Genomic DNA, 144,179 nt, shown 5'->3' with positions numbered 1-144,179 from the left:
ATTAATAACCTGAACCAGATTACAGACACTAGTTACAGTGAGAAGCTTCCTCGTGAGCAGACATCTTGATGAAAACCAGTCAATATTCAGGTCTCCAAGAATGTAGACCTCTCTGTTTACATCATATACACTATCAAGCATTTCGCATACATTATTTAGATACTGACTGTTAGCACTTGATGGCCTATAGCAACACCCCTAAAGAAAAGGCTTACGATGTGCCAAGTGAACCTGCAACCAGAACACTTCAATAACACTTGACATTTTCAGCCCTTTCCTGGATAGCTTATCAGAGATATACAGTTGAAGTCGGAAGTTTACATACACTTAGGTTGGAGTCAATAAACTTGTCTTTCAACCACTCCATACATTTCTTGTTAACAAACTATAGTTTTAGCAAGTCGTTAACGACATCTACATGACACAAGTCATTTTTTCAAACAATTGTTTACAGACAGATTATTTCACTTATAATTCAATGTATCAATATTCCAGTGGGTCAGAAGTTTACATACACTAAGTTGACTGTGCCTTTAAACAGCTTGGAAAATTCCAGAAAATTATATCATGGTTTTAGAATTGGAAATCCAGAAAAGGATGTCATGGCTTTAGAAGCTTCTGATACGCTAATTGACATAATTTGAGTCAATTGGAGGTGTACCTGTGGATATATTTCAAGGCCTAACTTTAAACGCAGTGCCTCTTGTCTTGACATCATAGGAAAATCAAAATAAATCAGCCAAGAATAATTTTAGATCTCCACAAGTCTGGTTCATCCTTGGGAGCAATTTCTAAATGCCTTGTTGGTATCACATTCATATGTTCAAACAATAGTAAGCAAGTATAAACACCATGGGACCACGCAGCCATCATACTGCTCAGGAAGGAGACGTGTTCTGTCTCCTACAGATGAACGTACTTTGGTGCGAAAAGTGCAAATCAATCCCAGAACAACAGCAAAGGACCTTGTGATGCTGGAGGAAACAGGTACAAAAGTGTCTATATCCACAGTAAAACTAGTCCTATATTGACATAACCTGAAAGGCCGCTCAGCAATGAAGAAGCCACTGCTCCAAACCGCCATTAAAAAAAGCCAGATTACTGTTTGCAACTGCACATGGGGACAAAGATCGTAGTTTTTGGAGAAATGTCCTCTGGTCTGATGACACAAAAAAGGGGAATGCTTGCAAGCCGAAGAACACCATCCCAACCGTGAAGCACGGGGGTGGCAGCATCATGTTGTGGGGGTACTTTGGTGCAGGAGGGACTGGTGCACTTCACATGAGGTAGGAAATGTATGTGGATATATTGAAGCAACATCTCAAGACATCAGTCAGGAAGTTAAAGCTTGGTCGCAAATGGGTCTTCCAAATGGACAATGACCCCAAGCATACTTCCAAAGTGGTGTCAAAATGGCGTTTAGGACAACAAAGTCAAGGTATTGGAGTGGCCATCACAAAGCCCTGACCTCAATCCCATAGAAAATTTGTGGACAGAACTGAAAAAGTGGGTGCGATCAAGGAGGTCTTCAAAACTCAGTTACACCAGTCAGGTGGAATGGGCCAAAATTCACCCAACTTATTGTGGGAAGCTTGTGGAAGGCTACCAATTTTTTTTGGACCCAGGTTAAATAATTTAAAGGCAATGCTACCAAATACTAATTGAGTGTATGTAAACATCTGACCCACTGGGAATGTGATGAAATAAATCAAAGCTGAAATGAACCATTCTCTCTACTTTTATTCTGACACTTCACATTCTTAAAATAAAGTGGTGATCCTAACTGACCTAAAACAGGGAATCTTTACTATGATTAAATGTCAGGAATTGTGAAAAACAGAGTTTAAATGTATTTGGCTAAGGTGTTTGTAAACTTCCGACTTCAACTGAGAGAAAAATATACTTTTTACATCTAGTAATCCGTTGGTGTGTGTGTGCTGCGGTGTTGAAGCTACGAACCCATAGTCTTGGCTCTCTCATCTCTTCCAGGCTTTTGGGAGGGAGCAGGGACAATGAGCTTGTCATAGCAGATGTAAGCAAAGTCCCCACGTGCTCCGGCAGCTTTCATAGCTGCGATGAGTTCTTTCCTCTTCTGGTGCACAGCTTCAGGGTAGTCCTCATTGAGGAAGATATACGTTCCTCTCAAGTTCTTGGCTTTTTCCTTCCAGAACAGCTACCTTGTCAGGTCGTCCATTCTTTTTTAGTTGACTCCACCAGTATTTTGATAAAACACTTTAAGCTATTTTCTTGTTGTAACAATTGCTTGTAGAACTATTTTTGTTTGTTTAAAAGATCCCTCACCTGTGATAGACACCACTGTCCTTAACGGTACTCCCGCCGGATTTGGTCTTTGTCATTGTAGCAACGTAGCAACACTGTTACTCCTCATAGTTCCAGACAGTTCAGGTCGCAGGGAAGATTGAAAACAACAACAACAAACTGCAGGGATCTATACAGCCACAGGGACAATCCACTGTCCCAGCCACAATGACTAACTGCAGGGATCTATACAGCCACAGGGACAATCCACTGTCCCAGCCACAATGACTAACTGCAGGGATCTATACAGCCACAGGGAAAATCCACTGTCCCAGCCACAATGACTAACTGCAGGGATCTATACAGCCACAGCGACAATCCACTGTCCCAGCCACAATGACTAACTGCAGGGATCTATACAGCCACAGGGACAATCCACTGTCCCAGCCACAATGACTAACTGCAGGGATCTATACAGCCACAGGGACAATCCACTGTCCCAGCCACAATGACTAACTGCAGGGATCTATACAGCCACAGGGACAATCCACTGTCCCAGCCACAATGACTAACTGCAGGGATCTATACAGCCACAGGGACAATCCACTGTCCCAGCCACAATGACTAACTGCAGGGATCTATACAGCCACAGGCCTGGGACAATCCACTGTCCCAGCCACAATGACTAACTGTGTCTCGGGCTGCGTTCCTCAAGAAAACCCTGCTAGGCTAGCTGCTACTCCAAACGGTTCCTCAGACCCTGCCATGGTAGGCAGGATCACTGGATAGATGGTAGAGGTCCCAGCAACTGATGCCAACCGCATCGCGGGATCCAAACTCAAGAGGTAGCTAGCTAGTAACCAATCTTTCTCAATAGACTTTAAAAACTATCCAGAACAACAAACCAAGCTCTCCCTTGTTCGGTGTGTGGTGGAAATTCTACACCAGGGAAACCTGAAGTCAATATTAAACAAATCACTCTCTATTATCAGTTAACTGGAGAGGTTAGAACAAACTCTGCACATTCAGTACAGGTCAGAAGTTCCTCCAGGGCGGTCCCTTAAGTTATCTTGTATTCTGTTTACACAGACAAGCTATATTTGCTTGATTTACATTATTCATTATTCATCATTAACATTGGTTCCTGCATGACCAATACCTCACAAGGCTTCTTCTCTCCAAGCTGAGACCTTGAAACTGAGATACCCCTTTTGGTTCCCAGACCAATGTTCTTGGCGTACTGCCAAATTGCCTATACAGTGATTGTGAGGATTCCTCCCATGAGCACTCAATCAGTCACTTGCATGAACCCAGCCAAATTGGTTGTTAGAAAAGCAGCATTTATGCTAAACAGATGATCTGTGTACAATCTGATACACACAGACATTTTCCCTCACACACTTTCAACAGGAAGTGAACAGCGATGACAGAAAAGGGGAGGCTTTCGCAGGAGAAGGGAAACATACTTTTGGTCATTTAGTTTAGGTAGCTAGCTTTCAATAATGTATGAAAATGACCCGCCTAGCTAAAATACCTGCGAGCTAATGTTAGCTCGCTAGCATTTGAGGGCTGATAACCAAACAACATGACTGACTCTGTTCTCATGAAAGTTTGTGTAGTGCAAAAATAAATGACGAATCCAGCTATGGTGTCATACATGGCTACTGCAGTGCTGCTTGTCCATGTGCTAGCTAACCTCAACAAACTCAGGCAAGCTAACAGGAACAAACCCAGACGTGTTCGCATTCAGCAGTGATCAGCTGGTGGTTGCATACAGTATTAACAGTGTCACCAGCCCAAATCTAATCAGGACCCAGTTGTGAAACTTGTCTGCGCTGGCCCGGGTTTCCTCCGACCCAGCTGGAATTTGACCCTGACTTAAAGTGCCAATGGAAACGGTGTGTGTGTGTGTTCCCAGGTGTCTCTGGGTCTGGCTGCGTCTCCTCTGACCAACCTGGAGGCTGTCCGGCTGTTCTGTCGCTGCGCTGCATTGGGCGTAACCGTTGGTTACCTTTACACCTTGTCCTTCTACGCCACCTGTCTGGTTGCCACAGGTTACCTGGAGACAGGGTACAGACACGGGTGTTTCTGTCGCCGCGTCCCCAAGAAGGGAGCGCTGGACACCAAGCCACGCTGGTACCGCTGTCTCATGTACACACGCTACCAGGACGAGACACACTCACAAACTCACTCGCACACACCCAACTCTACACACACACACACACCTAATGCTGCGCACACCTACACACATACAGCGAATCCTGCACACTCACACACTCACACACACACTCCCAACACCACACACACACATGACCATACACCTAACACTACACACGCTCACACACACACTCCCAACACTACACACATACATGCTCACACACACATTCCAAATACACACACCCCAACCACCATCTCTGAACTGCGACCCCAGGACTCACACTTGTTGCTAGGCTGCGTGCAGCGTTGCTATGGAGACTGGATCACCAACACCTATGTGAAGCCCTTCATGGTTCTGCTCTACCTCGTATACATCTCCTTTGGCCTGATGGGCTTCCTACAGGTAACACACACACACACACACACACACATACTACTGACTCTACTAACTACTAACTATGCTGACTACTATCTCTACTGACTCTACTAACTACTAACTATGCTGACTACTATCTCTACTGACTCTACTAACTACTAACTATGCTGACTGCTACCTCTACTGACTGCTACCTCTACTGACTACTAACTCCACTACCTCTACTGACTGCTACCTCTACTGACTGCTAACTCTACTGACTGCTACCTCTACTGACTACTAACTCCACTACCTCTACTGACTGCTACCTCTACTGACTGCTAACTCTACTGACTGCTACCTCTACTGACTACTACCTCTACTGACTGCTACCTCTACTGACTGCTACCTCTACTGACTACTAACTCCACTACCTCTACTGACTGCTACCTCTACTGACTGCTGACTCTACTGACTGCTACCTCTACTGACTGCTACATCTACTGACTACTACCTCTACTGACTGCTAACTCTACTGACTGCTAACTCTACTGACTGCTACCTCTACTGACTGCTAACTATACTAACTCTACTGACTACTAACTCTACTAACTACTAACTCTACTAATTCTACTGACTACTAACTCCACTGACTACTAACTCTACAACTCTACTGACTACTAACTCTACTAACTACTAACTCTACTGACTGCTAATTCTACTGACTGCTACCTCTACTGACTGCTAATTCTACTGACTGCTGCCTCTACTGACTGCTAATTCTACTGACTACTAACTCTACTAACTACTACCTCTACTGACTGCTACCTCTACTGACTGCTACCTCTACTGACTGCTACCTCTACTGACTACTAACTCTACTGACTGCTAACTCTACTGACTACTAACTCTACTGACTGCTAATTCTACTGACTGCTACCTCTACTGACTACTACCTCTACTGACTGCTAATTCTACTGACTGCTACCTCTACTGACTGCTAATTCTACTGACTACTAACTCTACTAACTACTACCTCTACTGACTGCTACCTCTACTGACTGCTACCTCTACTGACTGCTACCTCTACTGACTACTAACCCTACTGACTGCTAACTCTACTGACTGCTACCTCTACTGACTGCTACCTCTACTGACTGCTAACTCTACTGACTGCTACCTCTACTGACTACTACCTCTACTGACTACTAACTCTACTGACTGCTACCTCTACTGACTGCTACCTCTACTGACTGCTACCTCTACTGACTACTAATTCTACTGACTGCTACCTCTACTGACTACTAACTCTACTGACTACTAACTCTACTGACTGCTACCTCTACTGACTACTAACTCTACTGACTGCTACCTCTACTGACTACTAACTCTACTGACTGCTACCTCTACTGACTACTAACTCTACTGACTGCTACCTCTACTGACTACTAACTCTACTGACTGCTACCTCTACTGACTACTAACTCTACTTACTGCTACCTCTACTGACTACTAACTCTACTGACTGCTACCTCTACTGACTACTAATTCTACTGACTGCTACCTCTACTGACTACTAATTCTACTGACTGCTACCTCTACTGACTACTAACTCTACTGACTGCTACCTCTACTGACTACTAACTCTACTGACTGCTATCTCTACTGACTACTAATTCTACTGACTGCTACCTCTACTGACTACTAATTCTACTGACTGCTACCTCTACTGACTACTAACTCTACTGACTGCTACCTCTGCTGACTACTAACTCTACTGACTACTAACTCTACTAACTACTAACTCTACTAATTCTACTGACTACTAACTCTACTAACTACTAACTCTACTAACTCCACTGACTACTAACTCTACTAACTACTAACTCTACTAACTCCACTGACTACTAACTCTACAACTCTACTGACTACTAACTCCACTGACTACTAACTATACTACCTCTACTGACTGCTAATTCTACTGACTACTAACTCTACTAACTACTAACTCTACTAACTCTACTAACTATACTGACTGCTAACTCTACTGACTACTAACTCTACTAACTCTATCGACTCCTAACTCTACTGTATACTAATTCTACTAACTCTAATGAATATTAATTCTACTGACTCTACTGACTACTAACTATACTAACTACTAACTCTACTGACTACTAACCCTACTGACTACTAACTACTAACTACTAACTCTACTGACTACTAACCCTACTGACTTCTAACTCTACTAACTATACTGACTACTAACTGCTGACTACTAACTCTACTGACTACTAACTCCACTGACTACTAATTCTACTAACTCTAATGCCTACTAATTTACTAACTCTACTGACTACCAACTCTACTAACTTTACTGACTACTAACATTAATAATTCTACTGACTCTACTGACTACTAACTCTACTAACGTTAATAATTCCACTAACTCTACTAACTCCACTGACTACTAACATTAATAATCTACTAACTCTACTGACTACTAACTAATAATTCTACTAACTCTACTAATGTTAATAATTCTACTAACTCTAGTAACTTTACTGACTACTAACATGAATAATTCTACTAACTCCACTGACTACTAACATTAATATTCTACTAACTCTACTGACTACTAACGTTAATAATTCTACTAACTCTACTAACTCTACTGACTACTAACGTTAATAATCTACTAACTCCACTGACTACTAACATTAATAATCTACTAACTCTACTGACTACTAACTAATAATTCTACTAACTCTACTAATGTTAATAATTCTACTAACTCTACTAACTTTACTGACTACTAACATGAATAATTCTACTAACTCCACTGACTACTAACATTAATAGTCTACTAACTCTACTGACTACTAACGTTAATAATTCTACTAACTCTACTAACTCTACTAACGTTAATAATCTACTAACTCCACTGACTACTAACATTAATAATCTACTAACTCTACTGACTACTAACTAATAATTCTACTAACTCTACTAATGTTAATAATTCTACTAACTCTACTAACTCCACTGACTACTAACATTAATAATCTACTAACTCTACTGACTACTAACGTTAATAATCTACTAACTCTACTGACTACTAACGTTAATAATTCTACTAACTCTACTAACTACTAACATTAATAACTCTACTGACTACTAACATTAATAATCTACTGACTCTACTGACTACTAACGTTAATAATCTACTAACTCTACTGACTACTAACATTAATAACTCTACTGACTACTAACATTAATAATCTACTAACTCTACTGACTACTAACATTAATAATCTACTAACTCTACTGACTACTAACATTAATAACTCTACTGACTACTAACATTAATAATCTACTGACTCTACTGACTACTAACATTAATAATCTACTAACTCTACTGACTACTAACGTTAATAATCTACTAACTCTACTAACATTAATAATCTACTAACTGCACTAACCCTACTGAATACTAACATTAATAATTCTACTAACTGTACTAACTCTATTGAATACTAACGTTAATTATCTACTAACTGTACTAACGTTAATAATCTACTAACTACTGAATACTAACTTTAATAACTCTATTAACTCTACTGAATACTAACGTTAATAATTCTATTAACTATACTAACTCTACTGACTACTAACTAATAACTCTACTAACTCTACTAACTCTACTAACTCTACTAACTTTAATAACTCTATTAACTCTACTGAATACTAACGTTAATAATTCTATTAACTCTACTAACTCTACTGACTACTAACTAATAACTCTACTAACTCTACTAACTCTACTAACTCTACTAACGTTAATAATTCTACTAACTCTACTAACTCTACTAACGTTAATAACTCTACTAACTCTACTAACTCTACTAACTCTACTAACGTTAATAACTCTACTAACTCTACTAACTCTACTAACTCTACTAACGTTAATAATTCTACTAACTCTACTGAATACTAATGTTAATAACTCTACTAACTCTACTAAATACTAACATAAAAAATTCTACCAACTCTACTAACGTTAATAACTCTACTAACTCTACTGAATACAAATGTTAATAATTCTACTAACTCTACTGAATACTAACGTTAATAATTATACTAACTCTACTATCATTAGTAACTCTACTAACTCTACTGAATACTAACGTTAATAATTATACTAACTCTACTATCATTAATAACTCTACTAACTCTACTGAATACTAACGTTAATAATTCTACTAACTCTACTGAATACTAACGTTAATAACTCGACTAACTCTACTAACGTTAATAATTCTACTAACTCCAGTAACGTTAATAACTCTACTAACTCTACTAACTTTAATAATTCTACTAACTCTACTAACATTAATAATTCTACTAACTCTACTGAATACTAACGTTAATAATTATACTAACTCTACTATCATTAATAACTCTACTAACTCTACTGAATACTAACGTTAATAATTCTACTAACTCTACTAACGTTAATAATTCTAACTCTGCTAACATTAATAATTATACTAACTCTACTGAATACTAATGTTAATAATTCTACTAACTCTACTGACTACTAACGTTAATATTTCTACTAACTCTACTAACTCTACTTTCTACTAACTCTACTAACTCTACTGACTACTAACTCTATGTCGTGACGTTGTATTAGTTAATGTGACGACTGTTGTTCATCGAATGATTAAAGTTTCTAATTGCGTGATTAACTGAATCAAGCCGTCATTAACTCATTAACCTGGGGTACCATAGGTTTTTATTGAGTTTCTATTTCCCAAATTAACTCAAAGAATATCAGAATATCGATTTTACAACAGCCGCTAATTAACCAGTTGCCTCTACCAATCTCGTTCTGAATGACGTATAGCCCGTGAATCTGCACGGACCTGGGTCTCACCAAGGAATTCGTACCACACCAATCTTAGTTGAATATTTATTTACTAAAAAGCTAAAATGATGATAAAAGATACACATAGACAAAACACATTATAGGCTATTGATTAGAACTTAGTATAACGGGCCAACAGACTATGGCGCGTGTTACCCACAATGAGGATTTCAAAAGAGAGAGAAAAAGAGACAAGTACACGAGAGAAATATACATTTGGGTGAATTTGTCATCTATGCTATTCTAACCCTAGCCTTGCCCCAAACTGCCGCTCTTATGGGTCAGAATATAATGATGTAATTACGTGGGGATGATCTCAGAGGATTCTCTGCGTAGGCCTTCAGCTGTTCGATGACACACTACTCCGGCGCACCTCCCTGATCGTCCTCCCGCTGTCAGTGTCCTTTTGGCTTAGGAGTCTGTTCTCTCACCCTTTGCTCTGGAAGGGGTCTTCTTCTCAGAGATCACAGCGTAGGAATGAAACCCTTTAGATACCACGATTCGATGGGAGATGGAGGCTAGGTGGTTCGACTTGAATTCACCCGCATAGACACAGCTACTCCTCCGTAGCTTGGGTAGAAAAAGATTTCTTTGTCCTCAAACTTGCGTTGCGTTCTGGGTTTGTTGACTTTTTAGACCTTGCTGGGGCCACGTAGTCCTGTCTGTAAATTCTATACTCACAGGTTTTATACCCTTGGGTCAGAAGTGGGCGTAACCGCCTTTAGGGCAATTCTCTGGGCATACCAAGTTAATGAGGCAAGGTCTAGATTTGATTCAAATCCAATTTTAGACAACTAACTTCACATTTCATCTTTACCAATACATTCTCTTTGATTTGGATATTTTCCATACAACGTACAATGTATAAACATCAAACATCTACTAGGAAAACTCTTCACGTTACACTGTTTTCGTAATAACATCATCTATTAACCTTTAATAACAAAACAAAAATGACCTACATTTTCATATTCCATCTATCGTCATGACCACCATTGTGGCTGACGGAAACCATTGTTCCAAAGTCCCTTTATTTCATGTTTAATGTTCTGAGGCTGGTTCTCCATAGTAACAGGACAAAGGAATTTGTCTGTGGCCTGAGATTTACCAGGGGCGTGAGGGGTCATAAAACCCCCACATCTTCATACCTGTAGATCTCTCCTCCTCTGTTGGGGTTGAGAGATAATCTGTAGGGTTGTGGTCTCCTGTAACCTGACCTGATCAGGACAGTCATTACATCTACTAACTCTACTGACTACTAATGTTAATAATTCTACTAACTCTACTAACTTTACTGACTACTAACTCCACTGACTTCTAACTCTAATGACTACTAATTCTACTAACTCTACGGACTACTAACTCTACTAACTCTACTAACTTTACTGACTACTAACATGAATAATTCTACTAACTCTACTAACTCTACTGACTACTAACGTTAATAATCTACTAACTCTACTAACTCTACTGACTACTAACATTAATAATTCTACTAACTCTACTGACTACTAACATTAATAATTCTACTAACTCTACTGACTACTAACGTTAATAATCTACTAACTCTACTAACTCTACTGACTACTAACATTAATAATTCTACTAACTCTACTGACTACTAACATTAATAATTATACTAACTCTACTGACTACTAACATTAATAACTCTACTGACTCTACTGACTACTAACGTTAATAATTCTACTAACACTACTAACTCTACTGACTACTAACTGCACTGACTACTAATTCTACTAACTCTACTGACTAATAATTCTACTAACTCTACTGACTACTAATTCTACTAACTCACTGACTACTAATTATACTAATTCCACTGACTACTAACGTTAATATTTCTAACTCTAAGCCCTAACCGTTATTAAGAATATATCTAATATATAATAACATGTGTGTTGCAGGTGAGCCAGGGCTCGGAGCCCAGTTCTCTGGTTGCTATGGATACAGGGACGTTGTTGTATGCTCGCGCCCAGCAGCGCTACTTCTCCTCCTACTCTCCTGTGATTGGCTTCTATGTCTATGAGAGCGCCCCCTACTGGAACACCTCGGTACAGCGAGACCTGCTGGAGTACGCTAAAGGTACTGACCTCTGACCTCCAACCATAACTCTAACCCTGCCAGGGTAGCTAAAGGCACTGACCTCTGACCTTTAACCCTAACCCAGGGTTTTCAAAACATGGTCCTGGGGACCCCAAGGGGTGCATGTTTTTTTTTTTTGCCCTAGCACTACACATCTGATTCAAATGATCAACTCATCATCTAGCTTTCATTATTTGAATCAGTAGCGCTAGAGCAAAAAAACAAAACCTGTATCCAGGGGGGCCCCAGGACCGAGTTTGCAAAACACTCCCCTAACCCTAACCCTGCTTGAGTACGCGAAAGGTGTACTGACCTCTGACCCCTAACCCTGATGGAGAACCTTAAAAGTACTAACCCTAAAGGCCATGATCCACTGGCAATTTGTCGAGGCAATGTTGCTGGCAGCGAGATGGGGTATGAGACAGGGGAGCAATGATGGGCAACAAGTAACATGGACATGAAGAATAGATTTCATATAAAGCATAGCATATATTAATGTACGCCTTCAGGAAGTATTCACACCCCTGGACTTATTACACATTGTGTTACAGCCTCGATTCAAAGTGGATTTAACATTTTTTTTAATGTCACCCATCTAAACAAAATACCCCATAATAAAAAAGTTAAACATTTTTTTTGTCAATTTAGCAAATGTATTGAAAATGAAATACAGAAATATCAAATGTACATATGTATTCAGACCCTTTTGCTGTGCAACTCAGGGGTATCCAATTTCCTTTGACCATCCATGAGATGTCACTACAACTTGATTGGAGCCCACCTGTGGCCAATTCAACTATTTGGACATGATTTAGAAAGAAACACATCTGTCTGTATAAGGTCCCGATTCCCTGATCCACCTCTACGCACACGACACCATTCTGTGTACTTCTGGCCCTTCCTTGGACACTGTGCTAACTAACCTCCAAACGAGCTTCAATGCCATACCACACTCCTTCCGTGGCCTCTAACTGCTCTTAAACGCTAGTAAAACCAAATGCATGCTTTTCAACCGTTCGCTGCCTGCATCCGCCCGCCCGACTAGCATCACCACCCTGGACGGTTCCGACCTAGAATATGTGGACAACTATAAATACCTAGGTGTCTGGCTAAACTCTTCTTCCAGACTCATATTATACATCTCCAATCCAAAATTAAATCTAAAATCGGCTTTCTATTTCGCAAAACAAAGCCTCCTTCACTCACGCCGCCAAACTTACCCTAGTAAAACTGACTATCCTACCGATCCTCGACTTCAGCGATGTCATCTACAAAATAGCTTCCAACACTCTACTCAGCAAACTGGAGTCAGTCTATCACAGTGCCATCCGTTTTGTTACCAAATCATCTTATACCACCCACCACTGCGACCTGTATGCTCTAGTCGGCTGGCACTCGCTACAAATTTGTCGCCAGACCCACTGGCTCCAGGTCATCTATAAGTCTATGCTAGGTAAAGCTTCTCCTTATCTCAGTTCACTCAGTTCACTGGTCACGATAACAACACCCACCCTTAGCACACGTTCGAGCAGGAATATCTCACTGATCATCCCCAAAGCCAACACCTCATTTGGCTGCCTTCCAGTTCTCTGCTGCCAGTGATTGGAACGAATTGCAAAAATCGCTGAAGTTGGAGACTTTTATTTCCCTCACAAACTTTAAACATCAACTATCTGAGCAGCCAACCAATCACTGCAGCTGTACATAGTCCATCTGTAAATAGCCCACCCAATCTACCTACCTCATCCCCATACTGTTTATATTTTATTTACTTTTCTGCTCTTTTGCACACCAGTATCTCTACTTGCACATCATCATCTGCTCATTTATCACTCCAGTGTTAATCTGATAAATTGTAATCATTCGCTCCTATGGCCTATTTATTGCTTACCTCCTCATGCCTTTTGCACACAATGTATATAGACTTTCTTTTTTCTACAGTGTCATTGACTTGTTTATTGTTTACTCCATGTGTAACTCTGTGTTGTTGTCTGTTCACACTGCTATGCTTTATCTTGGCCAGGTCGCAGTTGCAAATGAGAACTTGTTCTCAACTAGTCTACCTGGTTAAATAAAGGTGAAATAAAACATTTAAAAATGTTAAAAATCAAATTTTTGCTAAATATGTTAACTTGAACCTTTTTGCAGTCCACATTGTTCTAATGGCTTCATTGTTGAAATATATATTGTCAATAAACAAGATTAAATTCACAACAAAGAGAGTGAAAAATTCTCATCAAAAGCCTAAACAACATGAATCAACATCTTGTTTTAGACATGCTGTCTAATCACAGTGTATAATATTAAAACATTACAGTCTATGAAGGGTTTTACACAAATTCAAACGTTTCACAGTAGCTGGACAAAGATCCAATATAAAGAGAGAGCGAGAATGTCCACTAAGTGTTTTATTACTCCCTATTAGGCCTGTTTTATAAACCTAATCAGAACCATCTATCAGATCAGATTCACACATCTCCATACGTTGCATTGTGTGTTTTATTACTCCCTATTAGGCCTGTATTATAAACCTAATCAGAACCATCTATCAGATCAGATTCTCCATACGTTGCATTGCAAGCCCTCCACGGACGTTGTCACCGTAAAACCAGGAAGGTGAATCATTCTAATAAGTTTGGTTGTAATAAAATGTAACAAAAAGCAAGTAATCCGTTTTGATTAACCAGCAGCGATATACCCAAGACGACTCAGAGCTGATACAGACATACCCAAGACGACTCAGAGCTGATACAGACATACCCAAGACGACTCAGAGCTGATACAGACATACCCAAGACGACTCAGAGCTGATACAGGCATACCCAAGACGACTCAGAGCTGATACAGACATACCCAAGACGACTCAGAGCTGATACAGACATACCCAAGACGACTCAGCGCTTATACAGACATACCCAAGACGACTCAGAGCCGATACAGACATACCCAAGACGACTCAGCGCTTATACAGACATACCCAAGACGACTCAGCGCTGATACAGACATACCCCAGACGACTCAGAGCTGTAATCACCACCAAAGGTGCTTATCGAAAGTATTGTATCAGGGGTGTGAATAAATTCGATTTCTGTATTTAATCTATTTTGTATTTAGCCTTTTTCGCACATCATGTCAAAATCATCCAATAGTATCTACAATGGACTGTGAAGCTCAACAAAGTCACTTATAGATGTTTTGTACATGGTATGGGGGAAATGCTGATATCGGTCCCATGACTTGAATGGGAGTTGTGCCACAAAATGCTAAAATGTTAGCATGTGGAAACAGTGCCAGGGAAACTAAAGCAAAGCATGGATTGCTGTCATACCGTCCATAGACTGCTTACAGGGTAAGTAAATCAGTATGGCATTTTGTAATTTGGGTGAAATATCCATTTAATATGGGCTGATCGATTAGCATGGGCACTACAGTGTATGTTTCTGGCAGTTAAATATGACAAACTGAACACAAAAAATGGCCACCATGTTTTCCTAAATATTTTAAAACGGCAGACTGATCACAGGACCGAGATCTAAAATCTGATTGGAGGAACATAAAAAATTACCAATCAAAACTCCCCAGATTATTATTTTAAATGTTTGTCTTCCAAAATTGCCAATGTATCACCATGGCATTAACCCGATTCCCTCAAAGATAATGGTCTTCTTTAAATCTCTTTTAAACCCTATTCCCTCTTTTAAACACATTTTCAGGAACTTGCTTTCGATTGATTGTTTTGATTGATTGTCAAGTGATTTAAAGTAATCAAATAAATCAACAATCAAATCAAATACCTTTTTTATTTGTCACTTGCCGAATGCAACAGTAGACCTTACCGTGAAATGTTACTTACGATCCCTTAACCAACAATGCAGAGTTTAAAAAAAATAAGCTTAAGGGTAAATAGTAACCCAATAAAATAACGATAACACGGCTATATACAGGGGGTACCGGTACCGAGTCAATGTGGAGGCTATATACAGGGGGTACCGGTACCGAGTCAATGTGGAGGCTATATACAGGGGGTACCGGTACAGAGTCAATGTGGAGGCTATATACAGGGGGTACCGGTACAGAGTCAATGTGGAGGCTATATACAGGGTATTACGGTACAGAGTCAATGTGGAGGCTATATACAGGGTATTACGGTACAGAGTCAATGTGGAGGCTATATACAGGGGGTACCGGTACAGAGTCAATGTGGAGGCTATATACAGGGGGTACCGGTACAGAGTCAATGTGGAGGCTATATACAGGGGGTACCGGTACCGAGTCAATGTGGAGGCTATATACAGGGTATTACGGTACAGAGTCAATGTGGAGGCTATATACAGGGTATTACGGTACAGAGTCAATGTGGAGGCTATATACAGGGGGTACCAGTACAGAGTCAATGTGGAGGCTATATACAGGGTATTACGGTACAGAGTCAATGTGGAGGCTATATACAGGGTATTACGGTACAGAGTCAATGTGGAGGCTATATACAGGGTATTACGGTACAGAGTCAATGTGGAGGCTATATACAGGGTATTACGGTACAGAGTCAATGTGGAGGCTATATACAGGGGGTACCAGTACAGAGTCAATGTGGAGGCTATATACAGGGTATTACGGTACAGAGTCAATGTGGAGGCTATATACAGGGTATTACGGTACAGAGTCAATGTGGAGGCTATATACAGGGTATTACAGTACAGAGTCAATGTGGAGGCTATATACAGGGTGTTACGGTACAGAGTCAATGTGGAGGCTATATACAGGGTATTACAGTACAGAGTCAATGTGGAGGCTATATACAGGGTGTTACGGTACAGAGTCAATGTGGAGGCTATATACAGGGTATTACGGTACAGAGTCAATGTGGAGGCTATATACAGGGTATTACGGTACAGAGTCAATGTGGAGGCTATATACAGGGTATTATGGTACAGAGTCAATGTGGAGACTATATACAGGGTATTACGGTACAGAGTCAATGTGGAGGCTATATACAGGGTGTTACGGTACCGAGTCAAAGTGGAGGCTATATACAGGGTATTACGGTACAGAGTCAATGTGGAGGCTATATACAGGGTATTACGGTACAGAGTCAATGTGGAGGCTATATACAGGGTATTACGGTACAGAGTCAATGTGGAGGCTATATACAGGGGGTACCAGTACAGAGTCAATGTGGAGGCTATATACAGGGTATTACGGTACAGAGTCAATGTGGAGGCTATATACAGGGTATTACGGTACAGAGTCAATGTGGAGGCTATATACAGGGTATTACGGTACAGAGTCAATGTGGAGGCTATATACAGGGTATTACGGTACAGAGTCAATGTGGAGGCTATATACAGGGTATTACGGTACAGAGTCAATGTGGAGGCTATATACAGGGGGTACCGGTACCGAGTCAATGTGGAGGCTATATACAGGGTATTACGGTACAGAGTCAATGTGGAGGCTATATACAGGGTATTACGGTACAGAGTCAATGTGGAGGCTATATACAGGGTATTACAGTACAGAGTCAATGTGGAGGCTATATACAGGGTGTTACGGTACAGAGTCAATGTGGAGGCTATATACAGGGGGTACCGGTACCGAGTCAATGTGGAGGCTATATACAGGGTATTATGGTACAGAGTCAATGTGGAGACTATATACAGGGTATTACGGTACAGAGTCAATATGGAGGCTATATACAGGGTATTACGGTACAGAGTCAATGTGGAGGCTATATACAGGGTATTACGGTACAGAGTCAATGTGGAGGCTATATACAGGGTATTATGGTACAGAGTCAATGTGGAGACTATATACAGGGTATTACGGTACAGAGTCAATGTGGAGACTATATACAGGGTATTACGGTACAGAGTCAATGTGGAGGCTATATACAGGGTATTATGGTACAGAGTCAATGTGGAGACTATATACAGGGTATTACGGTACAGAGTCAATGTGGAGGCTATATACAGGGTGTTACGGTACAGAGTCAATGTGGAGGCTATATACAGGGTATTACGGTACAGAGTCAATGTGGAGGCTATATACAGGGTATTACGGTACAGAGTCAATGTGGAGGCTATATACAGGGTATTACGGTACAGAGTCAATGTGGAGGCTATATACAGGGTATTACGGTACAGAGTCAATGTGGAGGCTATATACAGGGTATTACGGTACAGAGTCAATGTGGAGACTATATACAGGGTATTACGGTACAGAGTCAATATGGAGGCTATATACAGGGTATTACGGTACAGAGTCATTGTGGAGGCTATATACAGGGTATTATGGTACAGAGTCAATGTGGAGGCTATATACAGGGTATTATGGTACAGAGTCAATGTGGAGACTATATACAGGGTATTACGGTACAGAGTCAATGTGGAGGCTATATACAGGGTGTTACGGTACAGAGTCAATGTGGAGGCTATATACAGGGTGTTACGGTACAGAGTCAATGTGGAGGCTATATACAGGGGGTACGGGTACAGAGTCAATGTGGAGGCTATATACAGGGTATTATGGTACATTTACATTTACATTTAAGTCATTTAGCAGACGCTCTTATCCAGAGCGACTTACAAATTGGTGCTTTCACCTTATGACATCCAGTGGAACAGCCACTTTACAATAGTGCATCTAGGTCTTTTAAGGGGGGAGGGGAGAAGGATTACTTTATCCTATCCTAGGTATTCCTTAAAGAGGTGGGGTTTCAGGTGTCTCCGGAAGGTGGTGATTGACTCCGCTGTCCTGGCGTCGTGAGGGAGTTTGTTCCACCATTGGGGGGCCAGAGCAGCGAACAGTTTTGACTGGGCTGAGCGGGAACTGTACTTCCTCAGTGGTAGGGAGGCGAGCAGGCCAGAGGTGGATGAACGCAGTGCCCTTGTTTGGGTGTAGGGCCTGATCAGAGCCTGGAGGTAGTGAGGTGCCGTTCCCTCACAGCTCCGTAGGCAAGCACCATGGTCTTGTAGCGGATGCGAGCTTCAACTGGAAGCCAGTGGAGAGAGCGGAGGAGCGGGGTGACGTGAGAGAACTTGGGAAGGTTGAACACCAGACGGGCTGCGGCGTTCTGGATGAGTTGTAGGGGTTTAATGGCACAGGCAGGGAGCCCAGCCAACAGCGAGTTGCAGTAATCCAGACGGGAGATGACAAGTGCCTGGATTAGGACCTGCGCCGCTTCCTGTGTGAGGCAGGGTCGTACTCTGCGGATGTTGTAGAGCATGAACCTACAGGAACGGGCCACCGCCTTGATGTTATTTGAGAACGACAGGGTGTTGTCCAGGATCACGCCAAGGTTCTTAGCGCTCTGGGACGAGGACACAATGGAGTTGTCAACCGTGATGGCGAGATCATGGAACGGGCAGTCCTTCCCCGGGAGGAAGAGCAGCTCCGTCTTGCCGAGGTTCAGCTTGAGGTGATGATCCGTCATCCACACTGATATGTCTGCCAGACATGCAGAGATGCGATTCGCCACCTGGTCGTCAGAAGGGGAAAGAGAAGATTAATTGTGTGTCGTCTGCATAGCAATGATAGGAGAGACCATGTGAGGTTATGACAGAGCCAAGTGACTTGGTGTATAGCGAGAATAGGAGAGGGCCTAGAACAGAGCCCTGGGGGACACCAGTGGTGAGAGCACGTGGTGAGGAGACGGATTCTCGCCACGCCACCTGGTAGGAGCGACCTGTCAGGTAGGACGCAATCCAAGCGTGGGCCGCGCCGGAGATGCCCAACTCGGAGAGGGTGGAGAGGAGGATCTGATGGTTCACAGTATCGAAGGCAGCCGATAGGTCTAGAAGGATGAGAGCAGAGGAGAGAGAGTTAGCTTTAGCAGTGCGGAGCGCCTCCGTGATACAGAGAAGAGCAGTCTCAGTTGAATGACTAGTCTTGAAACCTGACTGATTTGGATCAAGAAGGTCATTCTGAGAGAGATAGCGGGAGAGCTGGCCAAGGACGGCACGTTCAAGAGTTTTGGAGAGAAAAGAAAGAAGGGATACTGGTCTGTAGTTGTTGACATCGGAGGGATCGAGTGTAGGTTTTTTCAGAAGGGTGCAACTCTCGCTCTCTTGAAGACGGGAGGGACGTAGCCAGCGGTCAGGGATGAGTTGATGAGCGAGGTGAGGTAAGGGAGAAGGTCACCGGAGATGGTCTGGAGAAGAGAGGAGGGGATAGGGTCAAGCGGGCAGGTTGTTGGGCGGCCGGCCGTCACAAGACGCGAGATGTCATCTGGAGAGAGAGGGGAGAAAGAGGTCAGAGCACAGGGTAGGGCAGTGTGAGCAGAACCAGCGGTGTCGTTTGACTTAGCAAACGAGGATCGGATGTCGTCGACCTTCTTTTCAAAATGGTTGACGAAGTCATCTGCAGAGAGGAGGAGGGGGAGGGGAGGAGGATTCAAGAGGGAGGAGAAGGTGGCAAAGAGCTTCCTAGGGTTAGAGGCAGATGCTTGGAATTTAGAGTGGTAGAAAGTGGCTTTAGCAGCAGAGACAGAGGAGGAAAATGTAGAGAGGAGGGAGTGAAAGGATGCCAGGTCCGCAGGGAGGCGAGTTTTCCTCCATTTCCACTCGGCTGCCCGGAGCCCTGTTCTGTGAGCTCGCAATGAGTCGTCGAGCCACGGAGCGGGAGGGAGGACCGAGCCGGCCTGGAGGATAGGGGACATAGAGAGTCAAAGGATGCAGAAAGGGAGGAGAGGAGGGTTGAGGAGGCAGAATCAGGAGATAGGTTGGAGAAGGTTTGAGCAGAGGGAAGAGATGATAGGATGGAAGAGGAGAGAGTAGCGGGGAGAGAGAGCGAAGGTTGGGACGGCGCGATACCATCCGAGTAGGGGCAGTGTGGGAAGTGTTGGATGAGAGCGAGAGGGAAAAGGATACAAGGTAGTGGTCGGAGACTTGGAGGGGAGTTGCAATGAGCTAAGTGGAGGAACAGCATCTAGTAAAGATGAGGTTGAGCGTATTGCCTGCCTTGTGAGTAGGGGGGGAAGGTGAGAGGGTGAGGTCAAAAGAGGAGAGGAGTGGAAAGAAGGAGGCAGAGAGGAATGAGTCAAAGGTAGACGTGGGGAGGTTAAAGTCGCCCAGAACTGTGAGAGGTGAGCCGTCCTCAGGAAAGGAGCTTATCAAGGCATCAAGCTCATTGATGAACTCTCCGAGGGAACCTGGAGGGCGATAAATGATAAGGATGTTAAGCTTGAAAGGGCTGGTAACTGTGACAGCATGGAATTCAAAGGAGGCGATAGACAGATGGGTAAGGGGAGAAAGAGAGAATGACCACTTGGGAGAGATGAGGATCCCGGTGCCACCACCCCGCTGACCAGAAGCTCTCGGGGTGTGCGAGAGCACGTGGGCGGACGAAGAGAGAGCAGTAGGAGTAGCGGTGTTGTCTGTGGTGATCCATGTTTCCGTCAGAGCCAAGAAGTCGAGGGACTGGAGGGAGGCATAGGCTGAGATGGTACAGAGTCAATGTGGAGGCTATATACAGGGTATTACGGTACAGAGTCAATATGGAGGCTATATACAGGGTATTACGGTACAGAGTCAATGTGGAGGCTATATACAAGGGGGTACCGGTACCGAGTCAATGTGGAGGCTATATACAAGGGGGTACCGGTACCGAGTCAATGTGGAGGCTATATACAAGGGGGTACCGGTACCGAGTCAATGTGGAGGCTATATACAGGGGGTACCAGTACAGAGTCAATGTGGATGCTATATACAGGGGCTACCGGTACAGAGTCAATGTGGAGGCTATATACAAGGGTACCGGTACCGAGTCAATGTGGAGGCTATATACAGGGTATTACGGTACAGAGTCAATATGGAGGCTATATACAGGGGGTACCAGTACTGAGTCAATGTGGAGGCTATATACAGGGTATTACGGTACAGAGTCAATATGGAGGCTATATACAGGGGTACCGGTACAGAGTCAATATGGAGACTATATACAGGGGTACCGGTACAGAGTCAATGTGGAGGCTATATACAGGGGTAGGGGTCAATGTGGAGGCTATATACAGGGGTACCAGTACAGAGTCAATGTGGAGGCTATATACAGGGGTACCGGTACAGAGTCAATGTGGAGGCTATATACAGGGGGTACCGGTACCGAGTCATTGTGCAGGGGTACGAGGTAATTGAGGTAATGTAGGTCGGGATAAAGTGACTATGCATAGATAATAAACAGAAAGTAGCAGCAGTGTGTGTGAAGAAATGTGAAGAAATCCTCTGACACCACCTGGTATAGAGGTCCTGGATGGTAGGAAGCTTGGTCCCAGTGAATTACTGGGCTGTACACACCACCACCTGGTATAGAGGTCCTGGATGGCAGGGAGTTTGTCCCAGTGATGTACTGGGCTGTACACACTACCTTCTGTAGTGCCTTACGGTTAGATGCCGAGCAGTTGCCATACCAGGCAGTGATGCAACCAGTCAGGATGCTCTCGATGGTGCAGCTGTAGAACTAGTATTATATTGTATGAAAAGTGCTGTATAAATATTACTAGTGGTACATGAATATAACTGTTATTATTGTTGAAGGGTTCCAGCGAATCAGCTGGCTGGAAAGCTACCTGGATTACCTGACAGAACGGAACCTCTCCACTACCAGCCAATCACGTGAAAGCTTTACGCGGATGCTCCGCCTCTCCTTCCTTCGCCAGCCGCAATTCGCTCATTTTGCCGATGACATCATCTTCGCTGAGCGCGATGAAGGGGAGGAGCCAGAGATGGCAGCGTCACGTGTCTTCCTGGTTGCCAAGACAACAGAGAACAAGAGGGAGGAGATGTCCGTCCTATTGGACACACTGAGACGTCTGTCTCTGACATCACGCGTCCGCTTTCTCATCTTCAACCCCTCCTTCGTCTACCTGGACAGGTGGGACGGGAGTGTGTGTGTGTGTGTGTGTGTGTGTGTGTGTGTGTGTGTGTGTGTGTGTGTGTGTGTGTGTGTGTGTGTGTGTGTGTGTGTGTGTGTGTGTGTGTGTGTGTGTGTGTGTGTGTGTGTGTGTGTGTGTGTGTGTGTGTGTGTGTGTGTGTGTGTGTGTGTGTGTGTGTGTGTGTGTGTGTGTGTGTGTGTGTGTGAGAAGAGAGGAGAGTCTCAACTGATCTTTCTATCTCCTCTTTCCCTCCCCCTCTGTACCTGTCTTTCTCTCTCGCCTCCTCTCTCCCTCCCCTACCTGTCTCTCTATCTCTCTCTCTCCTCCTCTTTCACTCCCCCTCTACCTGTCTTTTTGTCTCTCTCCTTCTCTTTCCTTTCTGCCCCTCTCTTCCTCTCTCTCCTCTCCTTTCCCTCTCCCCCTCTACCTCTCTCTTCTTTCCCCCTCTACCTCTCTCTTCTTTCCCCCTCTACCTCTCTCTTCTTTCCCTCTCCCCCTCTACCTCTCTCTTCTTTCCCTCTCCCCCTCTACCTCTCTCTTCTTTCCCTCTCCCCCTCTACCTCTCTCTTCTTTCCCTCTCCCCCTCTCTCTTCTTTCCCTCTCCCCCTCTACCTCTCTCTTCTTTCCCTCTCCCCCTCTACCTCTCTCTTCTTTCCCTCTCCCCCTCTACCTCTCTCTTCTTTCCCTCTCCCCCTCTACCTCTCTCTTCTTTCCCTCTCCCCCTCTCTACCTGTCTTTCTGTCTCTCCTCCTCTTTCCCTCTCCCTCTCTCTCTTCTTTCCCTCTCCCCTCTACCTCTCTCTCCACCTCTTTCCCTCTCACCCCCTCTCTCTCCTTTGTATCTTCCTCTCTCCATCTCTCTCTGTTTCTCTCTTTCTCTCCCCCTCTCTCTAGGTATGCTACAGCGGTGAGCTCTCCTCTGCGCCACTCCCTGATGGCGGTGTTGTTCCTGCTGGGTCTGTCGTCTCTAGCTGTGGTGGAGCCCCTAGTGGCAGTGTGGCTCAGTCTAACCCTCCTCTCTGTCCAGTTTGGTGTTCTGGGCTTCATGACTCTGTGGGGCGTGGAGCTCGACTGCGTGTCTGTGTTATGTCTGATTTCAGCACTGGGTCACTCTGCAGACTGCTGTGGTCCTCTACTGGCCACCTTCTCCTCTGGCCGGGGGGACAGCCGGACCGTGTGGGTCAGACTGGCGCTGGAGAGACATGGCGTCCCCTCTCTGCAGACGTTGATCTGCTACACTGCAGCGCTGCTCCCTCTGGCCGCCGTCCGCTCCAACCTTACACGCTCGCTGTTCCGTTGCCTAGTGCTGACGGCATTCTGTTCAGCGCTCCATGCCTTGGCCTTCCTGCCCACGCTGCTCACCTTCCTGCCACCCGCCAAGAAGACAGGAAGTAGACAGGGAGACAGAGGGGAAGGGGAGGGGCTTAGAGAGGAAGTGGAGTGTGTGGAGATGGTTGACAGTACCAGGGTGGTCGACCAGATCACCACCGTCTGACCAACAGGATGTGATGTTACAGGTTTTGATGGGGTCGCTGAGGATATGTTACCATGGCTACTAGCCTCTGTTGGCTGAAGCCTCACGGGGTGTGGCCAATCAGAGCAAGGAATCAACATGTTGCGTTTTCACATAGAGAGAGAGTGGAAGAAACTGAGTGAGAGAGAGTGAAAGAGAGGGTGAGAAAGTCAGATGAGAGAGATGGGGAGAGAGAAAGAAAGTGAGAGGTAGAGAGGAAGAGCGAGAGAAGGTGAGAAAGTCAGATGAGAAATAGATAGGGAGAGAGAAAGAAAGTGAGAGGGAGAAAAAGTCAAAGGGAGAGGTAGAGAGAAAGAGAGTGAGAGACAGAGTGAAACAGAGAGGGTGGTGTAAGATAGAAAAAAAATGGAGAGGTGCTTTGTTTCCATGGTTACTCTCTCCTTGCAGTTATCAGGACATGCCCCCATTTTTTGCAGTCTGTATCTACTGCAGACTGGATCTACTGCAGTCTGTATCTACTGCAGACTGGATCTACTGCAGTCTGTATCTACTGCAGACTGGATCTACTGCAGTCTGTATCTACTGCAGACTGGATCTACTGCAGTCTGTATCTACTGCAGACTGGATCTACTGCAGTCTGGATCTACTGCAGTCTGGATCTACTGCAGTCTGGATCTACTGAACACTGGATCTACTGCACACTGGATCTACTGCACACTGGATCTACTACAGTCTGGATCTACTGCACACTGGATCTACTGCAGCCTGGATCTGCTGCAGTCTGTAGCTACTGCAGACTGGATCTACTGCAGTCTGTATCTACTGCAGTCTGTATCTACTGCAGACTGGATCTACTGCAGTCTGTATCTACTGCAGACTGGATCTACTGCAGTCTGTATCTACTGCAGTCTGTATCTACTGCAGTCTGTATCTACTGCAGACTGGATCTACTGCAGACTGGATCTACTGCAGTCTGTATCTACTGCAGTCTGTATCTACTGCAGTCTGTATCTACTGCAGACTGGATCTACTGCAGACTGGATCTACTGCAGACTGGATCTACTGCAGTCTGGATCTACTGCAGACTGGATCTACTGCAGTCTGGATCTACTGAACACTGGATCTACTACAGTCTGGATCTACTGCAGTCTGGATCTACTGAACACTGGATCTACTGAACACTGGATCTACTGCACACTGGATCTATTTCAGACTGGATCTACTGCAGACTGTATCTACTGAACACTGGATCTACTGCACACTGGATCTATTTCAGACTGGATCTACTGAACACTGGATCTACTGCACACTGGATCTACTACAGTCTGGATCTACTGAACACTGGATCTACTGCACACTGGATCTACTACAGTCTGGATCTACTGCACACTGGATCTACTACAGTCTGGATCTACTGAACACTGGATCTACTACAGTCTGGATCTACTGAACACTGGATCTACTGCAGACTGGGTCTACTACAGTCTGGATCTACTGAACACTGGATCTACTGAACACTGGATCTACTGCAGACTGGATCTACTGAACACTGGGTCTACTGCAGACTGGATCTACTGCAGACTGGGTCTACTGAACACTGGATCTGCTGCAGACTGGATCTACTGCAGACTGGATCTACTGCAGACTGGATCTGCTGCAGACTGGATCTACTGCAGATTGGATCTACTGCAGACTGGATCTACTGAACACTGGGTCTACTGCAGACTGGATCTACTGCAGACTGGATCTACTGAACACTGGGTCTACTGCAGACTGGACCTACTGCAGACTGGATCTACTGCAGATCGGATCTACTGCAGACTGGATCTACTGCAGACCGGATCTACTGCAGACTGGATCTGCTGCAGACTGGATCTACTGCAGACTGGATCTACTCAGACTGGATCTACTGCAGACTGGATCTACTATGGTCTCACAGAGACTTTGACATCAGTAAGAGTTTCCTGTATCAATGGAGGAAAGGTTTTAGTGATGTCAGAAACCCTTCATGAACTATTGTCCAATCAGAGACTTCTAACCCTGTATGAGAGGGATGTCAGTCAGTTGTCATAGTAACTAATGACCTGTGGAACACTGTGTATGCTACATTCACCTGTGAATCATCTGTTTATCCCAAACTCCAAAAAATACCGTATCACAGGTAATAGAGGAGCAGTGATACCATATAGAGCTCCAGAGTGGAGGTGTCATAATACACATATAACCTGGTGGTCCAACAGGGAAATGGTTCAAATAGTTTTTCCACTATTCATTTTTCTCATATGGGGTTTAGAAACACTTATAATGAGGGCTATGTTTCGTGTAGGCTTTGCCTTGGCATGCCGTTCTGATAACCATGTAAAGACTAGGTGACTTTACAATATATCTCTATTTACTCTCAGATTCTAATCAAATGCTAATTAGCATCAAAGATGCACGTCATCTCTAGCTGACACATTTGCTAACGGGTATTGTGTCAATTTAAAACTTATACAAGACAGTTAACAGAATTGTCCATTTCAAGAAATGTTGCCTATGTATTCATTACTAAACATTAGATAGATAAATCCAGAGATTCTGACCTTTGCCTCAATTCGGCAGTCTCATCCAGGTCATCATGGCATTTGTAGTTCTTTATGATAGCCACATTAGCGGCATTACATTTTTTTTTGGGGGGGGGGGGGTAAATATATTGATAAGTCACCTTGTCCTAGAGAGATCGGTTATCAAAAGGGTACACCAGGGTAGGCCTATACGAAACACAGCCCTTACTTTAGGTGTTTCTAAAATCCCCTATGGGGAATATGATTGGTGGAAAAACAATTAGAACCATTTCTCTGTTTGACTTCTAGGTTTTATTGGAGTTATGACTTATACTGTGGTACTCTATAATTAAGCAGTAAGTCATGAGAGGATGTGGTATATGGCCAATATACCACGGCTAAGGGCTGTTCTTATGCACGACGCATTGCAGAGGCATAGACACAGCCCTTAGCCGTGGTATATTTTCCATATACCATAAACCCCGAGCTGCCTTATTGCTATTATAAACTGGCTACCAACATAATTAGAGCAGTAAAAATAAATGTTTTGTCATACCTGTGGTATACGGTCTGATATACCACGGCTGTCAGCCAATCAGCATTCAGGGCTCGAACCACCCAGTTTATAACAGGTAATGGAATACCAGTGATACCATATTACAGGTAATAGAGGACCAGTGATACCATATTACAGGTAATAGAGGACCAGTGATACCGTATTACAGGTAATAGAGGAGCAGTGATACCGTATTACAGGTAATAGAGGAGCAGTGATACCATATTACAGGTAATAGAGGAGCAGTGATAGTATTACAGGTAATAGAGGAGCAGTGATAGTATTACAGGTAATAGAGGAGCAGTGATAGTATTACAGGTAATAGAGGAGCAGTGATACCATATTACAGGTAATAGAGGAGCAGTGATACCATATTACAGGTAATAGAGGAGCAGTGATACAATATTACAGGTAATAGAGGAGCAGTGATACCAGTATTACAGGTAATAGAGGAGCAGTGATACCGTATTACAGGTAATAGAGGAGCAGTGATACCATATTACAGGTAATAGAGGACCAGTGATACCGTATTACAGGTAATAGAGGACCAGTGATACCGTATTACAGGTAATAGAGGAGCAGTGATACCATATTACAGGTAATAGAGGAGCAGTGATACCATATTACAGGTAATAGAGGAGCAGTGATACAATATTACAGGTAATAGAGGAGCAGTGATGTACGGCATGTAATAGAGGAGCAGTGATACAGTATTACAGGTAATAGAGGACCAGTGATACAGTATTACAGGTAATAGAGGACCAGTGATACAGTATTACAGGTAATAGAGGACCAGTGATACCGTATTACAGGTAATAGAGGAGCAGTGATACCATATTACAGGTAATAGAGGAGCAGTGATACCGTATTACAGGTAATAGAGGAGCAGTGATACAGTATTACAGGTAATAGAGGAGCAGTGATACCGTATTACAGGTAATAGAGGACCAGTGATACCGTATTACAGGTAATAGAGGAGCAGTGCTACCATATTACAGGTAATAGAGGACCAGTGATACCGTATTACAGGTAATAGAGGAGCAGTGATACAGTATTACAGGTAATAGAGGACCAGTGATACCATATTACAGGTAATAGAGGAGCAGTGATACAGTATTACAGGTAATAGAGGAGCAGTGATACCGTATTACAGGTAATAGAGGAGCAGTGATAGTATTACAGGTAATAGAAGAGCAGTGCTACCATATTACAGGTAATAGAGGAGCAGTGATACCATATTACAGGTAATAGAGGAGCAGTGATGTACGGCATGTAATAGAGGAGCAGTGATGTACGGCATGTATTACAGGTAATAGAGGAGCAGTGATACCATATTACAGGTAATAGAGGAGCAGTGATACCATATTACAGGTAATAGAGGAGCAGTGATGTACGGCATGTAATAGAGGAGCAGTGATACAGTATTACAGGTAATAGAGGAGCAGTGATACCATATTACAGGTAATAGAAGAGCAGTGATACAGTATTACAGGTAATAGAGGAGCAGTGATGTACGGCATGTATTAAAGGTAATAGAGGAGCAGTGATAGGATTACAGGTAATAGAAGAGCAGTGATACCGTATTACAGGTAATAGAGGACCAGTGATACCGTATTACAGGTAATAGAGGACCAGTGATACCGTATTACAGGTAATAGAGGAGCAGTGATACCGTATTACAGGTAATAGCAGTGACCATATTACAGGTAATAGAGGAGCAGTGATACCGTATTACAGGTAATAGAGGACCAGTGATACAGTATTACAGGTAATAGAGGAGCAGTGATACCGTATTACAGGTAATAGAGGAGCAGTGCTACCATATTACAGGTAATAGAGGAGCAGTGATACCGTATTACAGGTAATAGAGGACCAGTGATACAGTATTACAGGTAATAGAGGAGCAGTGATACCGTATTACAGGTAATAGAGGAGCAGTGCTACCATATTACCGGTAATAGAGGAGCTGCTGCTGCAGAGTTAATAATTATGATTATGGAGTCAAAAATATTCGAAATAATTTACAGACTTTAGAAATACAGCAACAACAGGAACATCTGCAGTCAGAAATCAGACTAATGAATAAAATGAAATGTTTTTGAATCCTAAATCGACCCTTAGCCCCTGTTGCATAGGCCTATGCACTCCAGTATTCCAGTGCAGTACTGTATATCACTCTATTCTTTACATAGTGCACTACCTTTGGCCTGAACTCTGGATTAGGGACTTCTACAGGGATGTCTTGTGTTCTGTTGATGTTTCTGTTGGCTAGAAGAATAAAGACACACATGTTTCTGGGTCTCTGTGTCTTTTAGTGTGTGACGGACACTCACACACACACACACCCTAGTGTAGACTAGAAGATGTGATGGCCTCCGGTACCTTGTGTTGTTTGTATTCAGTTGTGATGTCACATTCATACTGCAGCCTGCTGGGAAAAGAGAAATTAGCATCTACCGGTTGGATCACTTCTATCTAACATATTAATGCACCTCACTTTGTCCGTACATTAAATCTTCTTCTCTCTCTTTTTTGTCTACCTCTCTCTCTCTCGTTCTCTAGCTGTCTCTCTCTCTTTGTCTACCTCTCTCTCTTTGTCTACCTCTCTCTCGTTCTCTAGCTGTCTCTCTCTCTTTGTCTACCTCTCTCTCTCTCGTTCTCTACCTGTCTCTCTCTCTTTGTCTACCTTTCTCTCGTTCTCTAGCTGTCTCTCTCTCTCCATCTCTCTCTCTCTGTCTACCTCTCTCTCGTTCTCTAGCTGTCTCTCTCTCTTTGTCTACCTCTCTCTCTCCTTTCTCTAGCTGTCTCTCTCTCTTTGTCTACCTCTCTCTCGTTCTCTAGCTGTCTCTCTCTCTCTTTGTCTACCTCTCTCGTTCTCTAGCTGTCTCTCTCTTTGTCTACCTCTCTCTCTCGTTCTCTAACTGTCTCTCTCTCTCTTTGTCTACCCCTCTCTCTCGTTCTCTAGCTGTCTCTCTCTCTTTGTCTACCTCTCTCTCTCCTTTCTCTAGCTGTCTCTCTCTCTCTTTGTCTACCTCTCTCGTTCTCTAGCTGTCTCTCTCTCTTTGTCTACCTCTCTCGTTCTGTAGCTGTCTCTCTCTTTGTCTACCTCTCTCTCTCCTTTCTATAGCCGTCTCTCTCTCTTTGTCTACCTCTCTCTCGTTCTCTAGCTGTCTCTCACTCTTTGTCTACCTCTCTCTCTCGTTCTATAGCTGTCTCTCTCTCTTTGTCTACCTCTCTCTCGTTCTCTAGCTGTCTCTCTCTCTTTGTCTACCTCTCTCTCGTTCTCTAGCTGTCTCTCTCTCTTTGTCTACCTCTCTCGTTCTCTAGCTGTCTCTCTCTCTCTTTGTCTACCTCTCTCTCTCGTTCTCTACCTGTCTCTCTCGCTTTGTCTACCTCTCTCTCTCGTTCTCTAGCTGTCTCTCTCTCTCTCTGTCTTACCTCCCTCTCGTTCTCTAGCTGTCTCTCTCTCTGTCTACCTCTCGCTCGTTCTCTAGCTGTCTCTCTCTCTGTCTACCTCTCTCTCTCGTTCTCTAGCTGTCTCTCTCTCTCTTTGTCTACCTTTCTCTCATTCTCTAGCTGTCTCTCTTTGTCTACCTCTCGCTCGTTCTCTAGCTGTCTCTCTCTCTCTGTCTACCTCTCTCTCTCGTTCTCTAGCTGTCTCTCGCTTTGTCTACCTTTCTCTCGTTCTCTAGCTGTCTCTCTCTCTCTTTGTCTACCTTTCTCTCATTCTCTAGCTGTCTCTCTCTTTGTCTACCTCTCTCTCTCGTTCTCTCGCTGTCTCTCTCTCTCTTTGTCTACCTTTCTCTCGTTCTCTAGCTGTCTCTCTCTCTCTTTGTCTACCTTTCTCTCATTCTCTAGCTGTCTCTCTCTGTCTACCTCTCTCTCGTTCTCTAGCTGTCTCTCTCTCTGTCTACCTCTCTCTCTCATTCTCTAGCTGTCTCTCTCTCTCTTTGTCTACCTCTCATTCTCTGTCTTACCTCTCTCTCATTCTCTAGCTGTCTCTCTCTCTCTTTGTCTACCTCTCTCTCTCGTTCTCTAGCTGTCTCTTTGTCTACCTCTCTCTCTCGTTCTCTAGCTGTCTCTCTCTTTGTCTACCTCTCTCATTCTCTGTCTTACCTCTCTCTCGTTCTCTAGCTGTCTCTCTCTCTGTCTACCTCTCGCTCGTTCTCTAGCTGTCTCTCTCTCTCCATCTCTCTCTCTCTGTCTACCTCTCTCTCGTTCTCTAGCTGTCTATCTCTCTGTCTACTTCTCTCGTTCTCTAGCTGTCTCTCTCTGTCTACCGCTTGTTCTCTGGCTGTCTCTCTCTCCTTCTCTAGCTGTCTCTCTATCTCAAATCAAATTGTGTTTGTCACACACGGGTGTAGCGAAATATTTGTGTTTCTAGCTCCAACAGTGCGGTAATCTCGTATAATTCACAACAATACACAAATAATAAAGTAAATGAATGGAATTAAGAATATATATATATTTTACAAGCAATGTCAGAGCGGTAGAGACTAAGATACAGTAGAATAGGATAGAAATCAGTTGCAGTCGGAAGTTTACATACACTTTTAAGTTGGAGTCATTAAAACTTGTTTTTCAACCACTCCACATATTTCTTGTTAACAAACTATCGTTTGGCAAGTCAGTTAGGACATCTACTTTGTGCATGACACAAGTCATTTTTCCAACAATTGTTTACAGACAGATTATTTGACTTATAATTCACTGTATCACAATTCCAGTGGGTCAGAAGTTTACATACACTAAATTGACTGTGCCTTTAAACAGCTTGGAAAATTCCAGAAAATTATGTCATGGCTATAGAAGCTTCTGATAGGCTAATTGACATCATTTGAGTCAATTGGAGGTGTACCTGTAGATGTATTTTAAAGCCAACCTTCAAACTCAGTGCCTCTTGTCTTGACATCATGGGAAAATCAAAAGAACTCAGCCAAGACCTCTGAAAAAAAATTGTAGACCTCCACAAGTCTGGGTCATCCTTAGAAGCAATTTCCAAACGCCCGAAGGTACCACATTCATCTGTACAAACAATAGTACGCAAGCATAAGCATCATGGGTGTCACATTGGATGACGCTGGAGAGACGAAGCAGGTAAGCGGAGTCACACATTTAATAAGGAACAGACATGGAACGAGACAGGAACAGTGTCAGCGTGATGCAGGGCAGTGTCGGGGGGACGTGACAAATGTCAGGAATCGTGGAAACTGAGTTGAAATATATAGTTGGCTAAGGTGTATGTAAACTTCCGACTTCAACTGTACTTATGAGATGAATAATGCAAAATATATAAATATTATCATCTGACTCTCAAGTCAATTTCAATTTTTGGGGCATGTTTACATTTCCAAAGTAAATAGATCATAAACAAAAGTGAAATAAACAATACACATTTTTACAGTAAACATTGCACTCACAAAAGTTCCAAAATAATAAAGACAATTCAAATTTCATATTATGTGCAAATAGTTAAAGTACAAAAGGGAAAATAAACATAAATATGGGTTGTATTTACAATGGTGTTTGTTTCTATCTGTATTTATTATGGATCCCCATTAGTTCCTGCCAAGACAGCAGCTACTCTTCCTGGGGTTTATTATGGATCCCCATTAGTTCCTGTCAAGGCAGCAGCTACTCTTCCTGGGGTTTATTATGGATCCCCATTAGTTCCTGTCAAGGCAGCAGCTACTCTTCCTGGGGTTTATTATGGATCCCCATTAGTTCCTGCCAAGGCAGCAGCTACTCTTCCTGGGGTTTATTATGGATCCCCATTAGTTCCTGTCAAGGCAGCAGCTACTCTTCCTGGGGTTTATTATGGATCCCCATTAGTTCCTGCCAAGGCAGCAGCTACTCTTCCTGGGGTTTATTATGGATCCCCATTAGTTCCTGTCAAGGCAGCAGCTACTCTTCCTGGGGTTTATTATGGATCCCCATTAGTTCCTGCCAAGGCAGCAGCTACTCTTCCTGGGGTTTATTATGGATCCCCATTAGTTCCTGCCAAGGCAGCAGCTACTCTTCCTGGGGTTTATTATGGATCCCCATTAGTTCCTGTCAAGGCAGCAGCTACTCTTCCTGGGGTTTATTATGGATCCCCATTAGTTCCTGCCAAGGCAGCAGCTACTCTTCCTGGGGTTTATTATGGATCCCCATTAGTTCCTGCCAAGGCAGCAGCTACTCTTCCTGGGGTCCAGCGAAATTAAGGCAGTTATACAACTTTAAAACATTACAATACATTCATTACAGAGTTCACAACACACTAAGCGTGTGCCCTCAGGCCTATACTACACTACCACATAGCTACAATGCAAAATCCATGTGTACGTGTGTGTATTGTGCATATGTTATCATGTGTGTGTGTGCATGTATCTGTGCCTGTGTGTGTCTCTTCACAGTCCCCGCTGTTCCATAAGGTGTATTTTTACCTTTTAAAAATCTGATTCTACTGCTGTATCAGTTACCTGATGTGGAATAGAGTTTCATGTAGTCATGGCTCTATGTAGTACTGTGGAATAGAGTTCCATGTAGTCATGGCTCTATGTAGTACTGTGGAATAGAGTTCCATGTAGTCATGGCTCTATGTAGTACTGTGGAATAGAGTTCCATGTAGTCATGGCTCTATGTAGTACTGTGGAATAGAGTTCCATGTAGTCATGGCTCTACGTAGTACTGTGGAATAGAGTTCCATGTAGTCATGGCTCTATGTAGTACTGTGGAATAGAGTTCCATGTAGTCATGGCTCTATGTAGTACTGTGGAATAGAGTTCCATGTAGTCATGGCTCTATGTAGTACTGTGGAATAGAGTTCCATGTAGTCATGGCTCTATGTAGTACTGTGGAATAGAGTTCCGTGTAGTCATGTCTCTATGTAGTACTGTGGAATAGAGTTCCATGTAGTCATGGCTCTATGTAGTACTGTGGAATAGAGTTCCATGTAGTCATGTCTCTATGTAGTACTGTGTGCCTCCCATAGTCAGTTCTGGACTTGGGGACTGTGAAGAGACGCTTTGTGGCATGTATTGTGGGGTATGCATGGGTGTCTGAGCTGTGTGCTAGTTGTTTAAACAGACAGCTCGGTGCTTTCAACATGTCAATACCTCTCACATAATACCAGTAGTGATGAAGTCAATCACTCCTCTACTTTGAGCCAGGAGAGATTGACATGCATATTATTAATATTAGCTCTCTGTGTACATCCAAGGACCACCCGTGCTGCCTTGTTCTGAGCCAATTGCAATTTTTCTAAGTCTCTCTATGTGGCACCTGACCACACGACTGAACAGTAGTTCAGGTGCTACAAAACTAGAGCATATTATTGTTGTCTTACTAAGATTTACTGTCTGGTCCCAGGTTTGACAGAATATGCATCCCTGTCTTAGCCCACGGCCCTGTGGAAAGAAATGTGTTTTTTTTTTGCCAATTTGTGTACATGGATTTTATAATGTTGTATGTTTTTCCACGAACACAACTTTCCATCAATTTGTATAGCAGACCCTCGTGCGAAATTGAGTCAAAAGCTTTTTTGAAATCAACAAAGCATGAGAAGACTTTGCATTTGTTTTACATTTACATTTTACATTTAAGTCATTTAGCAGACGCTCTTATCCAGAGCGACTTTGTTTGTCAATTAGGGTGTGCACGGTGAATACATGGTCTGCCATACGGTCATTTAGTAAAAAGACAATTTGACATTTGCTCAGTACATTGTTTTCACTGGGAAAATGTAAGAGTTTGCTGTTAATCATAATGCAGAGAATTTCCCCATGGTTGCTGTTGAAGCATATCCCACAGTAATTATTGGGGTCAAATTTGTCTCCACTTTTGTGGACTGGGGTGATCACTACTTGATTCCAAATATTGGGGAAGATGCCAGAGCTAAGGATGATGTTAAAGAGTTTTAGTATAGCCAATTGGAATGGTCTGTATATTTTATAATTTCATGTAGGATACCATCAACACCACAGGCGATTTGGGGTTGAAGGGTTTTTATTTTGTCCTGTAGTTCATTCAGTGTATTTGGAGAATCCAGTGGGTTCTGGAATCCAGTGGGTTCTGGAATCTAGTGGGTTCTGGAATCCAGTGGGTTCTGGTAGTCTTTTAATAATTGACTCTAAGATTTGTATTTGATCATGTGTTTGTTTTTGCTGTTCGTTCTTTGTTATAGAGCCAAAAAGATTGTAGAAGTGGTTTATCCATACATCTGTTTTGGATAGAAAACTCTGTATGTTGTTGTTTGTGTAAAGTGTTCCAATTTTTCCAGAAGTGGTTAGATTCTTCAATTACATTGAGCTGATTTTCTGATGTGCTGTTCCTTCTTTTTCCATAGTGTATTTCTGAATTGTCTTCGTGATTCACCATAGTGAAGGTGTAGGCTCTGGTTTTCTGGGTCTCTATGTTTTTGGTTGGATAGGTTTCTCAATTTCTTTGTTAGGTTTTCACATTCTTCATCAAACCATTTGTCATTCTTGTTCATTTGCTCTGGTTTGAATTTCTTTAGATTTTCTTTTGCAAAGTTTACACCTTCACTATAATTTTGTCCAAGAAGTTGCCTAAAAGGGATTGAATTTGTTGTTGCCCAATTGTTTTTTGGTTGGTTTCCATCTATAGCATTTCTTAATATTATTCAGTTCCTTTGGCATTGATGCCTCATGACTGAGTATTACTCTTTTCAGGTAGACTGATTTTACTGTGATCCCCAATAGTTCCTGCCAAGGCAGCAGCTACTCTTCCTGGGGTTTATTATGGATCCCCATTAGTTCCTGCCAAGGCAGCAGCTACTCTTCCTGGGGTTTATTATGGATCCCCATTAGTTCCTGCCAAGGCAGCAGCTACTCTTCCTGGGGTTTATTATGGATCCCCATTAGTTCCTGCCAAGGCAGCAGCTACTCTTCCTGGGGTTTATTATGGATCCCCATTAGTTCCTGTCAAGGCAGCAGCTACTCTTCCTGGGGTTTATTATGGATCCCCATTAGTTCCTGCCAAGGCAGCAGCTACTCTTCCTGGGGTTTATTATGGATCCCCATTAGTTCCTGTCAAGGCAGCAGCTACTCTTCCTGGGGTTTATTATGGATCCCCATTAGTTCCTGTCAAGGCAGCAGCTACTCTTTCTGGGGTCTGGCAAAATTAAGGCAGTTATACAATTTGAAAAACGTTACAATACATTCATTACAGAGTTCACAACACACTAAGTGTGAGCCCTCGGGCCCATACTCCACTACCACATATCTACAATGTAAAATCCATGTGTACATGTGTGTATGTTATCATGTGTGTGCGTATGCATGTGTCTGTCTCTTCACAGTCCCTGCTGTTCTATATTTATTATCTGTTGTTTAACATCTGGTTCGACTGCTGCATCAGTTACCTGATGTGGAATAGTGCCCCAATAGGTCCACTGATGATGCAAACGCCACTGCCCTAACCCATCTGGACAAGAGGAATACCTCTGTAAGAATGCTGTTCATCGACTACAGCTCAGCATTTAACACCACAGTGCCCTCAACTCGTTATTAAGCTCGAGACCCCGCCCTGTGCAACTGGGTCCTGGACTTTCTGACGGGCCGCCCCCAGGTGGTGAAGGTAGGAAACCACATCTCCACCCCACTGATCCTCAACACTGGGGCCCCACAAAAAAAACTATAAGGTTGTAATGTAACAAAATGTGGAAAAAGTCAAAGGGTCTGAATACTTTCCGAATGCGCTGTGTAATATATATATATATATATATATATATATATATAAATATATATCTCAGACAAATGAAACCATGGTTGTGACGTAGGTAACAGATCACAATTCAGGGAATCCCCATTCCCCATTGAGCTCATTTTTGGAAATGGCAAGTTCAGCAGGATGGAGGCCTTTTCATTAGGAGGGACGTCCAACTAACCATTTTAAATATTAGGCCTACGGGGACACCTATACATTTGGCAGCCAGCACACGTGATCATTGTAGCCTTCTATCGTATAGATGTTGAAATATGTCTAGAATAAAAACCTCCATAATTACAGGGGGCAGTTTATAAAAACTAATCCAGTGTGAATCTGCTGGAGTAATAATGACATATCCAGTAATACTACAGCTGTCTCTCTCTATCCCTTTCAAACTCCCCTTCATTTATTTTAGCATTAGTATATGCTATAAAGGAGCCTGGACCTACTTTCTAATGGACTACAGCTAATTATTAGAATCAGGTGTGCTTGATTAAGGTTGTAGTGAAAACCCACAGGACGGTAGCTCTCCAGGAACAGGGTTGTAAGAGCCCTGTGTTAGTGTGTGCGTGTGTGCGTGCGTGCAAGTTTTCTAATTCTCTATGTCCATTTAAAAACTTTTCTAAAGTAGTCTGGACTCTTAATAAGAGAACTGAAATGAGCATATATTTGTATGCAAATTATCAACATCTTTGTGAGGATTGGTGACACGTGACAGTTCTGCGTTTCCTTCCTGTCAATAATGGGATGCAACTGAAGCAAATGTAGTTTGCTAGAATTTGCTCATATTTTCCGTATGGAGTCCTCTCTAGCCACTTTGAACAACATTATCTTGCATTGATACTGCCTTCTCACAAGAGAATGACTCAGTAATTGTAATGGTATTGTTTCTTCTTAATATGATAATTCTATATTGCGACAGATTAGTGCACACCCCATGTTTCCATAATGTTGTCATGGAAAACATGATTGTTTACTTCCAGTCAGCAACTGCGCTGTAAATGGGCGTGGAATGTTAGCTGAAGACAGGCTAGTGTTTTATTATGAATGGCTTGTTCTGGCAGCATTGTGTTCACTGACAGGTTGTTCTGGCAGCATTGTGTTCACTGACAGATATGCGACCCTCGCCGCCAACCTTGGCCTAGTAACCCTAACCAAGGGCCCCACTGGACCGAGGGGTAGCTCGGGACTGAGGGGTAGCTCGGGACTGAGGGGAAGCTCGGGACTGAGGGGAAGCTCGGGACTGAGAGGAAGCTCAGGCAGGTTGATGGCTCTGGCAGATCCTGGCTGGCTGGTGGTTTTGGCAGATCCTGGCTGACTGGCGGTTCCGGCAGATCCTGGCTGACTGGCGGATCCGGCAGATCCTGGCTGACTGGCGGATCCTGGCTGAATGGCGGATCCTGGCTGACTGGAGGATCTGGAAGATCCTGGCTGACTGGCGGATCCTGGCGGCTCTGGCTGCTCCATGCTGACTGGCGGCTCTGGCTGCTCCATGCAGACTGGCGGCTCTGGCTGCTCCATGCAGACTGGCGGCTCTGGCTGCTCCATGCAGACTGGCGGCTCTGGCGGCTCCTTGCAGACTGGCGGCTCTGGCGGCTCCTTGCAGACTGGCGGCTCCTTGCAGACTGGCGGCTCTGGCGGCTCCTTGCAGACTGGCGGCTCTGGCGGCTCCTTGCAGACTGGCGGCTCCTTGCAGACTGACGGCTCCTTGCAGACTGGCGGCTCCTTGCAGACTGGCGGCTCCTTGCAGACTGGCACCTCTGGCGGCTCCTTGCAGACAGGCGGGAGACTCCAGCAGCGCTGGACAGGCGGGAGACTCCGGCAGCGCTGGACAGGCGGGAGACTCCGGCAGCGCTGGGCAGGCGGGAGACTCCGGCAGCGCTGGGCATGCGGGAGACTCCGGCAGCGCTGGACAGGCGAGGCGCACTGTAGGCCTGATGCGTGGTGCTGTTCGCCCTGCCAGTGCGGTGAGGTGGAATAGCCCGCACTGGGCAATGCAGGCGAACCGGGGACACCGTGCGCAAGGCTGGTGCCATGTAAGCCAGCCCAAGGAGACGCACTGGAGACACCGTGCGCTCCACAGCATAACACGGTGCCTGCCCGGTCTCTCTAGCCCCCCGGTAAGCACAGGAAGTTGGCGCAGGTCTCCTACCTGGCTTCGCCATACTCCCTGTGTGCCACCCCCCAAGACATTTTTGGGGCTGACTCTCGGGCTTCCTTGCCAACCGTGTTCCCTCGTATCACCGGCCCCTCTCTCCGGCTGCCTCTGCTCTCCTAAGTGCCTCCACCTGTTCCCATGGGAGGCGATCTCTTCCAGCCAGGATCTCCTCCCAAGTGTAACAACCCTTGCCGTCCAAAACGTCTTCCCATGTCCATTCCTCTTTTCGCTGCTCCTGCTGCCGCTGCCTGTCACCACGCCGCTTAGGAGGCACCTTTTCCTCTGGTCTAAATATCCCAATGCCCTAAGGGCAGTGATTGGGAAGACATTGCCCTGTGTAGGGTGCTGTCTTTCGGATGGCAGGTTAAACGGGTGTCCTGACTCTCCGTGGTCACTGAAGATCCCATGGCACTTATCGTAACTTATCGAGTAGGGGTGTTAACCCTGGTGTCCTGGCTAAATCCCAATCTAGCCCTCATACCATCATGGCCATCTAATCCCCAGGTTGTTGCTGCAAATGAGAATGTTTTCAGTCAACCTAACTGGTAAAATAAATAAATACATATTTACAAATATCTTCACATTGTGATAATTATATTAATTATTAGTATGCATGAAACCATTCATGAAGACGATGCACGTAGGCCACTACATGCTGAGTATAAAGAAAGATGCCACAAAATACAATAGATGACATGGGCCTGTCATTCACACTGATGAAAATCCCATCAAGTATAGGACATCGAGAGGTCACCTTCATCCGCAGTCACTAGCTATTAGAAATGTATATTCCCTTGATGTTGGGTGAGTCCCGTTATCTATGCAAAAAAAAACACAACTAGAGATTTAATGCACTAGCATGCAATGCAATGAGATATATTTGACGCAGGTATTTACTTTGCAACATGTATTGTCATTGACTAGAACAAAATAATTCTATGAGTTATGCATCTGTGTACCGGCATATTTGTACCCCTTTACTAGCTAGCTATTACTAAACAAATAAACAGAGGAGATCACTATAAATACATTTTTATCTGAAGAAACATAAAATAACATTAAAGTATAGAAAATAAAGGAAATAAGAACTAAAAATCAGAAAACACTTTAATTGCCAGTGACACCAGTTTCAAAAGTTATTAATAAAGAACCTCAAATAGAATAAGGTCAGGGGTTACGGTTGTATAAACATATTATAGAATAAGGTCAGAGGTTACGGTTGTATAAACCTATTATAGAATAAGGTCAGAGGTTACGGTTGTATAAACCTATTATAGAATAAGGTCAGAGGTTACGGTTGTATAAACCTATTATAGAATAAGGTCAGAGGTTACGGTTGTATAAACCTATTATAGAATAAGGACGTATTTGTTTTGTTATTCACTAATTGTAGAGATGTTATTAAATATTTGATTTCAAGTAAAAAATATATTGCACCTGGGAACAGATCTCAAATATTTTTGTGTATGAACAATTTACCAGGGAAAGTGAAGAAATTAACTACTAATTCAGTAGCTTTGTTTTTATTTGAATAATAACATATTACATCTTTCATTGTAAATATATGGGTCTTGTTAATGAAATAAAACATGTAATTACTTAGTTTGCTCCAAAATAACTTGATTATAATAGTTTCCCCTTCTGTATCACAGAAAAGGTGCATGTCCTCCAAGTCCCTGAATGTTGATACATTACAAGGGTATATTTTATGTAAGATGTTTTTGTTCGATAAATATAGTTTACAACCCATACAGTAGGTGGCGGCCTGCATCTTTAATAATTGTTTGCGGACGTCAATAATACCATAGAAGAAGCAGAAGACGGATGGGTGATATCAGAGATATTAGAAAAGGAAGAGAAAAGAATAACAGCAAGCTTTAATAGATTAGCAAAAATGTTAAACTAAAAGTCAGGGTATGAGTCAAAATATCCCTGACTATTTTCCTCGAAAGTACATGTCACGAATTCAAAGCTATACGATATTACAGAAAACACGTTCATTATCTCACAACTTGGGAAATATTTGTAACGTTGTACTTCTTGATGACGTAATTCATGTTTTTTTTTTTTTGCTGACACCCATTCGCTCATTGAAGGAGTATTCGCCCTGTCCCGGAATGCACCGCGTATCTTGACGCATGGGCAAGTGGGTAATGTGTTTTAGTAGAATGTAATGCAGTTTCCGGGACTACAGAGGCAGTGTTTGAAGTTAACGCGGGCAATTCTTTTTTTTGTGTCAACAACGTCTTCGGCCTTGTAAACATCGATATATATTTTTCACGAAATAAGGATACGTGTATATGTTAACTTGATGGCAAATAAAACACTCCTTTTTCACTAACTGTGAGAAATGGCGGTCGGGCTGTACTATGCTAGCTAGACCGATTTCTTATCACGCTAACGGGCTAAATACATTTTGTCTACACGGACAGAAATGGACTCCAAATACCCAAATCTGGTAGATATTTATTTTCGCTAAGTAATGACAAGCTACGTTTGGCTAGCAAACTAACATTATAGAAAAAATTGCCATATGCACTGAAAAACTAGCAAACTTAAATGACTTTAGTTAGCTAACTTGCTAACAACTTTAACTATCCCAGCTGATAATCATGACTACAAAATGTCAATCTCTTCACAGACGAGACCTCAGAAGCGCCGGTACTTCTCCATTAAAACGAGGTAAGAAACTATTCTAGGTAACTCGGTATAGAGATGGTAATGGCGTATTTTTGTAGGTATTAACTCTGCCTTGGTTCGTTCGTTGGACAAAGCCTATGAGGAAAATAAATGTGTTTTTGGAAAAACGCCTAAAATAAGGTCTGTCAAGTTGTTATACGTTTGGTTGTATGAGAATCTTAAATCAGCTAACGTAACGGAGTTTATAATTTATGTAATAATTTAAAAAAATCAAAGGCTTCGTAATCCAAAGGTAATGTTAACTGTGCGATCATAGCAGTCAGAATAACACGTGTAAAATGTCCTAAATTTGTTCATTGGGAGGCGAAAAAAACACACCTGTTTAGGGGAGGTGATGGCTAGCGGAGTAGACTACTTGAAAAAGGAGAACTGCACACTAGTAGCTCAGATGCAATAATTGAATAACCTAATATCCAACAAGTTTTTATAGTGTCAAAACACACACACACGTGTCTAATCATGGTGGGATGTGGCCTGATATCATTGGTTAATTCTCAGATATAAGAAGAACATACAAACACATGAATGGATAGCATATGATAATAGATACAATTTGGATACATAGGTCTGCAAAATTACAATAATCACAAGAATGGCTTCAGGTCAAAGTCTACATTGAGACCGACGGGAGCAAGGTTCTTTAAATTAAAGATCCAGGCAGCCTCTTGTTTTAACAATATATTGTCGAGGTCACCCCCCTCTCCTAGGGAGGGTGACATGTTCGATACTGATATAACGTAGGGACGAAATCGAGAGGTTCGCTTCCAAAAAGTGGGCCGCAACTAAATCGTGTTTTTGCACCTAATGGTGCATCCCTTGATGTTATGCAAAGAGGCACTGAGTTTGAAGGTAGGCCTTGAAATACATTCACAGGAACACCTCCAGTTGACTCAAATAATGTCAATTAGCCTATCAGACGCTTCTAAAGCCATGACATCATTTTCTGGAGTTTTCCAATGTGTTTAAAGGCACAGTCAACTGTATGTTAACTTCTGACCCACTGGAATTGTGATACTGTGAAATAATCTGTCTGTAAACAATTGTTGGAAAAATTACTTGTGTCGTGTACAAAGTAGATGTCCTAACCGACATTCCAAAACTATAGTTTGTTATTAACAAGACATTTGTGGAGTGGTTGAACAATGAGTTTTAATGACTCCAACCTAAGTGTATGTAAACTAGTTTTAATGACTCCAACCTAAGTGGATGTAAACTAGTTTTAATGACTCCAACCTAAGTGTATGTAAACTAGTTTTAATGACTCCTACCTAAGTGGATGTAAACTAGTTTTAATGACTCCTACCTAAGTGGATGTAAACTAGTTTTAATGACTCCAACCTAAGTGTATGTAAACTAGTTTTAATGACTCCAACCTAAGTGGATGTAAACTAGTGTTAATGACTCCAGCCTAAGTGTATGTAAACTAGTTTTAATGACTCCAGCCTAAGTGTATGTAAACTAGTTTTAATGACTCCAACCTAAGTGTATGTAAACTAGTTTTAATGACTCCAACCTAAGTGGATGTAAACTAGTTTTAATGACTCCAACCTAAGTGGATGTAAACTAGTTTTAATGACTCCAACCTAAGTGTATGTAAACTAGTTTTAATGACTCCAACCTAAGTGTATGTAAACTAGTTTTAATGACTCCAACCTAAGTGGATGTAAACTAGTTTTAATGACTCCTACCTAAGTGGATGTAAACTAGTTTTAATGACTCCAACCTAAGTGGATGTAAACTAGTTTTAATGACTCCAACCTAAGTGTATGTAAACTAGTTTTAATGACTCCAACCTAAGTCTATGTAAACTAGTTTTAATGACTCCAACCTAAGTGTATGTAAACTAGTTTTAATGACTCCAACCTAAGTGGATGTAAACTAGTTTTAATGACTCCAACCTAAGTGTTGGTAAACTAGTTTTAATGACTCCAACCTAAGTGTATGTAAACTAGTTTTAATGACTCCAACCTAAGTGTATGTAAACTAGTTTTAATGACTCCAACCTAAGTGTATGTAAACTAGTTTTAATGACTCCTACCTAAGTGGATGTAAACTAGTTTTAATGACTCCTACCTAAGTGGATGTAAACTTCCGTCTTCAACTGTACATCCACAGAGCGATTAACACATTGTTTGTCAAATTAACTAGTTGTCTTGAAGTTATATAACAACGTTCCTTCTTTGTTTTGTATTATTTAGTCCAAATGTGGCATGATTCCATTATTTGTATCACTTTCATAGGGATTTTAAACTTTGAAGGTGAACTGCAAATTCCACTATTTTGGCTCATCCTTATTTTGGCTAGCTTCACATAAGCCTAGCTAGTCTCTTTTAGAATCTAAGCGTGAAATACTTACTCTCGTCTCTAACAGCTCAGCAGTCCAGAACAGTCCTATTACAAGTCAGTGTTGAACAAAAATAATGTATTTATTTACTTTACTATGTACACAGAGTACCAGTACAGAGTCAATGTTACAGGGGTATGTGTTATTTGAGGTAGATACAATACCAATTAAAAGTTTGGACACACCTACTCATTCAAGGGATTTTCTTTCTTTTTACTATTTTCTACATTGTAGAATAATAGTGAAGACATCAATACTATCAGATTACACATATGGAATCATGTAGTAACCAAAAAAAGTGTTAAACAAATCAAAATATAGCAAAATTAGCCACCCGTTGCCTTGACAGCTTTGCACATGCTTGGCATTCTCTCAACCAGCTTCACCTGTAATGCTTTTCCAACAGTCTTGAAGGAGTTCCCACATATGCTGAGCACTTGTTGGCTGCTTTTCCTTCACTTTGTGGTCCAACTCATCCCAAACCATCTCGTTTGGGTTGAGGTCAGGTTATTGTGGAGGCCAGGTCATCTGATGCAGCACTCCATCACTCTCCTTCTTGGTCAAGTAGCCCTTACACAGCCTGGAGGTGTGTTGGGTCACTGTCCTGTTGAAAAAACAAATGATACTCCCACTAAGTGTGAACCAGATGTGATGGTGTATTGTTGCAGAATGCTGTGGTAGCCATGCTGGTTAAGTGCCTTGAATTCTAAATAAATCACTGACAGTGTCACCAGCAAAGCACCATCACACCTCCTCCATGTGTCATGGTAGGAACTACGTGCGGAGATCATCCGTTCACCTACCTACATTATTTCTCACAAAGACATGGCGGTTGGAACCAAAAATCTCAAATTTAGACTCCTCCGGTCTAAATGTCCAATGCTTGTGTTTCTTGGACCAAGTCTCTTCTTCTTATTGATGTCCTTTAGTAGTGGTTTGCAGCAATTCGACCATGAAGGCCGGATTCTCTTCTGAACAGTTGATGTTGAGATGCCTGTTACTTGAACTCTGAAGCATTTTATTTGGGCTGCAATTTCTGAGGCTGGTATCTCTACTGAACTCTGCAGTAGAGTTAATTCTGGGTCTTCCTTTTCTATGGCGGTCCTATTGCGAGCCAGTTTATTCATCAGCGCTTGATGTTGATTTGTGACTGCACTTGAAGCCATTTTTTGGATTGACTGACCTTCATGTTTTAGTAATGATAGACTGTCTTTTCTCTTTGCTTATTTTAGCTGTTCTTGCCATTTAATATGGACTTGTCTGTTACCAAATAGCGCTATCTTCTGTTTACCACCCCTACCTTGTCACCCCACAAATGTTTGGCTCAAAAGTATTAAGAAGGAAAGAAATTCCACAAATGAACTTTTAACACGGCACTCCTTTTGGTTGAAATGCATTCCCGGTGACAACCTCATGAAGTTGGTTGAGAGAATGCCAAGTGTGCAAAGCTGTCATCAAGGCAAAAGGTGGCGACTTGAAGAATCTCAAATATAAAATATATATTTTTTTTGTTTAACACGTTTTTGATTGCTACATGATTCCATATGTGTTACTTCATAGTTTTGATGTCTTCACTATTATTCTACAACGTGAAAAATCGTACAAATAAAGAAAAACCCTTGAATGTGTAGGTGTCAACTTTTAACTGGTACTGTGTGTACATATAACTAGGAATGTGTAAAATGTAGCTACGGTTTGTTACACAACTTGACAACACTGCCAGGTCACTGATGACCTCCCAATAGTCTTGTCACTTTGTCGTCTGTGATAAAGATAACTGTCGTGTCGTCAGCAACCTTAATGATGATATTGTAGTTGTGCCCGGCCATGCAGTCGTGGGAGAACAGGGAGTACAAGAGGGGACTACATTTATTGAGTAAATGGGAGGAGGTAAGGGAAGGGATTAATTTTATTTCTGACTTGTGTAACTCTTCTACTTGGCTGGTTACTGTTTGTAATTATTTGTCTGCTGGGCTATGTTCTCAAATAATCGTAAGGTTATTTTCTGGGCTAGGTATGTTCTGGGCTAGGTATGTTCTGGGCTAGGTATGCTATCGCCGTAAAGCATTTATTAAATCTGACACCGTGGTTGGATTCACAAGAAGTTCATCTTTAAACCTATGTAAAATGTTTTGTTTTCTGAATTTTTGTAAGGAGTATTTCTGTATTTGAATTTGGCGCTCTGCAATCTCACTGGATGTTGGCCAGATGGGACGCTAGTGTCCCACATAGCCTAGAGAGGTTAAGACACTTGCCAGCTAGTCAACGCATGCTCTGAATACGTGTCCTGGTAATCGGTCTGAACGATAACATGTTTAAAGGTCAAACAGCAGCCCGGAACAGCTGGTGCTGTCATGCATGGTTTAGTGTTGCTTGCCTCGATGCAAGCATAGTAGTCATTTATTTAATCTGGTTGACCTGCGTCACTGGACAGCTCGTGGCTGGGTTTCCCTTTGTAATCCATGATAGTTTGCAAGCCCTGTCACAAGAGGTTGTAGCGGGACTTCTTGTAAGTGTCCGGATTAGTGTCCCGCTCCTTGAAAGCGGCAGCTCTTGCCTTTAGCTCAGTGAGGATGTTGCCTGTAATCCATGGCTTCTGGTTAGGATATGTACGTAAGGTCACTGTGGGGGACCACGTCGTCGATGCACTTATTAATGAAGCCGTTGACTGGTGTCGTAAACTCCTCAATGTTATCGGATGAATCGCTGAACATATTCCAGTCTGTACTAGCAAAACAGTCCTGTATCTTAGCATCCGCTTCATTGGACCACTTCCTTATTGAGCGGGTCACTTGCACTTCCTGTTTGAGTTTTTGCTTGTAAACACGGAATCGGGAGGATAGTTATTGTCCGATTTGCCAAAGGGAGGGCGAGGGAGAGTCTTGTATGCGTTTCTGTGTGTGGAGTAAAGGGGATTGAGTTTTGTTGCCTCTAGTTTCACAGGCGACATCCTGGTAATTATGAGTTAAAACAGATTTGTTTCCCTGCAGTAAAATCACAGGTCACCGTCTCAGGATTTGCATGTTGTTTGGTTCTGGCCTTGTACAGCTCATTGAGTGCGGTCTGGTGGTAAATACAGCTATGTATGTTCTGCAGCTTGTCATGAGGTATTCTTACTCTGGTGAGGAAAAACTTGAGACTTTCTAAACATTAGAGCTCATACTCCAGCTGCTATTAAAGGAACATTCCCCCCATAAATTATCTTTTGGAATTAGTTTCATTAGGCAATTGTTGACATAGTCCCAAAATGTTTTGCTTGAAAGTAATCAGGTTTTCAAGATATTTAACTTTCAAAATACAGATATCATCACCGTATGATGTATTTTGCATTCTATGATTCAAAATGCATCATATGATTGTGCATCAAAAGACACACCCCTCCTCCCTTAGTCTTACCAGAGTCTGGTCGAGACGATGCGTGTAAAAACTAGAAAGATGTATATTATCCATGTCCTTGTTCAGCCACGACTCGGAGAATAGTCTCGAGCTCGTCCAGTTTCTCTGGTGATTGTTCGTTTGCCAATCGAAAGAAGGATAGAGGCAATTTATTTGCTCACCAACGTAGTCTCGCCGGGATCCTTGCTCTTTTGCCTCTTGTGCCATCGCTTCCTCGTTCGAGTCCCGGGGATTAGGGTCTGGTCCAGAGTAAGCAGAGTCCCGGGGATTAGGGTCTGGTCCAGAGTAAGCAGAGTCCCGGGGATTAGGGTCTGGTCCAGAGTAAGCAGAGTCCCGGGGATTAGGGTCTGGTCCAGAGTAAGCAGAGTCCCGGGGATTAGGGTCTGGTCCAGAGTAAGCAGAGTCCCGGGGATTAGGGTCTGGTCCAGAGTAAGCAGAGTCCCGGGGATTAGGGTCTGGTCCAGAGTAAGCAGAGTCCCGGGGATTAGGGTCTGGTCCAGAGTAAGCAGAGTCCCGGGGATTAGGGTCTGGTCCAGAGTAAGCAGAGTCCCGGGGATTAGGGTCTGGTCCAGAGTAAGCAGAGTCCCGGGGATTAGGGTCTGGTCCAGAGTAAGCAGAGTCCCGGGGATTAGGGTCTGGTCCAGAGTAAGCAGAGTCCCGGGGATTAGGGTCTGGTCCAGAGTAAGCAGAACGCCCAGAGCTGACGACTCTTTGAAGTAGAAATTGTCATCGAAATTGAGGTTTGTGATTGCAGTGCTGATGTCCAAAAGCTGTTTTCGGTCAAATATATTTAAATGTTTTGTTTTATGAGACCAACACTTGCAGAATATGGAGGTTAATCAAACCACAGAATGAACATTGTTTCACGCAAGCAGCTGTCAAATTTCACAAGTTCTTTCAGCTGATAATAAGGAACATTTGGGTCGACTACGTTCGGTTACGTTCTACTATTGTTTACAAGTGACACTTTATCGGCGCTGGAAAAAGTTGGGTTAGCAACATTTCCCTGTGGATACCCGATCTCAACCTCCTACCGTCAAAAGGACCAATAGCTCAGACAACCGGTAAAGGAAGTGTAAATATTATTATTTTCAACATTCTGGCTTGCAGAGATATTGCATATTTTTTTGCCAGACTTCTGGCTGAATTTGCATGGGGGAACCAGTCATCGGGTTGTTATACATTGATTATACTAATGTTAACCATCGTCATAAATACTAGTAAATAAAAACTGCTTTCTATGTTGATGTTCTTCTGTTCTGTCAGTGCATCAACCATGAAGGGAAATGCCGAACTGGACATTGATGACTCCAATACTTGGTTCAAAAACTTGGGTAAGAAATATACTCACTTTAATATTCATCCTCTAACATGTTGTCAATGGAAACGAAGATTCCTGACCAAAGTCACGTATAAAGGAGGTGGAGATGGGGGCTCCCGAATGGCACAGCGGTCTAAGGCACTGCATGTCCCATAGTCACGTATAAAGGAGGTGGAGATGGGGGCTCCCGAATGGCACAGCGGACTAAGGTACTGCATGTCCCATAGTCACATATAAAGGAGGTGGAGATGGGGGCTCCCGAATGGCACAGCGGTCTAAGGCACTGCATGTCCCATAGTCACATATAAAGGAGGTGGAGATGGGGGCTCCCAGCGGTCTAAGGCACTGCATGTCCCATAGTCACATATAAAGGAGGTGGAGATGGGGGCTCCCGAATGGCACAGCGGTCTAAGGCACTGCATGTCCCATAGTCACGTATAAAGGAGGTGGAGATGGGGGCTCCCGAATGGCACAGCGGTCTAAGGTACTGCATGTCGTGCTAGAGGTGTCACTACAGACCCTGGATCGAGATTGGGCTGTATCACAACTGACCATGATCGGGAGTCCCATAGGGTGGCGCACAATTGACTCCGCGTTGTCCGGGTTAGGGGAGGGTTTGGCCGAGGTAGGCCATCATTTTAAATAAGAATTTGTTCTTAATAACTGACTTGCCTAGTTAAATAAAAAAATGAATATACAGTTGAAGTCGGAAGTTTACATACACCTCAGCCAAATACATTTGAACTCAGTTTTTCACAATTCCTGACATTTCATCTTAAAAATTCCCTTTCTTTGGTCAGTTAGGATCACCACTTTATTTTCAGAATGTGAAATGTCAGAATAATAGTAGAGAGAAGCTTTTATTTCTTTCATCACATTCCCAGTGGGTCAGAAGTTTAGAAGTTTACATACACTCAAAGGTAGGCCTTGAAATACATCCACAGATACACCTCCAATTGGCTTCTAAAGCCATGACATCATTTTCTGGAATTTTCCAATCTGTTTAAAGACTCAGTCAACTTAGTACATGTACATTTCTGACCCACTGGAATTGTGATACTGTGAATTATAAGTGAAATAATCTGTCTGTAAACAATTGTTGGAAAAATTACTTGTCATGCACAAAGTAGATGTCTTAACCGACTTGCCAAAACTAAATGTGTGGAGTGGTTGAACAACAAGTTTTAATGTCTCCAACCTAAGTGTATTTAAACTTCTGACTTCAACTGTATGTATTATGTTGGTAGGCATTACCCAGTGTTCGACTTGCTCTTTGGAACCCAAGGGGCATGCAGCACATATGTGAAGCTAGCCACAATAATGATTAGCCACATTAGTGGAATTTGTGTTTCGCCTTCAAAATTAAAGTCCCTTATTTAAAGAAATGCAAATGGTTACAAATAGTCATGATCGGTTATGAAAAGCCAACTGACATTTACTCCTGAGGTGCTGACTTGTTGCACCCTCGACAACTACTGTAATTATTATTATTTGACCATGCTGGTCATTTATGAACATTTGAACATCTTGACCATGTTCTGTTATAATCTCCACCCGGCACAGCCAGTAGAGGACTGGCCACCCCACATAGCCTGGTTCCTCTCTAGGTTTCTTCCTAGGTTTTGGCCTTTCTAGGGAGTTTTTCCTAGCCACCGTGCTTCTACACCTGCATTGCTTGCTGTTTGGGATTTTAGGCCGAGTTTCTGTACAGCACTTTTAGATATCAGCTGATGTAAGAAGGGCTTTATAAATCAATTTGATTTGATATTTCGGTTGCAATGACGGACTACGTCATTGATTTCTAACAGGTGCAATAGGATGCGCAAGTACGACATGGTTCTCCTGGATGCAGTGTTAGCTTTCAAGTTGCTGTCTGTCTAGAAACAGTTGGCTTTGACTGCTTGTACTGTGATGACTTTTGCATCAATGAAGTCGGCACTAAAAAATAATTTTGGTTGAAAAGACGTCTGTCGCGCCAATAACAGATGGAATGCAAGTGAGTGACGCAGCATATCACACTGAGCAGCAGAAAGAAAAAGCACCAACGAGTCACGTTCTCAAGACAACCAGAAGAGGGCGCCATTTCCCAGCACAAATCCACTGGACAAATATGGAAGGAGATCAAAAATGTGCTATTTGTCAAAGCACTTACCATTGTTAAAGAATGTCCTCGTAAAAATGAACACGTTAAACTAACAGGAAGAGCCGTGTAACATTACACTGTTTTTCAAAAGAATCTGCTTCTGATACTGAAATCTTTTATAGTTGAATCCTTAGGATCTGCTGTGATTGATACTGCATGTACACGGACAGTGTGTGGTGCAAAATGGCTTGATAACTATGTCAGTGAACTAAATATGAAAGAAGTACAAAATATGATTGGCACACCAAGCAACAGAGCTTTCAAATTTGGAGATGGGAGAATCGTCCATTATACCAATAGAGTTAAGATGGTCTGACCAATTTTTCCAGGTAAGTGTCACATTGAAACAGAGGTGGTCCCTACAGATATCCCCTTACTGTTAAGCAAAGCTTCCCTCAAGAAGGCAGGGGCTGTTCTACACATAGAAAAATACAAGGCTGATGTTCAACAACCAGTGACTCTTGAACCAGGCCACTATTGTGTAAACATTTTTGACAAAGACGTCACACAAGTGGCAGCTTGAGTAATACAAATACAAACTGTCACACAACTCATTTGTAATGGGGAACTTGAATAATACTTGGGCATTTAATTATGTTGTTGATGTTTTATTTGTCTTTAAAGAAAAGGGGGAGATTGTTAAGTTCATGTTTTAAGTATCCCTATATTTCTGTTATTACGGGGCTATCACTCAGTCAAGAGTGCGCCTGCACGGGAAGTCTTGCTGTTGATGGACCTAGCCTGATGTGCGTTGGCTACCTTGTAGTGTGTTCATACGGTTCAGTAAACTTTGTTAAACTGGAACATTGTCGTTGTATCATTTTGAGTTAACTTGTTATGGCTGCAATCCCAATAACGGGATCGATATGACAACTACCAGTGAAAATAGAGGTCGCCAAATTCAAACCACAGAAATCTCATAATTACAATTCCTAAAACATACATGTGTCTTATATCATTTTAAAGCTTTTCTCGTTGTTAATCCCACCAAAGTGTCCGATTTCAAATAGGCTTTTCAGCGAAAGCACTACAAACGATTATGTTAGGTCTCCACCAAACCACAATAAGCACAGCCATTTTCCAGCTAAATATAGCATTCACAAAAAGCAGAAATAAAGATAATTCAAGGTTAGTGATTAATTTTATCTTCATCAGATGACACTCATAGGACTTCATGTTACACAATACATGCATGTTTTGTTTGATAAAGTTCATATTTATATAAAATCTGAGTTTACATTGGCTATGTAGATTCACTAGTTCCAAAAACATCAAGTGATTTTGCATAGCCACATCGTTTCAACAGAAATACTCATCATAAATGTAGATGATAATACAAGTTATACACATGGAATTATAGATATACCTCTACTTAATGCAACCGCTGTGTCAGATTTAAAAAAAACTTTACGGAAAAAGCAACACATGCAATAATCTGAGACGGCGCTCAGAAATATAATACAATTAGCCGCCATGTTGGAGTCAACAGAAACCAGAAAATACATGATAAATGTTTCCTTACCTTTGATGAACATCATCAGAATGCAGTCCTAGGAATCCCAGGTCCACAATAAATGCTTGATTTGTTCTAAAATGTCCGTTATTTATGTTCAGTTAGCTACTTTGGTTAGCGCGTTTGGTAAACAATTCCAAAGTCACAAAGCGCGTCCCCTATAACATGACGAAATGTCCAAAAGTTCCGTAACAGTCAGTAGAAACATGTCAAACAATGTACTGAATCAATCTTTAGAATGTTGTTTACATATATCTTGAATAACGTTCCAACCGGAGAATTAGAATGACTTCAGATGAGCGATGGAACGCAGGTGCTTCCCCTGTGAACGCGCATAGTGAATGCATGGTCAACTCGTGGCAGTGGTGACTATTTCCGGTCTCATTCGACCCCCCTTCACATTAGTCAGACAAAGTTCTATTGACTGTTGACATCTAGTGGAAGGCGTAGGAAGTGAAAACTCATCCATATCTCGCTGTAATTTCAATGAGAGCTTGGTTGAAGATCTGCCACCCCCAGAAAAAACAACAACAGGAAGTGGAATTTCTCTCTATATGAGTTCTGTTATACTCACAGACATAATTCAAACAGTTTTAGAAACTTCAGAGTGTTTTCTATCCAATACTAATAATAATATGCATATATTAGCAATTGAAAGTGAGGAGCAGGCCGTTTTACTCTGGGCACCTTATTCATCCAAGCTACTCAATACTGCCCCTGCAGCCATAAAAAGTTAACAGTGAAGATATCAAACTGAAATAACACATGGAATCATGTAGTAAGCAAGAAAGTGTTAAACAAATCAAAAGCACCCCCCACACCAAAACACTTCCTCCTCCTCCTCCATGCTTTATGGTGGGAAATACACATGGGGAGATCATCCGTTCTCAAAAAAACATGGCATTAGGAGCCAAAAATCGCCAATTTGGACTCCAGACCAAAGGACTGATTTCCACCGGTCTACGTCCATTGATCGTGTTTCTTGGCCCAAGCAAGTCTCTTCTTCTTATTGGTGTCCTTTAGTAGTGGTTTTTGTTGTTGCAGCAATTCAACCATGAACGCCTGATTCACAGTCGCCTCTGAACAGTTGCTGTTGAGATGTTTGTTACTTGAACTCTAAAGAATTTATTTGGGCTGCAATTTCTGTGGCTGGTAACTCCTAAATGAACTTATCCTCTGCAGCAGAGGTAACTCTGGGTTTTCCTTTCCTGTGGCGGTCCTCATGAGAGCCAGTTTCATCATAGCGATTTATGGTTCAAGAAACTTTCAATGTTCTTGACATTTTCCGTATTGACTGACCTTCATGTCTTAAAGTAATGATGGACTGTCCTTTCTCTTTGCTTATATGAGCTGATCTTGTTCATAATATGGACTTGGTCTTTTACCAAATCGGCCTATCTTCTGTATACCCCCTTTCCTTGTCACTGATTGGCTCAAACACACAAGGGTTTGAACCTTTTTTCAATTTTCTCCTAAAATGACATACCAAAATCTATATGCGTATTCTTGCTACCATTTGAAAATAAACATTTTGATGTTTGTGGAAATGTGAAATTAATGTAGGAGAATATAACACATTAGATCTGGTGAAAGATAATAGAATGGAAAACAACATGTTTTAAAAATGTTTTTTTGTTTCATCTTTGAAATGGAAGAGAAAGGCCGTAATTTATTATTCCAGGTTAGGTGCAATTACGATTTTTGTGTATGTGCAAAGTTTTTTAGACTGATACAGTGAACATAACCATTGCATTTCTGTTCAAAATGTTGTATCACGTCTGCCCAAATCTGCCTAATTGGTTTGCACAGTGATACATGTCCATTGATTCATAAATCTCCTCAAACAATAGCATTTCACTGTAATAGCTACTGTAAACTGGACAGTGCAGGGAGATTAACACGAATGTAAGCTTTCTGCCCATATCAGATATGTCTCTGTTTTTGGAAAGTTTCTTGTTTCTTACAACCTCAGGCTAATCACATTAGCCTATGTTAGCTCACCCATAACGCGGGGGGGAACACAGAGGTTTTTAAGAAGGAAAGAAAAATTCCACCAACGAACCATTAACAAGGCACACCTGTTTATTTAAATGCATTCCAGGTGACTACCTCATAAAGCTGGTTGAGAGCGCCAAGATTGTGCAAAGCTGTCGTCAAGGCAAAGTGTGGCTATTTGAAGAATCTGAAATATAAAATAGATTTTTATTTGTTTAACACTTTTGGTTACTACATGAGTTATTTTGTAGTTCACCATTATTTCACTACTTCACTATTATTCTCGAATGTAGAAAATAGCTAAAATAAAGAACACCTCCTCATTCAAGGGCTTTTCCAAAACTTTTGACCGATAGTGTAAAATTCTTATTTAGTGTTTTTTATTTATTATCTTACACTACATGACCAAAAGTATGTGGATACCTGCTCGTCAAACATCTTATGCCAAAATCATGGGCAATGATATGGATAAACCATTTCTGTGCTTTCCAACTTTGTGCCAACAGTTTGGGGAAGACCCTTTCCTGTTTTACCATTACTATGCCCCTGTGCACAAAGCAAGATCCATACAGAAATGGTTTGTTGAGATCGGTGTGGAAGAACTTGCCTGGCCTGCACAGAGCCTTGACCGCAACCCCACCGAACACCTTCGTGATGAGTTTGTGAAGTCGACTGCAAACCAGGTCTAATCGCCCAGCATCCGAGCCCGACCTCACTAATGCTCATGTGGCTGAATGGAAACAAGTCCCCGTTCCAACATCTAGTATAAAGCCTTCCCAGAAGAGTGGAGGCTGTTATAGCAGCAGAGGGACCAACTCTATATTAATGCCCATGATTTTGGAATGAGATGTTTGACAAGCAGGTGTCCACATACTTTTGGACATGTAGTGTATGTTTAATCCTTTATCGTGGTTGATGTCTTGATGGGTTTGTCTAAAATCGGGTGATGTAAAACAACTTTTCGGTCCTTGCATTTATGGCAGTGTAGGTTGTTGTTATATCCAGGAATTGTGTACAGATCCATGCGACATGGGGCTGTGCATTATCATGCTGAAACATGAGGTGATGGTGGATGAATGGCACCACAAGGGGCCTCAGAATCTCATCATGCTGAAACATGAGGTGATGGTGGATGAATGGCACCACAAGGGGCCTCAGAATCTCATCATGCTGAAACATGAGGTGATGGTGGATGAATGGCACCACAAGGGGCCTCAGAATCTCATCATGCTGAAACATGAGGTGATGGATGAATGGCACCACAAGGGGCCTCAGAATCTCATCATGCTGAAACATGAGGTGATGGTGGATGAATGGCACCACAAGGGGCCTCAGAATCTCATCATTCTGAAACATGAGGTGATGGATGAACGGCACCACAATGGGCCTCAGGATCTCATCATGCTGAAACATGAGGTGATGGATGAACGGCACCACAAGGGGCCTCAGGATCTCATCATGGTTTTTCTGTTCATTCAAATAGCTATTGATAAAATGTTATTTGTGTTCATTGTCTGTAGCGTATTTATATTCCCATAACTCCACCACCACCATGGGGCACTATGGTCACAACATTGACATCAGCAAACCGCTAGCCCACACAATGCCATACATGCTATGCTGTCTAGTGATGCAACCTCTCTTACCACTCAGTGCCTGGGCCTACCTCCACTGTACCCGCACCCCACCATACCCCTGTCTGCACATTACGGCCTGAATCTATTCTACCCAGAAATCTGCTCCTTTGATTCTTTGTGCCCAACGCTCTCGACGACCAGTTTTGATAGCCTTTAGCTGTACCCTCATCCTACTCCTCCTCTGTTCCTCGAGTGATGTGGAGGTTAACCCAGGCCCTGCGTGTCCCCAGGCACTCTCATTTGTTGACTTCTGTGATCGAAAAAGCCATGGTTTCATGCATGTTAACATCAGAAGCCTCCTCCCTAAGTTTGTTTTACTCACTGCTTTAGCACAATCCGCCAACCCTGATGTCCTTGCCGTGTCTGAATCCTGGCTTAGGAAGGCCACCAACAATTCTGAGATTTCCATACCCAACTATAACATCTTCCGTCAAGATAGAACTGCCAAAGGGGGAGGAGTTCCAATCTACTGCAGAGAGAGCCTGCAAAGTTCTGTCATACTTTCCAGGTCTATACCTAAACAGCTCGAAATTCTAATTTGAAAAATGAATTTCTCCAGAAATAAGTCTCTCACTGTTGACGCCTACTATCGACCCTCCTCAACTCCCAGCTGTGCCCTGGACACCATTTGTGAATTGATCTTCCCCCATCTAGCTTCAGAGTTTGTTCTGTTAGGTGACCTAAACTGGGATATGCTAAACACCCCGGCAGTCCTACAATCTAAGCTAGATGCCCTCAATCTCACACATATCACCAAGGAACCCACCAGTACAACCCTAAATCCGTAAACATGGGCACCCTCATAGACATTATCCTGACCAACTTGCCCTCCAAATACACCTCTGCTGTTTTCAATCAGGATCTCAGCGATCACTGCCTCATTGCCTGTATCCGCTATTGGTCCTCGGTCAAACGACCACCCTTCATCACTGTCAAACGCTCCCTAAAACACTTCTGCAAGCAGGCCTTTCTAATCGACCTGCCCCGGGTATCCTGGAAGGATATTGACCTCATCCCGTCAGTCGAGGATGCCTGGTCGTTCTTTAAAAGTAATTTCCTCACCATCTTAGATAAGCATGCCCCCTTCAAAAAATGCAGAACTAAGAACAGATATAGCCTTGGTTCACTCAAGACCTGACTGCCCTTGACCAGCACAAAAACATTTGTGGCGGACTGCAATAGCATCGAATAGTCCCCGCGATATGCAACTGTTCAGGGATGTCAAGAACCAATAGACGCAGTCAGTCAGGAAAGCAAAGGCTAGCTTTTTCAAGCAGAAATTTGCATCCTGTAGCTCTAACTCCAAAAAGTTTTGGGACACTTTAAAGTCCATAGAGGACAAGAGCACCTCCTCCCAACTGCCCACTGCACTGAGGCTAGGTAACACGGTCACCACCGATAAATCCATGATAATCGAAAATGTCAATAAGCCTAATTTCTCTACGGCTGGCCATGCCTTCCTCCTGGCTACTCCAACCCTGGCCAACAGCTCCGCTTCCCCCCCGCAGCTACTCACCTGAGCCTCCCTAGCTTCTCCTTCACCCAAATCCAGATAGCAGATGTTCTGAAAGAGCTGCAAAACCTGGACCCGTACAAATCAGCTGGGCTAGACAATCTGGGCCCTCTCTTTCTAAAACTATCCGCCGCCATTGTTGCAACCCCTATTACCAGCCTTTTCAACCTCTTTCGTATAGTCCAAGATCCCTAAAAATTGGAAAGCTGCCGCGGTCACCTTCCCCCCCCCCCCCCCCCCCCCCCTCTTCAAAGGGGGTGACACTCTATACCCAAACTGCTATAGACCTATATCTATCCTGCCCTGCCTCTCTAAAGTCTTCGAAAGTCCAGTTAATAAACAGATCACTGACCATTTCGAATCCCACCGTACCGGTTCACCTAAGCCACGCTCAATGTACTAAACAATATCAGAACCGCCATCAATAAACGAAAGTACTGTGCAGCCGTCTTCATAGACCTGTCAAAGGCTTTTGACTGTCAATCACCGTATTCTTATCGGCAGACTCCATAGCCTTGGTTTCTCTAACGACTGTCTCGCCTGGTTCACCAACTACTTTGCAGACAGAGTTCAATGCGTCAAATCGGAGGGCCTGTTAAATTCTCGGGCCGACTCTTTTCTCTGTATATATCAACAATGTCGCTCTTGCTGCGGGTGATTCCCTGATCCACCTCTATGCAGCCGACACCATTCTGTATACATCTGGCCCTTCTTTGGACACTGTGTTAACTACCCTCCAAACGAGCTTCAATGCCTAACAACATTCCTTCCGTGGCCTCTAACTTCTCTTAAACGCTAGCAAAACCAAATGCATGCTTTTCAACTGTTCGCTGCCCGCACGCCTGACTAGCATCACTACTCTGGACGGCTCTGACTTAGAATACGTGGACAACTACAAATACCTAGGTGTCTGGCTAGACTGTAAACTCTCCTTCCAGACTCATATTAAACATCTCCAATCCAAAATCAAATCTAGATTCAACTTTCTATTCCGCAACAAAGCCTCCTTCACTCACACCGCCAAGCTTACCCTAGTAAAAATGACTATCCTATCAATCCTCGACTTCGGCGATGTCATCTACAAAATAGCTTCCAATACTCTTCTCAGCAAATTGTATGTAGTCTATCACAGTGCCATCCGTTTTGTTACCGAAGCGCCTTACACCACCCACCACTGCGACCTGTATGCGCTAGTCGGCTGGCCCTTGCTACATATTCATCGCCAGACCCACTGGCTCCAGGTCATCTATAAATCTATGCTAGGTAAAGCTCCGCCTTATCTCAGCTCACTGGTCACGATAACAACACCCACCCGTAGCACGCGCTCCAGCAGGTATATCTCACTGGCTATTCCCAAAGCCAGCACCTCTTTGGCCGCCTTTCCTGCCAGTGACTGGAACGAATTGCAAAAATCGCTGAAGTTGGAGACTTATATTTCCCTCACTAACTTTAAACATCAGCTAACCGATCGCTGCAGCTGTACATCTGTAAATAGCCCACCCAATCTACCTACCTTATCCCCATACTGTTTTTTATTTACTTTGCTGCTCTTTTGCACACCAGTATCACTACTTCAAATCAAATGTATTTATATATCAAAGTGCTGTACAGAATACCAGCCTAAATACCCAAACAGCAAGCAATGCAGGTGTAGAAGCACGGTGGCTAGGAAAAACTCCCTAGAAAGGGCAAATCCTAGGAAGAAACCTAGAGAGGAACCACGCTATGAGAGGTGGCCAGTCCTCTTCTGGCTGTGCCGGGTGGAGATTATAACAGAACATGGCCAAGATGTTCAAATGTTCATAAATGACTAGCATGGTCAAATAATAGTAATCACAGTAAACAGGTCAGGGTTCCATAACCGCAGGCAGAACAGTTGAAACTGGAGCAGCAGCACGGCCAGGTGGACTGGGGACAGCAAGGAGTCAAATCAGTTTTCTTGATCTTCTGATCTTGTGTGAAGATAATGTTCTATACACTGATCTTTACAGGAAGTCCACTGATCGTAACAGTTTGTTGAGGGCTGATAGTTGTCACCCACTTCCCTTGAAAAATAGTTTGCCCTACAGCCAATTCTGTCGAATCAAAAAAATTATCAGATTTCGATAGAAATATGGCTGAGACGCAAAGAAAGTTCAAGGAGAGGGATTACAAAAATGATCAGATTAACATTGAGAAAATTCCAAACTAAACATGACCCTTTTCAAGGTCAGTCTCGCAAAAAGACGCATTCTTGTGTTCTAACTATTCAAAGGGTTTTGAACAAATTAAGGGAATTGTTCACAAACATTGGCACATTCTAAAATCCGATTATAGTCTCGGTAAGCTTGGCTGTTCTTAATTAAAAAATAAAGTTTTCTACTCCGCTAGCCAGCACCTCGCCTAAATAGGTGTGCGTTTCTTTTTCTTCCAGACAACAAGGAGTCATCATGCCAGGTAGTCCTGAGGCATGATCCTAGGCTTCAAGTCCCCCGAGAAAGAGAAAGAAAGAGAGAATTAGAGAGAGCATACTTAAATTCACACAGGACACCAGATAAGACAGGAGAAACACTCCAGATATAACAGACTGACCCTAGCCCCCCGACACATAAACTACTTACAAACCATCATCTGCTCATCTATCACTCCAGTGATGTAATTAATTACTTTGCTACTATGTCCTATTTATTGCCTTACCACCTCACGCCATTTGCACACACTGTATAGACTTTATTTTTTCCCCTATTGTGTTATTGACTGTACGCTTGTTTATTCCATGTGTAACTCTGTGTTGTTGTATGTGTCGCACTGCTTTGCTTTATCTTGGCCAGGTCACAGTTGTAAATGAGAACTTGTTCTCAACTTGCCTACCTGGTTAAATAAAGGTGAAATAAAAAAAATATTTCAAACCAAATATTGTATTATGTTACTGGGTGACTTGAGTCATTTTCTATTAAGGTATCTTTACTTTTACTCAAGTATGACAATTGAGTACATGTTCCGTTTATATTTTCTTCCATAATGTCACCTCACCTTGATACCTAAAATTGATAATGTCATTAGTGTGGTTCTTCAATAATTATGCATAATACTTATTGGATACGTGTTTGGTGATTTATTTTTCCACATCTGATCCAGGAAGGAATTTTGAACGACAGTCAAGTGATGAACAGCTGTGGTGATCAGCACATGGAATAGCCAACGTGCTGGAAAAGAGTTGTTGGCGAGGAATGTCCAGAATATAATATTTTGGTGTCTCATTCGTTATGCCGGTGAAGACCATTGTGCCTGGACCCATGTTGGATCTAATATCCCTAGCAAGTTGACCATATGTCGTCAGCTTGATTTACAGTAGAGTCTCATTAGATTTAACAGAGAAAGCATCAAGGTAATGAGTTCTTGTTTTTGTGCCTCGGACACAGAGTCTTCTGTGTGTAGGATAGACTGTGTAGGATAGACTGTGTAGGATAGACTGTGTAGGATAGACTGTGTAGGATGGACTGTGTAGGATGGACTGTGTAGGATAGACTGTGTAGGATAGACTGTGTAGGATAGACTGTGTAGGATAGACTGTGTAGGATAGACTGTGTAGGATAGACTGTGTAGGATAGACTGTGTAGGATGGACTGTGTAGGATGGACTGTGTAGGATAGACTGTGTAGGATAGACTGTGTAGGATAGACTGTGTAGGATAGACTGTGTAGGATAGACTGTGTAGGATGGACTGTGTAGGATGGACTGTGTAGGATGGACTGTGTAGGATAGACTGTGTAGGATAGACTGTGTAGGATAGACTGTGTAGGATAGAGGATGTGTAGGATAGACTGTGTAGGATAGACTGTGTAGGATAGACTGTGTAGAGGATAGACTGTGTAGGATAGATGGTGTGTAGGATAGACTGTGTAGGATAGACTAGGATAGACTGTGTAGGATAGACTGTGTAGGATAGACTGTGTAGGATAGACTGTGTAGGATAGAGTGTGTAGGATAGACTGTGTAGGATAGACTGTGTAGGATAGAGTGTGTAGGATAGACTGTGTAGGATAGACTGTGTAGGATAGACTGTGTAGGATAGAGTGTGTAGGATGGACTGTGTAGGATGGACTGTGTAGGATGGACTGTGTAGGATGGACTGTGTAGGATGGACTGTGTAGGATGGACTGTGTAGGATGGAGTGTAGGATAGGACTGTGAGGTGTGTAGGATGGACTGTGTAGGATAGAGGATGTGTAGGATAGACTGTGTAGGATGGACTGTGTAGGATAGACTGTGTAGGATAGACTGTGTAGAGGATAGACTGTGTGGAGGATAGGAGTGTGTAGGATAGAGTGTGTAGGATAGAGTGTGTAGGATGGACTGTGTAGGAGGATAGGATGTGTAGGATAGACTGTGTAGGATAGAGTGTGTAGGATAGACTGTGTAGGATGGACTGTGTAGGATAGAGAGGATAGACTGTGTGATACTGTGTAGGATAGACTGTGTAGGATGGAGAGACTGTGTAGGATAGACTGTGTAGGATAGACTGTGAGGATGTGTAGGATAGACTGTGTAGGATAGACTGTGTAGGATAGACTGTGTAGGATAGACTGTGTAGGATAGACTGTGTAGGATAGACTGTGTAGGATAGACTGTGTAGGATAGAGTGTGTAGGATAGACTGTGTAGGATAGACTGTGTAGGATAGACTGTGTAGGATAGACTGTGTAGGATAGAGTGTGTAGGATAGAGTGTGTAGGATAGACTGTGTAGGATAGACTGTGTAGGATAGACTGTGTAGGATAGACTGTGTAGGATAGAGTGTGTAGGATAGAGTAATGGTTACCCGGACTATTTGCATTGTTTTACACTGCTGCTACTCGCTGTTTTTATTTTCTATTATCTATAGTCACTTTATCCTACATGTACATATTACCTCAACTAACATGTACCCCCTCACATTGACTCAGTGTAGGTACCCCCTGTATATAGCCTCCACATTGACTCTGTACCGTAACACCCTGTATATAGCCTCCACATTGACTCTGTACTGGTACCCCCTGTATATAGCCTCCACATTGACTCAGTACCGGTACCCCCTGTATATAGCCTCCATATTGACTCTGTACCGTAATACCCTGTATATAGCCTCCACATTGACTCAGTACCGGTACCCCCTGTATATAGCCTCATTACTAACATGTACCCCCTCACATTGACTCAGTACCGGTACCCCCTGTATATAACCTCATTACTAACATGTACCCCCTCACATTGACTCAGTACCGGTACCCCCTGTATATAGCCTCATTACTAACCTGTACCCTGCACATTGACTCAGTACCGGTACCCCCTGTATATAGCCTCATTACTAACCTGTACCCTGCACATTGACTCAGTACCGGTACCCCCTGTATATAACCTCATTACTAACCTGTACCCCCTCACATTGACTCAGTACCGGTACCCCCTGTATATAGCCTCATTACTAACCTGTACCCTGCACATTGACTCAGTACCGGTACCCCCTGTATATAACCTCATTACTAACATGTACCTCCTCACATTGACTCAGTACCGGTACCCCCTGTATATAGCCTCATTGCTAACCTGTACCCCCTCACATTGACTCAGTACCGGTACCCCCTGTATATAACCTCATTACTAACATGTACCCCCTCACATTGACTCAGTACCGGTACCCCCTGTATATAGCCTCATTACTAACCTGTACCCTGCACATTGACTCAGTACCGGTACCCCCTGTATATAACCTCATTACTAACATGTACCCCCTCACATTGACTCAGTACCGGTACCCCCTGTATATAGCCTCATTACTAACCTGTACCCTGCACATTGACTCAGTACCGGTACCCCTGTATATAACCTCATTACTAACATGTACCCCCTCACATTGACTCAGTACCGGTACCCCCTGTATATAACCTCATTACTAACATGTACCCCCTCACATTGACTCAGTACCGGTACCCCCTGTATATAGCCTCATTACTAACATGTACCCCCTCACATTGACTCAGTACCGGTACCCCCTGTATATAACCTCATTACTAACATGTACCCCCTCACATTGACTCAGTACCGGTACCCCCTGTATATAACCTCATTACTAACATGTACCCCCTCACATTGACTCAGTACCGGTACCCCCTGTATATAGCCTCATTACTAACATGTACCCCCTCACATTGACTCAGTACCGGTACCCCCTGTATATAACCCTGTTATTGTTATTTTATTGTTGCTCTTTTTCATTTACTTTACTAAGCAAACTAAATATTTTCTTAACTCTCTTTGTCTTAACTGCATTGTTGGTTAAGGGCTTGTCAGTCAGCATTTCACTGTACGGTCTACACTTGTATTCAGCGTTTCACTGTACGGTCTACACTTGTTGTATTCAGCACATTTGGATTTTCTTTCAAACCATGTAGTAATGTTTATCCCAATATCACACATTGGCCCCATTTTATTTCTAGAAAGACAAAATTGGGATCATTAACATTGCATGGGTGTCCATAATAAAGCATTACTCTGCCTTTTTAACAGCACTATCAACAAGGCAGGTCCTACAGGCCCTAGTTTCTACCTTCTTAACAACACTATCAACAAGGCAGGTCCTACAGGCCCTAGTTTCTACCTTCTTAACAACACTATCAACAAGGCAGGTCCTACAGGTCCTAGTTTCTACCTTCTTAACAACACTATCAACAAGGCAGGTCCTACAGGCCCTAGTTTCTACCTTCTTAACAACACTATCAACAAGGCAGGTCCTACAGGCCCTAGTTTCTACCTTCTTAACAACACTATCAACAAGACAGGTCCTACAGGCCCTAGTTTCTACCTTAACAACACTATCAACAAGACAGGTCCTACAGGCCCTAGTTTCTACCTTCTTAACAGCACTATCAACAAGGCAGGCCCTAGTTTCTACCTTCTTAACAACACTATCAACAAGGCAGGTCCTACAGGCCCTAGTTTCTACCTTCTTAACAACACTATCAACAAGACAGGTCCTACAGGCCCTAGTTTTGTCGCACCTGGACTACTGTTCAGTCGTGTGGTCAGGCAACACAAAAAAGGACTTAAGAAAATTGGTTCAGAACAGGGCAGCACGGCTGGCCCTTGGATGTACACAGAGAGCTAATAATAATATGCATGTCAATCTCTCCTGGCTGATAGTGGAGGAGAGATTGACTTCATCACTACTTTTATTTATGAGGGGTATTAACATGTTGAATGCACCGAGCTGTCTGTTTTGAATTACTGGCGCACAGCTTGGACACCCATGCATACCCCACAATACATGCCACAAAGGGTCTCTTCAAAGTCCAGAACTGACTATGGGAGGCGCACAGTACTACATAGAGCCATGACTACATGGAACTCTATTCCACAGTACTACATAGAGCCATGACTACATGGAACTCTATTCCACAGTACTACATAGAGCCATGACTACATGGAACTCTATTCCACAGTACTACATAGAGCCATGACTACATGGAACTCTATTCCACAGTACTACATAGAGCCATGACTACATGGAACTCTATTCCACAGTACTACATAGAGCCATGACTACATGGAACTCTATTCCACAGTACTACATAGAGCCATGACCACATGGAACTCTATTCCACAGTACTACATAGAGCCATGACTACATGGAACTCTATTCCACAGTACTACATAGAGCCATGACTACATGGAACTCTATTCCACAGTACTACATAGAGCCATGACTACATGGAACTCTATTCCACAGTACTACTTAGAGCCATGACTACATGGAACTCTATTCCACAGTACTACATAGAGCCATGACTACATGGAACTCTATTCCACAGTACTACATAGAGCCATGACTACATGGAACTCTATTCCACAGTACTACATAGAGCCCTGACTACATGGAACTCTATTCCACAGTACTACATAGAGCCATGACTACATGGAACTCTATTCCACAGTACAACATAGAGCCATGACTACATGGAACTCTATTCCACAGTACTACATAGAGCCATGACTACATGGAACTCTATTCCACAGTACTACATAGAGCCATAACTACATGGAACTCTATTCCACAGTACTACATAGAGCCATGACTACATGGAACTCTATTCCACAGTACTACATAGAGCCATAACTACATGGAACTCTATTCCACAGTACTACATAGAGCCATGACTACATGGAACTCTATTCCACAGTACTACATAGAGCCATGACTACATGGAACTCTATTCCACAGTACTACATAGAGCCATGACTACATGGAACTCTATTCCACAGTACTACATAGAGCCATGACTACATGGAACTCTATTCCACAGTACTACATAGAGCCATGACTACATGGAACTCTATTCCACAGTACAACATAGAGCCATGACTACATGGAACTCTATTCCACAGTACAACATAGAGCCATGACTACATGGAACTCTATTCCACAGTACTACATAGAGCCATGACTACATGGAACTCTATTCCACAGTACTACATAGAGCCATGACTACATGGAACTCTATTCCACAGTACTACATAGAGCCATGACTACATGGAACTCTATTCCACAGTACTACATAGAGCCATGACTACATGTATCTCTATTCCACATCAGGTAACTGATACAGCAGTAGAATCAGATTTTAAAAAGCAGATAAAAATACACCTTATGGAACAGCGGGGACTGTGAAGCAACAGACACATAGACACATGCACACACACACATGATAACGTGCACTATACACACACACACATGATAACGTGCACTATACACACATACACATGATAACGTGCACTATACACACATACACATGGATTTTGTTTTGTAGTGGTGGGGTTGGGGCCTGAGGGCACACAGTGTGTTGTGAAATCAGAAAATCTACTTGAATGTTTTTAAAATTGTATGAACTGCCTTAATTTGGCTGGACCCCAGGAAGAGTAGCTGCTGCCTAGGCACCAGCTAATGGAGATCCATAATAAATACAAATGAAGTGGGATGAAGTTCCATGTACTTACCACTGAGAACATGGAGGAGAGGCACACAGTAGAGAACCTAAAAGTGGCATTAACTATTGCTGAGTGGGTGGGGAACAGGGTCATGTCTAGATGGGATGCAGCTTTTATCAAATTGACATGGAAAATGTAATGTTTTGTCTAACCGTTTTTCTAACCTGACCCTAATTCTCCTAACCTGCTGCGTTAATTCTCCTAACCTGCTGTGTTAATTCTCCTAACCTGCTGCGTTAATTCTCCTAACCTGCTGCCTTAATTCTCCTAACCTGCTGCCTTAATTCTCCTAACCTGCTGCTTTAATTCTCCTAACCTGCTGCGTTAATTCTCCTAACCTGCTGCCTTAATTCTCCTAACCTGCTGCCTTAATTCTCCTAACCTGCTGCCTTAATTCTCCTAACCTGCTGCCTTAATTCTCCTAACCTGCTGCCTTAATTCTCCTAACCTGCTGCCTTAATTCTCCTAACCTGCTGCCTTAATTCTCCTAACCTGCTGCGTTAATTCTCCTAACCTGCTGCCTTAATTCTCCTAACCTGCTGCGTTAATTCTCCTAACCTGCTGCCTTAATTCTCCTAACCTGCTGCGTTAATTCTCCTAACCTGCTGCCTTAATTCTCCTAACCTGCTGCAGACGTTTTCCTAAACCTTCTAGGAAAAGTCCATTTTGACTTGACAAAACCCAGAGGACTGTAGTAAGAGTCATTGTCCAACACAGAGAACTTAATTGCCCCGTAGCAGTCATACTCAATGGGGGCTGAAAACCGACAAAAAAGGGATGTTTAAGTAAATGTTTTCCATTTGTCACATCCTTACTTCTATAATGGCGAATGTCAGACTTCTCTTTCACTGTGGTTGTTAGAATAGGCTGATTTAACACCCTGAAAACAACACTGTTTGCTGTCGTGGCGTTTTGCGTCATTCTGGTTGGTCAGAGTAGAGCAATGTTTTATTTTAAAATGCCCATCCCTATGACCCATCATCTGTCCGGTATGTTACCTTGTCTCTGGACCCCCAATAACTAATGTGACTTAATATGTCCTGCAGATTCTCCCTCTGATTTTGGGGAAGAGCTTCCCCCTCTGCCTCCCTCTCCGACCTTCACCCCTGTAGAGAAGGAGGAGAAGACTGGTAACCCTGTAGAGAAGGAGGAGAAGACTGGTAACCCTGTAGAGAAGGAGAGGAGAGAACCATCATCAGTTCCAGAGACTGGTGAAGTGGTAAAACACCTCATACTATTCTGCAATGGAATGAAATGAAATGTCAGAATGCACACTTATGAACTGTTGACACCAGGTGCCCCAAGGAGAAGAGATGCACAAGGAGGGGAGAGCAGAGAGCACTTTTCTGGATACTGGTAGGTGATGACTGTTGATAACTGATAGCTAGTGACTGAAATGGCTTGTTACTGGGGCAGTATCTCTGGGCATATGTTAATGTTTCACCAGCCCACCTCTGTAGAAATCATCAACCCTGTTCTGTGTTTTCCTTGACTGAGGTAGAGAGCCCGTTTAAAAAGCACGCTCCCATCAAGACCTCCAGCCCCATGAAGCGGCAGGAGGGGGATGAGGACAAGGACAGAACAGCCTCTCCATTGCTGTTGACCTGTGATGATGATGATGATGATGATGAAGATGACCACGGCCCTGTAAAGCAGCCTATCACTGCCCTGACACCACAGTGCAACAGACAAGCAGCAGACGGGTAAGATGCATCCCAACTCCATAATGATATGGAACGCTTGACAATGAGTTTGTTGTTTTTAGTCTTGTTGTAGATGTGTTATATTGATTCAAATAGGGGGAAAATGTGTTTCCTCTACACTTCTCTGATGTTCCCCTCTCTTTTATACCCCCCTGGTTTCCCCCCTCCTTCTATAACCCCCTGGTGTTCCCCCTCCTTCTATACCCCCTGGTTTCCCCCTCCTTCTATACCCCCTGGTGTTCCCCCTCCTTCTATAACCCCTGGTGTTCCCCCTCCTTCTATAACCCCTGGTGTTCCCCGTTCTATAACCCCCTGGTTTCCCCGTTCTTTTATACCCCCTTGTGTTCCCCCTCCTTTTATACCCCCTGGTGTTCCCCCTTCTTCTATAACCCCCTCTTCTATAACCCCTGGTGGTCCTCCTCTTCTATAACCCCCTGGTGGTCCCCTCCTTTATACCTCTCTGGTGTTTCCTCTTCTATACCCCCTGGTGTCCCCCTCCTTTTATACCTCCCTGGTGTTCCCCCTCCTTTTATATCTCCCTGGTGTTCCCCTCCTTTTATACCCCCTGGTGTCCCCCTTCTTCTATACCCCCTGGTGTTCCCCTTCTTTATACCCCCCTGGTGTTCCCCCTTCTTCTATACCCCCTGGTGTTCCCCCTCTTCTATACCCCATGGTGTTCCCCTTCTTCTATACCCCCTGGTGTCCCCCTCCTTCTATACCCCCTGGTGTTCCCCCTTCTTCTATACCCCCTGGTGTTTCCCTTCTTCTTTTATACTTCTATACCTCCCTGGTGTTCCCCCTCCTTTTATACCTCCCTGGTGTTCCCCCTCTTCTATACCTGGTGTTCCCCCTCTTCCCTGGTGTTCCCCCTCTTCTATAACCCCCTGGTGTTCCCCCTCTTCTATACCCCCTTGTGTTCCCCCTCCTTTTATACCCCCTGGTGTTCCCCCTTCTTCTATAACCCCTGGTGTTCCCCCTCTTCTATACCCCCTTGTGTTCCCCCTCCTTTTATACCCCCTGGTGTTTCCTCTTCTATACCCCCTGGTGTTCCCCCTTCTTCTTTAACCCCCTCTTCTATTCCCCCCTGGTGTTCTACCCCTTCTTCTATAACCCCTGGTGTTTTCTCTTCTATACCCCCTGGGTTCCCCTTCTTCTATAACCCCTGGTGTTCCCCGTTCTTTTATACCCCCTTGTGTTCCCCCTCCTTCTATAACCCCTGGTGTTCCCCTTCTTCTATACCCCCTGGTGTTCCCCTTCTTCTATACCCCCTGGTGTTCCCCCCTTCTTACCCCTATACCCCCTGGTGTTCCCCCTTCTTCTATACCCCCTGGTGTTCCCCATCTTCTATACCTCCCTGGTGTTCCCCTCCTTCTATACCCCCTGGTGTTCCCCCTCCTTTTCCCCCTCCTTCCCCCCTGGTGTTCCCCCTCTTCTATACCTCCCTGGTGTTCCCCTCCTTTTATGGTGTTCCCCTCTTCTATACCTCCCTGGTGTTCCCCTCTTCTATAACCCCCTGGTGTTCCCCCTCTTCTATATTCCCCTGGTGTTCTATAACCCCTTCTTCTATACCCCCTGGTGTACCCCCCCCCTTCTTCTATAACCCCTGGTGTTCCCCCTCTTCTATACCCCCCTGGTGTTCCCCTCCTTTTATCCCCCTCCTTTTATACCCCCTGGTGTTCCCCCCTCCTTTACCCCCTGGTGTTTCCCTTCTTCTATAACCCCCCTGGTGTTCCCCCCTATCTTCTTTTATACCCCTGGTGTTCCCCTCTTCTATACCCCCTGGTGTACCCCCCCCTCTTCTATGTGTTCTTCCCTTCCCCTTTCTATACCTCCCTGGTGTTCCCCTCCTTCTATACCCCCTGGTGTTCCCCCTCCTTTTATACCCCCTGTGTTTCCCCCCTTCTATCCTTGGTGTTCCCCTCCTTTTACACCCCCTGGTGTTCCCCCCTTCTATACCCCTGGTGTTCCCCTTCTTCTAACCCCCCCCCCCCTCTTCTATAACCCCTGGTGTTCCCTTCTTCTATACCCTCCTGGTGTTCCCCCTCCTTTTATACCCCCTGGTGTTTCCTCTTCTATACCCCCTGGTGTTCCCCTTCTTCTATAACCCCCCCCTCTTCTATACCCCCTGGTGTCCCCCTCTTCTATACCCCCTGGTGTTCCCCCTTCTTCTATACCCCCTGGTGTTCCCCCTCCTTCTATACCCCCCCCTACCCCTGGTGTTCCCCTCTTTTTACCCCCTGGTGTTCCCCCTTCTTCTATACCCCCCCTTTCTATAACCCCTGGTGGTCCCCCTCTTCTATACCTCCCTGGTGTTCCCCCTCCTTTTATACCTCTCTGGTGTTTCCTCTTCTATACCCCCTGGTGTTCCCCCCCTAACCCCCTCTTTATAACCCCCTGGTGTCCCCCTCTTCTATACCCCCTGGTGTTCCCCTTCTTCTATACCTCCCTGGTGTTCCCCCTCTTCTATACCCCCTGGTGTTCCCCCTCTTTTTACCTCCCTGGTGTTCCCCACCTTTTATACCCCCTGGTGGTCCCCCTCTTTATACCCCCTCCTTTTCACCTCCCCTGGTGTTCCCCCTTCTTCTATACCCCCTGGTGTTTCCCTCCTTTTATACCTCCCTGGTGTCTTCTATACCCCCTGGTGTTCCCCTCTTCTACACCCCCTGGTGGTTCCCCTCCTTTTACACCCCCTGGTGTTCCACCTCCTTTTACACCCCCTGGTGTTCCCCCTCCTTTTATACCTCCCTGGTGTTCCCCCTCCTTTATACCCCCTGGTCTTCCCCCTCCTTTTACACCCCCTGGTTCCCCCTCCTTTTATACCCCCTGGTGTTCCCCTCCTTTTATACCCCCTGGTGTTCCCCTCCTATACCTCCCTGGTGTTCCCCTCCTTTACACCCCTGGTGTTCCCCTCCTTCTATACCCCCTGGTGTTCCCCCTCCTTTTATACCCCCTGGTGTTCCCCTCCTTCTATACCCCCTGGTGTTCCCCCTCCTTTTATACCCCCTGGTGTTCCCCCTCCTTTTATACCCCCTGGTGTTCCCCCTCCTTTTACACCCCCCTGGTCTTCCCCCTCCTTCTATACCCCCTGGTCTTCCCCCGCCTTTTACACCCCCTGGTGTTCCCCCTCCTTTTATACCCCCTGGTGTTCCCCTCCTTCTATACCCCCTGGTGTTCCCCCTCCTTCTATACCCCCTGGTGTTCCCCCTCCTTTTACACCCCCCCTGGTCTTCCCCCTCCTTCTATACCCCCTGGTCTTCCCCGCCTTTTACACCCCCTGGTGTTCCCCCTCCTTTTATACCCCTGGTGTTCCCCTCCTTCTATACCCCCTGGTGTTCCCCCTCCTTCTATACCCCCTGGTGTTCCCCCTCCTTTTACACCCCCTGGTCTTCCCCCTCCTTTTATACCCCCTGGTGTTCCCCCTCCTTTTATACCCCCTGGTGTTCCCCCTCCTTTTATACCCCCTGGTGTTCCCCCTCCTTTATACCCCCCTGGTCTTCCCCCTCCTTCTATACCCCCTGGTCTTCCCCCTCCTTCTATACCCCCTGGTCTTCCCCCTCCTTTTATACCCCTGGTCTTCCCCTCCTTTTATACCCCCTGGTGTTCCCCTCCTTCTATACCCCCTGGTGTTCCCCCTCCTTCTATACCCCCCTGGTCTTCCCCCTCCTTTTACACCCCCTGGTGTTTCCTTTTCTCCAGGGGATATGATGCAGTGCTGGACTCTCCTCCCTGTCGGTTTTCTGTCGGCAAACAAAAGACGCCATCTCGCAGTGTGCCGAAGAAGGAAGAGACGCCTTGGTCAGTCTACTGGACTGGTTCAGTATGGTGGCTCTGTAGACTGATCTCTATCCCATCTCCTGGCTTTGTTGGACCATTTTGTCTCTACCTATTATAGTTCATAATAAATCAGATCAGTGCTAACACAGGACAGGAGACCTGGGTTAGGTTAGTTGATGGTTTAGAGCAGACCTTTTGTGTTTTATCTGTGTAGTCCAAGGAAGGTGTTCTAGGTGTGTGAACATTTAAATGTTAAAACATTTAAATGAAATTGGGATGTTAAATGTTTACAAAACTACCACTAACAGGTCCTGATCCTCATCATAAAGGGACAATAAAAAGATGTACATACCCAACGCAACAATGTTATAATGTGAGGAGGAGATATATGTACATCTTTACAATTATATGCCACAGAGCTCCGCATGTCATCTTCGCTAAGTTGGGAAAATGGCAGAAAAGGACAAGCAACAATATCCTGTCTGGCAAATGGCAATACTTTGAGAAAGTGGTGAAATGCAAAGTGTGCGAGGTGTAATTGAGGTACAGTAATGGTAGTACAGATGTCTGACCATCTGAAAGGGACGCACCGTGAGAGACACCACTGCTGGCGGCAGCACGGGCCCCCAACAACAGACATCAGACTGCTTCACACTAACGAACTGTGATATGGGAGTGAGAACCTGATTCCAGAAATGACTGCAGTTGATATGCAGCCATTGTCAATGGTAGAGGATGTTGTTTTCAATACCCTCATGGCATATCTAGAACCAGACTACAAGATGCCATGATGGCCTTGGCAGAGAAATTGTACAATTATTACTCTGCAAGCTCTCCAACTATTTTTCTTATGAATCATTGCTAGGTAATGTGTTTTTGTCTTATAATATGAAATGACAGTAGACTACCGGTAGCCTACTGAATCTAGGGCTGTGGTAGATTGATCTTCATTGTACCCTAGCGGTCATACGCCTTAGGACCATATTCTGCATTGTGAATTCATGTGGAATTGTATCACTTGTTCTTTTTTTTTTTTTACAGAAACTGAACAAAATGGCAGTTTAAATGTTTAAGATACTTTTCAATTTATCACATCCCTATTGTGTTCATTCTCCAGGAAGTTGACTCTGTCCCTGTGCAGCATAGTGCCAGAGCCAGAAGAGCCTCCCCAAACAAGCCCGTGTCCAGCAGTAGAACCCAAAGAACAACCAGTACCAGGGAAGAAGAGTCTGGCCCGACCTTCAGAGAAGAAGAGTCTGGCCCGACCTTCAGAGAAGGAGAGTCTGGCCCAGCCCTCAGAGAAGGAGAGTCTGGCCCAGCCCTCAGAGAAGGAGAGTCTGGCCCAGCCCTCGGAGAAGGAGAGTCTGGCCCAGCCCTCGGAGAAGGAGAGTCTGGCCCAGCCCTCGGAGAAGGAGAGTCTGGACAAGCCCTCGGAGAAGAAGAGTCTGGCCCAGCCCTCGGAGAAGAAGAGTCTGGCCCAGCCCTCGGAGAAGAAGAGTCTGGCCCAGCCCTCGGAGAAGAAGAGTCTGGCCCAGCCCTCGGAGAAGAAGAGTCTGGCCCAGCCCTCGGAGAAGAAGAGTCTGGCCCAGCCCTCGGAGAAGAAGAGTCTGGCCCAGCCCTCGGAGAAGAAGAGTCTGGCCCAGCCACCGGAGAAGAAGAGTCTGGCCCAACCACCAGAGAAGAAGAGTCTGGCCCAACCACCAGAGAAGAAGAGTCTGGCCCAACCACCAGAGAAGAAGAGTCTGGCCCAACCACCAGAGAAGAAGAGTCTGGCCCAGCCTTCAGAGAAGAAGAGTCTGGCCCAGCCTTCAGAGAAGAAGAGTCTGGCCCAGCCTTCAGAGAAGAAGAGTCTGGCCCAACCACCAGAGAAGGAGAGTCTGGCCCAACCACCAGAGAAGGAGAGTCTGGCCCAACCACCAGAGAAGGAGAGTCTGGCCCAGCCACCAGAGAAGGAGAGTCTGGCCCAGCCACCAGAGAAGAGGAGTCTGGCCCAGCCACCAGAGAAGAAGAGTCGGGCCCAACCACCAGAGAAGAAGAGTCGGGCCCAACCACCAGAGAAGAAGAGTCTGGCCCAGCCTTCAGAGAAGAAGAGTCTGGCCCAGCCTTCAGAGAAGAAGAGTCTGGCCCAGCCACCAGAGAAGGAGAGTCTGGCCCAACCACCAGAGAAGAAGAGTCTGGCCCAGCCACCAGAGAAGAAGAGTCGGGCCCAGCCACCAGAGAAGAAGAGTCGGGCCCAGCCACCAGAGAAGAAGAGTCGGGCCCAACCACCTGAGAAGAAGAGTCGGGCCCAACCACCTGAGAAGGAGAGTCTGGCCCAACCACCAGAGAAGGAGAGTCTGGCCCAACCACCAGAGAAGAAGAGTCTGGCCCAGCCTTCAGAGAAGAAGAGTCTGGCCCAGCCTTCAGAGAAGAAGAGTCTGGCCCAACCACCAGAGAAGGAGAGTCTGGCCCAACCACCAGAGAAGGAGAGTCTGGCCCAACCACCAGAGAAGGAGAGTCTGGCCCAACCACCAGAGAAGGAGAGTCTGGCCCAACCACCAGAGAAGGAGAGTCTGGCCCAACCACCAGAGAAGGAGGCAACACCGGAAAGGAAAGCCACATCCTCCTTCCTCCAGAAGCTGAGAGAGGCTGGTCAGTCCAAGCCTGCCTGGTGAGTCCACATCTATTGTCTTCATTTAACTGAATGAATGGTTAGAACTGCCCTGTGTACAATATCCACAGAAGTGGCCCTCCCTGTTTCTACACCCAAAGGCCCAACATCACGAGACTTCCGGGAACGCTTGCGAAGCATACCAGGCTGGAGTTTGGGATTTGACTTCTCAAATCCCAATGAGAGAAGTGAAATATTCTTCCATCGTTGTTAATTGTCTCTGAAAAATAAAGGCACAACCTAGATTTGAGCCAATGTCTTAAGTAGTTGGACATGTTACTAATATGTTGTGTCTTTGGCATTAAAGTGAAGACTGTTATGTTATCAAATCAATTCTCTGTAATTATTATTACATGATTAATCTAATCATGTAAATATAATTAACTAGGAAGTCGGGGCACCAAGGAAAATCTGCAGATTACAAAGTTATTATTTTCCGAATATAACTCTTCAGATATTTTAATATCTGATCAATTAGTCTTCTAATGAATGAATTATTCTTTACCTCACGTTAGTCTCATTCCAAACATCATAAATTGTTTATCTGCACGAACCCAGTCTTCACTATGAATCATCCATACATCAAATGTCATAATCATTTATTTATTAACTAAATAATCACAGAAATGCATAAGCAAAAAAAACAGTAGATATGAAGACTAGTAATTCGTATCTAAGATTTGCTCTTATTCTGTCAGGATCGGATAGTCTCAGAGTTCAACCATTTCCAGCCGTGTAGCCAATGCTCCACGTGGTATGGTTAGGAATTTAACAACCATTACAACCTTAGCTTCTACTGAGGTTTTTGTGGTCTGAACTCAACCTGTGCCCCCTCGGTGTCCATTGAGGTACGTGTGGTCTGAAGAGGATTTCCTCAGGAGGAGTTTTTATTCGTAACAGTAGAAAAGGGCTGGTCCATGACGCCATACAATTCTTTCACATTAAAGGTTTAACATCGTATTACATAATTTCACACACAGTTTCATCTTTACTCATTAATTTTATACAAGAATTAGATGCAAACCCCATAATTGAGAAATGTACATATTCAGAGATGTAGTCATTTGAGGTCGACCGCTTATGATTTTTGAACACCGATACCGATTATTGGAGGACCAAAAAAAAAGTCGATACCGATTCATCGGACGATTGAATAAAAATAACAATTATTTCTAATAATGACAATTACAACAATACTGAATGAACACTTATTTTAACTTAATATAATACATAAATAAAATCAATTTAGCCTCAAATAAATAATGAAACATGTTTAATTTGGTTTAAATAATGAAACATGTTTAATTTGGTTTAAATAATGCAAAAACAAAGTGTTGGAGAAGAAAGTAAAAGTGCAATATGTGCCATGTAAGAAAGCTAATGTTTAAGTTCCTTGCTCAGAACATGAGAACATATGAAAGCTGGTGGTTCCTTTTAACACGAGTCTTCAATATTCCCAGGTAAGAAGTTTTAGGTTGTAGTTATTATAGGAATTATAGGACTATTTCTCTCTATACCATTTGTATTTCATATACCTTTGACTATTGGATGTTCTTATAGTCACTTTAGTATTGCCAGTGTAACAGTATAGCTTCCATCCCTCTCCTCGCCACTACCTGGGCTCGAACCAGGAACACAACGACAACAGCCACCCTCGAAGCAGCGTTACCCATGCAGAGCAAGGGGAACAACTACTCCAAGTCTCAGAGCGAGTGACGTTTGAAACGCTATTAGCGCGCACCCCGCTAACTAGCTAGCCATTTCACATCGGTTACACCAGCCTAATCTCGGGTGTTGATAGGCTTGAAGTCATAAACAGCTGCTGGCAAACGCACGAATGTGCTGTTTGAATGACTGCTTACGAGCCTGCTGCTGCCTACCATCGCTCTGTCAGACTGCTCAATGAAATCATAGACTTAATGACACACATAAATACGAGCCTTAGGTCATTAATATGGTCGAATCCGGAAACTATCATCTCGAAAACAAGACGTTTATTCTTTCAGTGAAATACGGAACCGTTCCGTATTTATCTAACGGGTGGCATCCATCAGTCTAAATATTCCTGTTACATTGCACAACCTTCAATGTTATGTCATAATTACGTACAATTCTGGCAAATTAGGCGGCCCAAAACTGTTGCATATACACTGACTCTGCGTGCAATGAACGCAAGAGAAGTGACACAATTTCACCTGGTTAATATTGCCTGCTAACCTGGATTTATTTTAGCTAAATATGCAGGTTTAAAAATATATACTTCTGTGTATTGATTTTAAGAAAGGCATTTATGTTTATGGTTATGTACACGTTGGAACAACGATACGCACCGCATCGATTATATGCAACGCAGGACACGCTAGATAAACTAGTAATATCATCAACCATGTGTAGTTAACTAGTGATTATGATTGATGGTTTTTTACAAGATACGTTTAATGCTAGCTAGCAACTTACCTTACTGCATTACTTACTTACCTTACTGCATTCGCGTCTCCTCGTGGAGTGCAATGAGAGGCAGGTGGTTAGAGCGTTGGACAAGTTAACTGTAAGGTTGCAAATCCCCCGAGCTGACAAGGTGAAAATCTGTCATTCTGCCCCTGAGCGAGGCAGTTAACCCACTGTTCCTAGGCCGTCATTGAAAATAAGAATGTGTTCTTAACTGACTTGCCAAGTTAAATAAAGATTAAATAAAGGTGTAAAAAAAAGATTTCCGATTGTTATGAAAACTTGAAATCGGCCATTCCGATTAATCGGTCGACCTCTAATCGTCATGTGTGTTTCCTGTCCTCTCTGAAGTCACCAAATGTTCAGATATATAGTTCTGTGTGTTTCCTGTCCTCTGAAGTCACCAAATGAAACACACTCATCATACCCGTCCCTAAAGTGTCCACGGATCCTTCCCACCTTCTCACAAGTTCAGCCCTAGGAAAGGGTTAATGCTGTGTTTCTGCTGTGTTTCTGCCCTAGGAAAGGGTTAATGCTGTGTTTCTGCTGTGTTTCAGCCCTAGGAAAGGGTTACTGCTGTGTTTCTGCTGTGTTTCAGCCCTAGGAAAGGGTTACTGCTGTGTTTCTGCCCTAGGAAAGGGTTAATGCTGTGTTTCAGCCCTAGGAAAGGGTTAATGCTGTGTTTCAGCCCTAGGAAAGGGTTAATGCTGTGTTTCAGCCCTAGGAAAGGGTCAATGCTGTGTTTCAGCCCTAGGAAAGGGTTAATGCTGTGTTTCTGCCCTAGGAAAGGGTTAATGCTGTGTTTCAGCCCTAGGAAAGGGTTAATGCCCTAGGAAAGGGTTAATGCTGTGTTTCAGCCCTAGGAAAGGGTTACTGCTGTGTTTCTGCCCTAGGAAAGGGTTAATGCTGTGTTTCTGCCCTAGGAAAGGGTTAATGCTGTGTTTCAGCCCTTGGAAAGGGTTAATTTACATTTACATTTAAGTCATTTAGCAGACGCTCTTATCCAGAGCGACTTACAAATTGGTGCTTTCACCTTATGACATCCAGTGGAACAGCTACTTTACAATCGTGCATCTAGGTCTTTTAAGGGGGGAGGGGGGAGGGGAGAAGGATTACTTTATCCTATCCTAGGTATTCCTTAAAGAGGTGGGGTTTCAGGTGTCTCCGGAAGGTGGTGATTGACTCCGCTGTCCTGGCGTCGTGAGGGAGTTTGTTCCACCATTGGGGGCCAGAGCAGCGAACAGTTTTGACTGGGCTGAGCGGGAACTGTACTTCCTCAGTGGTAGGGAGGCGAGCAGGCCAGAGGTGGATGAACGCAGTGCCCTTGTTTGGGTGTAGGGCCTGATCAGAGCCTGGAGGTACTGAGGTGCCGTTCCCCTCACAGCTCCGTAGGCAAGCACCATGGTCTTGTAGCGGATGCGAGCTTCAACTGGAAGCCAGTGGAGAGAGCGGAGGAGCGGGGTGACGTGAGAGAACTTGGGAAGGTTGAACACCAGACGGGCTGCGGCGTTCTGGATGAGTTGTAGGGGTTTAATGGCACAGGCAGGGAGCCCAGCCAACAGCGAGTTGCAGTAATCCAGACGGGAGATGACAAGTGCCTGGATTAGGACCTGCGCCGCTTCCTGTGTGAGGCAGGGTCGTACTCTGTTAATGCTGTGTTTCTGCCCTAGGAAAGGGTTAATGCTGTGTTTCAGCCCTAGGAAAGGGTTAATGCTGTGTTTCAGCCCTAGGAAAGGGTTAATGCTGTGTTTCAGCCCTAGGAAAGGGTTAATGCTGTGTTTCAGCCCTAGGAAAGGGTTAATGCTGTGTTTCAGCCCTAGGAAAGGGTTAATGCTGTGTTTCTGCCCTAGGAAAGGGTTAATGCTGTGTTTCAGCCCTAGGAAAGGGTTAATGCTGTGTTTCTGCCCTAGGAAAGGGTTAATGCTGTGTTTCTGCCCTAGGAAAGGGTTAATGCTGTGTTTCAGCCCTAGGAAAGGGTTAATGCTGTGTTTCTGCTGTGTTTCGGCCCTAGGAAAGGGTTAATGCTGTGTTTCTGCTGTGTTTCTGCCCTAGGAAAGGGTTAATGCTGTGTTTCAGCCCTAGGAAAGGGTTAATGCTGTGTTTCAGCCCTAGGAAAGGGTTAATGCTGTGTTTCTGCCCTAGGAAAGGGTTAATGCTGTGTTTCAGCCCTAGGAAAGGGTTAATGATGTGTTTCTGCTGTGTTTCAGCCCTAGGAAAGGGTTAATGCTGTGTTTCTGCCCTAGGAAAGGGTTAATGCTGTGTTTCTGCCCTAGGAAAGGGTTAATGCTGTGTTTCAGCCCTAGGAAAGGGTTAATGCTGTGTTTCTGCCCTAGGAAAGGGTTAATGCTGTGTTTCAGGCCTAGGAAAGGGTTAATGCTGTGTTTCTGCCCTAGGAAAGGGTTAATGCTGTGTTTCAGCCCTAGGAAAGGGTTAATGCTGTGTTTCTGCCCTAGGAAAGGGTTAATGCTGTGTTTCAGCCCTAGGAAAGGGTTAATGCTGTGTTTCTGCCCTAGGAAAGCCCTGGCGTCTCCAGTGAGAGAAGCTCCTCTCACCGACCTGGAGGATGACTTCCTGATCCTGGAGGACGATGGTCCTTCCTGGTTCTCCCTTCGCAGGAAGACTGACCCCAACAGGACCACAGCCACACCTCAACCGCAGCAGAAGGACCAATCACACAGCAATAATGACGCCTCAGCTGACACACTCACCAAGGCCAGCCAATCAGAGAAGGATACAGCCAAGCTGAGATCAGGAGGGACTGCTGAAGTGAAAACTAAAGAGAAGAATGCTACTGGAGGCTCCTCCCTCATACCTGTCCTCACCAAGTCTACAGCCAGGAAGAAGAGGGACTCAAGTCCCCAGGGTGATGGGCCTGTCGAGGTAGACCACATAGAACAAGACCTGAAGAAGAAGGTCAACAACCCATTATCTGAACCAACGACAGCAGGTTACCTGGAACCAGGAAGAGGGGCTAAGCCTAAACCCAGCCAATCAAAAGCCCGCACCAAAACAGAAAAGAAAGTTCCCAGAATATCTCAATTCCAAGCTGGTATCCAAGGTAACAAGGTGAACCCCAAGACGAGCCGAGGACGAGGCCTGCAGTCTGGGAAGACCAGGAGACTGTCAGCTGGAGCTGGGGAGGAGCCCGTCAGCATGGGGGAGGAGCCCGTCAGCATGGGGGAGGAGGGGGAGGAGAGTGAAGCTGCTTCAGACCAGGATGTTTCACCAGGTAAGATGACATCACAATGGTTTCTTTGACTACAATGTTCATCACAAGTTCAAGTTGTATCATTTGTAGGTATACAGTTGAACACCGGAGGTTTACATACACTTAAGTTGGAGACATTAAAACTTGTTTTTCAACCACAAATTTCTTGTTTACAAACTATAGTTTTGGCAAGTCGGTTAGGACATCTACTTTGTGCATGATACAAGTAATTTATCCAACAATTGTTTAGACAGATTATTTTACTTATAATTCACTGTATCACAATTCCAGTGGGTCAGAAGTTTACATACACTAAGTTGACTGTGCTTTTAAACCGCTTGGAAAATTCCAGAAAATTATGTTGTGGCTTTAGAAGCTTCTGATAGGCTAATTGAGATCATTTGAGTCAATTGGAGGTGTACCTGTGGATGTATTTCAAGACCAGACTACGGTTTGCAACTGCACATGGGGACAAAGATCGTACTTTTTGAAGAAATGTCCTCTATACTGATGAAGCAAAAATAGAACTGTTTGGCCATAATGACCATCATAATGTTTGGAGGAAAAAGGGGGAGGCTTGCAAGCCGAAGAACACCATCCCAACCGTGAAGCACGGGGGTGGCAGCATCATGTTGTGGGGGTGCTTTGCTGCAGGAGGGACTGGTGCACTTCACAAAATAGATGGAATCATGAGGTAGGAAAATTAGGTGGATATATTGAAGCAACATCTCAAGACATCAGTCAGGAAGTTAAAGCTTTGTCCATTTGGAAGACCCATTTGCGACCATGACCCCATGCATACTTCCAAAGTTGTTGCAAAATGGCTTAAGGACAACAAAGTCAAGGCATTAGAGTGGCCATCACAAAGCCCTGACCTCAATCCCATAGACCAGCTCTGTCAGGAGGAATGGGCCAAAATTCACCCAACTTATTGTGGGAAGCTTGTGGAAGGCTACCCGAAACGTTTGACCCAAGTTAAACAATTTAAGGCAATGCTACCAAATACTAATTGAGTGTATGTAAACTTCTGACCCACTGGGAATGTGATGAAAGAAATAAAAGCTGAAATAAATAATTCTCTCTACTATTATTCTGACATTTCACATTCTTAAAATAAAGTGGTGATCCTAACTGACCTAAAACAGGGAATTTTTACTAGGATTAAATGTCAGGAATTGTGAAAAACTGAGTTTAACTGTATTTGGCTAAGGTGTATGTAAACTTCGGACTTTGACTGTATGTTTTGCTCTCAACAATAAAAACAACAAAATAAAAATATTCACAAAAAAATCAATGGAAAAATGTAGTGCACATAAAAATCTAGGCTAGATGTTGTCTTTCCTCCACAGTTCTACAGTTGGCACCGACAGGACAGAGACGAGTCAAGGTCCCAGCCAATCGTAAAGCCAAGGAGGTCGGCCCCTCCCCTACAGGTGAGGCTGACTCCTCCCAGGCCGGCCAGCTAACCCAGTTAGCAGGGAAGAGGAAGAGGATCAAGCCTGGTCCCTGGTGGCTCACCAGCCTTTTCAACACACAGGTCACAGAGACAGTCAACACACACACTGCAAACAAGTACAAACACAATAACAAGAAAACAAAAACCAAACCAGCAAGATATTCCTCTGTGGAGTCAGGGCAAGAGGAGGGGACATCAAGACCCTTGTTTAATCAGAACGCAAAGAAGAAACCCTCGTCCAATCAAACCGCAGAAAATAAACCTTTGTCCAATCAGACCACAGAAAATAAACCCTGGTCCAATCAGACTGCAGAGCATAAAGCAGAGAAGCCCAAGAGGGGCAGAACTAAGAAGCAAAAGACGACCAGTAGAGAGGAGCCAGCGAGGCCTGAAGGTCAGAGAGAAGAAGAGGAGGCTGAGGCCTCTACGGCAGAGCAGCAGGAGGAGCAACAGGAGCTGGGGGGGCTCAGTCCCATGCCCAGCCCTCTCAGACAGCATACACTCACCCCAAGTAAGGCTTCATACTAACACCACCCATTTCCTTCAAGTGGATATAGCTCACTCATAAATCAAACTTAGTAAAATACAAAATATGTACTCTTTCATCTCAAACAGCTGTTATTTAAATATGTGGTGATTTTGTGTTCTGCTAATGTCTCTTCTCAGGTGAGAAGGTGTTTGACTGGATCTATACCCGCCCTCCCAAGTGTAAACCCCAGAGTGACATTACCCCCCACTCTGCTACCGTTACCCCCAGCAGGCAGGGGCGTCAGGCCAGGGAGGCTCCAGAGAAACGCAGCAGGAGGAGGAAAGCTCCAGGGAACTGGTGGGTCACCAACAACCCCCCAGAGAACGCTGACAGCACCTCTTCATTCCCTCAACAACCCCTGCCTTACCCCAAGAAACCTTCACCCCCTCAACCACAGCCAAACCCAAAAACTCGCAAGGTGGAGAGAAGTAAGTTCCTTGGACCCCCACAGAATGGTAACACAGCCTCCTCAACTCGACCTGGAGGAGTTCAGACCCCGCTGATGAGGAAGGACCTCTCCGCTCCCAAGATGGTCAAGCGCTCTCTGGCCAGCATTGGCTCCGTCTTCTCCTCGGGCAGAGGAGCGCTCCCGGTGGCCACGGTCAGAAGCAGCACGCGGCAGACTTTGGGGAGGAAAACTCTATTCCCTATAGCGCCTGAGGAGCAGTCAGCCCAGAGCCCCAGCATCGGCCTCAGCTCTGGGCCAGCTAATGACCCCTCCCAGGACCCAACCAGTGACAGGAGCTCCAGCCCTGTGGATCTGAGTGCCAGTACTGTCTGCATAGAGCCTGTTGGACAGCTGGGGAAAAAGAAGACCATACACCGAGACTTCTCCCAAAGCAACAACCGATTCTCAGGCAACACGTAAGTACACTCCCAAATACTACTTACTTCTGACTGTTGCTTCTCAACACGCTACTTTTGACTGTTGCTTCTCAACACGCTACTTCTGACTGTTGCTTCTCAACACGCTACTTCTGACTGTTGCTTCTCAACACGCTACTTTTGACTGTTGCTTCTCAACACGCTACTTCTGACTGTTGCTTCTCAACACGCTACTTTTGACTGTTGCTTCTCAACACGCTACTTTTGACTGTTGCTTCTCAACACGCTACTTTTGACTGTTGCTTCTCTACATGTTACTTCTGACTGTTGCTTCTTGTCGTGTCTTTGGCTATGCCGGATTAAGTGATATGACATGCTATTCTATAAAATCCTTTCTCCGTAATTAATATTACCTGATTGAGCTAATCATGTAAATGTAATTAACTAGAAAGTCGGGGCACCACTAAATAATATTTATAGAGCTGTTATCTTCTGAATAAACTCTTAAAGACCTAGTAATATTTTACATCAATAGCAGTCAATATTAATCTGTCACCTTATTTCAGTCTCATCTGAAAGTTGTAAATTCTTGGTTATCTTCACGAACCCTGGCTAACAAGTTGAATCAGCAATTATATTCATGAAATATTCATGAAAATATTAATATTCATGAAATCACAAGTGCAATATAGGAAAACACAGCTTAGCCTTTTGTTAATCCATCTGTCGTCTCAGATTTTGAAATTATGCTTTACAGCGAAAGCAATCCAAGCGTTTGTGTAAGTTTATCGATCGCATGACAAAACATTAAGTACACTTAGCATCAGGTAGCTTGGGCACGAAAATCAGAAAAGCAATCAAATGAATCGTTTACCTTTGATGATCTTCGGATGTTTTCACTCACGAGACTCCCAGTTACATAATACATTTTGTTCCATTAAGATTATTTTTATATCCAAAATACCTCCCTTTGTTTGGTGCATTATGTTCAGAAATCCACAGGAAAGAGCGGTCACGACAACACAGACAAATTCCAAATAATATCCGTAATGTCCACAGAAACATGTCAAACCTTGGGGAATACGTAGAAAGCGTAAGCTCGTTGACATTCACAGCCATATAGGGAGTCATTGGAACGAGTCATTGAAAACCTGGGGCTGAAATCCGGATTGGATTTTTCTCAGGCTTTCGCCTGCAACATCAGTTCTGTTATACTCACAGACACTATCTTTACAGTTTTGGAAACGTTAGAGTGTTTTCTATCCAATTATATGCATATACTAGCATCTTTTCCTGACAAAATATCCCGTTTAAAACGGGAATGTTTTCCCCCCAAAATTAAAATACTGCCCCCTAACACCAAGAGGTTAAAGAAGAAGTTACAGGTCTGTGCGAGCCAGAAATATTGCTTGTTTGTAGGTGACCAAATACTTATTTTCCACCATAATTTGCAAATAAATTCATAAAAAATCCTACAATGTGATTTTCTGGATTTTTTTTTCTTATTTTGTCTGTCATAGTTGAAGTGTACCTATGATGAAAATTACAGGCCTCTCTCATCTTTTTAATTGGGAGAACTTGCACAATTGTTGGCTGACTAAATACTTTTTTGCCCCACTGTAAAAAAAATTTTTTAAAAATCGGCCGATTAATTGGTATAGGCTTTTTTTGGTCCTCCAATAATCGTTATTGGCGTTGAAAAATCATAATCGGTCGACCTCTTGTATTTCTGACTGTTGCTTCTCTTCTAAACAACGTTATGAGTGACTGTTGCTTCTCTTCTAAACAACGTTATGAGTGACTGTTGCTTCTCTTCTAAACAACGTTATGAGTGACTGTTGCTTCTCTTCTAAACAACGTTATGAGTGACTGTTGCTTCTCTTCTAAACAACGTTATGAGTGACTGTTGCTTCTCTTCTAAACAACGTTATGAGTGACTGTTGCTTCTCTTCTAAACAACGTTATGAGTGACTGTTGCTTCTCTTTTAAACAACGTTATGAGTGACTGTTGCTTCTCTTCTAAACAACGTTATGAGTGACTGTTGCTTCTCTTTTAAACAACGTTATGAGTGACTGTTGCTTCTCTTCTAAACAACGTTATGAGTGACTGTTGCTTCTCTTCTAAACAACGTTATGAGTGACTGTTGCTTCTCTTCTAAACAACGTTATGAGTGACTGTTGCTTCTCTTCTAAACAACGTTATGAGTGACTGTTGCTTCTCTTCTAAACAACGTTATGAGTGACTGTTGTCCAACACTGGAGATCCATTCCTTTTTGTCAACAGGTTCAAAAGCGGACCGTCTTCCATGATTGAACTGGAGGATTATGAAGAGAATGACAACATCTGTAAGTACGGAGCCTTGAGCCTGTTGTCCTATGGAGCCTGTTGTCCTATGGAGCCTATTGTCCTATGGAGCCTATTGTCCTAACCTAGTGTGTCCTATGGAGCCTGTTGTCCTATGGAGCCTATTGTCCTAACCTAGTGTGTCCTATGGAGCCTATTGTCCTAACCTGTGTCCTATGGAGCCTGTTGTCCTAATTGTCCTATGGAGCCTATTGTCCTATGGAGCCTATTGTCCTAACCTTGTCCTATGGAGCCTAGTAACCTGTCCTATGGAGCCTATTGTCCTATGGAGCCTATTGTCCTAACCTAGTGTGTCCTATGGAGCCTAACCTAGTTGTCCTATGGAGCCTATTGTCCTAACCTAGTGTGTCCTATGGAGCCTATTGTCCTATGGAGAGCCTATTGTCCTATGGAGCCTGTTGTCCTAGTGTGTCCTATGGAGCCTATTGTCCTAACCTAGTGTGTCCTATGGGGCCTGTTGTCCTATGGAGCCTATTGTCCTATGGGGCCTGTTGTACTAACCTAGTGTGTCCTATGGAGCCTGTTGTCCTAACATAGTGTGTCCTATGGAGCCTATTGTCCTAACCTAGTGTGTCCTATGGAGCCTGTTGTCCTATGGAGCCTATTGTCCTAACCTAGTGTGTCCTATGGAGCCTATTGTCCTATGGAGCCTATTGTCCTAACCTAGTGTGTCCTATGGAGCCTGTTGTCCTAACCTAGTGTGTCCTATGGAGCCTATTGTCCTATGGAGCCTATTGTCCTAACCTAGTGTGTCCTATGGAGCCTATTGTCCTAACCTAGTGTGTCCTATGGAGCCTATTGTCCTATGGAGCCTATTGTGTGTCCTATGGAGCCTATTGTCCTAACCTAGTGTGTCCTATGGAGCCTATTGTCCTAACCTAGTGTGTCCTATGGAGCCTATTGTCCTATGGAGCCTATTGTCCTAACCTAGTGTGTCCTATGGAGCCTGTTGTCCTAACCTAGTGTGTCCTATGGAGCCTATTGTCCTAACCTAGTGTGTCCTATGGGGCCTGTTGTCCTATGGAGCCTATTGTCCTATGGGGCCTGTTGTACTAACCTAGTGTGTCCTATGGAGCCTGTTGTCCTAACATAGTGTGTCCTATGGAGCCTATTGTCCTAACCTAGTGTGTCCTATGGAGCCTGTTGTACTAACCTAGTGTGTCCTATGGAGCCTGTTGTCCTAACCTAGTGTGTCCTATGGGGCCTGTTGTCCTAACCTAGTGTGTCCTATGGGGCCTGTTGTCCTATGGAGCCTATTGTCCTAGCCTAGTGTGTCCTATGGAGCCTATTGTCCTAACCTAGTTTGTCCTATGGAGCCTATTGTCCTATGCAGCCTATTGTCCTAACCTAGTGTGTCCTATGGGGCCTGTTGTCCTAACCTAGTGTGTCCTATGGAGCCTGTTGTCCTAACCTAGTGTGTCCTATGGGGCCTGTTGTACTAACCTAGTGTGTCCTATGGAGCCTGTTGTCCTATGGAGCCTATTGTCCTAACCCAGTGTGTCCTATGGAGCCTGTTGTCCTAACCTAGTGTGCCCTATGGAGCCTATTGTCCTAACCTAGTGTGTCCTATGGGGCCTGTTGTCCTAACCTAGTGTGTCCTATGGAGCCTGTTGTCCTAACCTAGTGTGTCCTATGGAGCCTATTGTCTTAACCTAGTGTGTCCTATGGAGCCTATTGTCCTAACCTAGTGTGTCCTATGGAGCCTGTTGTCCTAACCTAGTGTGCCCTATGGAGCCTATTGTCCTAACCTAGTGTGTCCTATGGAGCCTGTTGTCCTAACCTAGTGTGCCCTATGGAGCCTATTGTCCTAACCTAGTGTGTCCTATGGAGCCTATTGTCCTAACCTAGTGTGTCCTATGGAGCCTATTGTCCTAACCTAGTGTGTCCTATGGGGCCTGTTGTACTAACCTAGTGTGTCCTATGGTGCATGTTGTACTGACCTAGTGTGTCCTATGGAGCCTGTTGTCCTAACCTAGTGTGTCCTATGGAGCCTATTGTCTTAACCTAGTGTGTCCTATGGAGCCTATTGTCTTAACCTAGTGTGTCCTATGGAGCCTATTGTCCTAACCTAGTGTGTCCTATGGAGCCTATTGTCCTAACCTAGTGTGTCCTATGGTGCCTATTGTCCTAACCTAGTGTGTCCTATGGAGCCTATTGTCCTAATCTAGTGTGTCCTATGGAGCCTGTTGTCCTAACCTAGTGTGTCCTATGGAGCCTGTTGTCCTAACCTAGTGTGTCCTATGGAGCCTGTTGTCCTAACCTAGTGTGTCCTATGGAGCCTATTGTCATATGGAGCCTATTGTCCTAACCTAGTGTGTCCTATGGAGCCTATTGTCCTAACCTAGTGTGTCCTATGGGGCCTGTTGTCCTATGGAGCCTATTGTCCTATGGAGCCTGTTGTCCTAACCTAGTGTGTCCTATGAAGCCTATTGTCCTAACCTAGTGTGTCCTATGAAGCCTATTGTCCTAACCTAGTGTGTCCTATGGAGCCTATTGTCCTAACCTAGTGTGTCCTATGGAGCCTATTGTCCTAACCTAGTGTGTCCTATGGAGCCTATTGTCCTAACCTAGTGTGTCCTATGGAGCCTGTTGTACTAACCTAGTGTGTCCTATGGGGCCTGTTGTACGGACCTAGTGTGTCCTATGGAGCCTATTGTCCTAACCTAGTGTGTCCTATGGAGCCTATTGTCCTATGGAGCCTATTGTCCTAACCTAGTGTGTCCTATGGTGCATGTTGTCCTAACCTAGTGTGCCCTATGGAGCCTATTGTCCTAACCTAGTGTGTCCTATGGAGCCTGTTGTCCTAACCTAGTGTGTCCTATGGAGCCTATTGTCCTAACCTAGTGTGTCCTATGGAGCCTATTGTCCTAACCTAGTGTGTCCTATGGAGCCTGTTGTACTAACCTAGTGTGTCCTATGGGGGCTTGTTGTACTGACCTAGTGTGTCCTATGGAGCCTATTGTCCTAACCTAGTGTGCCCTATGGAGCCTATTGTCCTAACCTAGTGTGTCCTATGGGGCCTGTTGTCCTAACCTAGTGTGTCCTATGGAGCCTGTTGTCCTAACCTAGTGTGTCCTATGGAGCCTATTGTCCTAACCTAGTGTGTCCTATGGAGCCTATTGTCCTAACCTAGTGTGTCCTATGGTGCCTATTGTCCTAACCTAGTGTGTCCTATGGAGCCTATTGTCCTAACCTAGTGTGTCCTATGGAGCCTGTTGTCCTAACCTAGTGTGTCCTATGGAGCCTGTTGTCCTAACCTAGTGTGTCCTATGGAGCCTATTGTCATATGGAGCCTATTGTCCTAACCTAGTGTGTCCTATGGAGCCTATTGTCCTAACCTAGTGTGTCCTATGGGGCCTGTTGTCCTATGAAGCCTATTGTCCTATGGAGCCTGTTGTCCTAACCTAGTGTGTCCTATGAAGCCTATTGTCCTAACCTAGTGTGTCCTATGAAGCCTATTGTCCTAACCTAGTGTGTCCTATGGAGCCTATTGTCCTAACCTAGTGTGTCCTATGGAGCCTATTGTCCTAACCTATTGTGTCCTATGGAGCCTATTGTCCTAACCTAGTGTGTCCTATGGAGCCTGTTGTCCTATGGAGCCTGTTGTCCTATGGAGCCTGTTGTCCTATGGAGCCTGTTGTGCTATGGAGCCTGTTGTCCTATGGAGCCTGTTGTCCTATGGAGCCTGTTGTGCTATGGAGCCTGTTGTGCTATGGAGCCTATTGTCCTATGGAGCCTGTTGTCCTATGGAGCCTATTGTCCTATGGAGCCTATTGTCCTATGGAGCCTATTGTCCTATGGAGCCTGTTGTCCTAACCTAGTGTGTCCTATGGAGCCTATTGTCCTAACCTAGTGTGTCCTATGTAGCCTATTGTCCTAACCTAGTGTGTCCTATGGAGCCTGTTGTCCTAACCTAGTGTGTCCTATGGAGCCTATTGTCTTAACCTAGTGTGTCCTATGGAGCCTATTGTCCTAACCTATTGTGTCCTATGGAGCCTATTGTCCTAACCTAGTGTGCCCTATGGAGCCTGTTGTCCTAACCTAGTGTGTCCTATGGAGCCGGTTGTCCTAACCTAGTGTGTCCTATGGAGCCTATTGTCTTAACCTAGTGTGTCCTATGGAGCCTATTGTCCTAACCTATTGTGTCCTATGGAGCCTATTGTCCTAACCTATTGTGTCCTATGGAGCCTATTGTCCTAACCTAGTGTGTCCTATGGAGCCTGTTGTCCTATGGAGCCTGTTGTCCTATGGAGCTTGTTGTCCTATGGAGCCTATTGTCCTATGGAGCCTGTTGTCCTATGGAGCCTGTTGTCCTATGGAGCCTGTTGTCCTATGGAGCCTATTGTCCTATGGAGCCTATTGTCCTATGGAGCCTGTTGTCCTATGGAGCCTATTGTCCTATGGAGCCTGTTGTCCTATGGAGCCTGTTGTCCTAGTGTGTCCTAGAGCCTGTTGTCCTATGGAGCCTATTGTCCTATGGAGCCTGTTGTCCTATGGAGCCTGTTGTCCTATGGAGCCTATTGTCCTATGGAGCCTGTTGTCCTATGGAGCCTATTGTCCTATGGAGCCTATTGTCCTATGGAGCCTGTTGTCCTAACCTAGTGTGTCCTATGGAGCCTATTGTCCTATGGAGCCTGTTGTCCTATGGAGCCTGTTGTCCTATGGAGCCTGTTGTCCTATGGAGCCTATTGTCCTATGGAGCCTGTTGTCCTAACCTAGTGTGTCCTATGGAGCCTATTGTCCTATGGAGCCTATTGTCCTATGGAGCCTGTTGTCCTAACCTAGTGTGTCCTATGGAGCCTGTTGTCATATGGAGCCTGTTGTCCTATGGAGCCTGTTGTCCTATGGAGCCTATTGTCCTATGGACCTGGAGCCTATTGTCCTATGGAGCCTGTTGTCCTAACCTAGTGTGTCCTATGGAGCCTATTGTCCTATGGAGCCTATTGTCCTATGGAGCCTGTTGTCCTGTGGAGCCTATTGTCCTATGGAGCCTGTTGTCCTAACCTAGTGTGTCCTATGGAGCCTATTGTCCTATGGAGCCTATTGTCCTATGGAGCCTGTTGTCCTATGGAGCCTATTGTCCTATGGAGCCTATTGTCCTAGTGTGTCCTATGGAGCCTGTTGTCCTAACCTATAGTGTCCTATGGAGCCTGTTGTCCTAACCTAGTGTGTCCTATGGAGCCTGTTGTCCTATGGAGCCTGTTGTCCTATGGAGCCTGTTGTCCTATGGAGCCTGTTGTCCTATGGAGCCTGTTGTCCTATGGAGCCTGTTGTCCTATGGAGCCTGTTGTGCTATGGAGCCTGTTGTGCTATGGAGCCTATTGTCCTATGGAGCCTGTTGTCCTATGGAGCCTATTGTCCTATGGAGCCTATTGTCCTATGGAGCATATTGTCCTATGGAGCCTGTTGTCCTAACCTAGTGTGTCCTATGGAGCCTATTGTCCTAACCTAGTGTGTCCTATGGAGCCTATTGTCCTAACCTAGTGTGTCCTATGTAGCCTATTGTCCTAACCTAGTTTGTCCTATGGAGCCTATTGTCCTAACCTATTGTGTCCTATGGAGCCTATTGTCCTAATTGTCCTATGGAGCCTGTTGTCCTAACCTAGTGTGTCCCTATGGAGCCTATTGTCTTAACCTAGTGTGTCCTATGGAGCCTATTGTCCTAACCTATTGTGTCCTATGGAGCCTATTGTCCTAACCTAGTGTGTCCTATGGAGCCTGTTGTCCTAACCTAGTTGTGTCCTATGGAGCCGGTTGTCCTAACCTAGTGTGTCCTATGGAGCCTATTGTCCTAACCTAGTGTGTCCTATGGAGCCTATTGTCCTAACCTATTGTGTCCTATGGAGCCTATTGTCCTAACCTATTGTGTCCTATGGAGCCTATTGTCCTAACCTAGTGTGTCCTATGGAGCCTGTTGTCCTATGGAGCCTGTTGTCCTATGGAGCTTGTTGTCCTATGGAGCCTATTGTCCTATGGAGCCTATTGTCCTATGGAGCCTGTTGTCCTAACCTAGTGTGTCCTATGGAGCCTATTGTAACCTAGTGTGGAGCCTATTGTCCTAACCTAGTGTGTCCTATGGAGCCTGTTGTCCTAACCTAGTGTGTCCTATGGAGCCTGTTGTAACCTAGTGTGTCCTATGGAGCCTATTGTCCTATGGAGCCTATTGTGTCCTATGGAGCCTATTGTCCTAACCTAGTTGTCCTATGGAGCCTGTTGTCCTATGGAGCCTGTTGTCCTAACCTAGTGTGTCCTATGGAGCCTATTGTCCTATGTGATGGAGCCTATTGTCCTAACCTATTGTGTCCTATGGAGCCTATTGTCCTAACCTATTGTCCTATGGCCTATTGTCCTAACCTAGTGTGTCCTATGGAGCCTGTTGTCCTATGGAGCCTGTTGTCCTATGGAGCCTGTTGTCCTATGGAGCCTATTGTCCTATGGAGCCTGTTGTCCTATGGAGCCTATTGTCCTATGGAGCCTGTTGTCCTATGGAGCCTATTGTCCTATGGAGCCTATTGTCCTATGGTATGGAGCCTATTGTCCTATGGAGCCTGTTGTCCTATGGAGCCTGTTGTCCTAACCTAGTGTGTCCTATGGAGCCTATTGTCCTATGGAGCCTATTGTCCTATGGAGCCTGTTGTCCTGGAGCCTGTTGTCCTGGAGCCTATTGTCCTATGGAGCCTGTTGTCCTGTTGTGTCCTATGGAGCCTGTTGTGGAGCCCTATGGAGCCTGTTGTCCTATGGAGCCTGTTGTCCTATGGAGCCTGTTGTCCTATGGAGCCTATTGTCCTATGGAGCCTGTTGTCCTATGGAGCCTGTTGTCCTAACCTAGTGTGTCCTATGGAGCCTGTTGTCCTATGGATCCTATTGTCCTATGGAGCCTGTTGTCCTATGGAGCCTAGTTGTCCTATGGAGCCTGTTGTCCTAACCTAGTGTGTCCTATGGAGCCTATTGTCCTATGGAGCCTATTGTCCTATGGAGCCTGTTGTCCTAACCTAGTGTGTCCTATGGAGCCTGTTGTCCTATGGAGCCTATTGTCCTATGGAGCCTGTTGTCCTAACCTAGTGTGTCCTATGGAGCCTGTTGTCCTATGGAGCCTATTGTCCTATGGAGCCTGTTGTCCTATGGAGCCTGTTGTCCTAACCTAGTGTGTCCTATGGAGCCTATTGTCCTATGGAGCCTGTTGTCCTATGGAGCCTATTGTCCTATGGAGCCTATTGTCCTATGGAGCCTGTTGTCCTAACCTAGTGTGTCCTATGGAGCCTGTTGTCCTATGGAGCCTGTTGTCCTATGGAGCCTGTTGTCCTGTGGAGCCTATTGTCCTATGGAGCCTGTTGTCCTAACCTAGTGTGTCCTATGGAGCCTATTGTCCTATGGAGCCTGTTGTCCTAACCTAGTGTGTCCTATGGAGCCTATTGTCCTATGGAGCCTATTGTCCTATGGAGCCTGTTGTCCTAACCTAGTGTGTCCTATGGAGCCTATTGTCCTATGGAGCCTATTGTCCTATGGAGCCTGTTGTCCTATGGAGCCTGTTGTCCTATGGAGCCTATTGTCCTATGGAGCCTATTGTCCTATGGAGCCTATTGTCCTATGGAGCCTATTGTCCTATGGAGCCTGTTGTCCTAACCTAGTGTGTCCTATGGAGCCTATTGTCCTATGGAGCCTATTGTCCTATGGAGCCTGTTGTCCTATGGAGCCTGTTGTCCTATGGAGCCTATTGTCCTATGGAGCCTATTGTCCTATGGAGCCTGTTGTCCTAACCTAGTGTGTCCTATGGAGCCTATTGTCCTATGGAGCCTATTGTCCTATGGAGCCTGTTGTCCTAACCTAGTGTGTCCTATGGAGCCTGTTGTCATATGGAGCCTGTTGTCCTGTGGAGCCTGTTGTCCTGTGGAGCCTATTGTCCTATGGAGCCTGTTGTCCTGTGGAGCCTATTGTCCTATGGAGCCTGTTGTCCTAACCTAGTGTGTCCTATGGAGCCTATTGTCCTATGGAGCCTATTGTCCTATGGAGCCTGTTGTCCTGTGGAGCCTATTGTCCTATGGAGCCTGTTGTCCTAACCTAGTGTGTCCTATGGAGCCTATTGTCCTATGGAGCCTATTGTCCTATGGAGCCTGTTGTCCTGTGGAGCCTATTGTCCTATGGAGCCTATTGTCCTAACCTAGTGTGTCCTATGGAGCCTATTGTCCTAACCTATAGTGTCCTATGGAGCCTATTGTCCTAACCTAGTGTGTCCTATGGAGCCTGTTGTCCTATGGAGCCTGTTGTCCTATGGAGCCTGTTGTGCTATGGAGCCTGTTGTCCTATGGAGCCTGTTGTCCTATGGAGCCTGTTGTCCTATGGAGCCTGTTGTGCTATGGAGCCTGTTGTGCTATGGAGCCTATTGTCCTATGGAGCCTGTTGTCCTATGGAGCCTATTGTCCTATGGAGCCTATTGTCCTATGGAGCATATTGTCCTATGGAGCCTGTTGTCCTAACCTAGTGTGTCCTATGGAGCCTATTGTCCTAACCTAGTGTGTCCTATGGAGCCTATTGTCCTAACCTAGTGTGTCCTATGTAGCCTATTGTCCTAACCTAGTTTGTCCTATGGAGCCTATTGTCCTAACCTATTGTGTCCTATGGAGCCTATTGTCCTAACCTAGTGTGTCCTATGGAGCCTGTTGTCCTAACCTAGTGTGTCCTATGGAGCCTATTGTCTTAACCTAGTGTGTCCTATGGAGCCTATTGTCCTAACCTATTGTGTCCTATGGAGCCTATTGTCCTAACCTAGTGTGCCCTATGGAGCCTGTTGTCCTAACCTAGTGTGTCCTATGGAGCCGGTTGTCCTAACCTAGTGTGTCCTATGGAGCCTATTGTCTTAACCTAGTGTGTCCTATGGAGCCTATTGTCCTAACCTATTGTGTCCTATGGAGCCTATTGTCCTAACCTATTGTGTCCTATGGAGCCTATTGTCCTAACCTAGTGTGTCCTATGGAGCCTGTTGTCCTATGGAGCCTGTTGTCCTATGGAGCTTGTTGTCCTATGGAGCCTATTGTCCTATGGAGCCTGTTGTCCTATGGAGCCTGTTGTCCTATGGAGCCTGTTGTCCTATGGAGCCTATTGTCCTATGGAGCCTATTGTCCTATGGAGCCTGTTGTCCTATGGAGCCTGTTGTCCTATGGAGCCTGTTGTCCTAACCTAGTGTGTCCTATGGAGCCTATTGTCCTATGGAGCCTATTGTCCTATGGAGCCTGTTGTCCTATGGATCCTGTTGTCCTATGGAGCCTATTGTCCTATGGAGCCTGTTGTCCTAACCTAGTGTGTCCTATGGAGCCTGTTGTCCTATGGAGCCTATTGTCCTATGGAGCCTGTTGTCCTATGGAGCCTGTTGTCCTATGGAGCCTGTTGTCCTAACCTAGTGTGTCCTATTGTCCTATGGAGCCTATTGTCCTATGGAGCCTGTTGTCCTATGGAGCCTATTGTCCTATGGAGCCTATTGTCCTATGGAGCCTGTTGTCCTAACCTAGTGTGTCCTATGGAGCCTGTTGTCCTATGGAGCCTGTTGTCCTATGGAGCCTGTTGTCCTGTGGAGCCTATTGTCCTATGGAGCCTGTTGTCCTAACCTAGTGTGTCCTATGGAGCCTATTGTCCTATGGAGCCTGTTGTCCTATGGAGCCTGTTGTCCTATGGAGCCTGTTGTCCTATGGATCCTATTGTCCTATGGAGCCTATTGTCCTATGGAGCCTATTGTCCTATGGAGCCTGTTGTCCTAACCTAGTGTGTCCTATGGAGCCTATTGTCCTATGGAGCCTATTGTCCTATGGAGCCTGTTGTCCTAACCTAGTGTGTCCTATGGAGCCTATTGTCCTATGGAGCCTGTTGTCCTATGGAGCCTGTTGTCCTATGGAGCCTGTTGTCCTATGGAGCCTATTGTCCTATGGAGCCTATTGTCCTATGGAGCCTATTGTCCTATGGAGCCTGTTGTCCTAACCTAGTGTGTCCTATGGAGCCTATTGTCCTATGGAGCCTATTGTCCTATGGAGCCTGTTGTCCTATGGAGCCTGTTGTCCTATGGAGCCTATTGTCCTATGGAGCCTATTGTCCTATGGAGCCTATTGTCCTATGGAGCCTGTTGTCCTAACCTAGTGTGTCCTATGGAGCCTATTGTCCTATGGAGCCTATTGTCCTATGGAGCCTGTTGTCCTATGGAGCCTGTTGTCCTATGGAGCCTATTGTCCTATGGAGCCTGTTGTCCTAACCTAGTGTGTCCTATGGAGCCTATTGTCCTATGGAGCCTATTGTCCTATGGAGCCTGTTGTCCTAACCTAGTGTGTCCTATGGAGCCTGTTGTCCTGTGGAGCCTATTGTCCTATGGAGCCTGTTGTCCTGTGGAGCCTATTGTCCTATGGAGCCTGTTGTCCTAACCTAGTGTGTCCTATGGAGCCTATTGTCCTATGGAGCCTATTGTCCTATGGAGCCTATTGTCCTATGGAGCCTATTGTCCTATGGAGCCTATTGTCCTATGGAGCCTGTTGTCCTAACCTAGTGTGTCCTATGGAGCCTATTGTCCTATGGAGCCTGTTGTCCTAACCTAGTGTGTCCTATGGAGCCTATTGTCCTATGGAGCCTATTGTCCTATGGAGCCTATTGTCCTATGGAGCCTATTGTCCTATGGAGCCTGTTGTCCTAACCTAGTGTGTCCTATGGAGCCTATTGTCCTATGGAGCCTATTGTCCTATGGAGCCTATTGTCCTATGGAGCCTATTGTCCTATGGAGCCTATTGTCCTATGGAGCCTATTGTCCTATGGAGCCTGTTGTCCTAACCTAGTGTGTCCTATGGAGCCTATTGTCCTATGGAGCCTATTGTCCTATGGAGCCTATTGTCCTATGGAGCCTATTGTCCTATGGAGCCTATTGTCCTATGGAGCCTGTTGTCCTAACCTAGTGTGTCCTATGGAGCCTATTGTCCTATGGAGCCTATTGTCCTATGGAGCCTATTGTCCTATGGAGCCTATTGTCCTATGGAGCCTGTTGTCCTAACCTAGTGTGTCCTATGGAGCCTATTGTCCTATGGAGCCTATTGTCCTATGGAGCCTGTTGTCCTATGGAGCCTGTTGTCCTATGGAGCCTATTGTCCTATGGAGCCTATTGTCCTATGGAGCCTATTGTCCTATGGAGCCTGTTGTCCTAACCTAGTGTGTCCTATGGAGCCTATTGTCCTATGGAGCCTGTTGTCCTATGGAGCCTGTTGTCCTATGGAGCCTGTTGTCCTATGGAGCCTATTGTCCTATGGAGCCTGTTGTCCTAACCTAGTGTGTCCTATGGAGCCTATTGTCCTATGGAGCCTATTGTCCTATGGAGCCTGTTGTCCTAACCTAGTGTGTCCTATGGAGCCTGTTCTCCTATGGAGCCTGTTGTCCTATGGAGCCTGTTGTCCTGTGGAGCCTATTGTCCTATGGAGCCTGTTGTCCTGTGGAGCCTATTGTCCTATGGAGCCTGTTGTCCTAACCTAGTGTGTCCTATGGAGCCTATTGTCCTATGGAGCCTATTGTCCTATGGAGCCTGTTGTCCTGTGGAGCCTATTGTCCTATGGAGCCTGTTGTCCTAACCTAGTTTGTCCTATGGAGCCTATTGTCCTAACCTAGTGTGTCCTATGGAGCCTATTGTCCTATGGAGCCTATTGTCCTATGGAGCCTATTGTGGAGCCTGTTGTCCTATGGAGCCTGTTGTCCTATGGAGCCTGTTGTCCTATGGAGCCTATTGTCCTATGGAGCCTATTGTCCTATGGAGCCTATTGTCCTATGGAGCCTGTTGTCCTAACCTAGTGTGTCCTATGGAGCCTGTTGTCCTATGGAGCCTGTTGTCCTATGGAGCTTGTTGTCCTATGGAGCCTATTGTCCTATGGAGCCTGTTTTCCTATGGAGCCTGTTGTCCTATGGAGCCTGTTGTCCTATGGAGCCTATTGTCCTATGGAGCCTATTGTCCTATGGAGCCTGTTGTCCTATGGAGCCTGTTGTCCTATGGAGCCTGTTGTCCTAACCTAGTGTGTCCTATGGAGCCTATTGTCCTATGGAGCCTATTGTCCTATGGAGCCTGTTGTCCTATGGATCCTGTTGTCCTATGGAGCCTATTGTCCTATGGAGCCTGTTGTCCTAACCTAGTGTGTCCTATGGAGCCTGTTGTCCTATGGAGCCTATTGTCCTATGGAGCCTGTTGTCCTATGGAGCCTGTTGTCCTATGGAGCCTGTTGTCCTAACCTAGTGTGTCCTATTGTCCTATGGAGCCTATTGTCCTATGGAGCCTGTTGTCCTATGGAGCCTATTGTCCTATGGAGCCTATTGTCCTATGGAGCCTGTTGTCCTAACCTAGTGTGTCCTATGGAGCCTGTTGTCCTATGGAGCCTGTTGTCCTATGGAGCCTGTTGTCCTGTGGAGCCTATTGTCCTATGGAGCCTGTTGTCCTAACCTAGTGTGTCCTATGGAGCCTATTGTCCTATGGAGCCTGTTGTCCTATGGAGCCTGTTGTCCTATGGAGCCTGTTGTCCTATGGATCCTATTGTCCTATGGAGCCTATTGTCCTATGGAGCCTATTGTCCTATGGAGCCTGTTGTCCTAACCTAGTGTGTCCTATGGAGCCTATTGTCCTATGGAGCCTATTGTCCTATGGAGCCTGTTGTCCTAACCTAGTGTGTCCTATGGAGCCTATTGTCCTATGGAGCCTGTTGTCCTATGGAGCCTGTTGTCCTATGGAGCCTGTTGTCCTATGGAGCCTATTGTCCTATGGAGCCTATTGTCCTATGGAGCCTATTGTCCTATGGAGCCTGTTGTCCTAACCTAGTGTGTCCTATGGAGCCTATTGTCCTATGGAGCCTGTTGTCCTATGGAGCCTGTTGTCCTATGGAGCCTATTGTCCTATGGAGCCTATTGTCCTATGGAGCCTATTGTCCTATGGAGCCTATTGTCCTATGGAGCCTGTTGTCCTAACCTAGTGTGTCCTATGGAGCCTATTGTCCTATGGAGCCTATTGTCCTATGGAGCCTGTTGTCCTATGGAGCCTGTTGTCCTATGGAGCCTATTGTCCTATGGAGCCTATTGTCCTATGGAGCCTGTTGTCCTAACCTAGTGTGTCCTATGGAGCCTATTGTCCTATGGAGCCTATTGTCCTATGGAGCCTGTTGTCCTAACCTAGTGTGTCCTATGGAGCCTGTTGTCCTATGGAGCCTGTTGTCCTATGGAGCCTGTTGTCCTGTGGAGCCTATTGTCCTATGGAGCCTGTTGTCCTGTGGAGCCTATTGTCCTATGGAGCCTGTTGTCCTAACCTAGTGTGTCCTATGGAGCCTATTGTCCTATGGAGCCTATTGTCCTATGGAGCCTGTTGTCCTGTGGAGCCTATTGTCCTATGGAGCCTGTTGTCCTAACCTAGTGTGTCCTATGGAGCCTATTGTCCTATGGAGCCTATTGTCCTATGGAGCCTGTTGTCCTAACCTAGTGTGTCCTATGGAGCCTATTGTCCTATGGAGCCTGTTGTCCTAACCTAGTGTGTCCTATGGAGCCTATTGTCCTATGGAGCCTATTGTCCTATGGAGCCTATTGTCCTATGGAGCCTATTGTCCTATGGAGCCTATTGTCCTATGGAGCCTGTTGTCCTAACCTAGTGTGTCCTATGGAGCCTATTGTCCTATGGAGCCTATTGTCCTATGGAGCCTATTGTCCTATGGAGCCTATTGTCCTATGGAGCCTATTGTCCTATGGAGCCTATTGTCCTATGGAGCCTGTTGTCCTAACCTAGTGTGTCCTATGGAGCCTATTGTCCTATGGAGCCTATTGTCCTATGGAGCCTATTGTCCTATGGAGCCTATTGTCCTATGGAGCCTATTGTCCTATGGAGCCTGTTGTCCTAACCTAGTGTGTCCTATGGAGCCTATTGTCCTATGGAGCCTATTGTCCTATGGAGCCTATTGTCCTATGGAGCCTATTGTCCTATGGAGCCTGTTGTCCTAACCTAGTGTGTCCTATGGAGCCTATTGTCCTATGGAGCCTATTGTCCTATGGAGCCTGTTGTCCTATGGAGCCTGTTGTCCTATGGAGCCTATTGTCCTATGGAGCCTATTGTCCTATGGAGCCTATTGTCCTATGGAGCCTGTTGTCCTAACCTAGTGTGTCCTATGGAGCCTATTGTCCTATGGAGCCTATTGTCCTATGGAGCCTGTTGTCCTATGGAGCCTGTTGTCCTATGGAGCCTATTGTCCTATGGAGCCTATTGTCCTATGGAGCCTATTGTCCTATGGAGCCTGTTGTCCTAACCTAGTGTGTCCTATGGAGCCTATTGTCCTATGGAGCCTATTGTCCTATGGAGCCTGTTGTCCTAACCTAGTGTGTCCTATGGAGCCTGTTCTCCTATGGAGCCTGTTGTCCTATGGAGCCTGTTGTCCTGTGGAGCCTATTGTCCTATGGAGCCTGTTGTCCTGTGGAGCCTATTGTCCTATGGAGCCTGTTGTCCTAACCTAGTGTGTCCTATGGAGCCTATTGTCCTATGGAGCCTATTGTCCTATGGAGCCTGTTGTCCTGTGGAGCCTATTGTCCTATGGAGCCTGTTGTCCTAACCTAGTGTGTCCTATGGAGCCTATTGTCCTAACCTAGTGTGTCCTATGGAGCCTATTGTCCTATGGAGCCTATTGTCCTATGGAGCCTGTTGTCCTATGGAGCCTGTTGTCCTATGGAGCCTGTTGTCCTATGGAGCCTATTGTCCTATGGAGCCTATTGTCCTATGGAGCCTATTGTCCTATGGAGCCTGTTGTCCTAACCTAGTGTGTCCTATGGAGCCTATTGTCCTATGGAGCCTATTGTCCTATGGAGCCTGTTGTCCTATGGAGCCTGTTGTCCTATGGAGCCTATTGTCCTATGGAGCCTATTGTCCTATGGAGCCTATTGTCCTAACCTAGTGTGTCCTATGGAGCCTATTGTCCTATGGAGCCTATTGTCCTATGGAGCCTGTTGTCCTAACCTAGTGTGTCCTATGGAGCCTGTTGTCCTATGGAGCCTGTTGTCCTATGGAGCCTGTTGTCCTGTGGAGCCTATTGTCCTATGGAGCCTGTTGTCCTGTGGAGCCTATTGTCCTATGGAGCCTGTTGTCCTAACCTAGTGTGTCCTATGGAGCCTATTGTCCTATGGAGCCTATTGTCCTATGGAGCCTGTTGTCCTGTGGAGCCTATTGTCCTATGGAGCCTGTTGTCCTAACCTAGTGTGTCCTATGGAGCCTATTGTCCTAACCTAGTGTGTCCTATGGAGCCTATTGTCCTATGGAGCCTAATGTCCTATGGAGCCTATTGTCCTATGGAGCCTGTTGTCCTATGGAGCCTGTTGTCCTATGGAGCCTGTTGTCCTATGGAGCCTATTGTCCTATGGAGCCTGTTGTCCTAACCTAGTGTGTCCTATGGAGCCTATTGTCCTATGGAGCCTGTTGTCCTAACCTAGTGTGTCCTATGGAGCCTATTGTCCTATGGAGCCTGTTGTCCTAACCTAGTGTGTCCTATGGAGCCTGTTGTCCTAACCTAGTGTGTCCTATGGAGCCTGTTGTCCTAACCTAGTGTGTCCTATGGAGCCTATTGTCCTATGGAGCCTATTGTCCTATGGAGCCTATTGTCCTATGGAGCCTGTTGTCCTATGGAGCCTGTTGTCCTATGGAGCCTGTTGTCCTATGGAGCCTATTGTCCTATGGAGCCTATTGTCCTATGGAGCCTGTTGTCCTAACCTAGTGTGTCCTATGGAGCCTGTTGTCCTAACCTAGTGTGTCCTATGGAGCCTATTGTCCTATGGAGCCTATTGTCCTAACCTAGTGTGTCCTATGGAGCCTGTTGTCCTAACCTAGTGTGTCCTATGGAGCCTGTTGTCCTAACCTAGTGTGTCCTATGGAGCCTGTTGTCCTAACCTAGTGTGTCCTATGGAGCCTGTTGTCCTAACCTAGTGTGTCCTATGGAGCCTGTTGTCCTAACCTAGTGTGTCCTATGGAGCCTGTTGTCCTAACCTAGTGTGTCCTATGGAGCCTGTTGTCCTAACCTAGTGTGTCCTATGGAGCCTGTTGTCCTAACCTAGTGTGTCCTATGGGGCCTGTTGTACTGACCTAGTGTGTCCTATGGAGCCTATTGTCCTAACCTAGTGTGTCCTATGGAGCCTGTTGTCCTAACCTAGTGTGTCCTATGGAGCCTGTTGTACTAACCTAGTGTGTCCTATGGAGCCTATTGTCCTAACCTAGTGTGTCCTATGGAGCCTGTTGTCCTAACCTAGTGTGTCCTATGGAGCCTGTTGTACTAACCTAGTGTGTCCTATGGAGCCTATTGTCCTAACCTAGTGTGTCCTATGGAGCCTGTTGTCCTAACCTAGTGTGTCCTATGGGGCCTGTTGTACTGACCTAGTGTGTCCTATGGAGCCTATTGTCCTAACCTAGTGTGTCCTATGGAGCCTGTTGTCCTAACCTAGTGTGTCCTATGGAGCCTGTTGTCCTAACCTAGTGTGTCCTATGGAGCCTGTTGTCCTAACCTAGTGTGTCCTATGGAGCCTGTTGTCCTAACCTAGTGTGTCCTATGGAGCCTGTTGTCCTAACCTAGTGTGTCCTATGGGGCCTGTTGTACTGACCTAGTGTGTCCTATGGAGCCTATTGTCCTAACCTAGTGTGTCCTATGGAGCCTGTTGTCCTAACCTAGTGTGTCCTATGGAGCCTGTTGTACTAACCTAGTGTGTCCTATGGAGCCTATTGTCCTAACCTAGTGTGTCCTATGGAGCCTGTTGTCCTAACCTAGTGTGTCCTATGGGGCCTGTTGTACTGACCTAGTGTGTCCTATGGAGCCTATTGTCCTAACCTAGTGTGTCCTATGGAGCCTGTTGTCCTAACCTAGTGTGTCCTATGGAGCCTGTTGTACTAACCTAGTGTGTCCTATGGAGCCTATTGTCCTAACCTAGTGTGTCCTATGGAGCCTGTTGTCCTAACCTAGTGTGTCCTATGGAGCCTATTGTCCTATGGAGCCTGTTGTCCTAACCTAGTGTGTCCTATGGAGCCTGTTGTCCTAACCTAGTGTGTCCTATGGAGCCTGTTGTCCTAACCTAGTGTGTCCTATGGAGCCTGTTGTCCTAACCTAGTGTGTCCTATGGAGCCTGTTGTCCTAACCTAGTGTGTCCTATGGAGCCTGTTGTCCTAACCTAGTGTGTCCTATGGGGCCTGTTGTACTGACCTAGTGTGTCCTATGGAGCCTATTGTCCTAACCTAGTGTGTCCTATGGAGCCTGTTGTCCTAACCTAGTGTGTCCTATGGAGCCTGTTGTACTAACCTAGTGTGTCCTATGGAGCCTATTGTCCTAACCTAGTGTGTCCTATGGAGCCTGTTGTCCTAACCTAGTGTGTCCTATGGGGCCTGTTGTACTGACCTAGTGTGTCCTATGGAGCCTATTGTCCTAACCTAGTGTGTCCTATGGAGCCTGTTGTCCTAACCTAGTGTGTCCTATGGAGCCTGTTGTACTAACCTAGTGTGTCCTATGGAGCCTATTGTCCTAACCTAGTGTGTCCTATGGAGCCTGTTGTCCTAACCTAGTGTGTCCTATGGAGCCTGTTGTCCTAACCTAGTGTGTCCTATGGAGCCTGTTGTCCTAACCTAGTGTGTCCTATGGAGCCTGTTGTCCTAACCTAGTGTGTCCTATGGAGCCTATTGTCCTATGGAGCCTATTGTCCTATGGAGCCTGTTGTCCTAACCTAGTGTGTCCTATGGGGCCTGTTGTACTGACCTAGTGTGTCCTATGGAGCCTATTGTCCTAACCTAGTGTGTCCTATGGAGCCTGTTGTCCTAACCTAGTGTGTCCTATGGAGCCTGTTGTACTAACCTAGTGTGTCCTATGGAGCCTATTGTACTAACCTAGTGTGTCCTATGGAGCCTATTGTCCTAACCTAGTGTGTCCTATGGAGCCTGTTGTCCTAACCTAGTGTGTCCTATGGAGCCTATTGTCCTATGGAGCCTGTTGTCCTAACCTAGTGTGTCCTATGGAGCCTGTTGTCCTAACCTAGTGTGTCCTATGGAGCCTGTTGTCCTAACCTAGTGTGTCCTATGGAGCCTGTTGTCCTAACCTAGTGTGTCCTATGGAGCCTGTTGTCCTAACCTAGTGTGTCCTATGTGGCCTGTTGTACTGACCTAGTGTGTCCTATGGAGCCTATTGTCCTAACCTAGTGTGTCCTATGGAGCCTGTTGTCCTAACCTAGTGTGTCCTATGGAGCCTGTTGTACTAACCTAGTGTGTCCTATGGAGCCTATTGTCCTAACCTAGTGTGTCCTATGGAGCCTGTTGTCCTAACCTAGTGTGTCCTATGGGGCCTGTTGTACTGACCTAGTGTGTCCTATGGAGCCTATTGTCCTAACCTAGTGTGTCCTATGGAGCCTGTTGTCCTAACCTAGTGTGTCCTATGGAGCCTGTTGTACTAACCTAGTGTGTCCTATGGAGCCTATTGTCCTAACCTAGTGTGTCCTATGGAGCCTGTTGTCCTAACCTAGTGTGTCCTATGGAGCCTGTTGTCCTAACCTAGTGTGTCCTATGGAGCCTGTTGTCCTAACCTAGTGTGTCCTATGGAGCCTGTTGTCCTAACCTAGTGTGTCCTATGGAGCCTATTGTCCTATGGAGCCTATTGTCCTATGGAGCCTGTTGTCCTAACCTAGTGTGTCCTATGGAGCCTATTGTCCTATGGAGCCTATTGTCCTAACCTAGTGTGTCCTATGGAGCCTGTTGTCCTAACCTAGTGTGTCCTATGGGGCCTGTTGTACTGACCTAGTGTGTCCTATGGAGCCTATTGTCCTAACCTAGTGTGTCCTATGGAGCCTGTTGTCCTAACCTAGTGTGTCCTATGGAGCCTGTTGTACTAACCTAGTGTGTCCTATGGAGCCTATTGTCCTAACCTAGTGTGTCCTATGGAGCCTGTTGTCCTAACCTAGTGTGTCCTATGGAGCCTATTGTCCTATGGAGCCTGTTGTCCTAACCTAGTGTGTCCTATGGAGCCTGTTGTCCTAACCTAGTGTGTCCTATGGAGCCTGTTGTCCTAACCTAGTGTGTCCTATGGAGCCTGTTGTCCTAACCTAGTGTGTCCTATGGAGCCTGTTGTCCTAACCTAGTGTGTCCTATGGAGCCTGTTGTCCTAACCTAGTGTGTCCTATGGAGCCTGTTGTCCTAACCTAGTGTGTCCTATGGGGCCTGTTGTACTGACCTAGTGTGTCCTATGGAGCCTATTGTCCTAACCTAGTGTGTCCTATGGAGCCTGTTGTCCTAACCTAGTGTGTCCTATGGAGCCTGTTGTACTAACCTAGTGTGTCCTATGGAGCCTATTGTCCTAACCTAGTGTGTCCTATGGAGCCTGTTGTCCTAACCTAGTGTGTCCTATGGAGCCTGTTGTACTAACCTAGTGTGTCCTATGGAGCCTGTTGTCCTAACCTAGTGTGTCCTATGGAGCCTGTTGTCCTAACCTAGTGTGTCCTATGGAGCCTGTTGTCCTAACCTAGTGTGTCCTATGGAGCCTATTGTCCTATGGAGCCTATTGTCCTATGGAGCCTGTTGTCCTAACCTAGTGTGTCCTATGGAGCCTATTGTCCTAACCTAGTGTGTCCTATGGAGCCTGTTGTCCTAACCTAGTGTGTCCTATGGGGCCTGTTGTACTGACCTAGTGTGTCCTATGGAGCCTATTGTCCTAACCTAGTGTGTCCTATGGAGCCTGTTGTCCTAACCTAGTGTGTCCTATGGAGCCTGTTGTACTAACCTAGTGTGTCCTATGGAGCCTATTGTCCTAACCTAGTGTGTCCTATGGAGCCTGTTGTCCTAACCTAGTGTGTCCTATGGAGCCTATTGTCCTATGGAGCCTGTTGTCCTAACCTAGTGTGTCCTATGGAGCCTGTTGTCCTAACCTAGTGTGTCCTATGGAGCCTGTTGTCCTAACCTAGTGTGTCCTATGGAGCCTGTTGTCCTAACCTAGTGTGTCCTATGGGGCCTGTTGTACTGACCTAGTGTGTCCTATGGAGCCTATTGTCCTAACCTAGTGTGTCCTATGGAGCCTGTTGTCCTAACCTAGTGTGTCCTATGGAGCCTGTTGTACTAACCTAGTGTGTCCTATGGAGCCTATTGTCCTAACCTAGTGTGTCCTATGGAGCCTGTTGTCCTAACCTAGTGTGTCCTATGGGGCCTGTTGTACTGACCTAGTGTGTCCTATGGAGCCTATTGTCCTAACCTAGTGTGTCCTATGGAGCCTGTTGTCCTAACCTAGTGTGTCCTATGGAGCCTGTTGTACTAACCTAGTGTGTCCTATGGAGCCTATTGTCCTAACCTAGTGTGTCCTATGGAGCCTGTTGTCCTAACCTAGTGTGTCCTATGGAGCCTGTTGTCCTAACCTAGTGTGTCCTATGGAGCCTGTTGTCCTAACCTAGTGTGTCCTATGGAGCCTATTGTCCTATGGAGCCTATTGTCCTATGGAGCCTGTTGTCCTAACCTAGTGTGTCCTATGGAGCCTATTGTCCTATGGAGCCTATTGTCCTAACCTAGTGTGTCCTATGGAGCCTGTTGTCCTAACCTAGTGTGTCCTATGGGGCCTGTTGTACTGACCTAGTGTGTCCTATGGAGCCTATTGTCCTAACCTAGTGTGTCCTATGGAGCCTGTTGTCCTAACCTAGTGTGTCCTATGGAGCCTGTTGTACTAACCTAGTGTGTCCTATGGAGCCTATTGTCCTAACCTAGTGTGTCCTATGGAGCCTGTTGTCCTAACCTAGTGTGTCCTATGGGGCCTGTTGTACTGACCTAGTGTGTCCTATGGAGCCTATTGTCCTAACCTAGTGTGTCCTATGGAGCCTGTTGTCCTAACCTAGTGTGTCCTATGGAGCCTGTTGTACTAACCTAGTGTGTCCTATGGAGCCTATTGTCCTAACCTAGTGTGTCCTATGGAGCCTGTTGTCCTAACCTAGTGTGTCCTATGGAGCCTATTGTCCTATGGAGCCTGTTGTCCTAACCTAGTGTGTCCTATGGAGCCTGTTGTCCTAACCTAGTGTGTCCTATGGAGCCTGTTGTCCTAACCTAGTGTGTCCTATGGAGCCTGTTGTCCTAACCTAGTGTGTCCTATGGAGCCTGTTGTCCTAACCTAGTGTGTCCTATGGAGCCTGTTGTCCTAACCTAGTGTGTCCTATGGGGCCTGTTGTACTGACCTAGTGTGTCCTATGGAGCCTATTGTCCTAACCTAGTGTGTCCTATGGAGCCTGTTGTCCTAACCTAGTGTGTCCTATGGAGCCTGTTGTACTAACCTAGTGTGTCCTATGGAGCCTATTGTCCTAACCTAGTGTGTCCTATGGAGCCTGTTGTCCTAACCTAGTGTGTCCTATGGGGCCTGTTGTACTGACCTAGTGTGTCCTATGGAGCCTATTGTCCTAACCTAGTGTGTCCTATGGAGCCTGTTGTCCTAACCTAGTGTGTCCTATGGAGCCTGTTGTACTAACCTAGTGTGTCCTATGGAGCCTATTGTCCTAACCTAGTGTGTCCTATGGAGCCTGTTGTCCTAACCTAGTGTGTCCTATGGAGCCTGTTGTCCTAACCTAGTGTGTCCTATGGAGCCTGTTGTCCTAACCTAGTGTGTCCTATGGAGCCTGTTGTCCTAACCTAGTGTGTCCTATGGAGCCTGTTGTCCTAACCTAGTGTGTCCTATGGAGCCTATTGTCCTATGGAGCCTATTGTCCTATGGAGCCTGTTGTCCTAACCTAGTGTGTCCTATGGGGCCTGTTGTACTGACCTAGTGTGTCCTATGGAGCCTATTGTCCTAACCTAGTGTGTCCTATGGAGCCTGTTGTCCTAACCTAGTGTGTCCTATGGAGCCTGTTGTACTAACCTAGTGTGTCCTATGGAGCCTATTGTACTAACCTAGTGTGTCCTATGGAGCCTATTGTCCTAACCTAGTGTGTCCTATGGAGCCTGTTGTCCTAACCTAGTGTGTCCTATGGAGCCTATTGTCCTATGGAGCCTGTTGTCCTAACCTAGTGTGTCCTATGGAGCCTGTTGTCCTAACCTAGTGTTTCCTATGGAGCCTGTTGTCCTAACCTAGTGTGTCCTATGGAGCCTGTTGTCCTAACCTAGTGTGTCCTATGGAGCCTGTTGTCCTAACCTAGTGTGTCCTATGTGGCCTGTTGTACTGACCTAGTGTGTCCTATGGAGCCTATTGTCCTAACCTAGTGTGTCCTATGGAGCCTGTTGTCCTAACCTAGTGTGTCCTATGGAGCCTGTTGTACTAACCTAGTGTGTCCTATGGAGCCTATTGTCCTAACCTAGTGTGTCCTATGGAGCCTGTTGTCCTAACCTAGTGTGTCCTATGGGGCCTGTTGTACTGACCTAGTGTGTCCTATGGAGCCTATTGTCCTAACCTAGTGTGTCCTATGGAGCCTGTTGTCCTAACCTAGTGTGTCCTATGGAGCCTGTTGTCCTAACCTAGTGTGTCCTATGGAGCCTGTTGTCCTATGGAGCCTATTGTCCTATGGAGCCTGTTGTCCTATGGAGCCTGTTGTCCTATGGAGCCTGTTGTCCTAACCTAGTGTGTCCTATTGTCCTATGGAGCCTATTGTCCTATGGAGCCTGTTGTCCTATGGAGCCTATTGTCCTATGGAGCCTATTGTCCTATGGAGCCTGTTGTCCTAACCTAGTGTGTCCTATGGAGCCTGTTGTCCTATGGAGCCTGTTGTCCTATGGAGCCTGTTGTCCTGTGGAGCCTATTGTCCTATGGAGCCTGTTGTCCTAACCTAGTGTGTCCTATGGAGCCTATTGTCCTATGGAGCCTGTTGTCCTATGGAGCCTGTTGTCCTATGGAGCCTGTTGTCCTATGGAGCCTATTGTCCTATGGAGCCTATTGTCCTGGAGCCTATTGTCCTATGGAGCCTGTTGTCCTAACCTAGTGTGTCCTATGGAGCCTATTGTCCTATGGAGCCTATTGTCCTATGGAGCCTGTTGTCCTAACCTAGTGTGTCCTATGGAGCCTATTGTCCTATGGAGCCTGTTGTCCATGGAGCCTGTTGTCCTATGGAGCCTGTTGTCCTATGGAGCCTATTGTCCTATGGAGCCTAGTTGTCCTATGGAGCCTATTGTCCTATGGAGCCTGTTGTCCTAACCTAGTGTGTCCTATGGAGCCTATTGTCCTATGGAGCCTGTTGTCCTATGGAGCCTGTTGTCCTATGGAGCCTATTGTCCTATGGAGCCTATTGTCCTATGGAGCCTATTGTCCTATGGAGCCTATTGTCCTATGGAGCCTGTTGTCCTAACCTAGTGTGTCCTATGGAGCCTATTGTCCTATGGAGCCTATTGTCCTATGGAGCCTGTTGTCCTATGGAGCCTGTTGTCCTATGGAGCCTATTGTCCTATGGAGCCTATTGTCCTATGGAGCCTGTTGTCCTAACCTAGTGTGTCCTATGGAGCCTATTGTCCTATGGAGCCTATTGATGGAGCCTGTTGTCCTAACCTAGTGTGTCCTATGGAGCCTGTTGTCCTATGGAGCCTGTTGTCCTATGGAGCCTGTTGTCCTGTGGAGCCTATTGTCCTATGGAGCCTGTTGTCCTGTGGAGCCTATTGTCCTATGGAGCCTGTTGTCCTAACCTAGTGTGTCCTATGGAGCCTATTGTCCTATGGAGCCTGTTGTCCTGTGGAGCCTATTGTCCTATGGAGCCTGTTGTCCTAACCTAGTGTGTCCTATGGAGCCTATTGTCCTATGGAGCCTATTGTCCTATGGAGCCTGTTGTCCTAACCTAGTGTGTCCTATGGAGCCTATTGTCCTATGGAGCCTGTTGTCCTAACCTAGTGTGTCCTATGGAGCCTATTGTCCTATGGAGCCTATTGTCCTATGGAGCCTATTGTCCTATGGAGCCTATTGTCCTATGGAGCCTATTGTCCTATGGAGCCTGTTGTCCTAACCTAGTGTGTCCTATGGAGCCTATTGTCCTATGGAGCCTAGTGGAGCCTATTGTCCTATGGAGCCTATTGTGGAGCCTATTGTCCTATGGAGCCTAGTGTGTCCTATGGAGCCTGTTGTCCTAACCTAGTGTGTCCTATGGAGCCTATTGTCCTATGGAGCCTATTGTCCTATGGACCTAGTTGTCCTATGGAGCCTATTGTCCTATGGAGCCTATTGTCCTATGGAGCCTGTTGTCCTAACCTAGTGTGTCCTATGGAGCCTATTGTCCTATGGAGCCTATTGTCCTATGGAGCCTATTGTCCTATGGAGCCTATTGTCCTATGGAGCCTGTTGTCCTAACCTAGTGTGTCCTATGGAGCCTATTGTCCTATGGAGCCTATTGTCCTATGGAGCCTGTTGTCCTATGGAGCCTATTGTCCTATGGAGCCTATTGTCCTATGGAGCCTATTGTCCTATGGAGCCTGTTGTCCTAACCTAGTGTGTCCTATGGAGCCTATTGTCCTATGGAGCCTAGTTGTCCTATGGAGCCTGTTGTCCTATGGAGCCTGTTGTCCTATGGAGCCTATTGTCCTATGGAGCCTATGGAGCCTATTGTCCTATGGAGCCTGTTGTCCTAACCTAGTGTGTCCTATGGAGCCTATTGTCCTATGGAGCCTATTGTCCTATGGAGCCTGTTGTCCTAACCTAGTGTGTCCTATGGAGCCTGTTCTCCTATGGAGCCTGTTGTCCTATGGAGCCTGTTGTCCTGTGGAGCCTATTGTCCTATGGAGCCTGTTGTCCTGTGGAGCCTATTGTCCTATGGAGCCTGTTGTCCTAACCTAGTGTGTCCTATGGAGCCTATTGTCCTATGGAGCCTATTGTCCTATGGAGCCTGTTGTCCTGTGGAGCCTATTGTCCTATGGAGCCTGTTGTCCTAACCTAGTGTGTCCTATGGAGCCTATTGTCCTAACCTAGTGTGTCCTATGGAGCCTATTGTCCTATGGAGCCTATTGTCCTATGGAGCCTGTTGTCCTATGGAGCCTGTTGTCCTATGGAGCCTGTTGTCCTATGGAGCCTATTGTCCTATGGAGCCTATTGTCCTATGGAGCCTATTGTCCTATGGAGCCTGTTGTCCTAACCTAGTGTGTCCTATGGAGCCTATTGTCCTATGGAGCCTATTGTCCTATGGAGCCTGTTGTCCTATGGAGCCTGTTGTCCTATGGAGCCTATTGTCCTATGGAGCCTATTGTCCTATGGAGCCTATTGTCCTAACCTAGTGTGTCCTATGGAGCCTATTGTCCTATGGAGCCTATTGTCCTATGGAGCCTGTTGTCCTAACCTAGTGTGTCCTATGGAGCCTGTTGTCCTATGGAGCCTGTTGTCCTATGGAGCCTGTTGTCCTGTGGAGCCTATTGTCCTATGGAGCCTGTTGTCCTGTGGAGCCTATTGTCCTATGGAGCCTGTTGTCCTAACCTAGTGTGTCCTATGGAGCCTATTGTCCTATGGAGCCTATTGTCCTATGGAGCCTGTTGTCCTGTGGAGCCTATTGTCCTATGGAGCCTGTTGTCCTAACCTAGTGTGTCCTATGGAGCCTATTGTCCTAACCTAGTGTGTCCTATGGAGCCTATTGTCCTATGGAGCCTATTGTCCTATGGAGCCTATTGTCCTATGGAGCCTGTTGTCCTATGGAGCCTGTTGTCCTATGGAGCCTGTTGTCCTATGGAGCCTATTGTCCTATGGAGCCTGTTGTCCTAACCTAGTGTGTCCTATGGAGCCTATTGTCCTATGGAGCCTGTTGTCCTAACCTAGTGTGTCCTATGGAGCCTATTGTCCTATGGAGCCTGTTGTCCTAACCTAGTGTGTCCTATGGAGCCTGTTGTCCTAACCTAGTGTGTCCTATGGAGCCTGTTGTCCTAACCTAGTGTGTCCTATGGAGCCTATTGTCCTATGGAGCCTAGTTGTCCTATGGAGCCTATTGTCCTATGGAGCCTGTTGTCCTATGGAGCCTGTTGTCCTATGGAGCCTGTTGTCCTATGGAGCCTATTGTCCTATGGAGCCTATTGTCCTATGGAGCCTGTTGTCCTAACCTAGTGTGTCCTATGGAGCCTGTTGTCCTAACCTAGTGTGTCCTATGGAGAGCCTATTGTCCTAACCTAGTGTGTCCTATGGAGCCTGTTGTCCTAACCTAGTTGTCCTATGGAGCCTGTTGTCCTAACCTAGTGTGTCCTATGGAGCCTGTTGTCCTAACCTAGTGTGTCCTATGGAGCCTGTTGTCCTAACCTAGTGTGTCCTATGGAGCCTGTTGTCCTAACCTAGTGTGTCCTATGGAGCCTGTTGTCCTAACCTAGTGTGTCCTATGGAGCCTGTTGTCCTAACCTAGTGTGTCCTATGGAGCCTGTTGTCCTAACCTGGAGTCCTATGGGGCCTGTTGTACTGACCTGTGTGTCCTATGGAGCCTATTGTCCTAACCTAGTGTGTCCTATGGAGCCTGTTGTCCTAACCTAGTGTGTCCTATGGAGCCTGTTGTACTAACCTAGTGTGTCCTATGGAGCCTATTGTCCTAACCTAGTGTGTCCTATGGAGCCTGTTGTCCTAACCTAGTGTGTCCTATGGAGCCTGTTGTACTAACCTAGTGTGTCCTATGGAGCCTATTGTAACCTAGTGTGTCCTATGGAGCCTGTTGTCCTAACCTAGTGTGTCCTATGGGGCCTGTTGTACTGACCTAGTGTGTCCTATGGAGCCTATTGTCCTAACCTAGTGTGTCCTATGGAGCCTGTTGTCCTAACCTAGTGTGTCCTATGGAGCCTGTTGTCCTAACCTAGTTGTCCTATGGAGCCTGTTGTCCTAACCTAGTGTGTCCTATGGAGCCTGTTGTCCTAACCTAGTGTGTCCTATGGAGCCTGTTGTCCTAACCTAGTGTGTCCTATGGGGCCTGTTGTACTGACCTAGTTGTCCTATGGAGCCTATTGTCCTAACCTAGTGTGTCCTATGGAGCCTGTTGTCCTAACCTAGTGTGTCCTATGGAGCCTGTTGTACTAACCTAGTGTGTCCTATGGAGCCTATTGTCCTAACCTAGTGTGTCCTATGGAGCCTGTTGTCCTAACCTAGTGTGTCCTATGGAGCCTGTTGTCCTACTGACCTAGTGTGTCCTATGGAGCCTATTGTCCTAAGCCTAGTGTGTCCTATGGAGCCTGTTGTCCTAACCTAGTGTGTCCTATGGAGCCTGTTGTCCTAACCTAGTGTGTCCTATGGAGCCTATTGTCCTAACCTAGTGTGTCCTATGGAGCCTGTTGTCCTAACCTAGTGTGTCCTATGGAGCCTATTGTCCTATGGAGCCTAGTTGTCCTATGGAGTGTGTCCTATGAGCCTGTTGTCCTAACCTAGTGTGTCCTATGGAGCCTGTTGTCCTAACCTAGTGTGTCCTATGGAGCCTGTTGTCCTAACCTAGTGTGTCCTATGGAGCCTGTTGTCCTAACCTAGTGTGTCCTATGGAGCCTGTTGTCCTAACCTAGTGTGTCCTATGGGGCCTGTTGTACTGACCTAGTGTGTCCTATGGAGCCTATTGTCCTAACCTAGTGTGTCCTATGGAGCCTGTTGTCCTAACCTAGTGTGTCCTATGGAGCCTGTTGTACTAACCTAGTGTGTCCTATGGAGCCTATTGTCCTAACCTAGTGTGTCCTATGGAGCCTGTTGTCCTAACCTAGTGTGTCCTATGGGGCCTGTTGTACTGGACCTAGTGTGTCCTATGGAGCCTATTGTCCTAACCTAGTGTGTCCTATGGAGCCTGTTGTCCTAACCTAGTGTGTCCTATGGAGTACTAACCTAGTTGTCCTATGGAGCCTATTGTCCTAACCTAGTGTGTCCTATGGAGCCTGTTGTCCTAACCTAGTGTGTCCTATGGAGCCTGTTGTCCTAACCTAGTGTGTCCTATGGAGCCTGTTGTCCTAACCTAGTGTGTCCTATGGAGCCTGTTGTCCTAACCTAGTGTGTCCTATGGAGCCTATTGTCCTATGGAGCCTATTGTCCTATGGAGCCTGTTGTCCTAACCTAGTGTGTCCTATGGGGCCTGTTGTACTGACCTAGTGTGTCCTATGGAGCCTATTGTCCTAACCTAGTGTGTCCTATGGAGCCTGTTGTCCTAACCTAGTGTGTCCTATGGAGCCTGTTGTACTAACCTAGTGTGTCCTATGGAGCCTATTGTACTAACCTAGTGTGTCCTATGGAGCCTATTGTCCTAACCTAGTGTGTCCTATGGAGCCTGTTGTCCTAACCTAGTGTGTCCTATGGAGCCTATTGTCCTATGGAGCCTGTTGTCCTAACCTAGTGTGTCCTATGGAGCCTGTTGTCCTAACCTAGTGTGTCCTATGGAGCCTGTTGTCCTAACCTAGTGTGTCCTATGGAGCCTGTTGTCCTAACCTAGTGTGTCCTATGGAGCCTGTTGTCCTAACCTAGTGTGTCCTATGTGGCCTGTTGTCCTGACCTAGTGTGTCCTATGGAGCCTATTGTCCTAACCTAGTGTGTCCTATGGAGCCTGTTGTCCTAACCTAGTGTGTCCTATGGAGCCTGTTGTCCTAACCTAGTGTGTCCTATGGAGCCTATTGTCCTAACCTAGTGTGTCCTATGGAGCCTGTTGTCCTAACCTAGTGTGTCCTATGGGGCCTGTTGTACTGACCTAGTGTGTCCTATGGAGCCTATTGTCCTAACCTAGTGTGTCCTATGGAGCCTGTTGTCCTAACCTAGTGTGTCCTATGGAGCCTGTTGTACTAACCTAGTGTGTCCTATGGAGCCTATTGTCCTAACCTAGTGTGTCCTATGGAGCCTGTTGTCCTAACCTAGTGTGTCCTATGGAGCCTGTTGTCCTAACCTAGTGTGTCCTATGGAGCCTGTTGTCCTAACCTAGTGTGTCCTATGGAGCCTGTTGTCCTAACCTAGTGTGTCCTATGGAGCCTATTGTCCTATGGAGCCTATTGTCCTATGGAGCCTGTTGTCCTAACCTAGTGTGTCCTATGGAGCCTATTGTCCTATGGAGCCTATTGTCCTAACCTAGTGTGTCCTATGGAGCCTGTTGTCCTAACCTAGTGTGTCCTATGGGGCCTGTTGTCCTGACCTAGTGTGTCCTATGGAGCCTATTGTCCTAACCTAGTGTGGAGCCTGTTGTCCTAACCTAGTGTGTCCTATGGAGCCTGTTGTACTAACCTAGTGTGTCCTATGGAGCCTATTGTCCTAACCTAGTGTGTCCTATGGAGCCTGTTGTCCTAACCTAGTGTGTCCTATGGAGCCTATTGTCCTATGGAGCCTGTTGTCCTAACCTAGTGTGTCCTATGGAGCCTGTTGTCCTAACCTAGTGTGTCCTATGGAGCCTGTTGTCCTAACCTAGTGTGTCCTATGGAGCCTGTTGTCCTAACCTAGTGTGTCCTATGGAGCCTGTTGTCCTAACCTAGTGTGTCCTATGGAGCCTGTTGTCCTAACCTAGTGTGTCCTATGGAGCCTGTTGTCCTAACCTAGTGTGTCCTATGGGGCCTGTTGAGCCTAGTTGTCCTATGGGAGCCTATTGTCCTATGGAGCCTGTTGTCCTAACCTAGTGTGTCCTATGGAGCCTGTTGTACTAACCTAGTGTGTCCTATGGAGCCTATTGTCCTATGGAGCCTGTTGTCCTAACCTAGTGTGTCCTATGGAGCCTGTTGTACTAACCTAGTTGTCCTATGGAGCCTGTTGTCCTAACCTAGTGTGTCCTATGGAGCCTGTTGTCCTAGTGTGTCCTATGGAGCCTGTTGTCCTAACCTAGTGTGTCCTATGGAGCCTATTGTCCTATGGAGCCTATTGTCCTATGGAGCCTGTTGTCCTAACCTAGTGTGTCCTATGGAGCCTATTGTAGTGTGTCCTATGGAGCCTGTTGTCCTAACCTAGTGTGTCCTATGGGGCCTGTTGTACTGAGCCTAGTTGTCCTATGGAGCCTATTGTCCTAACCTAGTGTGTCCTATGGAGCCTGTTGTCCTAACCTAGTGTGTCCTATGGAGCCTGTTGTACTAACCTAGTGTGTCCTATGGAGCCTATTGTCCTAACCTAGTGTGTCCTATGGAGCCTGTTGTCCTAACCTAGTGTGTCCTATGGAGCCTATTGTCCTATGGAGCCTGTTGTCCTAACCTAGTGTGTCCTATGGAGCCTGTTGTCCTAACCTAGTTGTCCTATGGAGCCTGTTGTCCTAACCTAGTGTGTCCTATGGAGCCTGTTGTAACCTAGTGTGTCCTATGGGGCCTACCTAGTGTGTCCTATGGAGCCTATTGTCCTAACCTAGTGTGTCCTATGGAGCCTGTTGTCCTAACCTAGTGTGTCCTATGGAGCCTGTTGTACTAACCTAGTGTGTCCTATGGAGCCTATTGTCCTAACCTAGTGTGTCCTATGGAGCCTGTTGTCCTAACCTAGTGTGTCCTATGGGGCCTGTTGTCCTATGGAGCCTAGTTGTCCTATGGAGCCTATTGTCCTAACCTATGTGTCCTATGGAGCCTGTTGTCCTAACCTAGTGTGTCCTATGGAGCCTGTTGTCCTAACCTAGTGTGTCCTATGGAGCCTATTGTCCTAACCTAGTGTGTCCTATGGAGCCTGTTGTCCTAACCTAGTGTGTCCTATGGAGCCTGTTGTCCTAACCTAGTGTGTCCTATGGAGCCTGTTGTCCTAACCTAGTGTGTCCTATGGAGCCTATTGTCCTATTGTCCTATGGAGCCTGTTGTCCTAACCTAGTGTGTCCTATGGAGCCTATTGTCCTATGGAGTCCTAACCTAGTTGTCCTATGGAGCCTGTTGTCCTAACCTAGTGTGTCCTATGGGGCCTGTTGTCCTGACCTAGTGTGTCCTATGGAGCCTATTGTCCTAACCTAGTTGTCCTATGGAGCCTGTTGTCCTAACCTAGTGTGTCCTATGGAGCCTGTTGTACTAACCTAGTGTGTCCTATGGAGCCTATTGTCCTAACCTAGTGTGTCCTATGGAGCCTGTTGTCCTACCTGAGTGTGTCCTATTGGCCTGTTGGAGCCTATTGTCCTATGGAGCCTATTGTCCTAACCTAGTGTGTCCTATGGAGCCTGTTGTCCTAACCTAGTGTGTCCTATGGAGCCTGTTGTACTAACCTAGTGTGTCCTATGGAGCCTATTGTCCTAACCTAGTGTGTCCTATGGAGCCTGTTGTCCTAACCTAGTGTGTCCTATGGAGCCTATTGTCCTATGGAGCCTGTTGTCCTAACCTAGTGTGTCCTATGGAGCCTGTTGTCCTAACCTAGTGTGTCCTATGGAGCCTGTTGTCCTAACCTAGTGTGTCCTATGGAGCCTGTTGTCCTAACCTAGTGTGTCCTATGGAGCCTGTTGTCCTATGGAGCCTAGTTGTCCTATGGAGCCTGTTGTCCTAACCTGTGTGTCCTATGGGGCCTGTTGTACTGCCTAGTTGTCCTATGGAGCCTATTGTCCTAACCTAGTGTGTCCTATGGAGCCTGTTGTCCTAACCTAGTGTGTCCTATGGAGCCTGTTGACTAACCTAGTTGTCCTATGGAGCCTAGCCTATTGTCCTATGGAGCCTGTTGTCCTAACCTAGTGTGTCCTATGGGGCCTGTTGTACTGACCTAGTGTGTCCTATGGAGCCTATTGTCCTAACCTAGTGTGTCCTATGGAGCCTGTTGTCCTAACCTAGTGTGTCCTATGGAGCCTGTTGTCCTAACCTGGTGTCCTATTGTCCTAAGCCTAGTTGTCCTATGGAGCCTGTTGTCCTAACCTAGTGTGTCCTATGGAGCCTGTTGTCCTGGAACCTAGTGTGTCCTATGGAGCCTGTTGTCCTAACCTGGTGTCCTATGGAGCCTGTTGTCCTAACCTAGTGTGTCCTATGGAGCCTGTTGTCCTAACCTAGTGTGTCCTATGGAGCCTATTGTCCTATGGAGCCTATTGTCCTATGGAGCCTGTTGTCCTAACCTAGTGTGTCCTATGGGGCCTGTTGTCCTGACCTAGTTGTCCTATGGAGCCTATTGTCCTAACCTAGTGTGTCCTATGGAGCCTGTTGTCCTAACCTAGTGTGTCCTATGGAGCCTGTTGTCCTGGAACCTAGTGTGTCCTATGGAGCCTATTGTACTAACCTAGTGTGTCCTATGGAGCCTATTGTCCTAACCTAGTGTGTCCTATGGAGCCTGTTGTCCTAACCTAGTGTGTCCTATGGAGCCTATTGTCCTATGCCTGTTGTCCTAACCTAGTGTGTCCTATGGAGCCTGTTGTCCTAACCTAGTGTTTCCTATGGAGCCTGTTGTCCTAACCTATTGTCCTATGGAGCCTGTTGTCCTAACCTAGTGTGTCCTATGGAGCCTGTTGTCCTAACCTAGTGTGTCCTATGGGCCTGTTGTACTGACCTAGTGTGTCCTATGGAGCCTATTGTCCTAACCTAGTGTGTCCTATGGAGCCTGTTGTCCTAACCTAGTGTGTCCTATGGAGCCTGTTGTACTAACCTAGTGTGTCCTATGGAGCCTATTGTCCTAACCTAGTGTGTCCTATGGAGCCTGTTGTCCTAACCTAGTTGTCCTATGGAGCCTGTTGTCCTGGAGCCTAGTTGTCCTATGGAGCCTATTGTCCTAACCTAGTGTGTCCTATGGAGCCTGTTGTCCTAACCTAGTGTGTCCTATGGAGCCTGTTGTCCTAACCTAGTGTGTCCTATGGAGCCTATTGTCCTAACCTAGTGTGTCCTATGGAGCCTGTTGTCCTAACCTAGTGTGTCCTATGGAGCCTGTTGTCCTAACCTAGTGTGTCCTATGGAGCCTGTTGTCCTAACCTAGTGTGTCCTATGGAGCCTGTTGTCCTAACCTAGTTGTCCTATGGAGCCTATTGTCCTATGGAGCCTATTGTCCTATGGAGCCTGTTGTCCTAACCTAGTGTGTCCTATGGAGCCTATTGTCCTATGGAGCCTATTGTCCTAACCTAGTGTGTCCTATGGAGCCTGTTGTCCTAACCTAGTGTGTCCTATGGGGCCTGTTGTATGGACCTAGTGTGTCCTATGGAGCCTATTGTCCTAACCTAGTGTGTCCTATGGAGCCTGTTGTCCTAACCTAGTGTGTCCTATGGAGCCTGTTGTCCTAACCTAGTGTGTCCTATGGAGCCTGTTGTCCTAACCTAGTGTGTCCTATGGAGCCTGTTGTCCTAACCTAGTGTGTCCTATGGAGCCTATTGTCCTATGGAGCCTGTTGTCCTAACCTAGTGTGTCCTATGGAGCCTGTTGTCCTAACCTAGTGTGTCCTATGGAGCCTGTTGTCCTAACCTAGTGTGTCCTATGGAGCCTGTTGTCCTAACCTAGTGTGTCCTATGGAGCCTGTTGTCCTAACCTAGTGTGTCCTATGGAGCCTGTTGTCCTAACCTAGTGTGTCCTATGGGGCCTGTTGTACTGACCTAGTGTGTCCTATGGAGCCTATTGTCCTAACCTAGTGTGTCCTATGGAGCCTGTTGTCCTAACCTAGTGTGTCCTATGGAGCCTGTTGTACTAACCTAGTGTGTCCTATGGAGCCTATTGTCCTAACCTAGTGTGTCCTATGGAGCCTGTTGTCCTAACCTAGTGTGTCCTATGGAGCCTGTTGTACTAACCTAGTGTGTCCTATGGAGCCTGTTGTCCTAACCTAGTGTGTCCTATGGAGCCTGTTGTCCTAACCTAGTGTGTCCTATGGAGCCTGTTGTCCTAACCTAGTGTGTCCTATGGAGCCTATTGTCCTATGGAGCCTATTGTCCTATGGAGCCTGTTGTCCTAACCTAGTGTGTCCTATGGAGCCTGTTGTCCTAACCTAGTGTGTCCTATGGAGCCTGTTGTCCTAACCTAGTTGTCCTATGGAGCCTGTTGTCCTAATAGTGTGTCCTATTGGCCTGTTGTACTGACCTAGTGTGTCCTATGGAGCCTATTGTCCTAACCTAGTGTGTCCTATGGAGCCTGTTGTCCTAACCTAGTGTGTCCTATGGGGCCTGTTGTACTGACCTAGTGTGTCCTATGGAGCCTATTGTCCTAACCTAGTGTGTCCTATGGAGCCTGTTGTCCTAACCTAGTGTGTCCTATGGAGCCTGTTGTACTAACCTAGTGTGTCCTATGGAGCCTATTGTCCTAACCTAGTGTGTCCTATGGAGCCTGTTGTCCTAACCTAGTGTGTCCTATGGAGCCTGTTGTCCTAACCTAGTGTGTCCTATGGAGCCTGTTGTCCTAACCTAGTGTGTCCTATGGAGCCTGTTGTCCTAACCTAGTGTGTCCTATGGAGCCTATTGTCCTATGGAGCCTATTGTCCTATGGAGCCTGTTGTCCTAACCTAGTGTGTGGAGTGTCCTATGGAGCCTATTGTCCTAACCTAGTGTGTCCTATGGAGCCTGTTGTCCTAACCTAGTGTGTCCTATGGGGCCTGTTGTACTGACCTAGTGTGTCCTATGGAGCCTATTGTCCTAACCTAGTGTGTCCTATGGAGCCTGTTGTCCTAACCTAGTGTGTCCTATGGAGCCTGTTGTACTAACCTAGTGTGTCCTATGGAGCCTATTGTCCTAACCTAGTGTGTCCTATGGAGCCTGTTGTCCTAACCTAGTGTGTCCTATGGAGCCTATTGTCCTATGGAGCCTGTTGTCCTAACCTAGTGTGTCCTATGGAGCCTGTTGTCCTAACCTAGTGTGTCCTATGGAGCCTGTTGTCCTAACCTAGTGTGTCCTATGGAGCCTGTTGTCCTAACCTAGTGTGTCCTATGGAGCCTATTGTCCTAACCTAGTGTGTCCTATGGAGCCTGTTGTCCTAACCTAGTGTGTCCTATGGGGCCTGTTGTACTGACCTAGTGTGTCCTATGGAGCCTATTGTCCTAACCTAGTGTGTCCTATGGAGCCTGTTGTCCTAACCTAGTGTGTCCTATGGAGCCTGTTGTACTAACCTAGTGTGTCCTATGGAGCCTATTGTCCTAACCTAGTGTGTCCTATGGAGCCTGTTGTCCTAACCTAGTGTGTCCTATGGAGCCTATTGTCCTATGGAGCCTGTTGTCCTAACCTAGTGTGTCCTATGGAGCCTGTTGTCCTAACCTAGTGTGTCCTATGGAGCCTGTTGTCCTAACCTAGTGTGTCCTATGGAGCCTGTTGTCCTAACCTAGTGTGTCCTATGGAGCCTGTTGTCCTAACCTAGTGTGTCCTATGGAGCCTGTTGTCCTAACCTAGTGTGTCCTATGGAGCCTGTTGTCCTAACCTAGTGTGTCCTATGGGGCCTGTTGTACTGACCTAGTGTGTCCTATGGAGCCTATTGTCCTAACCTAGTGTGTCCTATGGAGCCTGTTGTCCTAACCTAGTGTGTCCTATGGAGCCTGTTGTACTAACCTAGTGTGTCCTATGGAGCCTGTTGTACTAACCTAGTGTGTCCTATGGAGCCTATTGTCCTAACCTAGTGTGTCCTATGGAGCCTGTTGTCCTAACCTAGTGTGTCCTATGGAGCCTATTGTCCTATGGAGCCTGTTGTCCTAACCTAGTGTGTCCTATGGAGCCTGTTGTCCTAACCTAGTGTGTCCTATGGAGCCTGTTGTCCTAACCTAGTGTGTCCTATGGAGCCTGTTGTCCTAACCTAGTGTGTCCTATGGAGCCTGTTGTCCTAACCTAGTGTGTCCTATGGAGCCTGTTGTCCTAACCTAGTGTGTCCTATGGGGCCTGTTGTACTGACCTAGTGTGTCCTATGGAGCCTATTGTCCTAACCTAGTGTGTCCTATGGAGCCTGTTGTCCTAACCTAGTGTGTCCTATGGAGCCTGTTGTACTAACCTAGTGTGTCCTATGGAGCCTATTGTCCTAACCTAGTGTGTCCTATGGAGCCTGTTGTCCTAACCTAGTGTGTCCTATGGGGCCTGTTGTACTGACCTAGTGTGTCCTATGGAGCCTATTGTCCTAACCTAGTGTGTCCTATGGAGCCTGTTGTCCTAACCTAGTGTGTCCTATGGAGCCTGTTGTACTAACCTAGTGTGTCCTATGGAGCCTATTGTCCTAACCTAGTGTGTCCTATGGAGCCTGTTGTCCTAACCTAGTGTGTCCTATGGAGCCTGTTGTCCTAACCTAGTGTGTCCTATGGAGCCTGTTGTCCTAACCTAGTGTGTCCTATGGAGCCTGTTGTCCTAACCTAGTGTGTCCTATGGAGCCTGTTGTCCTAACCTAGTGTGTCCTATGGAGCCTATTGTCCTATGGAGCCTATTGTCCTATGGAGCCTGTTGTCCTAACCTAGTGTGTCCTATGGGGCCTGTTGTACTGACCTAGTGTGTCCTATGGAGCCTATTGTCCTAACCTAGTGTGTCCTATGGAGCCTGTTGTCCTAACCTAGTGTGTCCTATGGAGCCTGTTGTACTAACCTAGTGTGTCCTATGGAGCCTATTGTACTAACCTAGTGTGTCCTATGGAGCCTATTGTCCTAACCTAGTGTGTCCTATGGAGCCTGTTGTCCTAACCTAGTGTGTCCTATGGAGCCTATTGTCCTATGGAGCCTGTTGTCCTAACCTAGTGTGTCCTATGGAGCCTGTTGTCCTAACCTAGTGTGTCCTATGGAGCCTGTTGTCCTAACCTAGTGTGTCCTATGGAGCCTGTTGTCCTAACCTAGTGTGTCCTATGGAGCCTGTTGTCCTAACCTAGTGTGTCCTATGTGGCCTGTTGTACTGACCTAGTGTGTCCTATGGAGCCTATTGTCCTAACCTAGTGTGTCCTATGGAGCCTGTTGTCCTAACCTAGTGTGTCCTATGGAGCCTGTTGTACTAACCTAGTGTGTCCTATGGAGCCTATTGTCCTAACCTAGTGTGTCCTATGGAGCCTGTTGTCCTAACCTAGTGTGTCCTATGGGGCCTGTTGTACTGACCTAGTGTGTCCTATGGAGCCTATTGTCCTAACCTAGTGTGTCCTATGGAGCCTGTTGTCCTAACCTAGTGTGTCCTATGGAGCCTGTTGTACTAACCTAGTGTGTCCTATGGAGCCTATTGTCCTAACCTAGTGTGTCCTATGGAGCCTGTTGTCCTAACCTAGTGTGTCCTATGGAGCCTGTTGTCCTAACCTAGTGTGTCCTATGGAGCCTGTTGTCCTAACCTAGTGTGTCCTATGGAGCCTGTTGTCCTAACCTAGTGTGTCCTATGGAGCCTATTGTCCTATGGAGCCTATTGTCCTATGGAGCCTGTTGTCCTAACCTAGTGTGTCCTATGGAGCCTATTGTCCTATGGAGCCTATTGTCCTAACCTAGTGTGTCCTATGGAGCCTGTTGTCCTAACCTAGTGTGTCCTATGGGGCCTGTTGTACTGACCTAGTGTGTCCTATGGAGCCTATTGTCCTAACCTAGTGTGTCCTATGGAGCCTGTTGTCCTAACCTAGTGTGTCCTATGGAGCCTGTTGTACTAACCTAGTGTGTCCTATGGAGCCTATTGTCCTAACCTAGTGTGTCCTATGGAGCCTGTTGTCCTAACCTAGTGTGTCCTATGGAGCCTATTGTCCTATGGAGCCTGTTGTCCTAACCTAGTGTGTCCTATGGAGCCTGTTGTCCTAACCTAGTGTGTCCTATGGAGCCTGTTGTCCTAACCTAGTGTGTCCTATGGAGCCTGTTGTCCTAACCTAGTGTCCTATGGAGCCTGTTGTCCTAACCTAGTGTGTCCTATGGAGCCTGTTGTCCTAACCTAGTGTGTCCTATGGGGCCTGTTGTACTGACCTAGTGTGTCCTATGGAGCCTATTGTCCTAACCTAGTGTGTCCTATGGAGCCTGTTGTCCTAACCTAGTGTGTCCTATGGAGCCTGTTGTACTAACCTAGTGTGTCCTATGGAGCCTATTGTCCTAACCTAGTGTGTCCTATGGAGCCTGTTGTCCTAACCTAGTGTGTCCTATGGAGCCTGTTGTACTAACCTAGTGTGTCCTATGGAGCCTGTTGTCCTAACCTAGTGTGTCCTATGGAGCCTGTTGTCCTAACCTAGTGTGTCCTATGGAGCCTGTTGTCCTAACCTAGTGTGTCCTATGGAGCCTATTGTCCTATGGAGCCTATTGTCCTATGGAGCCTGTTGTCCTAACCTAGTGTGTCCTATGGAGCCTATTGTCCTAACCTAGTGTGTCCTATGGAGCCTGTTGTCCTAACCTAGTGTGTCCTATGGGGCCTGTTGTACTGACCTAGTGTGTCCTATGGAGCCTATTGTCCTAACCTAGTGTGTCCTATGGAGCCTGTTGTCCTAACCTAGTGTGTCCTATGGAGCCTGTTGTACTAACCTAGTGTGTCCTATGGAGCCTATTGTCCTAACCTAGTGTGTCCTATGGAGCCTGTTGTCCTAACCTAGTGTGTCCTATGGAGCCTATTGTCCTATGGAGCCTGTTGTCCTAACCTAGTGTGTCCTATGGAGCCTGTTGTCCTAACCTAGTGTGTCCTATGGAGCCTGTTGTCCTAACCTAGTGTGTCCTATGGAGCCTGTTGTCCTAACCTAGTGTGTCCTATGGAGCCTGTTGTCCTAACCTAGTGTGTCCTATGGAGCCTGTTGTCCTAACCTAGTGTGTCCTATGGGGCCTGTTGTACTGACCTAGTGTGTCCTATGGAGCCTATTGTCCTAACCTAGTGTGTCCTATGGAGCCTGTTGTCCTAACCTAGTGTGTCCTATGGAGCCTGTTGTACTAACCTAGTGTGTCCTATGGAGCCTATTGTCCTAACCTAGTGTGTCCTATGGAGCCTGTTGTCCTAACCTAGTGTGTCCTATGGGGCCTGTTGTACTGACCTAGTGTGTCCTATGGAGCCTATTGTCCTAACCTAGTGTGTCCTATGGAGCCTGTTGTCCTAACCTAGTGTGTCCTATGGAGCCTGTTGTACTAACCTAGTGTGTCCTATGGAGCCTATTGTCCTAACCTAGTGTGTCCTATGGAGCCTGTTGTCCTAACCTAGTGTGTCCTATGGAGCCTGTTGTCCTAACCTAGTGTGTCCTATGGAGCCTGTTGTCCTAACCTAGTGTGTCCTATGGAGCCTGTTGTCCTAACCTAGTGTGTCCTATGGAGCCTATTGTCCTATGGAGCCTATTGTCCTATGGAGCCTGTTGTCCTAACCTAGTGTGTCCTATGGAGCCTATTGTCCTATGGAGCCTATTGTCCTAACCTAGTGTGTCCTATGGAGCCTGTTGTCCTAACCTAGTGTGTCCTATGGGGCCTGTTGTACTGACCTAGTGTGTCCTATGGAGCCTATTGTCCTAACCTAGTGTGTCCTATGGAGCCTGTTGTCCTAACCTAGTGTGTCCTATGGATCCTGTTGTACTAACCTAGTGTGTCCTATGGAGCCTATTGTCCTAACCTAGTGTGTCCTATGGAGCCTGTTGTCCTAACCTAGTGTGTCCTATGGAGCCTATTGTCCTATGGAGCCTGTTGTCCTAACCTAGTGTGTCCTATGGAGCCTGTTGTCCTAACCTAGTGTGTCCTATGGAGCCTGTTGTCCTAACCTAGTGTGTCCTATGGAGCCTGTTGTCCTAACCTAGTGTGTCCTATGGAGCCTGTTGTCCTAACCTAGTGTGTCCTATGGAGCCTGTTGTCCTAACCTAGTGTGTCCTATGGGGCCTGTTGTACTGACCTAGTGTGTCCTATGGAGCCTATTGTCCTAACCTAGTGTGTCCTATGGAGCCTGTTGTCCTAACCTAGTGTGTCCTATGGAGCCTGTTGTACTAACCTAGTGTGTCCTATGGAGCCTATTGTCCTAACCTAGTGTGTCCTATGGAGCCTGTTGTCCTAACCTAGTGTGTCCTATGGAGCCTGTTGTCCTAACCTAGTGTGTCCTATGGAGCCTGTTGTCCTAACCTAGTGTGTCCTATGGAGCCTGTTGTCCTAACCTAGTGTGTCCTATGGAGCCTATTGTCCTATGGAGCCTATTGTCCTATGGAGCCTGTTGTCCTAACCTAGTGTGTCCTATGGAGCCTATTGTCCTATGGAGCCTATTGTCCTAACCTAGTGTGTCCTATGGAGCCTGTTGTCCTAACCTAGTGTGTCCTATGGGGCCTGTTGTACTGACCTAGTGTGTCCTATGGAGCCTATTGTCCTAACCTAGTGTGTCCTATGGAGCCTGTTGTCCTAACCTAGTGTGTCCTATGGAGCCTGTTGTACTAACCTAGTGTGTCCTATGGAGCCTATTGTCCTAACCTAGTGTGTCCTATGGAGCCTGTTGTCCTAACCTAGTGTGTCCTATGGAGCCTATTGTCCTATGGAGCCTGTTGTCCTAACCTAGTGTGTCCTATGGAGCCTGTGTCCAACTCTAGTGTGTCCTATGGAGCCTGTTGTCCTAACCTAGTGTGTCCTATGGAGCCTGTTGTCCTAACCTAGTGTGTCCTATGGAGCCTGTTGTCCTAACCTAGTGTGTCCTATGGAGCCTGTTGTCCTAACCTAGTGTGTCCTATGGGGCCTGTTGTACTGACCTAGTGTGTCCTATGGAGCCTATTGTCCTAACCTAGTGTGTCCTATGGAGCCTGTTGTCCTAACCTAGTGTGTCCTATGGAGCCTGTTGTACTAACCTAGTGTGTCCTATGGAGCCTATTGTCCATGGAGCCTAGTGTGTCCTATGGAGCCTGTTGTCTAACCTAGTGTGTCCTATGGAGCCTATTGTCCTATGGAGCCTGTTGTCCTAACCTAGTGTGTCCTATGGAGCCTGTTGTCCTAACCTAGTGTGTCCTATGGAGCCTGTTGTCCTAACCTAGTGTGTCCTATGGAGCCTGTTGTCCTAACCTAGTGTGTCCTATGGAGCCTGTTGTCCTAACCTAGTGTGTCCTATGGAGCCTGTTGTCCTAACCTAGTGTGTCCTATGGAGCCTGTTGTCCTAACCTAGTGTGTCCTATGGAGCCTATTGTCCTATGGAGCCTATTGTCCTATGGAGCCTGTTGTCCTAACCTAGTGTGTCCTATGGAGCCTATTGTCCTATGGAGCCTATTGTCCTATGGAGCCTGTTGTCCTATGGAGCCTGTTGTCCTATGGAGCCTGTTGTCCTATGGAGCCTGTTGTCCTAACCTAGTGTGTCCTATGGAGCCTATTGTCCTATGGAGCCTATTGTCCTAACCTAGTGTGTCCTATGGAGCCTGTTGTCCTAACCTAGTGTGTCCTATGGGGCCTGTTGTACTGACCTAGTGTGTCCTATGGAGCCTATTGTCCTAACCTAGTGTGTCCTATGGAGCCTGTTGTCCTAACCTAGTGTGTCCTATGGAGCCTGTTGTACTAACCTAGTGTGTCCTATGGAGCCTATTGTCCTAACCTAGTGTGTCCTATGGAGCCTGTTGTCCTAACCTAGTGTGTCCTATGGAGCCTATTGTCCTATGGAGCCTGTTGTCCTAACCTAGTGTGTCCTATGGAGCCTGTTGTCCTAACCTAGTGTGTCCTATGGAGCCTGTTGTCCTAACCTAGTGTGTCCTATGGAGCCTGTTGTCCTAACCTAGTGTGTCCTATGGAGCCTGTTGTCCTAACCTAGTGTGTCCTATGGAGCCTGTTGTCCTAACCTAGTGTGTCCTATGGGGCCTGTTGTACTGACCTAGTGTGTCCTATGGAGCCTATTGTCCTAACCTAGTGTGTCCTATGGAGCCTGTTGTCCTAACCTAGTGTGTCCTATGGAGCCTGTTGTACTAACCTAGTGTGTCCTATGGAGCCTATTGTCCTAACCTAGTGTGTCCTATGGAGCCTGTTGTCCTAACCTAGTGTGTCCTATGGAGCCTGTTGTACTAACCTAGTGTGTCCTATGGAGCCTATTGTCCTAACCTAGTGTGTCCTATGGAGCCTGTTGTCCTAACCTAGTGTGTCCTATGGAGCCTATTGTCCTATGGAGCCTATTGTCCTATGGAGCCTGTTGTCCTAACCTAGTGTGTCCTATGGAGCCTATTGTCCTATGCAGCCTATTGTCCTATGGAGCCTGTTGTCCTATGGAGCCTGTTGTCCTATGGAGCCTGTTGTCCTATGGAGCCTATTGTCCTATGGAGCCTGTTGTCCTATGGAGCCTATTGTCCTATGGAGCCTGTTGTCCTAACCTAGTGTGTCCTATGGAGCCTGTTGTCCTAACCTAGTGTGTCCTATGGAGCCTGTTGTCCTATGGAGCCTGTTGTCCTATGGAGCCTATTGTCCTATGGAGCCTGTTGTCCTAACCTAGTGTGTCCTATGGAGCCTGTTGTCCTAACCTAGTGTGTCCTATGGAGCCTGTTGTCCTATGGAGCCTGTTGTCCTATGGAGCCTGTTGTCCTAACCTAGTGTGTCCTATGGAGCCTGTTGTCCTAACCTAGTGTGTCCTATGGAGCCTATTGTCCTATGGAGCCTATTGTCCTATGGAGCCTATTGTCCTATGGAGCCTGTTGTCCTAACCTAGTGTGTCCTATGGAGCCTGTTGTCCTAACCTAGTGTGTCCTATGGAGCCTATTGTCCTATGGAGCCTATTGTCCTATGGAGCCTATTGTCCTATGGAGCCTGTTGTCCTAACCTAGTGTGTCCTATGGAGCCTATTGTCCTATGGAGCCTATTGTCCTAACCTAGTGTGTCCTATGGAGCCTGTTGTCCTATGGAGCCTATTGTCCTAACCTAGTGTGTCCTATGGAGCCTATTGTCCTATGGAGCCTATTGTCCTATGGAGCCTATTGTCCTATGGAGCCTGTTGTCCTAACCTAGTGTGTCCTATGGAGCCTATTGTCCTATGGAGCCTGTTGTCCTAACCTAGTGTGTCCTATGGAGCCTATTGTCCTATGGAGCCTGTTGTCCTAACCTAGTGTGTCCTATGGAGCCTGTTGTCCTAACCTAGTGTGTCCTATGGAGCCTGTTGTCCTATGGAGCCTGTTGTCCTATGGAGCCTGTTGTCCTATGGAGCCTGTTGTCCTAACCTAGTGTGTCCTATGGAGCCTGTTGTCCTAACCTAGTGTGTCCTATGGAGCCTATTGTCCTATGGAGCCTATTGTCCTATGGAGCCTATTGTCCTATGGAGCCTGTTGTCCTAACCTAGTGTGTCCTATGGAGCCTATTGTCCTATGGAGCCTATTGTCCTAACCTAGTGTGTCCTATGGAGCCTGTTGTCCTATGGAGCCTATTGTCCTAACCTAGTGTGTCCTATGGAGCCTGTTGTCCTATGGAGCCTATTGTCCTATTGTCCTAACCTAGTGTGTCCTATGGAGCCTGTTGTCCTATGGAGCCTATTGTCCTAACCTAGTGTGTCCTATGGAGCCTGTTGTCCTATGGAGCCTATTGTCCTAACCTAGTGTGTCCTATGGAGCCTGTTGTCCTATGGAGCCTATTGTCCTAACCTAGTGTGTCCTATGGAGCCTGTTGTCCTATGGAGCCTATTGTCCTAACCTAGTGTGTCCTATGGAGCCTGTTGTCCTATGGAGCCTATTGTCCTAACCTAGTGTGTCCTATGGAGCCTGTTGTCCTATGGAGCCTATTGTCCTAACCTAGTGTGTCCTATGGAGCCTGTTGTCCTATGGAGCCTATTGTCCTAACCTAGTGTGTCCTATGGAGCCTGTTGTCCTATGGAGCCTATTGTCCTAACCTAGTGTGTCCTATGGAGCCTATTGTCCTAACCTAGTGTGTCCTATGGAGCCTATTGTCCTAACCTAGTGTGTCCTATGGAGCCTGTTGTCCTATGGAGCCTGTTGTCCTATGGAGCCTATTGTCCTATGGAGCCTATTGTCCTATGGAGCCTATTGTCCTATGGAGCCTATTGTCCTATGGAGCCTATTGTCCTAACCTAGTGTGTCCTATGGAGCCTATTGTCCTAACCTAGTGTGTCCTATGGAGCCTGTTGTACTAACCTAGTGTGTCCTATGGAGCCTATTGTCCTATGGAGCCTATTGTCCTATGGAGCCTATTGTCCTATGGAGCCTATTGTCCTATGGAGCCTATTGTCCTATGGAGCCTATTGTCCTAACCTAGTGTGCCCTATGGAGCCTATTGTCCTAACCTAGTGTGTCCTATGGAGCCTGTTGTACTAACCTAGTGTGTCCTATGGAGCCTATTGTCCTATGGAGCCTATTGTCCTATGGAGCCTATTGTCCTATGGAGCCTATTGTCCTATGGAGCCTATTGTCCTATGGAGCCTATTGTCCTATGGAGCCTATTGTCCTAACCTAGTGTGCCCTATGGAGCCTATTGTCCTAACCTAGTGTGTCCTATGGAGCCTGTTGTACTAACCTAGTGTGTCCTATGGAGCCTATTGTCCTATGGAGCCTATTGTCCTATGCAGCCTATTGTCCTATGGAGCCTATTGTCCTATGGAGCCTATTGTCCTATGGAGCCTATTGTCCTATGGAGCCTATTGTCCTATGGAGCCTATTGTCCTATGGAGCCTGTTGTCCTATGGAGCCTGTTGTCCTATGGAGCCTGTTGTCCTATGGAGCCTGTTGTCCTAACCTGGAGCCTGTGGAGCCTGTTGTCCTATGGAGCCTATTGTCCTATGGAGCCTGTTGTCCTATGGAGCCTATTGTCCTAACCTAGTGTGTCCTATGGAGCCTGTCCTTGGTCCTTGGAGCCTAGTGTGTCCTATGGAGCCTATTGTCCTATGGAGCCTGTTGTCCTATGGAGCCTGTTGTCCTGGAGCCTGTGTGTCCTATGGAGCCTATTGTCCTATGGAGCCTGTTGTCCTATGGAGCCTGTTGTCCTATGGAGCCTGTTGTCCTATGGAGCCTGTTGTCCTATGGAGCCTATTGTCCTATGGAGCCTGTTGTCCTATGGAGCCTGTTGTCCTAACCTAGTGTGTCCTATGGAGCCTATTGTCCTATGGAGCCTGTTGTCCTATGGAGCCTGTTGTCCTATGGAGCCTGTTGTCCTATGGAGCCTGTTGTCCTATGGAGCCTGTTGTCCTATGGAGCCTGTTGTCCTAACCTAGTGTGTCCTATGGAGCCTGTTGTCCTATGGAGCCTATTGTCCTATGGAGCCTATTGTCCTATGGAGCCTATTGTCCTATGGAGCCTGTTGTCCTATGGAGCCTGTTGTCCTATGGAGCCTGTTGTCCAATGGAGCCTGTTGTCCTATGGAGCCTATTGTCCTATGGAGCCTGTTGTCCTATGGAGCCTGTTGTCCTATGGAGCCTGTTGTCCTATGGAGCCTGTTGTCCTATGGAGCCTGTTGTCCTATGGAGCCTGTTGTCCTAACCTAGTGTGTCCTATGGAGCCTGTTGTCCTATGGAGCCTATTGTCCTATGGAGCCTATTGTCCTATGGAGCCTGTATTGCTTCTGTTTTCCAATGTATTGTTTTAATTTAAAGTGTGTTGGGATTTTTTTTTACTTAACGATTACAAGCATACCCATAACATGATGCAGCCACCACTATGCTTCAACATATGGAGTTTGGTACTCTGTAATGTGTTGTATTGGATTTGCCCCAAACATAACACTTTGTATTCAGGACAAAATGTAAATTGCTTTACCAGATATTTTGCAGTTTTGCTTTAGTGCCTCGTTGCAAACAGGATGCATGTTCTGGAATATTTGTTATTCTGTACAGGCTTCCTTCATTTCACTATGTCAATTAGGTTAGAATTGTGGAGTTACTACAATGTTGTCGATTCATCCTGTTTTCTCCTATCACAGCCATTCAACCCTAACGTCACCATTGGCCTCGTGGTTATGTATAGGGTATAGAGATGAGGTAGTCATTCAAAAATCATGTTCAACACTATTACGTCACACAGTCAGTCCATGCAATTTATGTGACTCATTTAGAGAGTTGTTACTCCTGAACTTATTTAGGCCATAACAAAGGGGTTGAATACTTATTGAATCAAGACATTTCAGCTTTTCATTTTTAATTTATTTGTCAAATGTTCTAAAAACATAGTTCCACTTTGACATGATGGGCTATTGTGTGTAGGCCAGTGACACACAAAACATCTCTATTTAATTCATTTTAAATTCAGGATGTAACAACAAAATGTGGAAAAAGTCAAGGGGTGTGAATACTTTCTGAAGGCACTGATGTGTTGGACAGACCTGTTTCCAAGATGACTGCAGAGCCAACCCAGGAACTTTACTTTCTGTAGACTGACAGGGTGTAGACCACCGAGAGGAGAGGGGAGAGAGGGGTCAAGGGGTGTGAATACTTCCTGAAGGTCCTGATGTGTTGGACAGACCTGTTTCCAAGATGACTGCAGAGCCAACCCAGGAACTTTACAATCCCTTTATTGATATACTACTTTCTTATTATTCCACTGACCTCTAACCCTGACCTCTTCATTTTTTATTTATTTTTTATTTAACCAGGTAGGCAAGTTGAGAACAAGTTCTCATTTACAATTGCGACCTGGCCAAGATCAAGCAAAGCAATTCGACAGATACAACGACACACAGTTACACATGGAGTAAAACAAACATACAGTCAATAATACAGTATAAACAAGTCTATATACAAAATGAGGTGAGAAGGGAGGTAAAGGCAAAAAGGGCCATGGTGGCAAAGTAAATACAATATAGCAAGTAAAACACTGGAATGGTAGTTTTGCAATGGAAGAATGTGCAAAGTAGACATACAAATAATGGGGTGCAAAGGAGCAAAATAAATAAATTAATTAAATACAGTTGGGAAAGAGGTAGTTGTTTGGGCTAAATTATAGGTGGGCTATGTACAGGTGCAGTAATCTGTGAGCTGCTCTGACAGTTGGTGCTTAAAGCTAGTGAGGGAGATAAGTGTTTCCAGTTTCAGAGATTTTTGTAGTTCGTTCCAGTCATTGGCAGCAGAGAACTGGAAGGTGAGGCTTCCGAAGAAAGAATTGGTTTTGGGGGTGACTAGAGAGATATACCTGCTGGAGCGTGTGCTACAGGTGGGAGATGCTATGGTGACCAGCGAACTGAGATAAGGGGGGACTTTACCTAGCAGGGTCTTGTAGATGACATGGAGCCAGTGGGTTTGGCGACGAGTATGAAGCGAGGGCCAGCCAACGAGAGCGTACAGGTCGCAATGGTGGGTAGTATATGGGGCTTTGGTGACAAAAAGGATTGCACTGTGATAGACTGCATCCAATTTGTTGAGTAGGGTATTGGAGGCTATTTTGTAAATGACATTGCCAAAGTCGAGGATTGGTAGGATGGTCAGTTTTACAAGGGTATGTTTGGCAACATGAGTGAAGGATGCTTTGTTGCGAAATAGGAAGTCAATTCTAGATTTAACTTTGGATTGGAGATGTTTGATATGATATGGGTCTGGAAGGAGAGTTTACAGTCTAACCAGACACCTAAGTATTTGTAGTTGTCCACGTATTCTAAGTCAGAGCCGTCCAGAGTAGTGATGTTGGACAGGCGGGTAGGTGCAGGTAGCGATCGGTTGAAGAGCATGCATTTTGTTTTACTTGTATTTAAGAGCAATTGGAGGCCACGGAAGGAGAGTTGTATGGCATTGAAGCTTGCCTGGAGGGTTGTTAACACAGTGTCCAAAGAAGGGCCGGAAGTATACAGAATGGTGTCGTCTGCGTAGAGGTGGATCAGAGACTCACCAGCAGCAAGAGCGACCTCATTGATGTATACAGAGAAGAGAGTCGGTCCAAGAATTGAACCCTGTGGCACACCCATAGAGACTGCCAGAGGTCCGGACAGCAGAACCTCCGATTTGACACACTGAACTCTATCAGAGAAGTAGTTGGTGAACCAGGCGAGGCAATCATTTGAGAAACCAAGGCTGTCGAGTCTGCCGATGAGGATGTGGTGATTGACAGAGTCGAAAGCCTTGGCCAGATCAATGAATACGGCTGCACAGTAATGTTTCTTATCGATGGCGGTTAAGATATCGTTTAGGACCTTGAGCGTGGCTGAGGTGCACCCATGACCAGCTCTGAAACCAGATTGCATAGCAGAGAAGGTATGGTGAGATTCGAAATGGTTGGTAATCTGTTTGTTGACTTGGCTTTCGAAGACCTTAGAAAGGCATGGTAGGATAGATATAGGTCTGTAGCAGTTTGGGTCAAGAGTGTCCCCCCCTTTGAAGAGGGGGATGACCGCAGCTGCTTTCCAATCTTTGGGAATCTCAGACGACACGAAAGAGAGGCAGATAATTTTAGAAAGAAAGGGTCCAGATTGTCTAGCCCGGCTGATTTGTAGGGGTTCAGATTTTGCAGCTCTTTCAGAACATCAGCTGAATGGATTTGGGAGAAGGAGAAATGGGGAAGGCTTGGGCGAGTTGCTGTTGGGGGTGCAGTGCTGTTGACCGGGGTAGGAGTAGCCAGGTGGAAAGCATGGCCAGCCGTAGAAAAATGCTTATTGAAATTCTCAGTTATGGTGGATTTATCAGTGGTGACAGTGTTTCCTATCTTCAGTGCAGTGGGCAGCTGGGAGGAGGTGTTCTTATTCTCCATGGACTTTACAGTGTCCCAGAACTTTTTTGAGTTAGTGTTGCAGGAAGCAAATTTCTGCTTGAAAAAGCTAGCCTTGGCTTTTCTAACTGCCTGTGTATAATGGTTTCTAGCTTCCCTGAACAGCTGCATATCACGGGGGCTGTTCGATGCTAATGCAGAACGCCATAGGATGTTTTTGTGTTGGTTAAGGGCAGTCAGGTCTGGGGAGAACCAAGGGCTATATCTGTTCCTGGTTCTAAATTTCTTGAATGGGGCATGTTTATTTAAGATGGTTAAGAAGGCATTTAAAAAAAGATATCCAGGCATCCTCTACTGACGGGATGAGATCAATATCCTTCCAGGATACCCCGGCCAGGTCGATTAGAAAGGCCTGCTCGCTGAAGTGTTTCAGGGAGCGTTTTACAGTGATGAGTGGAAGTCGTTTGACCGCTGACCCATTACGGATGCAGGCAATGAGGCAGTGATCGCTGAGATCTTGGTTGAAGACAGCAGAGGTGTATTTAGAGGGGAAGTTGGTTAGGATGATATCTATGAGGGTGCCCGTGTTTAAGGCTTTGGGGAGGTACCTGGTAGGTTCATTGATAATTTGTGTGAGATTGAGGGCATCAAGTTTAGATTGTAGGGTGGCTGGGGTGTTAAGCATGTTCCAGTTTAGGTCGCCTAGCAGCACGAGCTCTGAAGATAGATGGGGGGCAATCAGTTCACATATGGTGTCCAGAGCACAGCTGGGGGCAGAGGGTGGTCTATAGCAGGCGGCAACGGTGAGAGACTTCTTTTTAGAGAGGTGGATTTTTAAAAGTAGAAGTTCAAATTGTTTGGGTACAGACCTGGATAGTAGGACTGAACTCTGCAGGCTATCTTTGCAGTAGATTGCAACACCGCCCCCTTTGGCAGTTCTATCTTGTCTGAAAATGTTTTAGTTTGGAATTAAAATGTCTGAATTTTTGGTGGTCTTCCTAAGCCAGGATTCAGACACAGCTAGAACATCCGGGTTGGCAGAGTGTGCTAAAGCAGTGAATAGAACAAACTTAGGGAGGAGGCTTCTAATGTTAACATGCATAACATTCATGACAGGTGTCCAGTCGTTCAGAGTGACGCCCCATCCGTCTGTCCCTCCTGGCATCGTGCTGTCGGACCCTGAGGCTGTGGCTGAGCTTTGTGCTCCTCCTCTCAGAGCCATCACACTGCAGCTGGAGGACAAGGCCAACCTCACAGACTGGATGGCTTTGCTCTGGCCTGCCACTGGGAAACGTACGTACACACAGACAGAGATGGGGCAATAGGTCAACAATGTTTTTTAATTTTTTTATTTTACCTTTATTTAACCAGGCAAGTCAGTTAAGAACAAATTCTTATTTTCAATGACGGCCTAGGAACAGCGGGTTAACTGCCTGTTCAGGGGCAGAACGACAGATTTGTACCTTGTCAGCTCGGGGGTTTGAACTTGCAACCTTCCGGTTACTAGTCCAACGCTCTAACCACTAGGGTACCCTGCCGCCCTGTGTTGTGTTATCAGAGGGAGGCCAGATCAGCCCAGATCATTTCCAGTGGTTCTCGTATCGAGACAGAGCTCTTGGTTACAAGATGGACCTGCTGGCTGAAACCTTCTCCAATGGAAAGATCTTGCTGGGCTCCTACATGAAGAAACCTCTGCTGGTGGACCACAGCGCCACCACTGTGAGTAACCCTGACCTTTAACTCTCTGCTGGTGGACCACAGCGCCACCACTGTGAGTAACCCTGACCTCTAACCCCTAACCCTCTACTGGTCGACAACAGCACTAGCAATGTGAGTAACCCTGACCTCTAACCCCTAACCCTCTACTGGTCGACAACAGCACTAGCAATGTGAGTAACCCTGACCTCTAACCCCTAACCCTCTACTGGTCGACAACAGCACTAGCAATGTGAGTAACCTTTAACCCCTGATCCCTAAAACCATCAGGGATGTAAAATTGTCGCTTTTCTGCGATATTCGCCATTTTGATTTCTAAATAGGCCATCCACCTGAATCGTGTAGATCCGAAGAATGAACCATTTGAGCTTGGAAGGGGTTGTGGTCTGTTCTCTGTTTCTCACATTGAAATCATTGACTGAGCACAGAATACACCCCTACGCGTTCTACAAAGACGATATCAGAGTTGAGTGTGATGTCAGATACACTACATTACCAACAGCCCTGGTGTTTGGCGATTAGGCCAGACTCGCAGTCGGTGTTCCAAATCATCTCAATGGGGTTGAGGTCAGGGCTCTGTGCAGGCCAATCAAGTTCTTCTACACCGATCTCAACAAACCATTATTTCTGTATGGACCTCGCTTTGTGCACAGGGGCATTGTCATGCTGAAACAGGAAAGGCCCTTCCCCAAACTGTTGCCACAAAAGGTCGAAGCACAGAATCGTCTAAAATCTGCCCTTTCCTGTTTCAGCATGACAATACCCCTGTGCATGCCGTATCGTCAAGATTTCCCTTCACTGGAACTAAGGGGCCCGAACCATGAAAAACAACCATTATTCCTCCTCCGCCAAACATGTTTAAATGTCTTACTCACGTCGGCCACGGAGGAGAGCCCACAGTCCTTGGCAGCAGGCCATTTCAGTGGCACTGTGTTATCCTCAAAGTGGGCAAAGAAGATGTTTAGCTTGTCTGGAAGCAAGATGTCGGTGTCCGCGACAAGGATAGTTTTCTTTTTGAAGCCACATACGTCTCGTGTCTGAGCCGTTCAAATGCGGCTCCACTTTGTCTCTTTACTGGCGGTTTGTCTGTTTGATTGCCTTACGGAGGGAATAACTACACTGTTGGTATTCAGCCATATTCCCAGTCACCTGGCCACGGTTAAATGCGGTATTTTGTGCTTTCAGTTTTGCGCGAATGCTGCCATCTATCTAGGTTTTAATAGTCACAGTGGGTGAAACATCTCATACACGTCCTGGTAAACTCACTCACCGACTCAGCGTATCCGGAACATATCCCATCTCCGCGTGAGAAAAAACAATCGCGAAGCGGGGATTCTGTTTGGTCAGACCAGCATTGAATAGTTCTTAGCATGGGCACTTCCTGTTTGAGTTTCTGCCTATAAGATGGGAGGAGCAAATTGGAGTTGTGGCCAGATTTGCCGAAAATTGGGCGGGGGAAAAAATATCCCGGGAGTTGGAGTATCAGTGGTTGAGTGTTTTGGCAGTGCGAGTACTTCAGTCAATATCCCGAGAGAGCCATGTTTCCGTGAAGCAGACTGTTACAATCCCTGATGTCTCTCTGGAAAGAGATCCGCACCATGAGCTCGTCAATTTTATTATCCAGAGACTGAACAATAACGAGTAATATACTCGGAAGCGGTGGGTGGTGTGCGCGCCTGCTAAGTCAGACTAGAATACCTCTCCTTCGCCGGCTTGTTCTGGGTCGGCTTCTGGAATCAGTTCAATTGCCCTTGGGGGTGCAAACAAAGGATCTGCTTCGGGAAAGTCGTGTTCCTGGTCGTAATGGTTCTAGTGCTGATGAGTTACCGCCGCTCTGATATCCAATAGTTCTTCCCGGTTGTATGTGATGATTCTGGGCTAACATTCTAAGAACATTTGTAAGAAATAATACATAAAAAAACAAAATACTGCAAAGTTTTCTAAGAGCAAGAAGTGGGACAGCCCCATCTTTCGGCATTATGAGACCTGTGTTCATTTTCTATTATTCCTGCTCGAGATGTTTGTCATTATTAGTGGACGTGCATTGTTCTAGTTCAATTTGTAACAATTGAATTTTGAAAGCCAGAATAGTGATTATAGCAAAAAAGAGGTTTTGATAAAATGGTGTAATTATTAGTGGGTCTTATAGTTGTGGAAGGCTTATATTTAGCTAGGTATAATTTTACATACTGTCTTTAGACCTTCTAATTGTGCAACAAAGCTTATTCAGAGAGAACTTTAAGAAAAATCTAGATTTATATTGTGAATCACATTTCACTACTTAAAAAAAAAAAAAATTATCTAGATGGAAATCTAACCGACCCTCATTAACCGGTCAACAAATGTATTTATTTCTCATTTTTACTAACAGTAAAATTATTTTCCTAACAGTATGCATGCATTCAAGGAATGTAAATGTTTCACTGAGACCTTAATGTTGCATATGTCTTCCAGTCGAAAGGCTTATTATTGAACAACTCCTGTAATGAAACAGCTGACAAAACCTCATTTTTCAAACAGTTGCCAAAATGCCATTTGTGGGAAAACCCTGTTCTTAACAGCGTACCTAATGGTGTGACAGGGGGAAAACCCTGTTCTTAACAGCGTACCTAATGGTGTGACAGGGGGAAAACCCTGTTCTTAACAGCGTACCTAATGGTGTGACAGGGGGAAAACCCTGTTCTTAACAGCGTACCTAATGGTGTGACAGGGGGAAAACCCTGTTCTTAACAGCGTACCTAATGGTGTGACAGGGGGAAAACCCTGTTCTTAACAGCGTACCTAATGGTGTGACAGGGGGAAAACCCTGTTCTTAACAGCGTACCTAATGGTGTGACAGGGGAAAACCCTGTTCTTAACAGCGTACCTAATGGTGTGACAGGAGAAAACCCTGTTCTTAACAGCGTACCTAATGGTGTGACAGGGGAAAACCCTGTTCTTAACAGCGTACCTAATGGTGTGACAGGGGAAAACCCTGTTCTTAACAGCGTACCTAATGGTGTGACAGGGGAAAACCCTGTTCTTAACAGCGTACCTAATGGTGTGACAGGGGGAAAACCCTGTTCTTAACAGCGTACCTAATGGTGTGACAGGGAGAAAACCCTGTTCTTAACAGCGTACCTAATGGTGTGACAGGGGGAAAACCCTGTTCTTAACAGCGTACCTAATGGTGTGACAGGGGGAAAACCCTGTTCTTAACAGCGTACCTAATGGTGTGACAGGGGGAAAACCCTGTTCTTAACAGCGTACCTAATGGTGTGACAGGGGGAAAACCCTGTTCTTAACAGCGTACCTAATGGTGTGACAGGGGGAAAACCCTGTTCTTAACAGCGTACCTAATGGTGTGACAGAGATGAAAATCTCAGTTAGAACCGTAGAATGCAATGGCAACAAATAGTCACAGTGGGTGAAACATCTCCTATACACGTCCTGGTAAACTCACACACCGACTCAGCGTATTCGTCAACGTTATTCTTGGAAGCTATCCGGAACATATCCCATCTCCGCGTGAGAAAAAACAATCGCGAAGCGGGGATTCTGTTTGGTCAGACCAGAATTGAATAGTTCTTAGCACGGGGTTTCTAATATGACTAGGATTGTGCCTTTGGCTTCTAGACAACACTTTTTTTTATATATATATGAAAACCAATAGAACAGGAGTGAAATGCTGTTAATGGCACGAGGAAGCATTTATAAAATAATTGCCTCTACGTTTCTCTGGATGGATTTTGGCTACTCTGAAGCAAGGTAAAACATGCCTCATTATTTGAAGTAATGTACAACGGTCAGGTTTCAAACACGTATACTTTTTTTTTTTTTTAAGTCAAGGCTTGGCTTTTTCAGGAGAGGCTTTATTACTGCCACTTTTAGTGAGTTTGGTGCACATCCGGACGATAGGGAGCTGTTTATTATGTTCAACACAGGAGGGCCGAGCAAAGGAAGTAGCTCTTTCAGTAGTTTAGTTGGAATAGGGTCCAGTTGGCAGTTCTGTCCTGGCAGTTCTGTGCAGACTCGTGACAACAAAGTTTTGCAGAAATACGCATATTAAAAGAGAGTCCATAAGCTGTTTTCTAATCATCATGATCAAATCACTGCTCGGCCATCCTCCCTTGGGGAATGCTGCTTTTTAGTCAGCTTTGCGACAGTATCAAAATACATTTGGATTGTTTTTATTCTGCTCAATAAGACTAGAAAAGAAGGATGTCCGAACAGCTTTTTACCAGCTAGTTGGAAGACCTCCAGGTTGGTGGAGCGTCAGTTCCTAAACATTTTCTGGAGGCTTCAGGGCTCGGGTATTATCTCTATTATACAAGGGTATCAATTTGTTGAGGTGTATAACCTCCTAACCAGCTGTGTGTTCTTGTTATTCCAGGTGTATAACCTCCTAACCAGCTGTGTGTTGTTGTTCCAGGTGTATAACCTCCTAACCAGCTGTGTGTTGTTGTTGTTCCAGGTGTATAACCTCCTAACCAGCTGTGTGTTGTTGTTGTTCCAGGTGTATAACCTCCTAACCAGCTGTATGTTGTTGTTGTTCCAGGTGTATAACCTCCTAACCAGCTGTATGTTGTTGTTGTTCCAGGTGTATAACCTCCTAACCAGCTGTGTGTTGTTGTTGTTCCAGGTGTATAACCTCCTAACCAGCTGTGTTGTTGTTGTTGTTCCAGGTGTATAACCTCCTAACCAGCTGTATGTTGTTGTTCCAGGTGTATAACCTCCTAACCAGTTGTGTGTTGTTCCAGGTGTATAACCTCCTAACCAGCTGTGTGTTGTTGTTGTTCCAGGTGTATAACCTCCTAACCAGCTGTGTTGTTGTTGTTCCAGGTGTATAACCTCCTAACCAGCTGTGTGTTGTTGTTGTTCCAGGTGTATAACCTCCTAACCAGCTGTGTGTTGTTGTTCCAGGTGTATAACCTCCTAACCAGCTGTGTGTTGTTGTTCCAGGTGTATAACCTCCTAACCAGCTGTGTGTTGTTGTTGTTCCAGGTGTATAACCTCCTAACCAGCTGTATGTTGTTGTTGTTCCAGGTGTATAACCTCCTAACCAGCTGTATGTTGTTGTTGTTCCAGGTGTATAACCTCCTAACCAGCTGTGTTGTTGTTGTTCCAGGTGTATAACCTCCTAACCAGCTGCGTTGTTGTTGTTCCAGGTGTATAACCTCCTAACCAGCTGTATGGTGTTGTTGTTCCAGGTGTATAACCTCCTAACCAGCTGTATGTTGTTGTTGTTCCAGGTGTATAACCTCCTAACCAGCTGTGTGTTGTTGTTGTTGTTGTTCCAGGTGTATAACCTCCTAACCAGCTGTGTTGTTGTTGTTCCAGGTGTATAACCTCCTAACCAGCTGTGTTGTTGTTGTTCCAGGTGTATAACCTCCTAACCAGCTGCGTTGTTGTTGTTCCAGGTGTATAACCTCCTAACCAGCTGTATGTTGTTGTTGTTCCAGGTGTATAACCTCCTAACCAGCTGTGTGTTGTTGTTGTTCCAGGTGTATAACCTCCTAACCAGCTGTGTGTTGTTGTTGTTCCAGGTGTATAACCTCCTAACCAGCTGTGTGTTGTTGTTGTTGTTCCAGGTGTATAACCTCCTAACCAGCTGTGTGTTGTTGTTCCAGGTGTATAACCTCCTAACCAGCTGTGTGTTGTTGTTGTTCCAGGTGTATAACCTCCTAACCAGCTGTGTTGTTGTTGTTGTTGTTGTTCCAGGTGTATAACCTCCTAACCAGCTGTGTTGTTGTTGTTCCAGGTGTATAACCTCCTAACCAGCTGTGTTGTTGTTGTTCCAGGTGTATAACCTCCTAACCAGCTGCGTTGTTGTTGTTCCAGGTGTATAACCTCCTAACCAGCTGTATGTTGTTGTTGTTCCAGGTGTATAACCTCCTAACCAGCTGTATGTTGTTGTTGTTCCAGGTGTATAACCTCCTAACCAGCTGTGTGTTGTTGTTGTTCCAGGTGTATAACCTCCTAACCAGCTGTTTGTTGTTGTTGTTGTTGTTCCAGGTGTATAACCTCCTAACCAGCTGTGTGTTGTTGTTGTTCCAGGTGTATAACCTCCTAACCAGCTGTGTTGTTGTTGGTGTTCCAGGTGTATAACCTCCTAACCAGCTGTGTGTTGTTGTTGTTCCAGGTGTATAACCTCCTAACCAGCTGTGTTGTTGTTGTTGTTCCAGGTGTATAACCTCCTAACCAGCTCAGTAACTGTGAAGATCAATGGCAAAGAGAACCATTATAACCCAGGACAGACCTTCATGGTCCCATGTGGTGAGTTGTAACCCAGGACAGACCATGTCTTCTGACCCTCTCCCTGTGTTGTCCAATAGGCCATGTCTTCTGACCCTCTCCCTGTGTTTGTCCAACAGACCATGTCTTCTGACCCTCTCCCTGTGTTTGTCCAACAGACCATGTCTTCTGACCCTCTCCCTGTGTTTGTCCAACAGGCCATGTCTTCTGACCCTCTCCCTGTGTTTGTCTAACAGGCCATGTCTTCTGACCCTCTCCCTGTGTTTGTCCAACAGACCATGTCTTCTGACCCTCTCCCTGTGTTTGTCCAACAGGCCATGTCTTCTGACCCTCTCCCTGTGTTTGTCCAACAGGCCATGTCTTCTGACCCTCTCCCTGTGTTTGTCCAATAGGCCATGTCTTCTGACCCTCTCCCTGTGTTTGTCCAATAGGCCATGTCTTCTGACCCTCTCCCTGTGTTTGTCCAACAGGCCATGTCTTCTGACCCTCTCCCTGTGTTTGTCCAACAGGCCATGTCTTCTGACCCTCTCCCTGTGTTTGTCCAACAGGCCATGTCTTCTGACCCTCTCTCTGTGTTGTCCAACAGGCCATGTCTTCTGACCCTCTCCCTGTGTTTGTCCAACAGGCCATGTCTTCTGACCCTCTCCCTGTGTTTGTCCAACAGGCCATGCCTACAGCCTCCACAATCTGACCCAGGAACCCGCTGCTCTACACTTCACCAGGATGCTGGCAGAGAGCTCAGAGTGAGGCCTGGAGACCACAGCCAGGGGCTCAGTACAATAGTGACAGGTCAGAGTAGTGAAGGATCCTTACAGACGACCACCAGGTACCTCAACTTAGGAGTGACTGAGACCGGCAGAGACAACAAGCTAGAGAGGCCCTCCTCACCCACCTCAATGACATTCCCAAGGACTTAACAGGAAATGACCAGCCAGTGATTTAAATGGAAAAGTTAGAAAGATTAAAAGTGTACAGATGGCTCCGTTGTAAGTGCTTGTTATTGTCTTATTGTCACAGTAACATTTGTAAATATCAATACTTTTGTTTCTATGGTTTCTTGTGCCCCCCTACTGTGTACATTTAATGTGACCAATGAAATAACTTGTAAAGGCTTCTGGGTATTTTTATTGGAATATTTATCTTCTGTCAACTGTTGCAAACACATGGTATGTAAAAAATAAAAAGTAATTCAGTCCTGGCTGTGTTAGCTTTATTCTACTAAACTCAGCAAAAATAAATAAACATCTCTTTTTCAGGACCCTGAAATCAAAATAACTTCACAGATCTTCATTGTAAAAGGTTTAAACACTGTTTCCCAATGCTTGTTCAATGGACCATAAACAATTAATGAACCTGCACCTGTGGAATGGTTCATCTCTAGGGAGATGTCGAACTTCACCAGCAGCGCTTCCTTCAAGCCCTTGTAGACGTTGGACAGCAGCGCTTCCTTCAAGCCCTTGTAGACGTTGGACAGCAGCGCTTCCTTCAAGCCCTTGTAGACGTTGGCCAGCAGCGCTTCCTTCAAGCCCTTGTAGACGTTGGACAGCAGCGCTTCCTTCAAGCCCTTGTAGACGTTGGCCAGCAGCGCTTCCTTCAAGCCCTTGTAGACGTTGGCCAGCAGCGCTTCCTTCAAGCCCTTGTAGACGTTGGCCAGCAGCGCTTCCTTCAAGCCCTTGTAGACGTTGGACAGCAGCGCTTCCTTCAAGCCCTTGTAGACGTTGGACAGCAGCGCTTCCTTCAAGCCCTTGTAGACGTTGGACAGCAGCGCTTCCTTCAAGCCCTTGTAGACGTTGGACAGCCCCTCATCCATTGCTGTGTAAGCCTCTAAGGCCTTGCCCGTGAGCAATGGGACAAGCCTGCAGGCCCACTCTACCTCAGGCCACTGCCACGTCTTGGCCATGCGCTCAAACCTCAGCAGGTAGTTTTCAATGTCCTCCCCCTGCTGGTATGAGGGCATCTTTGGCTCCTTCCTCAGGAATGCTGGAAGATGGACGTTTACACTGCTGGGGCTGGCCTCATTACTGCTTGGGGAGCCTTTGAGCCTTTTTCGTCCTGGTGTTGGCAGACCCAATCTTGGGCTCTCACTGACGAGTTCCGCTTGGTGAGGAGCTGTGAGGATAGATTGGCGTAGACTCCGTAACTCCTGCTTGAGGTCTTCGTCCCTCCTCTCAAGGCAGGTGATTAGTTGCTGGAAAGGGCTACCATGGTTGGGTTCTGGTCCCCCAACTGCTCCTTCAGTCAGATGGTCTTTTATGGCTGTCCCTGCTGGTTCAACCGGTAGCTCAAAACGGTTCTGGTTGTGTTTGGCCACTTGGTCGGGCTCCTAGTTTCTCATTCTTGACCTCTTCTTCACCAGACGATTCCATGGTATTCCACCCCGGTTCAACTTCAGGTAACTTTTCTAACAGCTGATGCTGCTGCTGAGAACGCAATCCTGTACGCATTCCTTTACCTCTCTTGTTGGAATTCACTGAT

The 144,179-nt window shown here is 45.6% G+C and overlaps 2 protein-coding genes across 4 annotated transcripts; both read left to right on the top strand.

Moving 5' to 3' along the window:
- The first annotated feature begins 23,577 nt into the window (after positions 1 to 23,577).
- Positions 23,578 to 24,603, top strand: ptchd1 (patched domain containing 1). Its single transcript, XM_029662629.2, has one exon. The coding sequence runs from the start codon at positions 23,605 to 23,607 to the stop codon at positions 24,163 to 24,165; it is 561 nt and encodes a 186-aa protein (XP_029518489.2). The 5' UTR covers positions 23,578 to 23,604; the 3' UTR covers positions 24,166 to 24,603.
- Positions 24,604 to 41,237: 16,634 nt separating this feature from the next.
- Positions 41,238 to 142,899, top strand: si:ch211-161h7.4 (serine/arginine repetitive matrix protein 2). Of its 3 annotated transcripts, XM_065019185.1 has the most exons (17): positions 41,256 to 41,570; positions 41,754 to 41,794; positions 48,819 to 48,886; positions 67,719 to 67,891; positions 67,968 to 68,028; positions 68,174 to 68,375; positions 72,072 to 72,170; positions 73,267 to 74,799; positions 79,761 to 80,412; positions 80,443 to 80,476; positions 81,805 to 82,422; positions 82,578 to 83,304; positions 85,550 to 85,611; positions 134,871 to 135,047; positions 135,313 to 135,473; positions 141,635 to 141,725; positions 142,369 to 142,899. In XM_065019185.1, the coding sequence occupies exons 1-17, from the start codon at positions 41,547 to 41,549 to the stop codon at positions 142,449 to 142,451; spliced, it is 4,806 nt and encodes a 1,601-aa protein (XP_064875257.1). In that variant the 5' UTR covers positions 41,256 to 41,546; the 3' UTR covers positions 142,452 to 142,899. The 3 variants fall into 3 exon arrangements, with proteins under 3 accessions (XP_064875258.1, XP_064875256.1, XP_064875257.1); XM_065019184.1 differs by lacking the exons at positions 141,635 to 141,725; positions 142,369 to 142,899 and adding an exon at positions 139,801 to 140,157 and having other exon boundaries at positions 41,242 to 41,570; XM_065019186.1 differs by lacking the exons at positions 134,871 to 135,047; positions 135,313 to 135,473; positions 142,369 to 142,899 and having other exon boundaries at positions 41,238 to 41,570; positions 141,635 to 141,720.
- Positions 142,900 to 144,179: the final 1,280 nt, after the last annotated feature.

Source organism: Oncorhynchus nerka, linkage group LG6 (genome assembly GCF_034236695.1).
Source record: "Oncorhynchus nerka isolate Pitt River linkage group LG6, Oner_Uvic_2.0, whole genome shotgun sequence".
In the NCBI taxonomy this organism is placed as follows: Eukaryota; Metazoa; Chordata; class Actinopteri; order Salmoniformes; family Salmonidae; genus Oncorhynchus; species Oncorhynchus nerka.
The sequence above is the reverse complement of the archived record's forward strand: the minus strand, read 5'-3'. Positions and strand labels throughout refer to the sequence as shown.

What these genes read in the sequence shown, in the direction of transcription:
- ptchd1 (XM_029662629.2), top strand. Translation starts at nt 23,605, where the DNA reads ATGGCGGTGTTGTTCCTGCTGGGTCTGTCGTCTCTAGCTGTGGTGGAG.
- si:ch211-161h7.4 (XM_065019184.1), top strand. Translation starts at nt 41,547, where the DNA reads ATGGACTCCAAATACCCAAATCTG. An exon ending in TACTTGGTTCAAAAACTTGG is followed by an intron (nt 48,887 to 67,718) that starts GTAAGAAATATA and finishes TATGTCCTGCAG; the next exon opens with ATTCTCCCTCTGATTTTGGG. An exon ending in GGTCAGTCCAAGCCTGCCTG is followed by an intron (nt 74,800 to 79,760) that starts GTGAGTCCACAT and finishes TTTCTGCCCTAG; the next exon opens with GAAAGCCCTGGCGTCTCCAG.